Source organism: Coloeus monedula, assembly GCF_965178545.1.
Source record: "Coloeus monedula genome assembly, chromosome: 7".
NCBI lineage: Eukaryota > Metazoa > Chordata > Aves > Passeriformes > Corvidae > Coloeus > Coloeus monedula.
The window spans coordinates 14,778,405-14,908,569 of NC_138787.1; the positions used below are offsets into that span (position 1 = coordinate 14,778,405).

The 130,165-nt window shown below is 39.7% G+C and overlaps 3 protein-coding genes across 9 annotated transcripts; 1 reads left to right on the forward strand and 2 right to left on the reverse strand.

Annotated features, from left to right (window-relative positions):
- Positions 1 to 859: 859 nt before the first annotated feature.
- CYP20A1 (cytochrome P450 family 20 subfamily A member 1) lies at positions 860 to 16,322 on the reverse strand. Its single transcript, XM_082285085.1, has 13 exons — positions 16,226 to 16,322; positions 15,563 to 15,612; positions 15,311 to 15,477; positions 10,199 to 10,344; positions 9,371 to 9,538; positions 8,614 to 8,692; positions 6,919 to 7,034; positions 6,439 to 6,493; positions 4,881 to 5,001; positions 3,935 to 4,046; positions 3,261 to 3,325; positions 1,386 to 1,475; positions 860 to 1,216 (listed from the first exon to the last, which is right to left on the reverse strand). Exons 1-13 carry the CDS (start codon positions 16,295 to 16,297, stop codon positions 1,066 to 1,068), a joined length of 1,392 nt encoding a protein of 463 aa, XP_082141211.1. The 5' UTR covers positions 16,298 to 16,322; the 3' UTR covers positions 860 to 1,065.
- A 51-nt stretch (positions 16,323 to 16,373) lies between these two features.
- LOC309575218 (alpha-aspartyl dipeptidase-like) lies at positions 16,374 to 23,371 on the forward strand. The gene is made up of 8 exons (XM_082285523.1): positions 16,374 to 16,499; positions 16,581 to 16,669; positions 17,823 to 17,897; positions 18,425 to 18,504; positions 19,846 to 20,019; positions 21,405 to 21,464; positions 22,247 to 22,329; positions 22,876 to 23,371. Exons 1-8 carry the CDS (start codon positions 16,399 to 16,401, stop codon positions 22,952 to 22,954), a joined length of 741 nt encoding a protein of 246 aa, XP_082141649.1. The 5' UTR covers positions 16,374 to 16,398; the 3' UTR covers positions 22,955 to 23,371.
- A 3-nt stretch (positions 23,372 to 23,374) lies between these two features.
- On the reverse strand, positions 23,375 to 103,548 carry NBEAL1 (neurobeachin like 1). 7 transcript variants are annotated; one of them, XR_014226597.1, is made up of 57 exons: positions 103,482 to 103,548; positions 102,710 to 103,002; positions 88,253 to 88,344; positions 82,899 to 83,060; positions 81,528 to 81,609; positions 81,210 to 81,337; positions 80,302 to 80,384; positions 78,093 to 78,178; positions 76,246 to 76,552; positions 75,245 to 75,351; positions 70,178 to 70,261; positions 68,572 to 68,670; positions 67,888 to 68,468; positions 67,118 to 67,250; positions 66,411 to 66,530; positions 64,931 to 65,234; positions 63,935 to 64,020; positions 63,523 to 63,612; positions 61,808 to 61,976; positions 60,648 to 60,781; positions 60,102 to 60,261; positions 59,903 to 60,005; positions 59,056 to 59,212; positions 58,420 to 58,578; positions 57,920 to 58,079; positions 57,554 to 57,642; positions 56,145 to 56,726; positions 55,391 to 55,566; positions 54,886 to 55,039; positions 53,327 to 53,455; positions 52,715 to 53,020; positions 52,456 to 52,605; positions 51,389 to 51,546; positions 50,351 to 50,475; positions 49,441 to 49,567; positions 48,205 to 48,353; positions 47,227 to 47,360; positions 46,397 to 46,498; positions 45,147 to 45,242; positions 44,918 to 45,042; positions 43,589 to 43,729; positions 43,364 to 43,494; positions 42,265 to 42,374; positions 41,575 to 41,692; positions 40,818 to 40,915; positions 40,417 to 40,533; positions 39,829 to 39,918; positions 38,571 to 38,680; positions 37,819 to 37,991; positions 37,281 to 37,375; positions 35,349 to 35,465; positions 34,510 to 34,671; positions 33,287 to 33,435; positions 32,481 to 32,616; positions 29,751 to 29,980; positions 29,204 to 29,322; positions 23,375 to 26,713 (listed from the first exon to the last, which is right to left on the reverse strand). XR_014226597.1 is itself a non-coding variant. In XM_082285520.1 (55 exons), exons 2-55 carry the CDS (start codon positions 102,758 to 102,760, stop codon positions 29,879 to 29,881), a joined length of 8,088 nt encoding a protein of 2,695 aa, XP_082141646.1. In that variant the 5' UTR covers positions 102,761 to 103,002; positions 103,482 to 103,548; the 3' UTR covers positions 26,924 to 29,878. The 7 variants fall into 7 exon arrangements, 5 of the variants coding, with proteins under 5 accessions (XP_082141646.1, XP_082141647.1, XP_082141644.1 ...); XR_014226598.1 differs by lacking the exon at positions 23,375 to 26,713 and having other exon boundaries at positions 26,924 to 29,322; XM_082285520.1 differs by lacking the exon at positions 23,375 to 26,713 and having other exon boundaries at positions 26,924 to 29,980.
- Between the last annotated feature and the right edge of the window lie 26,617 nt (positions 103,549 to 130,165).

Genomic DNA, 130,165 nt, shown 5'->3' on the forward strand with positions numbered 1-130,165 from the left:
CCGTGGGGCTCTGAATAGAGCTGTCCTGTGATTGGCAAAAAAGAAAGGAAGAAGCAGGAAAAAGCATGTGAATATGCAGTATTCGATGCTTCTTTGGCTGGCACACATTTTGGAAGAGGAAAAGGATTCTTTGAAAGGCTTTTAAGTTATTAAGTACAACATTAATCTAGAGCCCTAAAAAATCAGCACTCTCCCTTTCCAGTATTTGCATGACCAGTCTCATGCTGACCCAGTGCTGAATAAATTGCAAGCACCTGTCAATCTCTGTTGTTGATTAGATTAGACACTGCCCTCAGAATTGTCAGGATAGAAACTCTCTTTCTTGGGGCTTTGTTCTGTGGTTTTATTTCATTTCATTATATTATTACTGATGCTTCTGTTTTCTCAGGGGCCAAACCAGTTTTATTCCTCTTGGTTTACTAGCATTTCTCAGTCATCCTTTTTCTTGTAACCCCACAGCATGGCAAGATTACACAGCAAGAGAACTGGTGGTGCAATTCCCACCCCACTTTATTTCTCTCTCACACTCACACATACTTCTCACAGGATATATCTGCTCTTCTTGACAGATATAGCTCAAGGGAAGGAAAGACACTTTGAATAAAAACACCTATATATAGAGAAAGGCTCTGTCCTTCTGTTTCCAAGGTCTTATTTAGCTAGGATCCAGGAAGAAGCATTCCACTGGATAAGAGGGGCACTCCTACCCAGCTCTGGCTGCTATTGGAAAGAGGCTGGATTAACCAGAGCTCTGGTCTTTGACTAGCTGACACCCAGTAGTTCATACATATACCACTGCAAGGTTTTGTTGCTTCCTTTGCAAAGGTTTGGCCAAAGATCCAAAAGCGAATATAAAAAAGACATACATATTCAATCTACTTTAATATGACTATGGTTGAATTAGAAAAAGTACCCAAGGTAGGCATGAGGTTAAGAATGTGGAAGGTAAAAAAATCTGGATATAAAATTCCTTGGCTAAGTAAACATGGTGCCAGTATGATTCTCGTTAAGACCCTTGCTCAGAACTTCACTGCTGGCACTTTCAGCCCTTTGTTTTGCTTGCTCTTAGCTTCTCTTAGACACCGTTATCCAGGCTTCCTCCTTTGGTGAGGTTACCAGCTCATATTTTGTCTCCATGACTTGTCCTTTCACCGGGTGGAGATACAGTTTCCTTACCAGGACACTCAGCAGAACTGTGGCCACCATATAGGCAAACCTGAGGGAAGAATCAGGAGAAAAAAAGAAAAACCTTGCTATGCTGTAAATTTCCCAAAGGACAACAGCCAGCTTGGACAGGTTGTCCCATCAGTAACACCGAGATGCTGCAAGCACCTTCTCTCCTGTCTGCCACAGAGACTCACTAAGACCTCCTTCCCCATGCTCACCTCAACTCTGGGCACTCCTGGCTTCCTGAGAAACCCAACAAGGAGAGGTTTTTCATGGCTGATTCCTCATTGAATCTCTCTGGGTCAAACCTATAAGAGACAAAACACATTAAGGCTTTCTGATCAGGCACAGCATCCTTTCCCCAGAAACATGCACACACACACAAGTGAAAAACTGGAAATGAAATACAGAATCTCACTAATTTGTTCTCTCTGGGTCATTCCACAGAAATGTACAAAGGCAATTGTGCATCCATTCCATCCATGTTCCCAGCTGGTCAGCTGTGTCCCATCTTGGTCAAAATGCTGACAAACTGAGGTAGTGTGAGACAGGGCTGGAACTAATATGAAGTACACAGCTGAGCTGATGCTGTTACCTGCCCTCTATTCCTCTCCAGAGCATATGCAATCTCATTTGTCTCTTCTTTCTCTCTCTCCCCCTCTGAGTCCCTTCCTTTTTCACTTCCAGAAATACTTCCCTTTTCTCCTTGCCCCTCACCCTTCTCTTCAAGCAGCTGGTGTGTGTATGTGTATGTGCTGAGGGGGGGGGGGAAGCCAGTGACTCATTCAAGTGAGAAAAGTGGCTCCAGCTTTAGGATGGTAGAGAGGCTGTGAGAAAACTATTATCCAGGGCTGGCATGAGTTAAAACAAGGGAAATGAATAAAATATCATTCAATTTAAATATTAAAAATACCCTGGCCCCAAACAGAAAATTTCATGGACAGAAAACAGTTCTTTCAAATCTTTCTGCTAAATACTTCAAGCCTTTGTTTCCTTGCTTAAACATCCAAGCTCTGCTTCTAACAAGGTGAAAGGGCATGTGGGTGCTGATCCTTAGGAAAAGCAGCATCAAACTTACATTTCCCCTGAGTGGAAGTGCAAATTTCAGATTTTGTAATAGGAGAGAAAATGCAGCTGCCTAGCAAAAAAGTAGGGAGGGCAAACAACCATGCACAGTGGTTTTATATAGTAGGTGGGTGAAAGGATCACACAGAGCTGGTCTCCTATCTCTGTCATGGAAATATTCATGTACCTCAAGCTAAACCTCGACCCCAGCCTTCCTGAAACAAACACACAATGTTCACAGCAGTCCTCACTGTTGCTCCCATGAGGCCTCAGCAAACCTAAACACAGTCATGACCTATCTTGAGAGGCAATCCCTGCCAAGGTGCTCACAGACTGGTGCATCAATGCCTGACCCCTTTCGAAATTGCAGGAGAGGACAAGGGCTGTGATAAAGGCTCTATCATTTCTCCTAAATCTCAGCTGTTTGTTCTGTCTAGAATAACTGACCCACATTTTTTGCCAGCCCAAGTGAAGTAAATCAGATACAGGTTAATATTTGCCACCTGGAGGCCACAGGAAGCTACAGCAATTTTTCCTTTAACCTCCAAAACACTGGCCTAGATCCACTTCCATTTTCACAGACAGATAAAAATATTGAGGTAGCATTTCCCTTCATCCTAAAAACCCAAAACTTCAGACTGACATTTCCTCCCTTGCATCATTGTTTCATGATGACAAGCAGTGATTCCAAAGCCATTTATGTCACTGTTTCACAGAAAACCTTCAACAGAAGTTCCCAGCATTAGCCAGGGAAGCTCTGTGTATGCGCACAAAAAAGTTTTTACTAAACCCTAACACATACATGCACACACAAAGACTGGAGAATGGGAGGAGCCTGACTTTAACTGCCCCAAAACCATGCCCATGGAGACAAATAAAGTCAGACCTTCATAAACAGATTTTCTTACAGACTCTCTTTCATCTCCAGAATCTGCTTAAGGCAGGCCCTGCAGCACAAAAGGCTGTGCTGTAAGATCTAATTTAAGAAAGCAAAGGAATTAGTTGCAATAAAAGTCGATGCTACATACTTGTATGGTGATGGCCAAGATGAACTATCCTGCAGCATCACACCAAGGGCATAGAGCACAAGTGTCTGCAAAGAGAATTACACCAAGTCAATGCAGGAGGAAATGCACAATTAAAGACACCTCTCAACAGCTCTGCTGGATGATGATTATTCTGTAGACTACTCATATTTAGGTGGATTTAAAAGTCAATTATGATGTATTCATCTACAAATTTTCATAATCCATGCCCAGATGTTAGGATTTTAACTTCTAAGAATCATGCTGCAATTGTTGGTGGTTACAGAGGGTGTGACCCCATTTCTCTACGCTGGCTGGGATGATTGTATGGACTACTTTATTCTCTGGAATGGAAAGTGATATGATGAGGTCTGAAACAATGCTCTTTCATGCATAACTGAGCCCATGGGCTGCTTCAAAAGCTTACTCATCCCTGGTGGACCCAGAAGCAGAAGCAAATCTGCTCAGCAAGAGAACGTGAATTTGCAGAGCCTCTCCTGCAGAGGAACTGCAGGCAAACGTTGAGCTTAACTGTACTTTCAGATGACAGTGCACCTGCTCAGGTTCAGTGTCAGAAGAAATGGTCTTCCTGCCTCACCCCTTGTCTGGAAGAAGAGGAAACAGCAAATTCCCCTACAGGAAAGGAGAGTGGCCTAGTGCTCCCAGCACTGCCCTACCTCTTTGGGGATAGTATGTTGGTCAACTCTGCCTTCCAGCTCCTGCAGCTGTGCAGCAATGGGCGTGAGCTTTGCTGTCCGCACTGTCTCACACAGGACTTGCCGACAGTACCTGCAACCAGTAACTCTTGGTTAGTTTAACTCTCAGAGACAAGCTTGTCCACATCCATGTGGCAGCAAGCAGAGCTGAGTCAACTGTATTTAGAAGCACTTCTTTTTTTTTTCTGGCAAAGAGTCCCAACATCTTTGCATGAAGCATTAAATCTCATTAACAGCTTTTAGAGAAGGTTATCGGAATCCCTCCTCTTTCAGATTTTAAACCAAACTAAATCTGCTAAAATGCATAAACACACCAGCCCTTCCCTGTACCGCTCACCCATACAAGCAGCAGCAAGAAAATCACACACTCAGTATTCCCTTACTGAAACCCTAATGCTAGTCCAAATACAAAATGCACCCAGTTGCACCAACAAAACAAACACATGCACAAAACATAAAGGCATACTGTTGACCAGTCATCATCACTAGTGGCACTTTGAAAAGAAGACTTGTCCATGCTTTCTCTCTGTCTGTATCCAACCACGAAAATGACTGATTACTCCTACTTCTGGAAAACTAGGGCAGAAACCAAGCAAGACAGTAAGCAAAAATTTTGGCCTGGCAGCCAGGGCACTGATTCTGTGTTCTTCCTCTGCTGATGAACCTAAGGGTTTCCCACAAACACCCTGAAGTGAGCACCTTGGTCCCTTTGTCTGGAGTCCCAGCAGACTCTCTCTGTGTTGCAAGTCATCTTGTGGTTTGATCACTTCCAGAAAGAAAAAAGGGACTATGTAGCTCCTGGATGCCTCTTCCTGGCCTGGTGTAGGCTAGGCATCAAACTCCATGGGAAATGCCTGTCCCCACCACATGACACAGCCTTCCTCTGCATTCCTTCTATAGGACCCACCTGAGCTGCTCAATTTTCTCATGTGTAATTGGTCCCTTTCCCAGAACACGGTCCATCTCCTTGTAGAGATTCTGCTGAATATCTTCTGATGTTGTCAGGAAATAGACTGCCCAGGTACACACTGGGGAAGGAATCAATACAACATTGAACCCAGAAAATTCAATCTTTTACAAATGGCATTCACTTTTCTTACTTCCAGTATTTTCAACATTACTTTTTGACCTAAAAAAAAGAGGTGATCTCTGTTCACAGCAGGCTGTGCTGATTCTGTATTCAGTGGCAGGAACAGAGGCTGAACTCCTGTGTAACAAGAGGCCTTGCAAGCTAAAATTCTCTTTCTGATGCTATGAGTAGCTTAGGGAGCTGTGCAGGACACTAAGGCATTCAGCCTCACAGCTCTGGGGCAGGGACCACATAGCCCAACAAACCCTGGGGAATGAGGGTTATTACACCAACCATGCAAATGAAAGGCTGGTTTGTTCAAAGCTTTAGAAAATTCCCTTATTTGGGGGGCTTCCCTAGCACATCTCAGGCAAGTGCTCCAGACAGCCAGTGCCTGGGGCTCCTGAAGGGAGCTCTCTGCAGAGGCTGGCCAGCACTTGTCCCCCTACATTCATTTTTTGAGGTACTTGAGATATCTTCAATAGCAGGGTGAGGAAAAAACCTTGCATAAGAAATAAGTGTGTAGGATGCAGTTTCCCCAAAGCTACAAGGAAACGTTTCTAGCTCTCAAAAATGTCTGTTCATGAGAACTATGTGGAATCTTGGACTTCATGATCCTTGTGGGTCCCTTCCAACTCAGAATATTCTGTGGTTTTGTGATCCCATGAATCCATGTGGATTCAAGCCCCTTCAAATGACAGTCTTTCTGGAGTACTTGGAAAGGATATTCTCTGCAGAGAGTATTACCATAGTTGTCTGATTTACTTCCCACATTCTTTAACACCTAGATGCATCTTGGAGGTTTTCTTTAGAGTCCCAGTCCCACTGGCTGAGACACAGGGCAAGATAATCATCCCTTTACCATAATGTATTTTACACAGCTTCAGATTGTATTTTTATTTGTTTGGGGTTTTTTTCATAATTTTTGCACAAATCCCAGAGTAGCTTCTTTGGAAGTTCTCCATACATAGAACACACCTATCCTCCAGAAATTCAAAGCACCCAGACAGATTCTAGCACTCTAATTTTTTTCCTGTGTGCCAGACCCTATTTTATAACATGATTTTTGTGGCTTATATATTTTGGTGTTTTTTCATCAAATTTATCATCAGTTGTCTGGGGTTAAGAATGCAAGCAAAAAGCAATGGGGAGAAATTCTAAGGTTCACCAAAAGACTGGAAAGGTTGTCAAACACATCTTAGGTTCAGCTCACTAACTGTGAGGCTGTGTCAACAGTCTGATGCAAAAATTAGCTTCTTCTATATGTATGTAGTTCAGGAGAAAGAGAATGATGAATACGATATTTTATTAGCCTACAGTAAGTCTCAAGTCATCACACACAATTTTTGGCAACTGAGTGTAAGGATGGGAAGTTACCTACAGTTACTGTACTTACAGTTAGCAGTGATTACACATCCTGCCAAGGAGAAAATCATTGTATCTTCCAGAATCTAGGAAAGAAAATCTACTTCAGAGAATGAAGCTCATAAGACTGTAAAGAGAAAGAAGAAGTGGCACACTCTCCACTCAAGCACATTAAATCCCTTTAGTGCATAGAGCAGGAAATACATCTAGAAGACATGGACTGAACTCTCTATAGAACTTCCACTGGAATTGCACGAGACATGCTTCATATTAGCATACTTCTGGTTTATAAAAATAGCTATGAAACAGTGGCAAGGAAATCTACCAAAGTCTAATGCAATCAAACACTGGAAAAAAAGTATTTGAGTGGAAAAAAAGAACTAGAAGCCCTGCTTTCGTAAAGAATCTAAGCTAAGATGCCAGAATTTACATTAATCAAAGGCTACAATGTAATGAATTGCCCATCTGACAAAACTCCTGTACTGTGTAAAGAGGCAACAGCTGCACAGACCTGCTGGTCACTCAGGCTCCCCTGCAGCAAGGTGTCTATAAAGACATGCCTGTTGAATGATCTGCCTCGGCGCTCCTTTGTAACCTTCCTCAAGATGGATTCCATCTCCACCAGAGCTTTGCAAGAAAAAAAAGAAATGTTTATTTTAAAACCTGGTCATCCTGGTGCTGCAGAGAAGCAAATCCATCTCCCCGAGCAGATTTTCAGACCAGCTGTCCCTGCTGGGCTCACTTAACAGAAGCAGCCTCTGTTACATGTTACTGTCAATTTGGAAGGCAGTATCCCCAATTTAGCAGAAAATGCAGGAAAAAAATAACACAGGTTGCCTACAAAGAGCCATCCTTACAAGTATAACCAAGGTGTAAGTCAAATAACACTGTCAAACCATCAGAGAATGTATTTCATCAGCTCCCACGAAAACAGGTATGAGCCACATAACACTGGTTACAATCACTACAGCACCTCTGCAGCTCCACTGATGGAGCCCCTTTTGCCAGGGGTTCTGCAGGCACAGCAAGAGGATGGCTCTGTGCTGAAGAGCCTGCAGAGACCGAGACAGGAATTGGGGGAAGTAGGGGAGGGTACTGGCACAGAGTCCACACATCTGAAGATATGGGAGTGCCTAACTCCTGGTGACTGCTGTGGGAGCCAAGGGGAGTTAGGGACCTAGATGCCATTGCCTGTCTGATTTAAATGACCCACTGAGGACTATCCAAGAAACACAGAGTGGAATTTGGGTCTGAAACTCCATTTACCAAGGCCCAGTTCAGTTCCTTTGTCTTAGAACTACCTTCCTTCCTCCCATCTGCACAGGAAGGCCAGCAACACTCAAACACAAAGGCTCACTATGTGGAGTTTGTGAAATTGTGTCCTCATGCATCATCATACTACAGTTCAGGAACAGAGTGACCATGGGAGGAACCTGTCAGAAGCTGTCCTCAAGTTCTGAAACCCACAGAACCAGAAGTATAAGGAAGGAAACACTGTGTTTGGAGGATTTATATGCAAATCTTTAGTTCCAGATACAATCTACTTTTGTTTAGCATCTTATCAGTCAATACTGAAATGGTTTAATTATTAACAACAAAAAAGATAGGATAACCTAAAATTAAAATAACTTACTATAAAATATATGAGAAACAAAAGTACTGCTGTAACAGACCTGAAAATCATGTTATCTTGTAAGAGCACGTCAGAGGCTATCACATGGAAGGTGTATCCAACAAAGCAGCACCTCTGTACTTGTGTCTTCCAGCCTGTGAGTGACTGTCTGGCAGTACAGTCCCCAAATGGTGCATCATTTGAATGCCCATACAGGCCAAATCAAGGGGCTCCATCTGTCTCCAGCCAGCACAGCTGCTTGCCTCCAAGAGAGGTCAAAAGTGGACACTAGGGAATAGAACAGGAAGGGAGGAAGCACACCCTGATTCTTCCCCTCTATCACTCTCCAGACAGGACAGACCTGGAACAAGAGTTCTAGTCCTACAACTTCTCACATAATGGCAGCTTGCCACTTAACTCCAAAACACTGATCTAGTGTGAGAGTTAGTATGACACATGTGGTAGCTTATGGCATGATGAGCAACTCTGAAGAAAAGCCAAGACAACAGGGCAAATGACATGCTTTCACATGCTAGCTGACTCCTAAGTATTAATCAGAGTGGGAGGAAAACCGTAATTTTGGGAGAAACCTACCATCTTCATAGTGCTTCTTCCTAGTCATGTTTTTGTCAAGAGACCCATCCAAGAAACCTTTTCCAATCTCTGACCAGATCTGGAAGAAGGACAGAGAGAACAGCACCATCACTCACCATAAGCTGAGACTGCTGGGACTATTCTGTTCTTCCCTACTCAGAAAAATGAAAACACCAAATAAAATTAAAGACTTCCTGTCAGTATGGAACTGATCTTCTCTTTAGGACATTTAAGACACTGTGTCTATGATAGCTGGAATTAAGCTGAAATGAAACAACTGTAATTACACCTCTAGGGAAAAAGCTATGGGAATCTTAAATGGGAGATGGAACTGTTTCTTTCCCACCCTATCACCAGCATATTTAATATCCCTACATGTGGATACAGCTTGAGATCTCCTCAGATTTTCCTTTCTCCACAATGTTACAGAGCCTTCAGAAGATCTTTGAAAAGGAGAAGTTCCACTGGCAGTCCCAACAGAGTTTAACTAACTTAGGTACCAAAGATCTCCCAGCTGCCACTGGGTCTGGGTTCCTGATCCCCATGGATCCTTTAGAAACACCTCAGACTAATGACTGCAGGATCAGCAGTAGGATCTGTCTAACAGTTTCAGCTTGGGACAAGTGAGGCGGAGCCCTCAAGCTCGTACTTTAAAGTCTCAGCAGCAGCCTGTGCTAAACTGTACATAGATACAAGCTCAGTGTTTTCAGTTTGGAAAAATTTAATAGGAGATTTCCTGGCTCTTTGGGACACTTACTGCATCATGGTGCCTGCGGAACCGGATGACTTCCCGGTCATCTTCAAAGCTGCTGCCCATAGCTGTCTGCGTGACAGACTTCATGGCAAAGCCCAGCATGTGCTGGCAGAGTGGCACATGTTGTGCCTCGGGGAGAGACAGCCATTTGGCCAGCAGCTCTTCTGACAGCTTCAGAGGGAATGAAACATTAGTTAGCAGTAATACCAGCAGTCTATTTACCAAACACACCCTGGATACATCCCACCCAGTTCCTGAGGCAGACCACACTTTCATGGCTATGGAATAAAGCTAAACTCTTTCCAGGGTTGCTTTCCATTGTTGAACAGTACCATTTTAGCCTCCAGTCTTCTGCTTCTTTCAAGGCTCTCCCCCAGCAAGGCAACCCTATCATCCTCTCTTGTTCCCTCTGTCAGAAAAGAAACCTTAAACTTAAATACTAACAGCTCCAGAATAGGAAAACAGATCATATTCTGGCTGCTAGACTAAATCAACAGAACAGTTCTTCACCTGTTTGTGGCCCCAAAATCTGGTTCCTTGCTCCATCCTCCTGTCCTGGGAAATATATCTAGAATCCAGGTGTTCAAGTATTTTTAACTGCATCTGGTATCCTGGCATAAAAAGTAAGCAAGCTCAGCCCTTCCCCCCATCCACTGGAGCTACGAGAAACCAAATATTCACACCATGAAAGGCAGAGGCTGTTTGCTATCTCAGATGCTTACAGCTCTAGCACTAATTTGCATGCAGGTCCTTTATCCTAGTGATCATTTTCACTAAACCTTCTCCTGTGAGCACACAGGCCTTCTCTGCTGTACAAAGGCCGATACACACCTTCTGGATGAGAGCAAAGTTACTTTGCAAGGACTTGGTCACACCATTCTCATACAGTTTTCTCCTCATGTGGCTCTCTCCTGTATCCCCATTCAGGCTGGACTGGTACCTCAAGAGGGATTTCAGCATTGTCTCAAAGGGATCCACTGAAAGCAAACAGAGCAAATACCATTCAGAAGTCACACTACACAGGGCTGATGAAAACAGCAGCCTCTTCAATCGGGTACAGCTACTTCTGGGCAGTGAGCAAGGTGTGGCTCCTTCCCCTAGAACAGTCTCTTTGGGGTGTCAAGTTTCTCTTGTTCAGTGTGGGCTGGTACCTCATAAAGTCTTTTTTCTGGGGCTGGTTGCCACCCTGTGATCAGCTCCCCCTGCAGAGCTTATTTGCTGGCTCTACCAAGTAACTCTTTAGTAACAATGCCTTCAGAGCTTGTTCCCCATTTGCCAGTTCCCAGCTGGTTGTGCCATCAACTTGGTGACAAGAGTGAGTGCGGCATGGTCCTTCCCCTTCTCCTCCAGCCTGACCTGCAGTCTCTTTAGCACATTCCCCTTCACATTTGGTGTGCCCTCCTGCCCTGAACGTGGCTATGTACTCAGGACATACCAGCTCACATGACAGACTCAGCCAGAGCTTGCTCTCTGCACTCCTTCCCTTGCATCACACACCCAGGAAACCTTGTTTGAAACCTAGTGCTCCTGCATGGTTTCTCTCAAATGCACTGAGTTCCCTACTGATGAGCTCTTCCCACACTAGCACCTATCTGTCTGCCAGGGCTGCCTCCAGCACAGAAGCTCTGAAGCTCCTACAGAAAACCGTACCCCACTAAGCTACAGAATGCTTTCTACTGCTAATCACCTTCTTTCAATCTTCCATCCTTCCACACAGACACTTGCATCAGTCTACAAACTAGACAAAACCACGTAACTTCCATATCCATGACTCCCTTCAGTTAGATTTTCAACTCTGAATTTCACCACCAAGGACCTCTATTTAATAAATTTGCTAAAGGATATTAGGTGTCAGTGCAAAACTACAACATGGCATATGTTTTTCCCTTTCTGTAAACCTTTTTGCATGTCTTGTCTAGGAACTGGCAGAGTGTTTAAGGAACTATTTGGAACTATTCGGAACTATTTGGAAGCAGCAATCAGGGTTTTCAAGAAGGATATTGTCACTGTTTATCACAGTCTGTTATTTCTCCCAGATGGAGAGTGAAACCACTGAGGCATCAGAAAACATCAAGGCTGAGCTAGACACATATGACTTTACCAGCTGTGGATGTATCTAGCACTCCCCTCAGACACTGGGGCCTCATTATGCTACTAGGCAAACATACAAGAAGAGAAAATTCCCACCTGCAGAGGACTTACTACCTAAAGACATAAAAGCAGCTAACGAGGCCAGAGGCATGAATATGGTAATCTTTCCTAAATGTTTTTCTCGCACATCTCTTCCCTTCCAATGTTTTTAAGCTCTGCATCTCACCCTCTTTCCCACTTTGAATGACAAGGAGCATGAGCATGTGTCTTTTGGCAGAGCAGATGGTACCTGCGGCTCTCCACGTGGCGCGGGCTGTTATATGACTCTAGCTGCTGCTGACAATTCCTCCTCCAAGGTACTTTGTCACGGAGCGGCTGCTGCTATTCATGCCACAGATCCCTGCTGACTGGCACTGGCACAGCCAGGCACAATACTGGGTAGCCAGGAAGACACATGGCAGGTGATAAAGCCCACACAGAAAATCCAGCAAGCAGAGGCATCTAGAGAGGCAGAGGCTGGAGGATGCTTAGAAGCAACACCTGCTGAAACTGCAAAGGTTTCCTGCTGCATATGAAAGAAAACTGCTGGATTAGCTATGGGCCCTGGGTTTTCTTCTCCCAGTGTCCCTAGTCGAAACTGGCAACCCCACAGCACCGATACACACTCACTGTTGTGCGCTCAGGGCTGCAGAGCCCAGGCTGCCCTTTTGCTGAGGGCTGGCTCTGCCTCATGCTATTTGGGAAAGGGCTATTTCTGCACAGCTGTGGGAGGCTAGTGACTCCACAAGGTACAAACTGCCTCTGGAGAGAGCTCTGTTCTGCCAGCACTTGCACAGACTTCATCCTTCATCCTTGTCTTGAAAACATCTCCATGTTTTCATGGGTTTCGAGGTTTACATTTTCAGCCCTCCTAGTGAAACATATCAAAATTTTGACTGTTCTTTTCACTTACATAGAAATCTCCCCATCCCAAGAACCTCAGAGTGCTGTCCTGGACACCACTTGCAAGTAAATATAGAGAAAAGATCTGAGATCGAGCAGAACTGAACATCAGAGATAGAAAGGACCTCTGAACCTGCAGAGTAAAATGCTCACAGAACAGCAATAAAGTCCTGCTCAGACAGGCCAGGACCCATAGCTCCATTTCCAGCATTCAGTGTGCTTCAGGTTCATCGCCCCAACACAAAAAGCAACACTGACTCAGGCAAGTTTTCCAAGTTGGTCTCTGAACCCACTGCTCCTGGCAATCCTGCTTCACATCCACATCCTTTGTAGGCCTGAACTGCTTCCCCAGAGCCACTCAGGGGAATCGCCAGTACCAGCTGCAAAGCTTTACTTCCTTTGAATTCTCCTTGCAAATTAATCTCAACTAAGCTTTAAGAGGCCATGAAAACATACCAATTTCAAACACTGCTTGAAGCCTAATGAAAAAGAGTCTCCTGGCATTGGAAATGTTAATAACTATGAATACAACTAGTCCAACTTCAAGGCTTTGATGAGAAATGCATTATCTGCACTTCTCTCTCTGTCTCCAAAAAGTTTGGCCATACCTGTGATACACACATGAGATGAGAGGAACCTTTGTATGACACTTGGAGCCAAACCCTGTATCTCAACCTTGGAAATCACCAGCAGGTATCCATGAAGATGGATGGTGGCCTCAGGCATGCCAGCTCACTGAGGAAGAGTCACATGGTATGGGTTTTGAAGTGGGGCTGAAGAGTCAGGAGTTGGCTATAATGCAGGTCACTGTGGGCTGTCTCCTGTCCTACAGCACTGTGTGCACAGAAGAAATAGGGGCAAGACCACATCTCCAACAAAACTTCAAGCTGCCCAGAGCCACTTTGTGGCTGAGACCTACTAGAACCCCTATTCCCACTCACCAAGAAAGGGTACAGGAAGGGCTTTGCTACAGCTACTCAGCTACTACTGTTTATACCTCAGTGCTTCAGGAAATATAACCCGTAAGATTCCTTGTGTCTAATAAAGTTTGAGCACTTCTGGCAAGCATCAGTGCTAAAAGGAAAGCAGTGATACAACTAATATTGCTGCTTTTCCAGCTCTGAGATCATAAGAACCCTCCTTCTCAAGCCTGTTGTCTCTACAAGGACCCCCTTCAGCTGGGCTGAACACACCTTCCCTGGCTTCTCCTGCACAATAGGCTCCCCACTTCTCTGAGAGCACTGGCAGCCTTTATTTGCACTTGCTTTATTCAAAATCATGCCTGAGCACAGAGGTCAGAGCCACACACAGGACTCCAGGTCTGACTCATGCTCATCTTGTGCAAAAGTCCTCTCTTTACAGAAAATCCATGACTTAACATGTCCTTTTTTTCCATGGCCATGTCATCCCACAGGCAATTTACACAGCCTGCTTTTTCTCCTCTCATTCCTGCTCCTGCTATCCCAGCCTTCAGAGATACCCATCTCACTCTGCTGCCCTGTGCTGACAAACAGTTCCAGCATAATGCCATCAGGACAGGATGCTAACATAAGATGGAGTATTTCACCTCCCCAACACTGCATTTCACTTTTCCAAGGCAATCCAGCCTTGCTCCCTCCTTCATTTATCAGTGTCCAAGCAAATTCTGAACTGAATCCCTGACATAAACACAGTTCTGTCAGATTCCTTGTCTAAAAAGCGAATTATCAAAGTACAACATGCATTTCCCATTTATCCTCCATCCTTAAAAAAATGTTTATTTTGGCATAGCAGGATACTAGGCTAGTCTACAGCTGCCTGGGTCACCTAATTTACTGCATTTAAGTCCAGGCACTGTATTTCCCTTTTGCCAGTACTCAGATCCTCCCAAATTCAGAACATTTATGAGAAGCTGCCTGCACAAGGGCCTGTCACCACTTCTCTGAGCTCTGAGAAAGTGACTGTCTGCTTAATTTCCCCCAAACACACTTGAGAGCATTCAGATCTTTCAGGGTGGTTTTCCACCTTCTGGAGTGTCATCGTTATCCACTGTGTCTTGCTGATCCTTGTTAACTCCCACTCCTTTCCCAGATTGTCACCATTTCTTTTTTTGATTCTGTCAGGCAACCGTACATGAAGCTCACCCCTCACGACCCCAGCATAAAGTGAGCCAAGATATCTGCCTGTGCCTAAAGACAGCCTGCAGGATCAAGTCAGAGGTGTGCACCCAGCACCTCAGTCAACCCTGTAAGATGAAAACTGGGAAAGCAACAGATCAAACCAAACATCAACTGAGTTAACTTATTGAGTGTGATAACCTTAGGAAGCAAAATGCCCACCTAAGAGGCTTAGGCTGTAAATTAAAATACCCTCCCATGACTAAGATGATCAACTCAGCTACCAGCACCACCAACCACTTCCAAGACTGGAAGATCATTAAAGGTTTTCAGCACAAAATTCTACATACCAAAAGAAAAATGAAATACTGCTCCAAATAATAGTTTGAAAAACCTTCATGCTGAACCACACAAGGCAGTTACCACAAACTAGCAGAGCTGCTTTCAGACTTAATTTAGCAAAGTCTCCCCTCTTAAACTGTATTTCAAACTGCTTTTAAAATGTATGCCAAGTAGCTACAGGATGTTCACCTTCCTCTATCAAGTGACTAATGAGCATGATGCTTTCCATGAACATTTGCCTGTAGAAAGATGGTAAAAGACTCAAGCGTACTGATTTCTTGATGGCCATTGGACAGCAGTAACTCTTGGTCACTGATACTCAAGTCCAGTAAGCAGGACCAAAGTCATACCTGAACCACCACATCAGCTGCAAAGTCTCATCTTCTTTCAACTTAGAATGAAACCCCAGCTTCCTTTGATGCCCAGCAAGGCCAGAACAAATGGACTCAAAGACAACGTAGAAGACACTTACACAACCGGTTGGGGTTAACATGTTGTTTCAGGAGATCAATGGAGCCGAGGCTGACGACAAGACGCCTTCCAAACCAGAAGGAGACCAGTGGGCCATATTTCTCATGAAGGTTCACAAGAAACTCATGTAAACTGCTGCTGACAATGATATCTGGCAGGTTGCCATCCCTGAGAAACACAGAGGATATCTGGTCATGAACAGCATCCTCTGCCAATGCTGAACTTGATCAATGTAGAGACAGAAACCACTTACTTCTCATCAGTTGGAGCCAGCCCAGGGATACCTGATGCTTGCCTAGATGCCTAGAGTAAAGGGAAATGCATCAATCTACATGAACTTCAGATTTTATACAAGTCCCACGGCTTTCCAGCAGGAGAGATGAATTTTCCACACCAATACTACTACACTACTTACAAACATTAAACAGAAGCTGGATATGCTACATCCGCAGGCTTTAAACCTACTAAGCCGATAAACCTCAAGTGTGTGCCTAGTGCCACTGGCTAAACCAGGACTATTCATCTGGTTAGATGAAAGATGTCTGCGTAAAAATTTAAAGGGTCAGGTTTGCAGTGTAACATCTTACACACAGATTTGCCCGGGAGGCCTGCAAAAATGCCAGGCGAGCAGATCGCGCCTTTGGAAAGCGGGATTCACTCCCTGAGCACGCAGAGCAGGAGGAGTGCCGGGGCTGCGCCGTCCCGGGAACGCCCTGCCCGGCAGCTTCTCCCGCGGGCCTCTGCCACGTCCCGCCCGGGCCCGGGGATCCGGGCCGGGGGCACCGCCCGAGCCCAGGGGCCGTGGGACGGGCCCGGGGCTGCCTCGGCCCCGCGGCCGCTCGCTCCCCGCCCGCCTGCACCGGGGGCCGGGCCGGGCCGGGCCGTGCGCCCCCCGCCCCGCCGCCGGCAGCATTACCGGGTACAGGTAGAGCACGGCGCCCACGAGGATGAGCAGGAAAGTGACAGCGAAGATGGCGAAGTCCAGCATGGCCGGGCCGGGGCGGTGGAGCGGCTCGGCCCCACCCCGGGGCCGCCGGCGGGGCAGGAAGGGGCGGACCGGGCTGGGCTGCGAGCAGGGCTCGGCTCGGCATGGGGAGCCCGCGGCGCCTGCTGCTGATCTCCAACTCCACCCTGCACGGAGGGGGCTACCTAGGCCACTGCCAGCAGCACATCCAGAGCTTCCTCGGGCAGTAAGCGCTGCGCAGGGCTGCGGGAGCGCGCCCGGCCGCCGCCTCCGCCGCGCTGACCGCTCTTCCCCTCTCTTCTCCCAGGAAGGTGAAGCGGGTGCTGTTCATCCCCTACGCCCTGCACGACCGCGACGCCTACGCCCGCACGGCCAGGGAGAAGTTTGAAAGCCTGGGTAAGGCCGGCCCGGCTGCTGCGGCCACGCCGGCTGTCCCCGGGGCTGCCGGGCCGGCGCCGGGCACGGGGAGCAGGGTGCGGGCACGGGGCACCCGGGACGGCAGCGCTGCAGCCGCTCTGCGCTGCGGGGCACGAACGGACGCAGCGCTGCAGCCCGCGGTGCCCACGGGTTGGGCTGGGCTGGGCTGGGCTGGGCTGCTGAGGTACGGGCAGCAAGGACAGTGAGAGCAGCAGGAGTCGGCTCCGACTTCTGCCTGGAAGGAGATGTTTTAAAGGCCTCCAGAAGAAATCCTGCTGTAAACACTTCTGCCCACTCCAGGGAAGAAGATTTTATCCCTAAATACTAAATGGCATCTTTTTATCCTTCTTAATCACGAGGGAACATTTCTTCCCATATATCTTAAACCTCTGCTCAAGGCACGCAACCACTGGTGTTAAGTGAAGACCATTACTTAAAGCACATCAATCAGCCAGATAGTTCCACGGTGGACAGCAGCTGAACTTTGCTTGGAGCAAAGATCTTTGCAGAGCAGCCTACAGCAAGACCTCCACCTAGTATCTATCACTGTTCAGGGTAACTTTGGACCTGTTAGTATAGTAATAATCAGTACTCACTTCCCTGGGCAGCACACTTTGCTCCTTGACTTGCAGGAAGGTTGCTGCCCATGTTCTTCTGTCTCTCTTGACACTTCCTGTACTCAGTGAACTCCAGCAAGGCAAATCTATCAAAGTCAGACATTTTAACAAACAATACTCAAGTATTTGCACAAGCAATGCTACAACCAATAATGGCAGATCCTGTCAGACTTCAGCACAGCCAAGCTGAGTACTAACAGCTTTTTCCTTATTTTGTAGTTACCTGGTAATGTGAGGCAGGATATTGTGCCTCAGCGTGCACCTGCTGAGTGAAATGCTGTGCTCCTAGACACTGAGTGTATATATCCACAAAGCAGACATTTCCTTTTGTACAGCTGGATGCTGAAGGCCTGCACTAATGTAGGACATATACTCTGTTTTATGTTGTAGAGTTCTGTAAAATTTCTCTGGTTGAGACATTTGGCTCAGGGTTGGAGGAGGTGGGTGGGGAGAGATTGAACATACCATTCTTCCACCAGAATGATGTGGCAGAGGTAAATACTTTTTCATTTAAGGTTATGGGCTGGACAGCATTCATGAATCTTGTGATCCAGTGGAAGCCGTAAGGAAATCGGAAGCAATATTTATTGGTAAGTTTTACTTCCTACTCCCCAGTGAAGGTTTATATATGGCACTGGATTTGTCCTGCTTAGAGGTGGCAGTGAAAACCAACAATTAAGCAGTTAGGCCTAGTGATTAGAAACTACAGAAAACAGCACTTGGGAGCCCTAAGACCCTAAATTTAGTTGTGCACTGGGAAGTAGATTTATTAATGGAATTTCCAATAAATTTCAAATTATTATTTTGAGCAGTACCTCAGTGTAAAAAAATGATCATAACAGCTGTATCATCATTTTATCAAGCCCAAGAAGATCTAGTCCTAATATCATGGTCCTGGGTGTTGGAAGAGAGGTCACTGTCAGACAGTGCCAGCCTTACAAGGATGATTCAGGGCATGAGCCCATGGCCTGCCCAGTGACCATTCTTCTGAAGCTTCTCAAAGCAGGATACTGCCCTGAACAGAGCATAGAACTCATTGAGCCTGCCAAGTTTGTAAAGGCTTCAATTAAAACTGATGGTGAAAATATGTTAAATAAGCTGGACTTTCTTTCTGCAGGAGGTGGGAACACATTCCGTCTCCTGAAAGCTCTTTATGACAACAGTCTGATACACGAGATCAGGAAGAGAGTTCTTGAGGTAAAACTACACATTCTGGCCAATTCTGAATGGCAGGATCTCATACCTGAGCTTTTGTTCAAACAAATCCAAGCTGATTCTGCATTTTTGTCTCTAATATACTTCAAATATTGAGCCATCTCAGACAACCTGGTGAACTGAAAACTGTGGCCAAATAAGGCTGTCATTGAGTCATTGATAAGACTTACTTAAAGTCAGCAGTCTGTCTTCCTAGAGTGGTTTTCTAAATGCAGGATTGCAAGACCTTGGGATGTACAATGCTGCATAGAACCCTAGAAGCAAATCCCTCAAAATACCAACAAAGAGCAGTGCAGGATTTAATCTATGTCCAGAAACCCTGTTTTTCAGTTTGAGATGCCCACTTCATATCTTGTTGATAAAGATGTGTTCATGTTGCAGGTTGTCTGCTAATAAACTGGTGATAAAGTTGGATCCATACATACCTTTTAGACAGTGTCCCGTTGATGTTGAAAATTATGTAATTTTTGTATCTCCTTGGAACTGAGAGGTGTGAGTGCCATTGAGCCCTTCTGGTCAGCAGCACCAGTCTAGCTGGTGAATCCCATAAGGCACAGCAAAGATACACCATCTTTGGAGGAGAACAGAAGCAAGGTGTTCCCTAGCAATGTGGAATTGCAAATGACTTTATGCAGATTTATACAAGCCACAGTAAGGCCAGCTGCCAAGAATAAAGGTTAGCTAGGCTTATCTTAATATATAGAAATTCAACGTCTGTTGTGGGAATAAAAGCCAGAAAATGTCCAAATACCAGTTAAGTCTGGATAACTACTTGGTTATATTACCACCAGTTGTCTCAAGATAGCTCTATTTTTACAAATTGTTCATCATTACCTGTATACTTGCATATTTGTGTGGCATTCTTCTATGTAGAGCATAGTATTCAGTACTAATCCCTAAACAGTGCTAAAATGGTCATGGTACTGGTAAGCTGATGCTGTGACAACACTGCATTTAGCTTCTGATGGTCTACTCTCTTCAGAAGCTAGTTAAAAGCCAGTTCAGATATTTCCTGTAACTGCAACAAAAGCAAGTCTCTCCTCTTAACAGCAAAGTCCAATAGGCACTGAGAGCCTGGTAAGTTCTCTCTTGTGGGGTCACAGAGTTCTGAGTACAAAGCATGCAGCAGTTAGTTCTCTGACACACACAAGCTACTCAGAACCTGAATTCTTGTTCTGCTCTTCACCTGTAAAGTTAGCATCGAGATGAGCTAGAAAGACTAACTCTGATCTGACTGGTGAGTCTCTGAGATTGATAGAAGATGCTATAAATTGCAGTTTCTACTTGTCATACTGCAGACTGATCACTGCTTTTGTCTTTCAGGATGGGATTCCTTACATGGGATCCAGCGCAGGAACTAACGTTGCTACCGTCAGCATCAATACCACCAATGACATGCCAATTGTTTATCCACCTTCCCTGAAGGCTCTAGGATTAGTTCCTTTTAATATTAATCCCCACTACCTGGACCCAGACATTAAAAGAACTCACATGGGTGTAAGTAAAGCACACCAGAACACACACAGTAACCAGGGTGCAGAAGAATTAAAATAGTGTGCATTTTTGAGGCCTTACAAAGCTACAGAATGTCAAACAGCTGCTCCCTAGAGAAACTGGAAATGCCAATGAGGTAGTAACACTTTACTTCCTCCTAAAACTTTTCTTTGCTTGGGAAGAGGAGTTGGCAACAGGATTACTGAACACAGTATTTTTCACAAACAGAAGCTCGGCAGCGTCTGAAATACTGTTGCTTGATACCTGGCATGGAATGGGGGAATTAAAAAAAAGATAAACCTGAAGTGTTAAGGTGCAAAGCACTGTGGTTCTGGAAAGTTCTGTCTTACCTGCTGCTTGGGAAGACCTAACTTAAACATAGATTAAGTGGCTTAAATATCTGAAGGTCTGAAGAAACGATCAGAACAGGGAGCTCTTGAACTCATACAGTTGTTGTGTAAGAAAAATACCTGGGCACTGGTGTTCTTGCAGGGAGCAGAGCCTGTAATGTCCAGTACAGAGCAAGCACATGCACTAGTATAGCTGAAAGGAAAACACTTCCACCATTAAGCACAAAGATGGATTTCCATACAGTGGGGATGAGCTGCTTCTTGAATAGCATGTCAGCTAATTCCTCAGGGAACAATTTGTGTGGTGCATCTTTTAACAACCTAAATACTTTACTCCTTGTAATCAAAATTCTGTGGTTAGGGAACAATGAAGAGATGGTGGATAGGGGTGTGCTTCTAGAATGTAGATGAAGTTGTAGGTATTCATTTAATCAGCTTGTCACTAGATAAGCAGGCAGTCTTTTCCCTATAAATAACTCCTGCTCTTTCTCTCAGAGGAGGCTGGAAGCTCTGCTGTACCAAGTCCCTGCTGTGTTCCTATGATTCCTATTTCTTTACTGTTGCTCAGTTAAGCAGCAAACCTCAGGAAACATGACAGAGCTGTTCACAGAAGGAAATTCTTTGGTGTAATACCTACTTGAAGACAAACAAGCAAATATTTAATCACTGAAAATCCATGATTCACTATCTGTTTTACAAAGGTGGCACCTCAGGCATTTGCTTTTACCACCTTCCTCAGTGCACACAGAGTACTAAAAAAAAAAACAACCAAACATGGATGAATTGGGTAGAAGTAAGTTTTAAGGTTTTTCAACGTTGGGATTGTGTGAGCTCTGTTTGATCAACCTGCAGTAAATTGCTGCTAGTGATGAAGGGTAAAACATGTATCTGTTAAGAGCCATTCCTGCCATCCCATTCTGCTTGAGGGGAAATGCCTGCTTTGTTTAATGTTATGAAATTGCTTGATGTCATGCTGCCTGGATAGCTCTAAGTCCTACCTTATGGCCTGGGAAGCTAAATCTAAGGTCATTATTGCAGGAGACAAGAGAGGAAAGAATCCGCCAATATCATGAGGAACCAAACACCCCTCCAGTTCTGGTGAGTAGTAGTTCTCTGTCAGGAAGCTCCTGCCTGTAGCATGATAAACATTTAAAATGCATTCGTGGCAGCTCTCCGTGTGGGTTCCCTCCCTGTCAAGACTTACAGAACCATGGCATGGAATGCTAATTGTATTCTTGCTAAGAGCTTCAGCCTTGGATATTGCTCATTGCAGAAAATGGGTTACAGCCCATGAAATGCATATTGTTAGTGTTGAGCAACACTGTTTTAGGCAGCTCTGATATTCCCAGTCACTGGACCCCAGGCATATATTGTGTGTTGGGGGTGGTGTGCATGCAGATGGTATAATACCTCCCCTTAATCTTTTTGCAGACACTCTTTAATCTCTCTAATACAGTTTCTGAATTTACACATTCAGTAGTATGTATGTAATTTCATTATGCCTGTCTGGGGAAGGGGGACCTCTGTTTCCTGTCCCTGTGTTTGATCTTGTAGTATAAAGTTTGTCCTCTAACAAACCCAGTTGGCTGTTGCTTGGCCCAAACTGGATCTAAGAATGGTGGGGTAGTGGAAGTAATGGCGGGAAAAAATAGTTTACTCTCCTCCTTAATGGTTTCTCCTTTAAAAGTGAAAGCTGAAATAAACAAAATCAATTTCTAAAACAAAATAACTCACCTAATTTGGTCTTTACCTCTTCGTTAGGTAAGTGAGGTTTAGTCTGTAGTCATGGTGAGCTGCACTAAGACTAGCCTGCTTGTGACAAGCATTCTACCCTTTCACAGAGCTTGAAAATCATGTTAAATGTTTCCAACCTCCACCAGGGCTTGCGGGAAGGTACGATGCTCTTAGTGGAAGGAGATAAAGCCACGCTGCAAGGAGTGACAGGAGCACGTCTGTTTTTGAGGTAAATGCTTCACTTGAATTGATACCCTCTTTTAGATAGAAAGGAAGAGAGGCTTCTATTACACTCCTGGCACATGCTGCCTGTCCCCCACATCAGAAGTTACTTAATCCCTTGGTTCCATTTCTCTTTGGGGAAAATGCAAATATTGGTTTATGCTCCAAAGGAGCCAGCAGAATGACAGCTCTCTAAAGGATGTCTGACCAACCCAGTGTGTGCTTTGGCATTGCATCCATCACTGCTTATATTTCCAAATTCTAGGTAACCTTTCACAGAAAGAGCCCCAGTAAATCAGCTCCTTTACTGAAAGCCAGAGAAATGCCAGTTTGGCCCTAATGCATTGAACTCCAGAACAAGGGAATCCATATCTATAATCATATGGACATTACTGAAAAATCTAAAATGCACGTCACATGATGTGGGCAAAGAAGGGAGTCAAAACTCTGCTTGTTCAGAATAAGGGTGCCTTGTTCCATCCCTAACAACAGACAGAAGCAGAGTAGTCCCACCTCCTATTAAAGCTCACAGCATGGTTTGTCTTGCTTGCAGGGGTAAGAAACCAACTGAACATGAGCCTGGAACAGATTTCAGTTTCCTCCTGAATGACAGTAATCCCCTGAATCCATAGCCTTCCATATTCTGCAGCAAAAGTTACTATATGGGGAAGACAATGAGGAAGAAGGAAATAGATGCTTGTTGTCTCAGGGTGAGTGGGGAACTTCAGCTTTATAAATAAATATGCATTAGTGGGCTCTTTCCCTCACCCCAATTCATGTGTTGGACATCTCCTTCCCACAAAAAGACTTTTTATTGCAATACTTTGGTAATCATAGCTATGCAAAGGTTGAAAGGGCCTGTACATTCACGTATCCACTTTGATTCCTTCCCCACCAAAAAAAAATTTGCCTTAACACAAGACAGGATACTGAGTCAGCTGTTCCTGCTGCCTACTTTTACCTGCTAAATAAAAGAATTGTTCATTCAGTGTACTCCCACAGTTTAATTTTTGTGCTATTAATAAAGGGAAAAGTTATGCATTCAATTACTTTTATTTGCTTCAGACTCATGTTAAATATATACAATGCTAATTATGTACAAAAGTGTGCATGTTAAAAATTTTCAGGTTACAAACTTGCAAATCCTAGAAAAGTGCAAAATTTTAAAATCTTCCACCATGCTGTACAGGAAAAAATCCATCATTAGCCAATATACACACTCTTAAAACATATTGATCAAAACAAAGTAAGACATACAGTATACTCTTAAAGCACCCAGAGGGAAAAAGATATTGCACAGAAGATGGACAGCAAGTTCATTACAGTGCCTGAAGGCTCACTTCTGAAAGTAGCTATTTCCAACACTCCTCAGACCTAACATTTAACTCTTTAAATAAAGGCATTTTTTGGCATTTAAAAATCCATTTGAAATCATATAATTGCACAATCTGTAAGAATTATCAGAAGATATGGTTAACTGTTGCTGTAAGGCCTTTGCTTCCACCCCCTGATTAATGTCAGTAAAAATTCACCAGGCAAACTGAGTAGCGTCACAGCTTCCATCAAAACACTGACCAAAGGGAGGTAAGTCTCACATGCAGCATTTCTATAATCTTGTATTAAGTTGCTCCTGCAGAATCAGAATATGTATTGCAAGTTTTCCTTGAATTCTTTTTCCCCTCATGGCTTTCTTTAAGAAACAGCTCACAGCTGCGTATGACTAAAGTAGTATTACCAGGTGCAAGACTTAAGTTTATTTTAAAGCTATTTCAAGGCAAAAAATATGGCTCCCTTGAGAGGAAAATACTGACTAGATAGGAAGCTAAGTAAACAAGTGGCCTCCAAGTTCAGTTAGATCTATGATATATATGGCTGGATGTTTTATATTCCAATCTCAAAACACCTTAGCAGCTTTAAACCATAATCTATACTGACAATCATGCTTCTGCAACAGAAGATGTATGATCAAATTGTGTCTGTGCTGAGTATAAGCACGGACCTAAACTCTGGAAATACCTGCCAAATTTCTCAAGTGCACTCAACAAGACTAGGAAGAACACACACTGAAGGAACTATTGAAAAGAAGTGAAACACCTATTTTATTTGCGCCACTTGGGTAAATGGTAACTAAAAGAAAGACACACCAGTCTTCTTCCACAATGCACAGGAAAAAGGTGACTTAAAACTGAATAAAGGGTACCTTGGACTAAACACTGCAAGCAGTTCCTCACATATGGGGTGTTCAAGACTGCTGTAAGGTGAATGGCACTCAACTGAAATGCAGAACATGCTATGGTGCCACTCAGAGGCATTTTTACATTCCGGCATCTGATGACAATAACATTGAAGAAGGAAACAACAGCATTTTACCAATTTTTAAATATTTTTTAAACACAGTAGCTTTTTAGGAAACCCTTGCTTCCTTCAAAATTATGTGCTTACAAGGGCAATTTAGTAATTGTCAGATTGGCTCCTTGGAATGGAAGGAAAGACATCTTCCAAACACTTCAGTTGACTCTAACATAGGCATACAATGAACCCACATGTATATAATACCATGGAAACTTACTCTCCCCAAAAGGAGACTACCAACAAGTGTCATGTTTACAGCCAAAACCAACGTAGCTTTTAAGCCAAAAAGCATAAAAAGACCTAGAAAGCACTGAAGCACATGCTTGAATTTCCATTCAAATAAATATAACCCTATGTAGTGCTTTCACATAACAGTGAAATACAGATCAAGCATTAGGTTCACATTAGGATATGCATTTATATGTGCACACTTTTTTTTTTTTTTTTTTTTTTTTTTGATTCTTTGAAAGGGAAAAAAAGAATGTTATTCACAGCACCTTGGCTCAGCATTTAACATAGGCAGCAAGGTGCCTTTAGCAGTGGAAGACAGGAATGTTTCAGGTGTTTCAGGTGACAATGCAGAGCATGTGTCTACAGAGACTCAGTATAGGAGCAGAAGGAGGTTGACATCTCTACACCCCTTCTAGCTCTAAAGCTCCCTACCACTTATAATCTGTATACAGATACACGTTTTCAACTAAATACATGTACACAGTAAAAGCTTTGTGCAGCATTTGGTTCCTTTACTCATCATTTCTAATGATTTTGTTAATTAGGATTGAGAAAGATCTGCAAAGGAAACAGGGAGGAGGAAGACATGGTTTAGGGAAGTGAGGTATACAGCTCCCCATTTACTAAAGCAGGAGTTAAAAGACCTACCTAATCTGTGCATTACAAAAATAAATTTATCATTCCTGCAGGACTATTTTAAAGCAGACTGATGTTACCAGTCCCATACAGAATTTTTCCAGTGCAGAAACTTAGTTCTTTGCACTCATTAAAAGGACAAAGAAATACAGCTTTCAAGAGGATCCTTGTAAGATAGCCAATTGACTTGGCTATTTAAAGCCTGTGAAGACTGATAAACCTGTTTTGTGATAATATGCATGATCTAAGATGTGCCAGAGGGGAAGAAAGCTTGTTTATATCAGTGTTGCAGATTAGCAAAACGATTGTAATATGGATGTGGGTGAGTTTGGGTTTTTTTTGGAGGGGAAGTTGTGGGGGTTGGGGGTATTATTGTTTTGTTGGTTTGGGGTTTTTTCCTTTTTTCTCTTTCTAGTATCAAACGGGCTTCCTAAAAAACCCTAATGTCCACAATGGGTATTAACCAGAAGGACAAATGCAGTTACTTTAGGACTGGGATTATTATTTTGTGCTGGTAATGTACATGGATGATAGAAAATGTGGTTTCTAGATAACCTATGAGCAAGTAATAGGTAAGTATATTGATAGAGAAAAATTTGCCTAAGTCAGATGCTAACTTAAAGAGCATTTCACTTTCTGTATGCTTGTATAGTACAGAACCAGCAAAGACTAGATGGGATTCTTCACTATAGGTAAAAAGACAACTAAAAATAATATCAAGAATTATAAGTAAATTGATTAAGAGAAATTTAGCAAACATTTTACTTGAAATAAAGGAGACATGTCTTCTAAATATCCTTTGGTATGCAAGTTCAAACCTGTGCTACGAAAAAGTTGATACTGCTACTTGATCTCATTTATATACAGGTATGAAAAGTAGGTCAGTTTTCTGTTTCTTTTAGATATATATATTTTACACTCCTACTTACTCATCTTCAAAGGTAAGCATATGTTAAAGTTTGATAAATATTATTTGAGTTGTTCCAAAAATTAAACTTAAGAAGATATCACAAAGAAGATCTTGACAAATGTAGTGCTATGAAACAAATGTCACTTAAGACTTGTTTGTTCTAAATTCCTCATTGGAATTCTCTCATCTCAAAACTTTACTTTTTACACTTACACAAACCTTTGATCAAAACCAAAGGAGAATCTTATTTCACCAATGCTACCTGAAAACCAAAATGGAATAAGCTTTATTGACTTGAAGAAATCAAAGAATTATGAAAGTCAGTTCACCATTCACAGTGCACTGCATAACAGGTTACAATTCAACTGACCTAAACAGCTGATCAGAAAAATTACTTGCTATTTTAAAAACATTATTTTCTACTTTTTACGCATATAAGTTAAACCCAAAAGAAACAACATAATAGCTAATGCTCACACAACTCTTATCTTTTATTTAAAGCTGGTTGTAAATAAAGGCAAAGTGCAGACCTTCAAAGCTATGGAGGTCTTTCCAGAAGGCCTCTGGCAAGGATGCCAAGCGTGTGATGGTGTACACCTCCCATCCCCAAGGATGAGATAGAAGATCCAAAGTCCATGGATGTTGCCATTCTACCTGGGGCATAAACCAGCTCAGAGCTCACCTGTCCCCTCCTCATTCTGCTGCTGCTGCTTTGTGCTGAGCACAAAATAGCCTTGAGTTGGAGAGCCCAAGAACTGTCCACATTTAAACCTGTCCCAGATACTTGTGAGGATCACCCAGTGCTTGTGATGCACTGAAATTATGGTATTCAAATGTCATAAGTCTTAGTCATAAACTATATCAATTATTGCAACATTATATTTTACTTAAGCTGACACACTGTATTTGGTATTCTTTAATATTAAAGTACTAAAAATGTCAATTCAACTGTTGTATAAACACACTGCAATAGAATGTTTTCAAATGCTTATGCAAGCCCCTGTGCAAGTTACAAGAAGAAAACTGTGCTCCCACCAAACACTACAAAAGACCCATCTCTATTTTTCCACTTGATTCTGATAGCCCAAAACATGATTTCTTGCCCCCTTCCCTCCAAACAAACACTTAGCCTTGTATATGCATTTAAACACAACATTTATGCATACATATAAAACCCATCAATTCAATGCCCCAACTGAGTTTTTTCAATCTCCCATGACACAGAAAAATCTCACATTCTGAGCTGAAATACTTCTAAACTACTGTCCAAAGAGCTCCCCTGAAATTCCTTCTTCATGAAATCATAATGGACAAACATACTTCACATTCTCATGTACAAACTTAATACTTCCACAGTATCCTTAGTATTCTTATTGGATAGGTAATTGATTAAAAATAGTGTTTTTCACTTCTCTATAGCTTATTTGAAAATATGGGGTGTGGGTTAATTTTTTTTTTTTTTTTTTTTTACATAGATGGAGTATGAAAAAACCCACACCATTCTACTTTTGGAAATTTAATCTTCTCTCGGCAAGTGACTCAGGAAAATAATTCTTATTTTCTCCTAACTTTCCAGACAATCCAGTCTGTCACAGTGATTAGGTAGAATATTGCAACTATGCATAGACCCACTTGTTCACTAATCTGATTTATTATTTCATTTACAAAAGTTAAGAAAAAGCAACACAGCTTTCTTTACAAAGTACACTGATCAACCACCAAGAGGGATTTTTTTTTTTCCAGTAAAGAAAGTGAGGAGGAGAAATCAGTTTGAATGAGACTAACATAACTTGTAAAGATTATCCTTTAGCAGGGTAAGGAGGTATTATTATTTCTATGAAGTTAATAAATATTGTGCTTAAAGTTAATGAAATGAGATCATACATTATATTCCTCAGGTAGTTCAACAACTCCCCAGCCACAGGGAATATCTGATAACATTTATGAGAGATAGAAGACACATTCATTTCAATAAATAAATAAAAAATAACAAGAAAAGTGATGGTTGAGGGAATAAAGGGGGACCCAAAAGGGAACACAGTAGCTAACAATCCCTTAAATCTGCCTTGTATCTGCACTCCCCTTACCCCATGGGATTTTCTTCTTTTAATACATACATGAATATACATATATACACACACACACATATATACACATACACACACACACCCCTTCACATGCTGATCTGGAAATTCGAATTTTTCCCTCAGCACCAGGCTTTTCTAACAGTATGGGGTTTATCATTCCAATCACTAACATTAGAAAAATATCAGATTGATAGGAAAACACACACCCTTCTATGATCATGTATTGCTAAACAAAACAAAAAAATCAGTAATGGCTTCTCCAAAACATAGTAAGCAACTGGCTACAGCACACATATGGATCTGATATTTTCTTTTACCAGGTCTTAAATGCATTTTGAAATGGATATATCATCTGGTTTTCCCTGCTTACTTTTACAGAAATGAAAAAATATGGCTAACTGGTTTGGTGAACACCAAGCCAAGAAACAAACAGGTGCTATTTTTAATTAAATTGTGCTGCAATGTTGCATAATGATTCTGCAGTGGAAATTTATCTTTTGTTTGCAGGAGTTGCCCAACTAATGAAACTGATCTTTGACTAATATAGATAATGAGTCTGTATTCCTCTGTATTTCTGCAAGATATTAAATATATCGTGGGATTTCTTGGTCTATGTCTTAGTCTACATAACAATATAAATAATTTTCAGCAGCAATGTTTCCTACCTCCTTCAGCTCCTTCACCACCTCCAACTCCTTTGAAGTTATTCATGTCTTTACTTAAAACAATTTCTGATAAAGTAGTGCAACACAGATGTTCCTTGCAGAACAGCCTAGAACTGGAGCTACACAAAAGAAGAGAGCAATAGCCATTTACACGAACAAATTGTAATAAAGCTCATTACGCTAAAAAACGTATTGAGAAGGTCATAACCATCATCTATCCAATTCTGAATCCAACCATTGCAACTACCAGAATTTCCATTTACTGGGGAATAACAGCACTGTCAAAGCAAAGCCAAATGCCTTGGTTGTTACCAAGGAGCATCTGGCCCTACTCAGCTTTCAATCAAATGCTACTTGTCTTAAATTCAATTAGTAATCTTGGGTTTTGGAGACTTGTAGGGGGATTGTTTGGGGGTTTCTTTAGCTCTCCCAAAATTCAGTTTTAGCAGCTGTTGAGAGAGGGATTTTGCTGTGAATAAGTCAACACAGTTAAGGAAAAATATGCAAGCAAGCTAACTTGCATGAGTACATATGCTTATTACTGTACCTCTACCATAGGTTCTTCGTCAACAGACTGAAGAATCAAGGCCCTAATTACATATTTATACATTTAAAGTGACCAAAAGATTAAACATTTTTCTGGAATCCATGAGAGAAGGTAGAAGCAGCAATCAATCACTTGGAATCTTGAGTGTTATATTCAGTCTCTCCTGATGAAATCTGGCTGAGCCGTTTGCTTGATCCCCACAGCTTTCGGGAAAGCTGACCTGAGCGCATCTGTTTAAAAGTAATTCAGAGAAACAAAAGGAGGGGGAAGGGATAAGGTGGATAAATTAAAAGGAATTCAGACACTGAATCTGGTGAAATGCAGACACTACAATGTACGGCATAAATAAAACTATATCAACAAAAATTATTTGAAAATAAACTAAAAATTACACTTAGGGATGATTCTTGGGACTGACAAAAAACAAGACACAAAACACTAACCACGAGCTTCTCTAATTTTGAACAGTTAAGGGGATATTACCCACTAATGTGTTCTTATATGCTTAGCCTACTTCAAATGGCTTAGAAAGAGTATTTAGATTGCTATATTGATAGGAAGGGAAAAGAAGAGGTGAGTATCAAGCAAAAATGAACCAAATGAGAAGAAAGGACATTTTATTTTAGAGATTTCAAACAGAAATTACTAGAAGTGGGAAAAAAATAGCCAAGATGCAGGACAGTGATAGCAGAATGAAGGAAAAAGAGAAAGGTTCTCTCTGGTGTCAAATTTATAGTCTTCCAAAGATCCTGGGTGAAGTGTTCAGAGAAATGTTTAAAGCAGAAGTAATTCATACTGAGTATTCCATAAGAGAAGACAGATAATAAGAAACCAGAGGCCATATTAAATCCAACATCTAGTAGGTCTGCAATCGGACAATTTGTAAGAAACTCGTAATTACCTAAGCACATGGTTGATGATTGGCCAGTAGTGATCAGCCTGGCAGCGATTAGGTTCTGAAATTCCTTGCAGTTCAATAAACAAGATTCATGCCTTAACAAGTTTGAGAGCAGTTCCTTGCAGTTACTATTACAAATGTAACATGCTTACGAGCTGTATCATCACAGCAGCAGCGTTCTAGAAAAGGCACAGTGCTGACCAGGATTAACACTGACAAGTGATAATTGCCCACACTTCTGCAACATCCAAACCAGCTAAGTAATTTTTAAAAATACAAAAACGTTTATTATACTTCATATTAGATACTGTCAATGCAGAAACACTAAAGGCCAATCTTAATACCAAGCAGCGTTTCACTTTTTGCACATTAAAGTAGGTCCGTGCTAAGGATCCAATCCTCTGTCCTAAGGATCACTATCACCACTGAAAGTTCCAGTAATTAACACATTCCTTCCATACTAAAAATAAGTCATTCAACAAATGAACACCCGACATACACACACTTTTCAAATATATTGATTGATGTCATTATAGAAAACTAGAAAATCTGGGACATAATGTTGTTCCTTAGATGTTTGCGTTAAAAAAAAAAATTTACACGGATATTAGCTTGCATATCATCTGAACTATAAACAGAAAATCCTGGAAAAAAGGTCATTGGAAAGCCTCTATAACCACAAAAAGAATCCAGTCTTTGAAACAACACTTTCTGCATAGTTAGAAAAATAGATGTGATTAAAAAGTGAAAATAAGAAAACAAAAAGCCTTCAGTCTAATGATACACACAAATTTCAGCCTACAAAAGATCTTTTCTATGGAATAGGAAGCTTAGAAATGACAGTGACTTTAAAACTGCTGTTACAACCATATGTTTAACCACATAATAATCAGCTCTTTGTCAATTCTACAATAGAAAACTGAAAGTCAGTGGAAACCTCCCCTCCACATCCAGTGCAAGCAAAATCAGACTAACATTGTGTGAAGCCTGTTTCCAATATTAAACTATGTATCTCCTAGCAAAACCATGTAAAAATACTGACAAATAAAGTTGCTCTGTTTTCACATTTAAAATATAAAATTAAATTAATACACACTTTTCTGGCATGTACTAAAGATCATGCAAAAGTGATAATCACATTTTCAAATAAATACATAGCAGCACAACAGAGATTGAGTTATAAAGATAAGCAGTTTTAAGTTAAGTACTTTGAAAGTCATGACAAGAAGTAATTGAAGCAAAACTATGTTTTGCACAAGAAAAATTTGGCATAACTATTTGAGAAGTGGATGCTCTGTATTTGATATTGCATATGCAGGACCAACAAATTTATATTCACCATATGGAGCACAGGCACAGTGGGAACCTACAGAAGTGATTCCCTGTGCATTGCCATTAGAGACTCTTAACAGAAAGAAGTTAATACCTTTTTCCCCAGTGTCAGTCAATGCATATTAAAAGATATCTGATAGAAACCATAAAAAAAATAAAGAAAGTAGCTTGCTCTCTTTCATTTCCAATTTTCTTCTGGAAAATTAATTCATCAAGAAGAGGCTGACAACACTATTATTAGGACTTTGCTTATTCAGATGTGAGTGACAAAGTCTGGAAGTTAGTCCAGCTGAGCTTCCCATCTGCAATCCCTATATACCTCTGATTCTTAATGAGAACTTTCAGTAGAGCAGTCTCAAAAGTTACTTGTTTCCCACTGAAAACTGAAACTTGCTCTTAAATTTACCCTGCCATAGAGGAGACCTCTTGCTCAACTGGAAAGCAGAAATAAGTGAACTTCCCACTGTTCGGTAGAAAAAGTTCTTGATGGTGGGTTTTACCTCTGCTGGCTTGCCAACACCAACGATAATCAACTTGCCGTCCTCCAAGCCAACAAGGATGTGGCTGTACTCTTTGGTGACAGAAATGCAATGGATTGGCAATCTCATGGCTAAGGGAGAGATGCTCAGACTCAGGCTGAAAGGAACAAAAACCACAGAGAGAAAGTACATCATGTATTTGCTTGCACATACTGCAAAGAATCATATGCAGGTGAAATTGCTGTCCACAGGATGCACTATAAAACACAGTTTCTCAAAGATATCATCTGCAATTTCAATTATTGTAAACTCCTACAGAACAATCTAATTGTATCCCAAAATAGAGCTTCAATAACAAGAACAGGTGTGGATAGGTAAGTCAGTAAGCGGAGACATTTTCAGTGAAGAACAGTGACATCAGTCCCACAGCTGCCTAAGTGATAAACATCGATCCCATTCTGAGGAGCAATGGAGCTATACAGAGCTAAGCAGTAAGTGGAGCTTAAAACTCAGTGCAGAACTACATGAGGCTTGATCCTGCAGTTGCTGAACTCTCTGAGGCTAATCGGCATAAGCACAGTTTGCAAAGTGACAGCTCCTCCTGTCAGTTCTAGGTGTTTATTTGGGATAAATGTCCGGGAAGAAAGAGATCTGTTACAACCTTTAATTTTATTTTTCTCCATATCTTAGTTTCACCAAAAACATTTTTTTGGGGGGAACACAGAAAAAGCAACAGCTATCGCCTACAGGACAAGCAAAGTTCATTACACAGCCATTTCTCAATAAGCCCCCATATTTGTATCTCAATAAAAATGGTGGTACATTACCTGTAGAGATCCCGTATGGAAAGAAATCCCTGTAAGCTGCCCATCACAATATACTCGCCAGTTACACACAGATCTGACACTTCCTCCTTCAGAACCTCAGAACCCAGGTATTTCCCATTGACAGAATAGAGATGTAATGCATTCTTATCCTGAAGAGATCAAAAATAAATGTGTCACAGAGGACTGATAGGATAAAGAATGTAGTACTTGTATCTTTAGCTCATTAACAGGTGCTAACTGGGCAACAACACACAGACAATAATGCTGACAACACTTTCCTTGTTAAATGATACAAGAGTAGTGAGCCTATACTCAATGTGTATGGATGTAAGGTCCTGTATGGAAGTTCTTGAAGCTACCTCTTGATGTAACATTGTAATATCTTACCTACTCCATTTAATCAATTCTAAATGCCCAGAAAACATTAGGATTTAATAGATAGGTCCCTGCTTTATAAGAACTTTGGTTGAGAAAGAACAAAGCAAGACTGCACTCATCTTCAGCCTTGCTACCACCCTCCTTCCCCTCCCAAATTCAAAAGCAGAAGGAAACAAGCATATTTCCACAGTGCTAGATCCAGATGCATTTTCTGCACAAGACAATGACTTCCTGTGGATTCCAGACACAACTAATAAAACCATCTTAAGTTCTTCCAGCCTGACATTACCTTGGATCTCTTCTCTCCCCATCTTTCTAATGTAGTTAGTATGCCTACATCAAAAAAATTTCTTTTCCAAGAAATTTCCCATGTTTAAAGAAATCACACAGCTCTACTGTTATTAAAGCAACTACACAGCTCCTCAACAGACACAATGTTACAGCTGTACCTCCAATCCCAAACTAAGAAACTGTGTAGACACTGAGCATCTTGCACCCAGAACTTACTGCTCCCCTTATAAGCCTCTGTTTCTGTGCACAGTGGAACTTGTTTCCTCTAGTTTTCCAGTCAAAGGGGCCCTCCCAGGAAAATTCATTAGTGTATGCTTGAGCATCTTCCTTGTGGGTGTTTGGAGATTTTCATGAAACTCACAGGACCACAATATGCCTGTTATTTACCCTTTAACCAAATTTCACTCAAATTGGCTAACAAAATTTAAAAAATATGGAAACTGACACTGCATGCTCAAAAAGCCTCATTACTTCAGGAAATAAGATAAAGTTAGGTACACTTATGATCAAAATCTTCAGTAACAGAAACAGAGGTTTTCCACAATCTTAAGTACCTTGAGAGTAGTCTTTCCTTCTACACTGGTGTGGACAACTATATGGCCTTCCCAGGACACAGCCAGATTGGGAACAGTCAGCAGGAGGGAACTCTCACAAGGTGGTCGCAGAGTCCTCACGTACTGACCTTTCCGAATAGTGCGGACAATAACAGTGCCATCCTGCAGCAAACAAATTTAGGGCAGGGTATTCAGCAGGTAAGTTATCACAACACTCAGTACTTACATACAGAGGATACAGGGAATACTTTGAAAGCACTTAAATCCTTAATGGGAGGTAAGGACTCCTGAGCATTAGGAACTCTGCACAAAGAAGCCTTCCCCTCAAGACCATGTACTATAGGCATATGAAAAAAACAAATGCAAGTAGGGCAAGAGGGAGGATAGGCAGCAAATCAGCCATTTCATAAGTCACATTTATGAGTACGCGTTATGTGGAGTACAAAGCCAGAGTTCAGAAGCCTGCCAGTGTAGTACAGTAAGGCAGATCATGGGCAAGTGGCACAGAACCTTCAGGGTTAACAGAGCAGGGAAGAAATAGGCAAAAAACTGTTGCTATGAGAAGCTTAAAATCTCCAAGAAAGTCCACACATATTAAAGCTCATCTGTACAGAGCAACACCACATGGTAGGTGAGGCCTATGCTCTGCACAGCAGTTTGACAGTTTGATTTAAGCAGGCAGCAAAGAAGATGGCACATATCTTCTTGATACGCAAGGCTGAAGAAAAAGATTGTGAAATAGTGACTTTTTGTATTATTCTTAATCCACTTCAAATGCCTTCTATTGCTTGAGTATGGTTGAGAAGAGGCAAAAAAGGGAAAAGTAGGAAGGTGCTTACCCTGGATCCTGACACTGCCATATCCAGTTCGGTGCTGATGCCAACACTCGAAACTTCATCAGTGTGCCCATAGAGGATCTGTAATGGCTTAGGTGCCAGGCCTACAGGTACTCCTCCCTGAGAGTAACAGAAAGTGCAATGACACATTCTCTTACAGCTGAAGGACAAACAAAAAATGGGCTGCTGGTATCTTTAGTACCAATTGTGTGAGGTGTGTATTTGACAGCAGCCAAAGCCAAAGGCATAACTCACCACTCCAATATCAATGTATTGCCTTTTATGTCAGCATCTTACTACTGAAATCACAAGAATTAATAAATATGTAGTTACTGTGTGGGTCTGAGAGACAATGTTACTTAGCTGACTCCTTCCTACCCCTGCAGGTGTCCAGGAGTCCAAGGACCTCAGTGAGCAGTCCTAACAGGAGTTGTTCACATACCCCATCCACACACTTGTTCTTTCACCTGTGTATCTGGGCTTGTCCAGTTCTTAGAGTTTACCCTGGAATCAAGCACTATCTTCACCATCAACCTTAAAGAAGCTGAAAGCTATTTTACTTAAAATAACAGCAACTCTTTCCATTTTCCAAGGAAAAGGAAGAAAATAGTACTTCTCAGTGACTACCAGTAGTATGATACTCAAAGGAAATCTTGCAATAATGCTCATTAAAAATAGCAATGGTCCCACATAACTGCAGGGTATCACAGCTTTTGTTCCAGTGAGCGTACTGTCAGCACATACAGACTTACTCTCAAACCAGCTCTAAGGGAAGAACTGTGCTTAGAGAGAAGATGCAGTAAATACTTCTACAGAGAACTATTTCTTTTCATTTCTGTGATAAAAATTTGATTGCCAACCAGGCCCTGAAAACCTGAAGCATGCAGGAATACAGAACAAGTGTCAAAATACAGAAGGTATCAGTGCAGAGAAGACAAGTAGAATGCAAATGCCAGTATGCAGTCCACTGCTGCCACTTTGTCAAGACCAAGATAAAACTCCCACAAGAAACATTTACTATGCATAAAAGATAATTTATATATCTATTAATAAAAAATACATTAAAAATCATAGGAAAAAGCACTTCTAAACAAAGATCATTTCCAGAGGATGACTTAACTCACAATGAAAAGATAGACAAACTAAAAAAATCTCCCCACCTGAGACAAAAAACGACTCGTACGAGCACTAAGGTTTTACTTTTTTTGACCATGCACTGTTACTACAAAGTGCTTCTTGACAGAATTATAAATACTCCCACCATAAAGACAGCTTCCACAAAAGCCCATGCAGCTGTGCACACACCACTCTACTGCTTTAACGTGCTGACTTTAGTTCCACGGTAAGAGCAAGGTGACTTGATGAAATCTACTGTCCAAAACATGTCAGCTTCCCCCAGCAATTAATCCTACTTGTATATTTCAAATGCAGCAATCAGAAATCAGCATTTAGATACATATTGATGGAAACAGCTTCACATTTTGAGAGTAAGTACACACATGGATCACACAACCACTTTCACTGTATTAAAGCATGAGACCAATACTAAAGAATTCTCAAATGCAAATGGAGGTAATAGTGCTGTCTTTGCTAACCACTACTGTAGTCATCAGTACCCCCCACAGAGAAAAGGCAGTGCTAAAATGCAACTACTAGGAATGAACAACTGCCTGGAAACATAAAATCCTCATTTCCCTACCCTGAAAATAATCTATGAAATCTTTAAGAGAGCCTCTAAAATAATGCACTTCAGCTATACAGTAACTAACATGTATAGTATTTCAGATAAGACAATGGGAGTAAAATTACTAAGCTAATTGATTTTAGTGCACTATCTTCACTGCAAACCTGAAAGGAAATAAATAAAACCTAATAGCAAAACAGGAAACAAAAATGCATTCAGAATCTGCTTCTGAGTATGCCTAAATAACCCACCTGCTGAACTATTTGCCATATCATACAGGTTGTATCTCTGGAGCCTGAAATTAAATGTATTCCACAGTGGTCTATTGCCAAGCAGGTCACAATATCTAGATAAAGAGAGAAAAACAAAGTTGTCACCTGGGTAATTAAGACTAAGTTCCCACAGACCGACAGTGTGGATACAATTTGTCAACACTGTCTCCTGATTGGCAATCAGCATTAAATACTCCACTGTGATAACGGCTGATGACATTATTACATATGAAATCATCATACAGCCAAGTGTACTCACCTGACTCATTCAGCTTTGCTACCTAAAAATAGCAGGCAAGCCTTATTTTGAAACTACATCAAAGCACCACTCCAGTGACTGAAAAGCCATGCTCCAATATTTCTGTATAATCACAATTCAAACATTCTTCTGTTCTCATGCTGCCATTCCTTTACAACAGCTACACTTGTGTGCCCAAGCGAACTGGCTATATTCTGAGAACACCAAATAACAAGGTATGTACATAAACCCTTTCCATTTCCCAACAGGGTGACTGACCCATGTGCCTGATGTGCTGTCCCATCAGTTTGCCTTTGGTAAGGGATGTCACTCGGATGCTGTTGTCCCAGTGTCCACCACTGAAGAGCAGCTTTGCATCATGGGACACCACAAACAACTTGGAGGTGATCTCCAGCCCTGGGGCAAAAGGACCACTCATGTTGCGCTGTGTTCTGTAGGCAAACGATGAGCAGTTAAGAGTAACCTTAGTTCAAATCCATGTATTTTGCACTTCCTTTGTCTTTGAAAATCAGTAACAAATTCCATCTATAAAAGAAGCTATAACCATGGCAAAACTCTCACTGCCACCAGTGACTGGAAGCAAGACTTCATCTTAGATCTTTTCAGCCTTTTACACAACTGGACATAATTCATGTCCCTACTAAGCACTGTAACACTAAAGACAAAAAGGAATATTCTAAAAACAAAAAACCCAAACCCACCACATATACCTATGTATTATGATAGCGTAACAAGTGTGAAGACTATCTCAGATTCCCAGATGAGTTTTTATGATTGATAATTAGAACAAAATTAGAAGTAGCTCTGAGAATGAAGCCTGAAACGCCACTTACATAACTCTACAAGAATGCAATTACAAACTAGACGGAATATTACTGAACATCAGAAAATGTATTCTTAGGTGAAAACTCAGACAATGAATACAGCACGACCCACTGATTTTGAAATACTAATTACTGTATTTCATTATTTTAGATGCATTCATCTACCCCTCCTCAAAATGTGCTTACTTGGGATTTGTCACTGTTGTATCTTTGATGAATGTAAAATAGTTGGAAATATTTTTGTCATAAGGCAGCCAACCATGAGTTCCAATAACGCAGTTCAGACTTGCTGTTACCTAAAAAAGTTTGATGAAAAAGTTGACGAAACCCAGAGGCTTCTTTTCTGCTTGCCTTGATGCTAATGGAGCTTGCACAAAATCCAGCAGAGGCTTCTTGAAAGTTTGCCACAAAGGAAAAAGCACATGCACCTCTCCCCGAACAAACAAATCAATAAAAAATCCCTCTCAGATGAGTTAATCCACATGTGGTACATAGAACCATATTAGAATAGTCTGTGTTCTACATAGGTCAGAGAAGTTGGGGTAGGAAGGATGGGAGGAGACAAAAACTAAAAATCCCAGTCAACCAACCCCTCTCAAACATTTAATTACAAGTCAGTCATTTAGTTTAAGCTGCTGCTTCTTCTCTTCTCTGAATACTTATTGTTAATAGTGAACATATTAACACAGGAAGTTTAAAAAACATTGTACTACAATTGCATTTCTGAGGAAGTAACAAAGGAATCTAAATATTCAAGGTTATTTTCATCAGGTATTTATGAAAAACACAAGGAGAATTTTAGATGTGCCCAAATAACCTATGAATGTACCACATTAAGCCAAGACAATAATTTTGACATGCAAAACAGGAATATTGGAATATTCTTTCCTGCAAAGCAGAGATATTATTGCACTGGAGCCAGTGTCTAGGCCATATATACACAGATGTAAATACAAAAACACTGTTCTCCTTTCATTACTTGGTATCTGCCATAGTACAAGAATGTACGTTAGTGCAAAAGTTAGTTTTAGGAACAGTGCAGGCCTTTGGAGTGTGCATGCACCACATATGGTATAGTTTAATATATGGGTTGGGCAGCAAAGATAAACAATGACACCATTAATAGCTCAATCCTGTAATTTTAAATCTGGACTGCATTGCATTAGCAAATTGGTTGCTACAGGGAAGTCGATCAAGTGGCAACTTACAATATGCCTCACTATAACTTACAGTCATGTCTCATCAGCTCTTAAATGCCATTCAACAAATCAGCCTGGCTTCTCCTTGGAAGATAAATATTTAACTTATAACTGACATTCATTATAGGTTAAAGGAACATATTTGAAGAGGATCAGTTAAGAAATGTTTCTCTACAAGCTGTATAAAAAAATACACCCATTTGACTGCTTGCAGTTTAAGAACAGTATTGACACATGCAACTCACCAAGATCTCTGGGCTTCCCTGAGAAATAAAGGAACGTGACTGATTCCTGGGAACAACGGCTTTGACAATGGGCACACCATCACTAATTCCCTAAGAGAAAGGACATGGTTTTGATCTGATTATATCCAAAAGCTAAAGCACAAATCTAGAACCTGTAAAGAGTAAGATCCAAAGCCTCTGGAATCAGTGTCAGACCTGTAGAGCACTCTAAGGCACTGGTACACACCCATGCAGTTTGTGCAGGTAAGCTTCATCACAAACACTGGAAATTAAACCCTGGCCCCCAGGCAGGGAGTTTAACTACCAAGTTCAGTGAGTGCTCAGACAATACCAGGGAGCTTTTCGGCTTTCTTGGTGCAGTGACTGATTTAATACCCAAACAACACCCACACAAGCAGCCAGCAGATTACGGGATTCAACCTCTATAAAGCCAACTAAAAAGACAGAGCTCATTTAATATACATTGCATTGTAAAATATTTTCTTTAAATAGGAAGCAAGTTTATTTTCATTTAGGTTGTGACCTTTTGTTTCAAGTACATCAGAAGTTTCAGATTAGACTTTAAACAATTTCAAGTAACACATCTACCTCTATGAAGAATGACTTCAGTTCAGTGAGGTGTTGGAAGAGATTCAGAGTAGAGGTATCACTTTTAGTTAGTCTTTGCACTACCTCTTCTGCTGACAGCCTTTGTGGATGGGGCTCCTAGGAGGCAATATTTGAAGGAGTAACAAATTAGACTAGTTTATCAATTTGTTCAATACACGAGATACTCAGAATCTTAATGGGAAAACAGTCTTACATACCTAATTTCCCTTCTTGAAGTAAATTAATTTGTTTTGAAAATGGATTTTGGTAATGTGGCAAAGATTTAATGTTGCTAAAATTATGAACCATTACCTTACAAACCACCGTTTTTTCAGAAGTCCTTGTAACTCAGTTGTATTTAACCACAAAGGTCTGGTTGAGAGGGAGCAAAAAAGCATTACCTTTAACAGCTGGCAGGGAGTTTGCCCAAAATTGTTTATCATCCCTTCTAAAGCTTTCCTTTCTTTCTCATCTGTTAAAGCATCCAAATCCACGGCCCCTGGATCACAACCGGAACAATGAAGGGGGGGGGAAGAGAACACAATCCAAACAACTTATTAAGAACCAATATGGTCACCTAACACTACAAAACTTAATTTACTTGCAGCATTATGACCCTTTACCCCAGAAAAGCCCCAAATAATGCCTCCATTTAAAATACAGTCTGAAAACTCCACTTTGCAAGTGGAATTTTAAGTGTATCTATCAGGGCAAGAATTGCAGGCCTTTGTCCTATCAAATGAATTTAACATACTTCATTCAAGCCAAAAGTAGCACACAAAAGCCATCCAAAATTTAGCTTTGAAACTAACTGATTAATATTTGTCTCTAACATTATTTGTTTTTAAGCAATGTGCCTGAACTCTAAACCACAAGAAACCTCTTCCCACAGATGCTTTTAAGCAAGCAAATGAGAAAGTGACAAGAAATGCCAGTAACTTTTAGAAAAAAAAGACAAGAAACTGTAACAGCCCTCCTTTAAGAAAAACTATACTTCTTTTTACAATGCATTACAAGGTTTGCTGTCATGTTTCATCTATAAATCTGCTGCCTTACCATATGCTACTGAATGGTATGCTCACAAATCAAGTGTCTTCTGTCTAATAATGAAGACTCACAAGTCTGATGACAATGACAAGAGAACATACTGCTTTGTACCTTCATAAGTACAATAATAGAACACATTAAGCGCCTCCACTGCAGCTGGTCCCCTCTGCTTGTAGCCAAAAATCAAATCTATCCATTCATGAAGATGAGCAGAAACATACTCAGATTCCTAGAAGGAAAAAATGCTCTTGTAAGAATAAGAGAAATACTGCTCCCATCTTGAAGTTTTTACTATTGTCTGTGGAAAAGGTTCAATACCTACATTGAGAGTACCCAGAAATTAATTAAGTATTTATCAGTGTATAGGGCAGAAGCATAAGAAAGGATAAAGGCATAAGAATATCCTCCTGTGTTATGGGCAGTAACTGCCATGTAAGAAAGAAAATCAATACAGGGATGCAAGAGATCTGCACTACTGAAATGCACCTGTGCAGGGGGAGGTAACCTGCCAGCTCCCTAACACCATAGAGAATCATCTTTAAATAGCAAGGGAAGCCTGTTCACCTAGCTCTGCATTTGGTCTCTGAGGACAGCAAATGCCCAAGAGATTAAATGCTCTTCTCAGCACTTTATCAACATGCACAGAGCTTTTAACTGGAAGTTCTAATGGTACTTGTGACACCAAATGCAACCACAACTCCAGTTTGAATGTCATCCCACTTGTTTTACATTTAAGCCACGGTAACAATGTGCAGGTGCACTTTCTTTACAATTATGTCACATGTACAAACGACATCTTACCAGAGCCTTCCTGTGTTTATAGATAAAGTCTTCTGAGGAGTGGGCCCATCTAGGCAGAACAACATCATTTACCACCTCTTTTGACATTTGAAGCTGGCCTAAGTTAAAACCTGGTGAATAATTCAGAAAAGTTTAAGAGTTGCTACAAAATATTTCAAGTACCTTGATTTCTCAATAAAGATTAAAAATCATTCTTTTCTCAATGCAAGAGAAGGATATTGAAAAATTCTTAATGTAAATCTCCAATAACCCTACCACTGACATAGGAGGCTAAGTTCTGTTCTGCATGTTTAAAATTTTAAATGATAAAGGATAACAATTATCCAAAACATCTAAATGATTTTGAAGCTGAAGTCCCAACCATAAAAGTAGTATTAATCTTTTACACATCCATCTGTAAACAAATCTGCATTTGCTTTACCAGGATTAAGAGTCCAAACACTTCAGTAAGGTTATTCATAAGAAGGAAGCTACTTAGAGGTTTAAATGGTTGTAAAATCAAGGCTTTTATGAAGTTTTAAATTTACCAGCTATCATTGAAACAACTCTAAATATTTAAATGACTTGAAAGTGGAACTTGGGTGTTCCAAATTTTTCTAATTTAGAACTCTAGTACATTGTAGCAGCCCAAACATACAAATCCATTTTCAAATTGTGCAAAAATAGAGAAACAAATCACTAAAAAATAAATGTGAATTTAAAAATGTCTAGCAGTCTCATGTTAGAACGCAGGATGCTGTCTTTCCAATCAGCATTGTAATAATTAATCTCTTTTAACTTTTTCTAAGTATTTAATCAGTGTTAACTATTACTTATTATATGGAAAGCATCTCTGATACTTTCCATTGGGTAAACAACACTATTTTTAGCCATCCTAAAGCCCATAGCCTGAATTTTAAACATAATGTTTAGGCTGCTGCTTAACACAACTGGTATCTTCACTGAACAGTTTAAAGCCAGCATGATGATTAATGTCTACAATCACACCATAAAGTTCAAACAGTAAGTGTTCCTCAGCATTCACAAACGGTTGTAACAAGTCTTTTCTGAAGAATACAGACACAGTTTTCTGTGAGAATATTCTTAGCAGTCACTTTACCATTTTGATTCTCCAGGAATTCTGGAAAGTAGAAGAACTCTGGGATAAGTTCCTTGACATCATTGGGGTTGTCCATGAGTGCCTGCCAGGCAGCAGGAATAGAGTGGAACTGTCTGTCAGCACAGTCAAATCTGTGGATCAGAAAACTCAGGTTAGACTTTGATGATTCCCTCAGTAAAACGATGAGGAAGAAACAGGAAGGGGCTGCTTATTTGCTCAGCATACCTGCCACTCTGAAGCTGGATATGAAGTGTTGTGAAAGGCTCTACCCGAATGAGGTAATGCATGACACCAGCAGCATTTGAGTAATGTGTCCCATAGTGAAATTTGTCAATCATCCCAAGAGGATCCTCAAAATTCTCATATCTGAAAAAAGAAATCTTTATAAATAAAACTGAGCATTATAGTTGACTTACATGTGGATTATGCTTATACCAGGCAAAGATTCAAAATAAATGACCACAGCATTCTATAAGAGAAAAAAAAATTGAGTTCTATCAAACACGAAGATTCCAAATCTTACTTAGAAAGTCCCTAAGAAAAAGACTGCTGAAAGATAGAAATGTACACCAGATGAACCCTTTGCAGCCTGTTACACTCTTCCCTAGGTATTTGCTATCAGCTGTCAGAAACCAGACAAAGGGCAGACAGGACTGATGACTTTATACAACAGACCAACACACCCCACATCACTAAACTGAATATTTCCAATTGAAGAGACTTGTGATGGTTTCCTGCAAGATTTAACAAATGTGTGTGACTGTCAGGATGCAGAAGAGAGATCTTTTTCACACTCATGCCCATTTCCTTTTCTACTGGCAAACTCACTCTACCATGCCACCATCTGGCTGATACATTCCTCACAGCCTCACTAAGATAGTAAGAGAAATTCTCCTTAAACATAATTCTAGAGAACCCATTTCATTACAGCCAGGATAGAGCCTAATCATTCAAAGAAAATTCTCTGTGTTCCAAGTTTTCACAAGATTTTGGAAGATACTTGACTGCAGTCTGGTATGATAGCACACTCACTACAGCAAAAAAGGAAAGATCACTACACTGCTGTGTGGGTCTGAGTACCTGTCATTTGTACCTACAGAGGACTTGCCAAAAGTCACTGAGATGTATTTTATTTTGAAGATAATAATCTATACTTGAAAAAAAGAGGAAGCACAGATTTAGGATCAATGCTACCTCTCAGCACAGTCAGCTCAATTCATCAGTATGATTTCACATTCCTTATCCTGAAGCAGACATGGGACACATTACATCTTTTCAAGCTGCTGGGCCATAAAATTGTTTATGCAGCCTTTCAGTTTTTCATCTCCACAGCTGAGAAACAACTGAAAATTTACAACAGTTAGCTTTGTCCTTTCAATGCCATATAATATAGTCTGAATGCAGCAGGAACAACAGATCAACAACCTTTGCAAATGCATCTGTTATAAAACCAGCTTTAAAAACCTCACTGCTACAACTTTGTTTTTTAAATGTGTTACTAGCCTGGAGGCTCAGAAAAGACAGAGAAATATAATCAAGTGTTCAAATACATACTTCTCTTTCACAGTCTTGGCGTTCTTCTCATTTACCACACCTATGGGTTTGGACAGGTCCCTAAATACTGCAGGATTATTCAGGTCCAGTTCTTCTGAGGTGTAATCTCGTAAAATCCAGGGAAACTGAAAAAAAAAAAAAAAGTCAAACATCAAATAGAGATTAAAAATACATATTTCAAAAGAGAAAAAACTTTGGCAAAAATTTAAAAATTAACTTTTAAAATTACCACAGGATATTGAGCAAGGTCATTGTAAGTTCGTCCTGCCATGGTGTTCAGCTGAATAAGGTAGTCAAAGTTGGATATTTCTCTATTCACCCATTTCTGAAAGACAAAGAAAGATAAAATGGAATAGACTATATCAAAGATATAATTATTGCAAATTACACATCTTGTCTCTATCTATCTGCCAGAGGATAGCATTGGCAAGTGAAAAGCACAAGACCACAAAAACTGTATGCAAATCCAGATTCAATTTCTCATAATAAAGTTTATTTTCCCTTCGATTCAGTGATTGTACTATCTACATTTCATTGAAATCAGGTCCTGATTGGTTACAGTACTGTTTCAAATACAGAGCAGCAGACAACCAGCACTCTTGGTAAAAAGGAAAAGAAAAATAGAAATAAGAGAAAGAAAAAGAAGGCAAGTAAACAGGTACTGATAAAAAGGAGAACAGAACTTTGAAATCCATTACAGTGCTAAGATCAAAATTTATTTATAAATTATTCTCCCATTGGTTAACAGTACAAGTAAACAATTTGTAAACTAAATTGTCTGTGCACCTTTGTTTGCTCTATTATTATATTCTAAACCAAAGACATAGCTGTGTTCAGAAGGGCTCAATATTTGTCTGTAGAGTGATGGAGAAGTGTCACGACAGATATTTTCTCTGTGTGAATATACAGCTTGATAGTTTTTTATTGTTATGAAACAAAGAACAATCAAAGTATTTCCAATATCTTAATGTTATTTGTAAAGCTTCCTCCCTCAGAGAAAACAATTTTGGCATAAAGAGATGGAAGATAAAAATACATTTACTACATTTAAAAATTTATCTGTATTTATGGTAATATGGATATTTTGATGTTTTCCTTTTTTACCAATATTACTAATCCCCGCTTAATGTTCATGTGCATTTTCTTGAAAGCTCCATCATGAAAAGATAGCAGGGAAAATTATTTGCACATCCAGTGAAAGAAGTTTCAAAATGCTCACTCATGATCATAGACTAAATCCAGAAGCAAACATGCCACATGTTTTATATTCACATTAAAATGCCTGTCAATCACATCAACAGAGGCTGGCTATACCCATCTACCTGACTGTAGACACAAACCAAACCATTCCAAAAATATGCATGTGAAAGTTCAGGGGCCAGGCTGAGGATACAGAAGTTGACAGTTGCCATCTAAACACTGGGGGACTCCTTCAAAAAGCAGAGGAATGCTTTATACCATTTAGCTGAGGTCTCATACCTGCATCAAACCTGACGCTTTGAAAAGTTCCTGTGGAGATCTGGTCCCAGAAATGTTTGGAGAACGCAGTGACAATATCCGACTATACACTTTGTTTCGTACCTGTTAGAAAACAGCACTGATAAAACAATATTCTGGAGATTGAAGCTGACAATTAAGCAACTCATCTGCTAATTAAAATGTGAAATAAATGGGATGCAGTTACACTTTCAAGTACTTCAATCTCTTGCTATTTAAAATATTTGGACATGGCTGGATATGACATCCTTCACATCAAAACCAAGCCACACAACATTTTCTAAGAGCTGTTCATGAACTGACCTGCTAGTAAGTAACTCACCCTAAGTTCTGAAATTCATCTTAGTCCCTGATAAAAAGGATCACTGATATTAACCAGAGGGGAAGAAAGTTCACTAATCCTTAACCATGGAATATCAATGACTTCCAATGTTGTAAAAAAGAAAGTCCCCTTTGATTTGTAATTAATTTGCTCAATCTTTTAAAAGATGTACGGGCTTTAAAACATTTAGATTACTACTGATGTAGTTTTAGTTAAATAATCATTCTGTATAACACAAAGAGAGAGAGAGAGAGAGAGAGAGAGAGAGGAAAAAGGAGAATCTTGTGATATCTATCTTTTCACGATTAACCAGATTCTAGATGCCAGACTGAGGTTTTCAGAGACTGCAGTCTAGTTTTCCATAATGACTATGTAAAGCAAACCTTTTGCTATTAGTGTTACAGTATTATGAAAGACACCAGACTCAAACTGATTTTAAACTTAACGTTGTGCTAATTACATAAATCCATGAAATTTAGGAAACCCATACCTCCTTATTGAAGTTGAGGAAATAGTTGGTTTGATCTGTAAGGAAGATCTCCAAAGCTGACCTCCTCAGGTTGTACCGACGCAAATGGATCTCTCGAATTTGAGACAGGTGCCATTTGAAATCAAAACCTACCCCTAGGAAGAGCACTTTGTTTATTGACTTGCAACATATATTAAAAAACCCACCTTTTTCATTTAGACACAGTGCAGTGCCAGTTCTAATCACCTCAGAGTTATTCCTAGAAACGGAAAATCTTATATCTGACTTGATTAACCATTTTGCTAGGAAAATATTAACTTCAGATATTGTTGTGCTGAAAGAAACAAAGTAAGAAACGGCTGATGGAATGTAGAATTTGCTTTTGCTTTCCTATTAAAGACACATTATAAATGTATTCTGTTGACAAAAGGTATGAAGCAAACTAACCCCCTTTCCTTTCTTAAACAGGTGCAAACCAACCTTTATGTTTAGATTTCCCAAAGGCTGAACATCTTGGTATACTGATTTGGAAAATGTTACTACTATTTGTCGAACATTTCACTTCAGTGTTTTTATAGCCAGCTGTGTATGTTCTATTAAAGTTTCCTAAATTAATACAGATGGTTAATGCTTACATACTACTACTTTTTAATGAATGCACGAGTAAAACATTATTTGTCAGGGAGAACAGAGAGATGCAATTTACAAAGAAAATTAGAGGTAGTAACTTTTTTTTAGTCAGCAGGTTTTTAGTAAGTTATTTTTAAGAAATACTAAGAATAGTGAATCAATTTATCAGCTCAGAAAGTACAGTTCCAGATTCTTAACTCTGAAGGGATCAGTCAGTCACTAACCATCAAGTGCAATATTAATTTTAAGTACAGAACAACAACTTGTCTCTTTACAATTATTTTGACACTTGCTTTCAAAACAAACTCAGCCTACTAAAAGCAGAATGCTGAACTGCACTGAAAACAAAGAGACATTGATCATGCTTACCTTCCTCTTTTTCAATGCTACCATCAAAGAAATAAATGTGCTGGGTAGTGACCTCCAGCCTGCCTGGTATCACGTCAATCACGGTAATGAGCTCACAGTCTTCAGACAATATTAGCTTTTCTTTCTGACTTTCCTCATCCTTCTCATCCCTGCAAGAACATCATTAAGTGTTACAGGGTTGGGTAGATTATACTGTTGCTTAGGTCCTTGGTAAGAGTACAGTTCAGAAAAGGATCAAATTTGAATGGCACTAAAACTACAACATAAACAGTTATATAAAGCTACTTTCATCAGCAGTCTTGGGTGTTTCAGACTAGACCACAAACATCATTTCATAGCATTGCTCTTCAGTCTTGATATTTTGGTCTCTGGCACAACAGACTTGACTTCCCCTGAAGCATGAAAACATCAGGCTGCACTTCCTTTTCTTGCTTAATTGTTAGGTGCTTAAATTCTCTGGCCCAGAGCAGAGCTGAGTTCCAGTTCATGTGACTAAAGTTATCTTCAGGGTTATCTTGCTATAGTCTTTAGCAAGCATTCACTAACCCTTAAAGCACAAGATCTATCAGTATCACTCAGAGTGCCAACTCTCTACTGGATTTCAACAGCACAGACACACATAGAAGCATGCACAACATGACATGTCCAATTACTGAAGCAAAATATTTGCTATCCTCCCTCAATTCCCCTTTCTCGGCTTTCTCTCTCCTGCCCTCTTTTTTTGGTTGCAGTTGCACAAGTGACAGGAAGGAAGCACAGCAGGCCTTCTCTCTGGAATGCTCTTAAAAACAAGGCATTCTCCAGCACATTAATGCCAACCCCACAAGTTTTCATGCTATGCAGTTGACAGTAGAGTGAATGGCCATGGCAACTATGGACACGAGGCAGTTCCAGGCTGGTCCATGTCCTTACAGGGCAGATTGCCTCTTGAGAATTATAGCCAATAGAAATAGGTAGAAAAGCCTCAGCAGTTCTGTAGCACTGTGAGAAGTGAATCACTAATGCATTCTCACAAACATCTACTCTGCCTTCTTTTCCCTGGGGCTTTTCTTGTCCCAGTGGTGACAATGATAAATCCAGCAGGGACTTTGCTGATCAAAACTGCCCTGGATTGAATTGTTAAAGCCAGATAAAGCAAGAGGGAAGCTTTGTATGCTATTCCATTCCAAAGTTGTTTCTCGCTCCTTATCCCTAGCACAGAAACAAATGACAATTTTTCTGTCCTGGTCTACTTACAAACTGGAACTGGCTGCTGTGTCTTCTTCTGGTAGTTCCAGAACATCATCTTCCAAGTCACTCACTTTCACCTGCTTCACCACCTCCAGAAGCAGAGACTCACTAGAGGGCTGTGTCTGGTGCACACCTATCATAAATAGACATAACAGCTCAGAATGTTTTTTGCTACAATACTTTTGGAAATCTAACCTACTAAGCGTATCTTCTACAGCTGAATGTTGGTTTTAGCCAAGGAAGAAGCAACCATATTTCTTAAATATTTTTGTGGTTAGGTAGAACACTAAAAGAAGTCCTTGAGCTACACTGAAAATTTTGACAGTAGAAAGGGGACACAACACTTAAGAAAAATTTAACTTGAATTCTGATGTGGACATGCAGATTTAATAGAAATGCACTGCATTTGCTTTTTGGTTATGTGGGTTTACAAGAGTGTTTTGGGTTTTTCTTTTTGCTTGAGCCTTGATATCCAATACACTGAACAGTTACACCCCTACCTCAGCTGTTCAGCACACTTCAGAAACAAAGCACTTCATATCTACAGATTTTAATCACAAACTCTACAAAGCTTCAAACAAATCCTGGTTACTCTGATCTTATTGCTTCTTTCTTGAAGAAATAATCTCACAAAAGAAAGTTGTGTGAGTGCTTATTTCAAAACAAAGGAGTTAACTTTTATTTATTGTGCAACAAAACCCCACATTTCAATAAACCAGGGCAAAAGAATTCTACTCAGTAGGAAGATGCTGTTTCAGATCAAAGAACCATTCTAATATTGTAGATTTTACTATAGATGAAATAAAGAAAAATCAAGATTTCAGTATCTAGCATGTACTGCTTATTAAACACAAAGAGGAGGGTGGGTATCTTTCTTTGGTAAGAACTCCAAGTGAAATAGCAAATACAACTTTACCTAAATTATCTCTCAGGTCGCTAGCATCCTGATGAGAGTTGAAGTTGTAATTCTGCACCAGTTTTAGTCTCATACGTGAAAAATTTTCCACATTTGAAAGTTTCCAGTGAATAGGACGCTGTTTCCTAGGAAAACAAAAATATTACAAAAACAATCTGAATAAAGACCTACAGAAATGAAGTGATTACAAAAGAGTGCATATTTAGAAAAATACTGGTCATCCACTTGTACATTGTAAAAAATAAAATATTAAAAAGCAGTTTATTGCTTTTGTTTCTTTGCAGCTCTAATCATCACTCTTTATTTTGTAAACAGTATTTATTTTCACAGAATCATCAAGGTTGGAAGAGATGTACAAGACTATCAAGTCCAACTGACAACCTCCAACCACCGTAATCACTCCAAAATTACTTTCTAATATCTAATAAAAACCTTCCCTGACACAACCTGAGGCCATTTTCTCTTGCCCTGTCACTTGATACTGTACATCTCAAGCATGGTTATTGCAGTCAATTTGACCTGGTTTTAACTGATGCCTGGAAGTGGCTACCTGAAAACAGAGGCTAGACAAGAATAAGACAATAAAAGTAGGTATTTATTTGAAGGGCCTTCAAAGGTACACCCTGGGCAGTCAGAAGCCTCCAAGGGGCTCCACCCAAGATGGACGATGGGTCACGGGTTTTCCACACTTTTCTAAGTTTGGTCCATTTGCATATCAGGGTTAATTCTCCAATTACAGTCTCAGGCAATGATGTAATTACCCCAAGTTTGCCCCCCATTCAAAGGCTTTAGTTTACATATTTTGGGGCCTGGGACAACAAGGTGTCCTTGAAGTGCAAACCTAGAAATGGTTTGTTATGTCTAACCAGAATGAGGGAACAGTAACTAACAGACTGTATGAAGTTTCAGGGTTACATACTAAGCAAGAGGATCTGAAAAATATAAAAGCTAAAACCTAAGGCATCATAACCACATGAAACAGTCATGTGAGCAAATTCCTTTTAAGCATCATATACCATTTAGAACCTGCAGTCTCACCTTTCAGCCCAAGGCCCACGCTCAGAGAACAAGTAAAGCTGGGCTGCTCTCCACTGTCTCAGAGTGGCTGTGTGTTGACTACTAAGCTGCTTTAGCATACTGTTGTACCGCAGATTTTCCTGCCGAGCCTTTCTGCTGAATGGTTCCACAAAGTGCTCCTGAAAGACCATTGCAAATAAATCTAGCACTGAATTAACTCTGAGCGTGGAAAACAGTTTTGCACTTTCTAAGAATTCTCATAAAACAAGAAGAAATGGAAAAGGTTTAGCACTAAAACATTCTGAAATTTTAAGGTAGTACCTAGAACTAGAAGAAATAGTGACAGACTTCGATTTAAAGATGTGAAGAAACCATTATCAATGCTGAATCCACTTTAAAGCAATTTTTCATTGTCAGAAAAGTAGTCATTATTAGAAATCCTACTATAATAGGAAGGATTTTTCTTTCATTCTGGTATTCTAGAATGTGACTCTCATCGTATTTTTCCTTTAGCTACTTGAATAAAATAGACCTTCGAGTTTTGTTATCAAGAAAGCAAAGAGAAATGTAACTTCACTATGATATTTCCTGTAATTACCAGTTAGCTCTAATGCTGAAACTCAATCTGTACCTTATATAGAAAGGTCAGTTTAGAAGCAATTTTTCCACACATTAGGTAAGAACTGTTCACTGTTTTAAAAGTTTTAATTGTATTGAAATAGGGTTAAAGAAAAAACCCAAACAAACAGCTCATAATGGAAAACAGGTTTTAATAATTCAAAACACAAATCAGAGTAAAAGACGACGCATCTTATGGCTGAGCATATTTCTACATTGCTGTACGAAAAGGAAGGCCTACTGTACTGAAATAACTCTGATTACACATAAGACTCTTAACAGACAGAGCAGAATTAGAAAGCATATCCTAGAAGTGCATATAGTCCCACTGCCCATAAAATCTTAAGACAATTAACCTGTTTTACAGCCACTTGAACGGGATCATCCCGGAATTCACTTTCTCCGTCTTTTAGAAAGCAACTCTTGAGAGAGTTGTTTTAAGAGAACCTTGCACTCACTGAAAACCTTACCTGAAATTTAAGCTTACTTTCTCCTCTTTCCCGGTCTCGCCTGTGCATGTTCACCATAAATGCTTCATAACAATCTTTCCAATAAAGTGCCATCTGCTCATTATCATGTCTGAATGAACTCTCTTCATACTGCTTCATATTTGGAATAATCTGGTTCCACCAAAGCAAAATAAAAAGTACCACACGATTTCTGAATGGGTTCCTCTGCTTTCATTGCTGAAGGAGGGGGGAAATGATACAAAAAGAATTTACTACTTACATATTTGTCAATATAAACTTGCCACTCATCAGATCTGCAGTATTCTTGAAAGTCCTCGAAGAAAGATGGGCTGCCATTGGTAGGAGGCAATGAAGGAAGGTGCAGGTTCATAAAGAGAAGTTCATAAATCTTGGATACCAATGTCCGAACAAGGGGAATCAAAAATGAGTAAGTTTCTGTCTTTTCTTCAATTGACCTACTCAAAATGCCTTCCAACCTCCCCAGGAGGTAGCATGCTTCAGGCTGGCTCTCAATTACTTTGGTCTGAAGGAGGGTGTTTAGTTTGGCTGCTGCCATAGCACAGACCTACAGAAACAAACAGCAAAAAATGAATGTGATCCTCCTTGAGCACCCATCTTTTTCCTGCCACTTGTGCCTGCATAGTCCTATCCTCAGAGGCCCTCTACCTCTTCCTGCTCTGGAAGTGCACACTGACAGAGAGAATAGAGTAAACCTGCAAACAGTAAGAATCAATAAAATATCTTCCCTATAGAAGGATGAGGGACTGCCACAGGTCTGCTCACTGGTATGAGCAGCTCTCCCATAAACCACAACAGTTACATCAACTGTGCCCTTAAAACTCACTACCACTTGCAGGAATTTGCAACAAACCTGTAAGTTGTCTTGTGCAATGAATCCAAGAAGCAGCTGGACTTGCACCTGTGAAAGCCTAATTGCTTCTAGGCCAGCAGAGTACCAGACTGACAGGCTATCCATGAGAGTCACCAGTTCTTCCAAGAGCTATTACAGAAACAGAAAATTTGCATAAAATTAAAATAAATAAAATAAATTGAAATAAAAGTAACAGTAACTACTCTAGCTGGAGACACAATAATTTCAAAGAGCTGAGGAAGAAGCTGTGTTCATACTTCTAACTTAACCAAACACAGAAAATCATCCCAGAACACAGCAGTTAAACCAGCAATTTGAAGAAATTCCTGACGACTAAAATATACCTGGCCCAGTATGTTAAGTCAAGTATCTCTCCTGAATAAAGCCATATATATAGTATATGTGCTTATTGTTTTTCCTATAAATTAACTCCAGTAAATGTCATTTCCTTAGAAAATTTAAAAAGACTTCACTCTAGGAGGGACTTCTTTCTGTCAGTATTTAGATGGCAGAAATGATACAAGCCTTGTGAAAGGTGGGTCTTCCCAAGGCAAATGGCACATTTCACTACCCAGATGTGTTTGTTTAAAACTAGTACACCATGATATATTCTCTAACAAATTACTTGAATGTAAAATCATTCTGACTGAAATATCCCATTTAGGATATTACAGTGTGTTAAATTCTCCCTGGGCACAGTGGAAGATAATTTATGAAAGTACTGTTATTTTCAATTCAGAGTTGGCAAGAAGCACAACTCTCATTGCTCCAAAGTTCAGCTCTCATTTCTAATTTGGTTTCCCAACAGAAGGCAAAGCTTTTAACAAGAAGAAACTTTTTTAAAACAAGCAATTTAAAACTTTAAGCTATGTTTATTTATAAACAGGCATTTTGGAGAACAGCATAGGAATTATTGTGTTAATGATTCTTGACATTTTACTTTTTTTTCCAAAGAAAGTAGCCTTAAAAATATTGGAAGATTTCTAGTGAAATAGGGATGGTTTTCATATAATCTCTCTCCCCTTTTGCTTAGAAAAAGTGAAAAGCAATGACAACTCAGACTAGAGGAAGCAATACCAGTGCCAGAAATTACTAAATGTTGAGATAAATTATGTGTTGAAACTCCAATATGGGTCAAAATCCAGAAGTGACATTTCCCAACTTGCAACTGAGCGCAGAGTTTTGGCTGGTCTTTCATTCAGGACGCTCGGAGAGTCATAAATGCTGATAAACAGTGCAAAACCTGCTTAGGCTACAACTGATGCTGTTTCATTAGCTTTTACATTTTGTAAGTATTTCTCCAGTCTGAAGAGACCTGGATTCTCAGTAAAGAGTACCACTTACGTGCCTATCTAATTTGCAAAATTAACTATATTCCCTGTGGTAAATATTCACATTTTATTCATGAGGGGGCACTAATCCACTCCACCATAAATCCTTACTCTGTAATATCTGCAGTTTAAAAACATATGACTAGAAGGGTGACAGCGTCCAAACCAACAACTTTCTTGTTACCATTTCAGCCCACATACAGTACTTCCATTATGCAGTTACTGTACCTTTTCTGTCCATAAATTTGAATTAATTAGTCCTTCTGCCTGCAGGAAACCTTGTACAATTAGCAAGAGCTTGAAGGCATTTTCAGCATGTGTAGGGAGAGCTTTTGAATCTCTGTTATCAGTGACTGACCATTCTAACATCTTCTCCAGCAAGCTGCATGGAAAACAAAATCCCAAAGTAAGTATTACATGTTCTAAGTGTAAGTGGCTTTTAAAAAATCCAATTAAGTATTTAATTGAATCTCTTAGTCTGCAGTTACATAACTGCCATCTTCTTGATAAGCCAGAGAGATAAAAGCGATTGAGAGACTCATGAAAACAGCGATAGTTTTAAAACCTTCTGACCACAAGACACTCTTAAATAGGTGCTGGAATATATTTCTGACAGTATGTGAAGAGACAGCAAAGAAAAGTACATCTTGTTGGGAAATACCCACCCTTCCCAGCTTCACTCATGTCCCTCAATTTTCTGTTTATCCTCAAAAGGGATGAACTGTACACTCACTTGAGTTTTATTTCATCAGAAGGCCGCAACAACTCGTTAGACATCCCCAGTTTGGTGAGAGCAGAGAACACCTGTCCTCTCTCAATCCAAGCATCATCATCAGACTTTTCAATACCTTTCCACATTATACACAGTAGGATGTCTGTAAGTAACTGTATGAGTTCATTATCACTCCCCTACAAAAGAAGTGAAATATTTAAAGCCCTTCGAGTGTAGAAAACCTTCAAAACATTGCTTATTCATCACAGCCCCTATGCTTTCATGTTTCAACATTTGAAGCTCTGCAGTCTAAAGTTCAATTGAAAAGCTCATGAAAACACAAATATAAGAGACTGTAGCTTGCTTGTATGTTGTACAACAAGCTGCATTTAGCCACCCTTGACTTTTTCATAGCAAGTCTGCTGTACACCTCCTCTGGATGATAAAGGATGTTTAAATACAGAAGGGGGGAGATTTTGCAGTTTTTTGTTTGTGGTTTCTTGTGGTTGGGAGGGGAGGTTGGTTTTTTTTGTTTGTTTGTTTGTTCTATTTTTTTTTAAACACCAAAGCTATCCCAACTGGACAATCAAAAAAAGAAGGCACATTACAAAAGGAAGTACCCCTACTCACTATAAAAGAGCCATATTGTTCACTTTTCTGTTGGATGATAGAAGGGACAAAAAAAAAAAAAAAACATTCATTAAGGAGACTGAAAGAACAAAAAGAAATTGCCAGCAGTTGGAGAAATCAGTCACATATGGAGTGAGTTACTTACTCCTTGGTTTTCTAATAGAGAAAGCTCAGCAGTGAAGCCCACATCATTCGTAACACCCAGCTCTTTGTCAGGCTGCCCAGAGAAGGGCTTTGTGCTCTCTGTGGGTGAGGGAGTGCTGGGCTGGCTGTCTGTCATCTGATTCCCAACATCAGCCAGTTCATAAGAGTCAACACTGGACAGATCTAAACTCAAATGTGAAGGATTACTCTGCCACAATTCTTCTCGGTCCTCCGAACTGAAAGACATCTCTGCTGTGGATGCATCTTCCCGCGGCATAACAGAGAAATGGGCAGGGACATCCAAGGATTTGTTGTCTTCTAAACTCCACTGATCAAACAGACCATTAACTGATACAAAGTTGCCAGCTTTGTCTCCCTCTGTTTTATCAGGTTGATGTTTCTGAAGCTCTTCAGTAGGAGGCTTTTTTTCCTCTTCCCTGGAGGAATCAGTCCTGTTCTCCTTAAAGCCAATCCGGACCTCTGAGTTTTCTTTCAGGAACAGTCTAACCAAAGTGTCCTGCCAGCCCAGCTGCTGGGAAATCTGTTGTGCTGCATCCAATTGGGAATGCAAAAGGTGCAAAATCTAAGGATAGAAGATATCCCATACCTACACATTAATTTTAGCTTGTAACTGCATCCATCTGGCTTTTCAATTAAACATTTTACAATCTTACAGCTTCTTTACTTTTCTTACAACCTTATATAAAGAGCCACAATTGGCTAATAATAAGCAAACAAGCAAAAAAATCATTTTTCCTCACTAAAAATATATATTTGAGAAAAAAGAAAAAAAAAGTAAAAAATTCTCAGGAGTAGGGGAGAAAAGAAGCTATCAAAGCATGTTGGTAAGTTGCCGTATTTCAGTAACTCTTCTGCAACCATTCCTTCAAAGGTCAGTTATCTCAATAAATAATCCCATTCAGGCATAGTTTAAAAAAAAATTATTGAATAGAAAATATGCTTGATTAGGAGCTATGAAATAGATAAAATTAATAAAATTGCAGTATTAATCGCTTACTGATAGTGTACATTATAGTTTCACTTCTTCATTTTGGGAAACCTTAATACACTATATGGTGTCTCACAGCTACATTCAGTACTAATTCCAGTGATACTAGCTTCGAGAAAACTCAGTAATTCAGGGAGCCTACTATCTCAAACCTGTAGAAAATACAAGCTATTTGAGAATCATGATAGAGGCTTCCCTTTTTGTTCGGGCTTTTAAAAGTACTTGAATACACAAAATGCAACAGTAAGTGACGGATGGGTTTGCTTTTTAAAATAAATCATTGCTAAAAAAACAGTAACAACAAATACTGCCACTGTGTTTTAAAGAAATAATTCAGCTATCACACTGTATAGTTTATAGGCTTGAAGGAGAGTATTCCAGTTCTAAAGAAGACAACTAACCTTTCTACAGATAATCACTCTCATGTTTATATCTGACCTATGAGCCAGATACACTACAGCTAGGAGATCCTTATAATTCACAGCAGGATCTGTAGGGAAGAAAGAGAAAAGCCACCATAAACAATACCACACAAGAGAATGTAACAGATAAATATTTAAAAATTGCCTTGGAAGTTATGACTGCATCCAGGGATAGCAAAAGGAACAAAGTTCAGGGAACTAAGAAAATGTTAGCTGAGACCAATGGGAACTTTGAATAGAAGAGCTCTACAAGTAACACCTCTGGCTTTCCTCAACAAAAACCAGGTATGTTTGCCTCTGAGCAGCAGGAGTGTACTGATGTTAGACACAGAACTTGCAAATTACCTGCATACAGAACTTGGTTAAGAAGGTTTTTAATAAGAGAGACAGTAACTGGTGATTCATTCAGAAGGAGCCCCAGCCCAGAGTACCCCACTTCTCTGAGTCTCATACGGTGCTTGCTACGTTCATAAACTTTGGTACATTTCAACATCTCTTCCACAATCTGTAAGAAAAAGCAGACACAAACAAATTGAACACAAAAAACCATCCAGATCTCTTAAGCTTGTGTATGACATAACATGCTGGTCCACAGTTTTTAAAGTTTATTTGGTAAGCTAACTCAAACAACATGGACTTTTTTTTAAAGATCCAAAAACTTTATTTCAAGAGAACGCCAATTCCTTTGTGACAATGCCATCTAGCTAACATAGCAGAAGAGATAAGAAAGAAGCATATTTGGATTAGTATCTTTGTAATTACATACACTTCCGCAGCCAGACCAATGCAAACCACAAATTCATGTTCGACTGATTAATCTAGGAACATATCACTCAATTCATTACCTTGAACACAAGTTCTCTAAGCTTGTCAGAGTATCTTTGATGCAATAACAGAGCATAAAGAATATCAGCATTCCCTGGTTCAAAGAGCAATAAAAAAAGCTGGTCTGGGGTTGGACTGGAATGAAGCAGGCTGAAGAGAACATCCAAAATTCCACAGAGCTACAAAATTAAGACAACTAAATTAATCCACAGTTTATTCAGATTTCATGCTTTGTTTTAGGAAAATTTTCTTGTTTTTAAGTTTTACCTTTGCTGGTTAATAGACATTCTGTTGCTCATTATTACTGCATTTAAACAATTTTTAATACTTTTTTCTCTTTATAGAACACCTTATCAAACTAAGCAGAGACACAAAGCAACTTCAAGTGCTGCTGATATCTACAAAATAGAAACTACAACTCCTGATCAGTTGAAGTTCAATTCATTTGGTTTTGTAAACTAAGATAGGATGTGCCATTAGAAAAGTTATCTCAGCTACATCGAAACAGAACCACGCATCAATTAACATTTTGCTTGTGGTCATTTTCTTCTTTGTTCATGCTTCTTTTTAAGTACACAAGGCAAGATTTCTAAATGCCAAGACGCAAAACCAAAACATGCACAGCTTAAACTATTAATTTATGCCATGTTGAATACCTGCTCCTCATCACTGGTGGCAGCTATGTATCCTACAATGCTCTGAATTTCTTCATGTGTTCCACCTTTGCTCAGGAAATACTTGATCAGTCCATACAGGGATGTCCGTATTGTTCTCAGGTCATCAGGAGCCAAATCACTGTCTTTACAACCAGTCCTATATGCCAACAGACCAGAAAGGCAACCTAAGGAAGTTCTTCATGGCTCATAAACAGCAATTTGATGGTGCCAGTTTAGTAATTTTTCATCTATCATGCACAAGTTTTCAATTTTACTGAACTCAAGCAACTGCATAGGAATAAGCAAATCACACTTAGCAAGTCTATAAAAGCCCTGAAATGTAGACTTGTACTGATCTGGATTTGGTCAGGATTGCAGGTTCTCACCTCCCACAGGAAAGAGCAAAGTCACTAGCCAATCTTCCTCAAGCACATAACTATATTCCTAAGCAGATATAAATCATCAGCACCGAAAGGGTAACATTTTAAATTTTTAAAGAAGTCCTACTTCAAATTCTACAAGTATTTAAAAGAACTTCAAATGCTCAACTTTTTGTAATGGTAATGATCTATGACTTAACTTGCGTTGTTGAACACAAGTCCTACAATTTTGTTTACAATCACTCCTAGTAATGCTGACAAACTTTACATAATCTTAGGATAAAAATTCAAGGGAAAGAAAAGTAGTAAGTCAAATGGGAAAAAAAATTCATGCCATTTTGTGAATTAAATCAACCACCAAAATCCAACCTGCAGTTTTATTTAATAATTTTCTCACTAGAATGATGGCAAAACACTCCAAGAGCCACATACAATAAGTGAGGAACTGGAAGTAGTAAAACTCATACCCGTAATAAATCCTGAGTGTGTCTAGAAGAAACTGCACACCATACTTCTTTCTGAAGAGTCTTCTACTGTCTTTGATGATTGTAGAAAGATACTGTATATGTCCTGCAATATAAAGTTTTCTTTTAGAACCAAGATAAAGATTTGTGTCAAGTGAAGAATCTTATGTCTTCACACAGTTGCCCAAATCCAAGAGCTCACCAATTCTGAAGGGAAAGTCACCACTGTTCCAGATACTGAAGTCAAAAAGTAAGTGTTGGTACATCTGTTGCAAAAGCTGTGTGTTCTTTTCTACTGAGACTTGCTCTATCAACAACTGTACAGCCATCAGTACATTCACATCCATTAAGATTCTTGGCACCTTGCAAAATGACAACAGGTGTTAGCACTCAAAATACTGAATGTCCTAATAAAATTTTATTTTTAAAAATGGAAGTTTCTTTTATCTTCTACAGCAATGTCTGCTCCATTAAAGCAATACAAGAAACACAAAAGTAGTCTAGTTTGAATAACCACACAACTCAGAATCTGTATAAAAAAAGCAGAACATGGTAAAAAAAGAAACATTGTATTTCACTTTGCAGATAATGGCCAACTGCTCACACCTTTTTGCTTTCAGAAACACAAGAAAGAAAAGTACTTACTAAGGAGGCCTTTAAAGACCCTGGCATCCTCACTACGCTTCAAAATAATCAGGACCTCATCCACAAAATCCATTATGAAAGGATGTTTCTCAAATTTTCTCACCTTCTGTAACAAGGCTCCTAGGGTGGCAACTCCATGGGAGTGAATGAGATTTTCCTGATTAACCTGATGTCCCTGAATAAAGTGTTTTATCATCAAGATGAAAGTTGCAATTATGTTCTTCTCCAGACGTGCTTCTGCAAAACAGAACAACAGTAGCAAAAGTCTTATGGTTCAACATTGGATCACTGCATAAAAAGAGGGGAAAGAGTAAAATCAAGTGTTTATATTCTTCTTTCCTGAACTTCTCAACTCCTGTTCCTTAGCTGTAGACTGTCTTTAGATTTTTTTCCTGTGCAGAATCATAGCCATTCCATGCCTCTCCAGAACAAAGTGATCCCAGCCCTGACTTCAGTTGCTTCATCCATGGCTGCAGGTTACAAACTTCTTTTACAATCTTTTGCATATGCTGCAGTTATTTTCCCTCTGTTTCAAACAGACACTTTCTAGCCATGGTATGAAAAATAATTACAGACAGAGAGAAAAAGATCTATTTTCTTACTTCAGTCTACCATTTCATCTTTGAAACGAACAAAACAAGTTGTGTTTTCCCTTGCAAGGTCTGATTTCTCAGAGGTTTTTGTTAAGGTCAAAGTTAATTCTCAATATTAGCACAGCTTTAAAAAGAATCTATTCTTAAAGCATCCTTTCAGTTTCTTTTCATTTTAATCCAAAATGTGACTATGTATGGAAGAGGTAGGAGCCTGAAGATTTTTTTAAGAAAATAAAAGTTTGGCTAAAGGCTAAATAAATAGTACAGTTCTGAGGTGGCTGTCTCCATGTGGCTGTGTGACACAGAACTCCAGTTGTAGGAAAGCTTCTCCTATTGATATTAGTAGGTTTTACATCAAATATAATTTCTCAAAATAATCAGAACAGAAATTAAAACAATGTCATACCTTGGCACCTGTAACAGTAAATCATGAAAAGAAAAATAATGCTATTAAATATAGCTATACTTGAAATACATTATATTATTTTTATATAGTGCTGAACTCTTGGTATTCAGTATCCATGTCAGGTATCTAGGGACAGAAAGAGCCTTTCAGCTTTACATAGGTACTCTGGAAAATCCAGCACATAATAAACAGCTCTCTGTCATTCACAAAAAGACTTTTAAAATCAAGCTTAAAAATTATTTCACTTCAGCTGCACTTTCCTACCTGATGCCTTTGTGGATGGGAACACCACCCAGTCACCCTCTACAGGAGTTACTCTTTCTGGAGGCAGAGTTCCCCTTTCAGACTTCTCATGCATCTGTCCACCAAGAAAGCTGATCTGTTCCAGCAATGGAAACAGCACATTTATTCCACCAATGCAATTGATCATATCCTGAATCAAGAGAAAAGGCAGGATAAACATCACCAGAAGTAAAATCCCCTCAACAATAACAAAGATTTACTCCACATTCAGGAGTACTCACAAACCAATCAGAATGTCTCAAAGGCCACTTCAAAACTAGCTTAAAACACTGTTTAACACCAGGATTGCTCAAGTTCTGGCCATCACAATTACACATGGGCCATCCTGTCAGCTCTTGTTTTGAAAGTACATTTTTTACATTTCCTTCCTCCTCCCCCCATATAAACACTGGAAACTGAAGGATACAAAAACTTAGAAAGAATCTTCTGCTAAATATATTTGAAAAACAGGAAAAACATTTTTCTGATTTTTAAGTTACTTGCAGCAAGCAGTAAGAGAAGACTGTAAGATTATACAGACCTCTGGTTTAACAACCTTCCTGCAAGATTTCAACTTCAGGCAGTTAAAAAATAATACAATTTTATTTTGTTTTTTAAAATAACTCTACACATACATCAATTCTAAGCCTCTCCTTAAAATTCAAGTCTCCAAAGTTTCCTTTTTCCTCCTCCTCCTCACAAGCAGAGATAGCACAAGACAGTCCCTGGAGGTGTTTAAGGACAGACTGGATGTAGCACTTAGTGCCACAGTCTAGTTGACAAGATGGTGTTCAGACACAGGTTGGACTTGACGACCTCAGAGGACTTTTCCTATTTACTTGATTCTGGATTCTGTTATTCAAACAATGCTTCTTGTGGTAAGGGATAATATATTCAAATCACAAGATTTCTAGAAGTGATTCACAACCACTTCAAATCAATTCAAAATCAAGATCCTAGCAAGCTACTCAGAGACACCTACTCATTTCCCCAGCTTCATCCAACGATGATCATTGTGGAGTACAAGTACCCATTACTGGGCAAAGAGGACAAATTGAAGTATTTTAAAACTATTCATATCACAGCAAAATTAACCATTAAGTGTCTGAATTTTTCTTAGCATTAGTCTCTGCAAGTGATTGTAGAGATATGCATGGTGGATATGTACAGTGTAGCTCCAACATTTCCTTATTAATTAGTTTGCCAGTACAATCAATTGTTCACTGTTCTTGAAAAAAAAGCAGGTCTTTTTTATCTGTTCATACATTTACCCCAAGATTAAAAAATGTGGTATTCTACTGACTACTCACAAGTGTTAACATAACCCTACTAAACTTAACCTAACTTGGGAGTTTATGACTGCAAGAAAACCATGAAAGAATTCCCTAGAGATGACAAAATGCTCTCAATACACAACGTGCATTCAACATTATGAAGAACAGTTAGCTACCACAAAGTATCTTCATGTACTGTGACAGTAAGAGCAGTGGCCCTCGTAAGTCCTCAATAAATGTAATGTAAATGCAACATTGCTCCAGGTACAGCATTAGCCCATTAATTCTCAGTACAAAAACATGCTGTACCTGCTGAATATAATTTGCATTATGACAATAACTTCCATCATTCCAAAAGTTAAGTGAAAGCACACAATCACTGCCATTTTTACATCAGGTTCTGCCTCTTTACAACACTTTTACCTTGATGTCCCAGTTCACTACTTTGTTTCCAGTTAGTCTTCCATGTAAAAGATTTGCAGACAGGTCAAGACAAATTGGGTTTCTGCAGGCCTGTTAAACAAATGAAGAAGCCATGATATCATTTATGAAACAAGTTACAGATGCTTGAACACAAGATTTTGTGCCAGTGTGTTGATATTAAAGTATTTAAACAACGTGAAACCCCTAGAATATATGTTATTTTAGATTTGACATTCTCTATTGTACAAGATAATTCCATGCTTTTGCCTAACATGAACAAAACCTACTGTCTCTGCACAAGACTACAGTTTAAGAAAGCTCTCACTGCTCCTTATCTTCCCATGAAAACCACAGTGCAAACACTGAAAATACACACTGTGTAGTTGAACAGAAATGATGTCCTGTTTCATACCTTTGGTGTATAATGAAGCAGCACCTTACTGGGGAGGTCTGCTACTTCAGCTTCTTGAGACTTCCATGGAGTTAAACAGTTTGGACCTAAAAAAAAAAGGTATATAAAATTATATAGTATATATTTAAGAGTCCACTGGATATTAATGTTGCCCTTTACAAATTTTATACCACCAAACTTGTAGGAAGAACAAACAAGTCTGAACCATATCTATTTGAGACATGTTTTGAAGTAGAGTCCCTGTGACTTCAATCATTCATTTCAGAGGGTCTGCTTAAAAAGGAACATATTCTACAGGAAAAGCAAAACTACACAAAGAAGAGGTGTTATACATTCAAACAGCTCTAATGTTTGTCTTTACAAATACCTGTATCATATTTGTCACTCATCTCTTCATCAAGCCTAAATGCCCAGAAAATAAGTAACCTTCAAGATAGTTTTGTTCAGCACTACAAAATATATCCTTTAAATAATGCAAGTGTTTTAATGCTAATCTGTAACAACCTCAAGTCATTATGGAACTTAATACCTTTAACACTCTGAACTGTACAACATAGCTTTCAGAGTATTTTCTTTAAAATGATCGCTTAATTATTGATCTTTATGGAAAAATCCTCAAGCATAAATCACCTTTAAGTGGCCTATCAAAATAAGGGCAATACTTGAAGAGTCTCAACTACAAACACATGTAAGCAAACAGCAGCAAAAATTCAGAATTTACAAGGGAAATTATTACCTAACATTTTAATTTTGGCAGGTCTGTACATATGATAAACAGATGAGTTCATGCAAACATAATCTTTTTAAATCAAACTTTGTAACATATTTATTAAATGTTAAGCTTATTTGCTTTAAAGCCCTCTCACTTAAGTCAGCTCTGCAGTTCTTCTGGATTGTAAGTTCTTCTTTATGTGTCTGGGTAGAGCAAAGCTTAGTGGGGTCTTGTTTGTAACTCCTTCCTTTTACTTCACTAAAACCAGTACAGCCACCACTTACCTGCTAAATATAATGCTTTCACCTGAGAAGGCTGCAGTGCTTCATGGAAGATAATAACTGATCCAAGTTGGCCCTCCAAAGATGTTGGACACCCCCATTCACTGTCCTGAGTCCCTGCTGAGATCATCTTGGTGATGAACTCTGGTTTTCCAAGCACCCCACCCCAACTTCCTGTAGCAAGAATGCCCCCAAGGGATGTCCGATGGGGCATAACTGGGGAGGAAAAAGGTGGATCTGGTATCTGAGATGGAGGAGGAGTTGTTGTTCTTTGACCAGCTGAACCAATGCAGCAAGAGGCAAAAGACTGGAGAGTCACACATGGAAGACAGAAAATAAAACACATACTGTAAATTTAAGCTTTAAATCTGAAGGCTGCACCTAGCAAATCTGAACTAAATAAATGAAACCAAGAGCAACAAGTTTTGTCATGCCCTGAAAAACAAGCAATCCATCACAATAGGCCAAAAAAACAAGCATATACTTCTCATAATCAGAGAGAACACCCTTTCTCCAACTAAGAGCAATTTGGTTACCTCAACTGCTGCAAGACCTCTGGCAGGAGCACAGCCAGGAAGCACAGTGCTCCAGATACTCCTCTGTAAATACTCTTCTGGATTATATTCCAAAATACTAGCCCAGCACATCTACTACTGTACATTTTTCACATCAGTTAGTCCACTCAAATAGACGCCCTCATGGTAAGCTTACTTGCCCTATTTCTAGTTACCTTGAGATTTATAGTGCTTATTTTACAGATGGGCCAAAATCCACAGTTTTATCTTGAAATGAAAAATACACTTACTCTCATTTTTAAGTTTTATACTGATTTTACCATTACAGCATCCAACTTAACTGTTTTCTCAACATACTTAACAAATATCAAATTAGAACTTAGAAAAGATGGAAGAATGTCAGGTGTTGTAGCCCAGTTTAATATAAATTTGTTCCACAAAAGAAAGGAACAATGCTTACAAAGGGAACCAAACATGACATACACTCATTTTGATGGCTAGTGTATTTTTTTAGGCTAAATGTGTACACAACCAAAATGGTTAGATTAACTGCATGTAAAATGCTTATCCAGTTACCAAAGAAATAAGGAATAGCATATTAAGGAAACATTAAAAAATGGAAGTAAAAATAAATGAAAACACTGAAAATAACAGGGAATATACCTCACTGAGTACTGTTACACCAATCCTCCTGGCAGAGCTGCCACTTATTATGATGCCATCATAAATTCTGTCAATACGCTCAGGCAATTATTTTGAGGAAAACCCCGTGATTTAATCAATGTCATCTGGTAGAGTTTTTTGTTTTTAAACTGAGATAACTAAACAAGCATTACTTAATGGTTAGTTACACTCCAAAATGATATTCTGGACAATGTTCAAAGCTGAACATTATTAGCAATTGGCTGAACTCTCATTGCTATCTGAGAGCTCATCCTACCAGGGGCATGGCTCAGAAGGGCACTTACTTCATTCATAGCAGGGAATCGAAGCGGGGCAGAGACCTTCTGCTGTCCATTGACGTAGATATACACCAGGCTCTGACCAAAGGGCCTCTTTCCAGGCACATGAACAATAGTGATGTTGTGCTGGTTATGCAATAAAAAAATAATTAAGTCATTATTAAGAGCAGTGAAATTATTATACGAAATTATTTAACTTCATCTCTACTAAGCTGGTAAAGAAAGCACTTAAGAAAATATATCCAAAGCATCAACAAGAATATAAAACCACCTGCTGCTTCCATTTTAAAGTACTAAACGTAATGTTTACATGTAAACAGGTTTTTGAAGAGAAAGATACAGCTCTTCCATAATAATGCACATCAGTTTTCAAGTATGGGAATGTAAAAGGGTAAGGCAGAAACAGCACCACAGCTAATTTATTCATATAGCACCACAGCCACTTATGCTTGTGTTAATGTAATATAAAAAACCTCTAATGCTGTAACAAGCTTAATAAAAAATGCCTAATAACACATACATAAATTAGCTCAATCAACAACTAATCTATGTGAAAATTGCTTGCATTATTTGAGATTAAATCTGCTCTTAGGCAATAAATTATTGAAATATTATAAAATAGACTATTCATAACACAATCAAAAAAATAGAATTTTTACTTCTGACCTAACAATACAATCCTAAACAAAGTGTTTGTCAGTATCAAATCTTACCCAGAGAGAGTCAAAAAAGCAATGGTCAGGCAGCATCACTGTTGCATACTCCCTCTTCGTGCACACTGCAACCACCAATACCCCCGAGCATGTAATAAAGGCTTCAAACCCCATACCACTTCCAGTAAAAAAGCTACAGAAAGGCAAAAAGACAAAGACACATAATCAAGCACTTGCTTCACCAAAACTACCACCTAACAATACATTCATTAAGGAGAAAATCCACTCAAGTTGTTTGATGGTGGGCCAATATTTATAATGTGACTGTTACTCTTATATTAAAAAAAAAAAAAGACCAAAGAGACATTTTGTTTGCTTCTGATTGTTAGTACCCAAAAAGTTAAATTGTATCAAGAACCACTCATGTCAATATTCACTGTTTAAGCGCATGAAGGTGTCTGCTCACTGTGCTCTTACACAAATCCAGAGTTCATTACCTTTACAAAACACTGTGTGAAGGCTGTTCTGGTTTTGGGTGGGGGGTTGGATGGATTGATTTTTGGTTTTTAATGTTGTTTTGTTTAAGCAATGAACCTTAACACAATTTGGAGTTATGGATGCTTAAACCGTAGATGACAAGACATCATAACAGAGAAACGACACGGTTATTTCTGTAACAGAACCTGGCTCTGGTGACAGAAGAAAGCTCTCCTTTCCCAGATTAAGCATTAGGTACTGCCTTCAATGAAGATAAGCAGGAGTACCACATGTCACAGGGCACAGATGGCCTACATCTGAGCTGTAGGCTGTAGCAGTTACAGTAACTGTACCTATAGAGCTGCTTCCTCTTGCCGCTTTTGCCCGCCGTGCCAGGGTCCACCCGGTCCTGGTCAAGGCAGAGCCAGGCGTTGAAGGAGAATGCCGAGCCCGGCCACCTGTGGATGGCGGGCACGGCGATGCCGGCCATGCTGTGGTGCAGGTTGAAGTACTGCAGGGCGCTGGCCATGCCCTGCTTCCGAGCCATGGCCAGCAGGGCGCGCATCACCGGCACCACGTACGGGTGAGCCCCGCGGGGCTCCTCCGGCCTCAGCAGCCGCACAAGCTGGAGCAGTTCTTCCGAGCCCATGGACTGGCTCCCCAAGGAGCCCAGCAGGGCAATCAGGTTCTCTGCACACGTACAGTGGAGCGATGAGTGGGAATTGAGGGTCTCGATGATCCGGATGACCATGTTTGCATTGACACACGTGGCACGACTCTGCCTGTCAATGCAGCAGATTCGCCTCAACCAATTTGAGATGAAAATCTGCAGCTCATGTGATTCTAGTTCTGGAAGCCACTGGATGAGGAGCAATAAGGGCTGGACATTACTAATGCCTAGTATCCCAACAGCCATGTGGTCGCCTTCAACAGCCTGAAAAACAGCAGAGAACTCAGACATGAAATGCAGTAAGATAGGGCTAGAAGTACTGTTGAAAGATGCCAGCATTTCTGCATTCAAAGCAGGCACAGCTCACCATATTCATGAGTTCTTCCAGCAATTCCCGTGAGGGTTGACCCAGTGATTTTAGTACCTCATATATGTGTGCATAGCCAATCCTCTCCTTGAAGACCTCCTGAGGATAAAAATTCCAGTCTCACTAACAATTAAAATGGACAAAAATTGCTTGTCTAGTGCAGCAGGTTCTAATTCAACACAGTATTAGACACATAATAATTAGAATACAGTAATTAGAGGTTAGAAATCTGTTTTTGATAACTTGCTCATTCTACTGTCTCTAGAATGCTGCAGATGAGAAGCATTTCACTGCAGCATACAGATAAATAAAAGTTCAAAGTTGTATTTTATTAATTACCTATAAAATAACATAATTACTTTGGTATAATCCAAATGTTAATACTATCACAAAGAACAAATAGCTTCGTTTTTCATCTTTTTAGTGCAAACTATAGCATGAAATGTTTCCATTGAAAATTAGAAGTATTCAACTATTAACCTTTCAGTAAAAAATTTTTCTAGACCAGATTATAAACCACCCATCCTAAACACTTTAAAAAAATTAGAGAAGTGTTTAAAGGAAGCTTTCCTGAAAACAAATTGATTTTACAAGAAGAAAAAAAAAATTAAATCAATCAGCAAAGTTCAAATGGTAGTATCCATTTATAGTTTAATTAATAAACAGCCAACACATCATACGGAATGAATACTCTTCTCCTGGCTATACTCTGTGTTGAAATTTTTTTTTTTTTTTAAAGAATAAATCTTTCAACAGAAGTGAGGTGATTACTTAGGTAAACATGAAAAGAAAAATACACGTTGCAGTAGAAGTTCAGCTGAAAACTACTGACTCTGTGTGAATCCCAGCTAGTCCCCACCTCCAACATACAACTCTTCCCAGGCTTTCCAGAGTCTGTGGCAAAATAAGCACTTTCAGTAATGCTCTGGAGGAGCATAACTGATCCTGTTGTCTCTCCCTTAAGCTGTACTGCAAGTAGCAACAAAATCCGATGATTGCCACTCTTCCTTTACCCTCCACTGTACAGTCACATCCCTTTGCCTGTACCAAGACCAGGGAATCATTCAGCCAAGGGTTAATTCAATGAACTCTGCAATCCAGGAATAAATACAGTTTTTCCAAGGGCTTAGCTTCCAGTCAGAATCACAAACTAACCACAACATATCCATTTACCAAATCACCAGAATAACTACCAAGGAAGGGCACAGGGCAGTGGCATGACCACCATCTGGACAGCAATACTGTCCTGACTTTGTTTAAAGCCATAAAAAACTACAACACAAACTGTTGCCTGAAAATTCCTCTAAATACCCACTAAGTCTACCCCATATATCCATGGGAAAAGTAACAACTGTACCTCCTTTACAAAGGTTCCAACTACCATTATACTTAGATCTTCCAGTTTTGGTAGAAAGGTGACTCAGTGTCCAGCCATTAGACACACAAAGGGATAAGGAATGCTAATCAACTACTCCTATCTGGCATGAATGTGTGACCACAATCTGCTTATCTCCATTAGCAAGATCCATCAAGATATTGTGATAAAAGCACTAACTGGAAACAAGATCAAGAAGCTGCAAACAGCCCTCTGCATAGACACGGTTACCTTTGCAGCTGGAGACTTGTGCATTACTGCTGTGAGGGCTTGAATGGTTGATACCGCCAAGGAGTCCAGGTGTCCCTGAAACATCTGAAAGTAGCAGGTACAGAAGTCATATACAAACACGCAAAGACAGTTCAGCTCCAAAATCTGTGCTGTGCCCTCCTGCCACGAGGGAAACCAAGAGTTTGGTAACATGCTTCAAAAATCATCTCCCCACCAGTCAAAATTTCAAACCCCACAGCCTACAAGGAATTACATCACAATAGACAACTAACCACCAACTTCAAGAGGAGAGAAGCATTCGCAACACAAACTGCACCTCAAATATTCTGATGGACAAACAAGTTTTCCTCATGCGTCTAATGGACAACCTCAAGAGGGAGTGAGGGAGGAAAACAATTAGGAAATCTCTTGGAGTGTGTGTGTGTGTGTGTGTGTGTGTGTGCACTGCTGGAAAATCAGCGCCTGCAGTTCATATAAAATGACTTGTTTTCTATCCAAGGCCCTGCACACCAGTGCAGCACACACACACACCCCTGAAGTGTAAGAGATAAGTCACACCAGCACAGTTAGGTGGCTGCCTCACCCATAGCCTCATTGCATTGATTCAACACCTCTCTCTCCAATTTAAGTAATCTTTTGAGGTTTTTTTCTATAATTGTTGTTTATATTGATATTTCTATGGTGGTTTTAAGAACAAAAATGTTGGAAACTCTTTTGCATCCATCAGTAAACCTAATCAGCAACGCTGTGCAAACAAACATGCTGTTTCATCATCTCTGAAATATGATATGAACCTCAGACATATTATGAAAGTGAAATGTCAAGACTCAGAAGAGCTCTATTAGATGTGAAGAAACATTTACATGCGGTTAGAGTGTTGTGCTGTGTCCAAAAAAGCCAGTGCTATTAGTTAAAAATTACAATTTGTAAATTACCATCCCTTGTATTTAGCATTTTTTTACATTTTTAATCAGAATAAATAATTCTACTATAAAATTAATACAAAAATTTGCATTTTTTTAAACTTTCCACAGTATTTGTGAAAAGTGAAGCAACAGGCTATTCCTACCTCCCTGGTTCAGCCTGTCCATTGTTTTGTGAACATTTGTTCTTGATGACAAGCAAAGAATCAGGACACCAAACACAACCATTGAGATTCACAAACAAGGCCCCAGAATCCAAAACACCACAGTGCTGAGACAAAGAGCAAAAAAGAGGAAAAGGAGGGGAAAAAGAATCACCACCAGGTCAAGAGAATTTATTTGGATCCCATTCATGTACTTCACCTTTTCCTTAAAATAAGCGTAAGTGATGCTCATTCTATTGCCAATATCTGCAGTTTGAAGGAGATGAATAAAACAAAGGCTGAATTCAATCTGTTAATCAGGAAAATAATTTTCCAGAGCCAGGAAATGCTAATTTGTGCAGCATCCTAAGTTCATCTTGCTGCAGAAGGCTTAAGGAGGATGGTTAAGGTGAAGCACAGGAATCAATTTTCCTGTGATTGTGTCTTGACTTCAACTGAAGCAAAATACAGTTTAGGTAGGTACCTGGTCCTCATTCATTTCTGTCAGTAATTTGTTGGTAAGGTCTTTCTCACTCTTGTCTGCCACTTTATTGTTAACATTTAAAAACAGCTGTTAGAGACAAGAATAATGGAAATAATTGCATTAAACAGTTACCTGCAGCCAAATCTGTGGAGGCTGCCTTGGATTTGCATTTCACATACAAAAATAGGGGAGGAAAAAAAACAGCTTTCATACACTGGTGAGACACAACTGTCCATTAGTATTAGTCTTCTGTTAATTCTTAATATACTGAAAATTACACTGTATTTTTGCTAAAGAGTAATTACTTTTTTCCCCCAAAAAATACATGAAAATATGTAATCACTGAGACAAAGAGAAAGATTTATCTGGAATTTATACTTGTCTCTGGCTCAGCACCTGTGATTTCATTTACAATATGCAACATGACAGAGAGTTCTAAGAAATTTATTTGTAAGAAATAAAGACAAGAGTGGGGCATTAACAAGGAAATGGATACAGACGCTTCACCATTTTCCACTTATGTTTCACCCTAGGTGAAAGCTGAAGATACCTAGACAGAATATTTTCATCTTCAAACAGCACAGTAGCAGAATTTCTGGGGCACACAGTCTTTAGGACAGGAAGAAGGGCAAAATATCTCTGCCATCATCCTAAGAATCAGACAGGTGGTAAACAACTTCAAATCAAACATACACTTATACTGCATCTTCAGCTAAGGAACTGCTCTATGTTCAGTAGCTAGATTCCTTGTCAGTTCCTGAATTTGAAACTTTCAAACTCACCCAAATTCATAATCAATTGCAGCCAATTTGTGTGCCAAATTTTGCTGTAACCTAGTCAGAACTAAGATTTACCTCCTTCTGTTTTAAGATTCTATTGAGATATTAAAAAAAACCCTGACTAAAATGTTTTAGAGGTTCCTTTAAGAAAAAGGAAATACTTTCCCTTAGTGGGAAAAACCTACGCATTTGTCTTTTCCCACACATACACAGTTTTGTTCCATTATCTGCCAGGTTAGTCTCTCTGAAGAGGAACAACCTGAGAAATAGACTTCCATAAATTAGGGCAAAACAAAGGACAACATTTAAGATATTACTTTGATTTACATAGGTGTGAAAGCACATAATTAGAAACACTTTGAAAGATACATCACAGCCAAGAGCACTTAATGCAAAATAACTGTAACATGCCTCAGAGGACTGTAACATTAACAAGAATATGTACATTACACAAAAGCAAATGCAGACAATGCAAAAATAAAGAGCCCATAAAACTTTTTGTATGAGTTACTTCATTTCTCATAAGGCATGTGAAAACAAAAAACTGATTTTTTTTTCTACAATGTCTACATGATTTTAATTCTTCCATTTAAAAGCTGTTAAAAAACCCCATTTTTTTCTTTTAAGCTTTTAAGCAGACATACTGTTAGAGGTCGTTGTGCTTGCTCAAAGTCTGACCTCTGAGAGAGCTAAATAGATGAGAAAAGATCCAACACTGACAAAACAGTTTGTTAAATGACTCTCAGTACTGAATAAGCACCTCCTGATACCTCTAAATTACAGTCCCTCTTTTTGGATATCACTGGCAAAAAGCAACATTCAGATCATCAAAACTTAACCAAGCAGTTTTGAAAAGCTTTTGAGCAGATCTCTAACCCTAAAGCATAGTTAAGGAAAGACAGTTTGCCCATGAGCCTTAAAACCAGCAAATATGAAAAAAAAGGATTTACCTTTTACAAGATCATTATACTGCAAATGACTAGGAAGTATGACTAGAAATGTAGCCTTGAACACCCCAAGTTCTTGGGGATATCTATAGCAGAAATAGTAGTATGTATTTTCTTTACCCCTCCTTTCCATAGAAATTACTTGCATTTCAAGTTTGCAGAAGATCCAATACATTCCTGAGTTTCAGAGATGTGTATGGACTCTCATGCTCTCTGACAAGACGCAGAACATGCTTTTCACACACAGCTTGCTTAGGACCCCAGTAGCAATTTTCACAAATGACAGAAAAAAATCTAGAAATAGGGTCTCCACCCCCAGCTAATAAGGAGAAATCCTAATTCTACAGCTAAATCAGTCTTTGCTATTTGGCTTTGAAAAAGAATAGAGAGACAGTATATTTGGAAGTACAAATATACTGCAACACCTGTCCTGCTTCTTTCTCTCCCACTTCTCACCCTTGGGGGTATTTTGCCTGTGAGAGGCTAAAAAAGCACATTGTGTACCAAACTGGCAGCACTGATCTCTAAACAACACAGTGATATGTGAGACTGTATCCCAGGAAAAAACCTTAAAAGAACATATCTTATAACATACAGACAGGAAGAATAAAAATAAAAACAGCAAGCTGCAATAAAAAATAGAGCAGCTGTTCCTGCCTTCTTAAATTCCACCACTTGTTTATGAGAGCAGGAGCACAGCTAAGAGTCTCCATGAAGAGGTAAACATCACATTGTTGATGATTTTAGAAGAAACCAAAAAAGGAGTTTCTTATAGAGTACAAGGTTAGTACTAAAATAGGCAGAGATTCCCAAACACGGGAGGAGAATAGAAAGGTCAAATAATGTCTTTTCAGAAGGAGATAATAAAACTACAAACTATTCAAAACACTTCAAGTCAGCTGGCATTCTGCCACTGATTATAATTAAAATTAAGACATAAGCCAAACACATTTATTTTTAATACATCATTGCACTGAAATGCATTTTAATCCAAAATTCTAAATGGATTAGAAACAAATTGCACATTGTAGCTAGCATTAAATTACCCAGCATCAGAAGAGCTCAAAACAGCTGTGTCACTAACATATCAGAAAAAGAGAAACAAAATAGTGGAGAGTGTTGCATCATATCCATGTTCTTTTACACAAGGAAAAATGAAATCAGTGCAATCAGTGGAAGTTTGCAAATTTCCACCATTTGCGGTTGAGATGAAAACCCTAAATCCTATCTAGAAAAGGAAAAATTGAAGAACATTTTTAACAGCTTGAGCTCATATTTTACATCAGCCACACACAGGACTCAAATATTTTGAAACAGTTACAATGGCACACCAGCAAGGTTTTTTTTAAATGGAAAAACATTCCTCTGAAATTAGAATTCAGACCTCTGGCAGCAGTTGTTAAGTGACTTCCTAGCAATCCAGTGATAGAATATAAAAGAAATAAAACAAACCAAAAAAAAAAAAGCCACAAACCCCACAACAAAGACCCAAATAAAAAGGCTGGGGGATTGATTTTTTTCAATCAGACATACTGTTAGAGGTCACTGTGCTTTGCTCAAAGTCTGACATCTGAGAGTTTTTAACAGGCAAGAAAAGATACAGCACTGATTCAAAGATACAGCATCATAACAGATTTTGGAGACTGAGCGGGGTCTGTAAAGGTATTTTGCTCAGACTCAAAGTTAAGTATCAATTGCTTTAACCACAAGACAGACATGAGACACCTCTACTTCATTAATGATAATACAAGGCAGGTTTTGTTCAAAATATGCTGATAAGGGAAAACTTACCTTGCAGTTCTGCAACAGTCGAATGAGATGCTCAAAGCAGTTACTGTTAAGGAAAATTGCCTGCAGAACAGGCCTATCTGTGCAGTCTAACATGGCTGTGATGGTATCTATAAAATTAAAACAGAACTGACATCAAAGACAAAACACTTCCCAAATCCATCAAGCATTTTTTCCTGCACGTTCCATAATATACATCAGGGAAAAATTAGACAAATTATATGCTCTGCAATTTTGATCAAGAATGATATGCATTTTAAGAACATCTTAAATCACTGGGCCTAAAAGCTAAACATTTTGACACTGTAAAAATTACCATATAGCCTACTATATATGGAGAAAAATTCAGCTCATGAGTATCTTTGATTGTTTTGGGCTCTGTTTCAAGTCATTGCCAATTGTGAGTACATAAGCAGTATTACCTTTTTTTAAAGCACATAAACACTTGTTTCCTCACCAAGCAATTACTTTGCATTCTACAACAGCCTTATACTGTAAGCACTCTCTGTGGCTGCAGTACTGTTTCTCAGTTTTCTTGGAAGTATGGGAAAAGAAACACCTTTATTTCCTGTGCTGAACACCAAAATGGAAAAAACTCAAACCCCTGCATTCATACCCAAAGACTTATACCCAGCTCTTTCAGACTATTACTTCTGGCCAATGTTTACAACAATGCCATTTGAAAATCAAACTATCACAAAACAGCACCACATGGCTGTTTTATTACAGAACAGTCTTATTCTGCAATTACTAAGGTTCTGATAAGTGTCACTTGTTGCCTAGCAAAGTTTTTCTCTTTTAATGGAGACTTTCAGTCTATCAACCTTGACACTCTGGTTAAATGGTAGCAGTCTGATATGGTTTCTTCAGGTTTTTTTTTTAGTAAATGATTAAACAAGAAATATCTAAGAAGAAATGTTAGAAATTTTTCAGTTGCTTAGCGAAGTCAACATTTTTGCTTCAGAGTTATTGTCAAGAAATATTGAAAGGAACTGGGTACTCACTCAGCATTTGGATCTGTAGTGCTATGAATCTGCTCTCCCACTGCCTGCATCGCCTTGGATTAGGTAAGGCTGAATGGTCTGAATTAAGCAACTTGAAATAGTTCTCCAATATTGTACTTGTCTCAACTTGGCGCTGGTCAGAACTGCTGGTTAGGAGGATATGGACAACTTCTGTCAGGCACTTCAGAGTCAGCTCTGCCTTCCTGCTCACTTCCTCAGGGTTTCTGTCATCCCAGTTGTCACAGTCTGCTAAAACACGCATCAAGACTTCCATGGTGGCAGGAGATACTGCTTGAAGAGCATTCCTCTGAAACCCATTACGGCAAAAAAATTATCAAGAAAAATGAATGAATTTAGAAGAATTTAAACCACTTCAAACCAGCTGTGTCTACCTGAGACATCTGAATCATGCAATATGCATTATTATATATACTAATGCTATGTAGTTGTTAAATAAGAAACATTCTATTTGGATTATGTTGATGGCTACAGATGAAATGCATCCCATCTCATTCACTTAAATAGACTCTCTTTTACGAAGGGAATGCTTATGTAGAAAAGGAAATACAATTTAAATATGTGTTATAAAATTCTTGCAAGGCAGCCTTGATAAACTGCTAATTTGAGGCAAACCTTCACCTGAGTTTTCATTTTAGATTATGAGATTGATGATACTTTAGAACATGTGATAAGAACATAGTAATTAGCAAATGTTTGTCTGGGCCCCGAGTGCATTTCCTCACCTTTCTTCCTGGGGGCCTGACTGCATAGGCTCAGGGACAGGAAGCCAGGCTTGTGGTGAACTTTGAGAAGCTCTGTCAGGAACTCCCTGCCCTCTGTAGGGAGCTGCATTCCAGCTTTGGCTCTCAACCTTTTACCTGTCTGATCTACACTGCAGCCATGGCCATGCCTGGCCATGTCGTGACTTGAACCTGACCCACTGACCCGACTGCCCAGCTGGACCTTAGCCCTGCTTCATGGCTATGGATGGGGCTGGCAACCACGGGCCTCTTGACTGACTCCAGTTACCACTGGTAAAGCTAACCCTTGCTCTGATGTGCTGACCAGACTTCCTGGCTTGACTTTAGGCTTTATCACAACAGTCTTGTCTAGTAGGCTGGGCTGGTTGATCCTGGTTCCTGCCACCACGCCTGCTCCCATCACTCTGTCTGGGTATAGTGGGATCGCACCTTTTGCCAGTCAGGTCAACTTCTTCTGGCCATCCTGCCTAGCCTCAGCTTGACTGCCCTGATGGAGCAGAGCCTGGCTTTGCAGCTCCCTGGCAACCTTTAAAAACACTCTCTCCAAGATCATCAGATGTAGCAGCTGCTTGTGACCAGACTAAGTAGGACATTACAGAAGTCAGGCAAGAAAGTGGATGTTGGCTTTGCTGCTGCTGCTGAATACCCTCTTTTCCTCAAACCCTTTCAAAGACTTTCAACAGCTTCCAAGCTGTAAAGACCCCATGCCTCCTACTGAAAACAGCTTACTGTCAGCACTGGGAAGTAAGCTAGATCAATTTCATGCTCATGAACACAAAACTTTCATCTCTGCAGGTGGAAATCCCTAATCAAGTCACCCACATTTCTTCTTTTAAATATTACAGTAAGTTCATATGAACATGTAGCTGTTCTTAACAGCAAACTTCTACTGTTACTTGAAATCAGGACCCAGCTTTTAGCGTTTAGGTAGTATTGCACAGAACGATCCCGAAGTTCATAAGGCCAAAAGAATTAACCATCTGTAATAAATTCTTCTCATTTACAAGTTATGGAGTATTTAAAAGCCTTAAACAAGAAACAAGCATTTGGAGGTTTCAGCAACTGAAAAGTTTAGAGTATCCTTACCTGACCACCAGCCACAATAGCTCCAAAGAGGTGTAGCAGGCAACATTTTAGGCTTTCCTTGAGATGTTCACTTTCTTGAAAGCACTCTGATTAAATAAAAAGGAGATTTTCCTCAAAACAACCCCACCAACAAATGAAATAACAAAAAACCCTCCTATATTCCCTGTCATCATACAAATTAAAAAAGATTTCAACTGTATCATCTCCACTTCCTTTTACATAACTCAGACACAAACATACCAACTCCAGCATTATCAAAGTAACACAACATGACCACATTTATCAGGAATTCACAGGGCCACACCTTCAGCTCACATAAAACTTTCCATGCCAGCTTTCAGAACTATAGACATACAACTTTTGATCTTGATTCATAATGTAAAAAGAAGCCCATTTTGTCCATACTAATGAGAAACAGAAGGACGTGCTAACACACAACCAGTTACCAAGCATGACAAAGTTCAGAGAAATTTTGGCATAGAAAGTCTGATGCCATATGCAGTGCAGGTAGCTCAAAAAAACCAGTCCCTGAGTTTGCTGACTTTAAGGCAGAGTGCCAGAGAATCCTGTGCAGATCTGTAACCTTTCTAGCAGTAATCTCTTTAACAACAACTACCCTGCATCTCTCCTCTTGTCCTATCTGATAGAAATTAGTCCTAAACAGCCTCAAGAACTCTTCTTAGCAATAGATATAACCTGGATATTGTTGCTATAGCAATAACACTAGACCTAATGCAGCTGCAAGAAACTAGAAAGGATTATTTTTGGAAATACCAATTATTGGCAAGTAAGATTTCTGACTATATACTAAATGTCTAAGCCTGTTTTAAATGAAGATTGCAGAGCTGTTTTTTAAATCAGTTCTCCAAACAGAACCAAGCTTATATGATCACAGTTAGTGAGCTGGTACCACCACTCCTTGACTTAAAGCCTCTGGATCTTTGTAGAGCCTCAGGCAAATTGAAAAAAGCAGTACCTAGCAGACCATGAATAAATTGTTAGGGGTGGTAGACTGAAACCACCCTCCCTCAAATTAGTCCTGGCATGGCAGAACACTTAAGGCACATGCTCAGCAAATTCTAACTCTGTCCTTTCTACGAGTTGGCCAACAAGCAGATGAGCATCTGCCTGCTAATTAGCACACTTTTAGCTTGGTCACATTATATGATATTTAAGAGACTTAGGAGAAACCACAGTGCAATGCACTGAATGGAGAGGAGAGAACCTAGAGATGACATTTGTCAGTAGCAGCCTTTAGAGTGGGTTTCCAGTGCTCTGGCATGAAGATATGGGCATTTTACTGACATCGACAATTCAGTCTTTTTGGCAACTATCCTATTTTTTTTGTACACAGCAATGGAGTCTCAAGGAACAGGAGCTGTGACTCAAACCTAGAAGAATCAAATTCATAAATGCTACCACTCCAGGAATAGAACCTTTTCTTTCAATTTTCAGTTACAACCAAGTTAATGGATAGTTGCAAAAAGGACTGATTTCACTCCACTCCCCATCCCTCCCGCTTATTCCTGCTGCTTCAATTCTGTAGTACTAGCATTTTGGTATGTTAAACTGACAAACTACCTGGGCATCCCACATTCCTGAGATTTAAGTACAGAATATGGACATGTAAATCCTTCTTTTCCACACAAACAGTCTGTAATGGTAAGAACACATGAATTCCAAAGTAGCCATCATGATATTTAATGACTTAACCAGAGAGAAAAGTGTTTTCCAAACTCAAGGCCAAGGAGCATTCACTAGTTGAATGGCACAGAGTTTCATCTTTTCTAGCTGTTAAATCATATTAAAGAGACAGAACTGCATGAACAGTCTCCTAAGATTATTCTTCCATGAGAGTTATCAGCACAGTTACTAGAGGGATCTCACGAGCAATCACTATGCACCATAATAAATGGAAAAGTTGGCAATTCACAGAACCAACCCTATTAAACCATGTTAGGCACCAAAATAAAGTCTAGAAATAAAGAAAAAGGCTTTCAAAGATGAGCAGAAATGGAAAAATAGTGGTGCTCAGAGCAAAAAACAAGTACAAACAACAAGCAACCAAAGCAACCCACTTCATTCAGCCTCAGAAAGCAAGTAAGGGACTTTTACATTATCAGGCACGCCTAGGAGAAAATTACTTGGAGTCATTAAGTTCATTCCTCTAAAGAAGACTATTTATTAACAGGCTGTCAGTAATACTTACGGTAAAAGAAAGGGACAAACTCAACAGTGAGGGAAGCTGGTTTATACTTCTGTCTGCTCCTTTCAACTGTACTAATCAAACGTCTGCAATTACATTAAAAAACATATGCCAAAGAAATTAGATATGATACCTTTATGACTTATTTATTAATTTATGACTTATAATATGAAACTATAATATGACATAATAGGAAACACTGCCAAAAATCAGGAGTTATCTTTTGCCTACAGGAGGAAAAAGAATAGTGAAGTAGTATTTCATCCTGAAAACATGAATCACAGCTAATCCCATATTCAGTCTGCACCTAGAAATACTTTAAATTTTACAAAATGGTTTAGTTAAAAAAATAAAATGAAAAAGCCAGCAATCTCTTATTTAGTCCATGCATATTATAACTAAGCCAGCAGCTAGACTGCCAAATTTCTCAACCAAGCAATTTTAAATGGGCACAAAACATTATTATGGGTTCATCAGGCTGGAGGGAACGCACCATCAAATGAAAGGGATGCAATTCTACTGATATATTTACAAACTTATTTTCAAAGATGAAACTTAATCTACACTGTAGACTTCAATAACTTCTTTTGCCCTAGTTTGAGCAAGTCTGACCACCACATTCCTTTTGGCTTCTTTGTTCTGCCAGTTTAGAAAAATGGCCAGTTTTCGGAAGGAGAGAGCAATGTAAGCACCTTTGTGGTGGTTAGTTACAACCAATTGCCCCTTAGTATATTCTCAGATTTAATTTTAACTTTTATACTAACAGTAAATGTATTATAATTTTTGAAATTTATTTAAATCATATCCAGTTTGAGAAAGCATAACATGTTTCTGAGGTGTGATTCTTCTGAGTCATGGTTATAGCTCTCATAAACCACAGTATTTACAATCCTGTCCTAGTCCACACATACCCTGCAATTCGCTGCCTCCAGTTTCGATATGGATCATAGAGACTTTCACAGAAAGCCAATGCATGTCTCACAAATTCTTCTATTGGGGTCTGATCTTCCACTTCTTTTTCTTTTGTTTTGCTTTTTAACTGAGGAGAAAAAGAAAGCTATGATCAGAAAATTTCCAGAAGTTGAAAATTAACCTTAATCTCCTCCAGAACGGTTCTGAGCCTATGAATTGTTCTCCATATAACACTATTACTGAAAGAGCAGACCACATAACGAGGAGCAGGAAGTATCAGATGGCAGAAAAACAGATGAGAATTGTTAACCACGTACCTGTTGAATGTATAACGTAGTCATGGTGATAACATGGTTAATGTATGAACACATCCCAATCTCTTCCACATTAGCCAAATTCCTGTGAAGACGACATAAAAACCACAGCATTGTACACAGTTCATCTGAAGCTAGTTCAAACAATGTTTGAGCATTCTGTCTATATTCATACAAAAGTATACCAGCATTTCAAAAATACTCTCTAAAAGACTGCACATACTTAAATGTTTACTTCTGTCACAGTTACAGAGTTCACAAGTTTTCGTCTAACAGGAAGAAAGGTTCAAGTCACCCTGCTGCAGGCCAATTCCATCTGGAATTTGGGGTTTCAGAGGTTAAGCAGATTCCCAGGACACCCTAAATAGAAAGCTCAGAAATGGCATCTGATAACAAAGAATAACTTCCACTTTACTAGTTCATACACTTTCTAGAACTTTAGTAAACATATTACCTAGAAACATTGATTCACTTTAAATTCTCTGGAGGAAAACACCTAATAAATTATTTTAAGAAAAAATCCCAACAACAACAAAGAATTTCTCAATTTTGAAGTCACAAAGATCAGACACCAAAGTGATGACGTAGCAGAGCTTCTCAGGAAGTAAAGGTGACAACAGTTTTTAATTTAGAAACACATTACCACCATCTATTCACCTTACATTCAGTATTCCAGGATACTTACACACTGCCATTCAGCTCTCTGTTCCAGAGGTAAGAAGAGCCAAAGTATTAAAAAATGCTGCTTCAAACACTCCTCAGTAAAGGAGATTCTCTATTATATTTTATTCCCTTCCTCTCTCTAAATGCACTTTGCAACAGAAAACTGAAGAAACAGCAAGGAATAGATCGTTAAAATCAGTTTATTCATTTGTGTCAACAGAATTACACTATCAGGCATAAGCTTCAGAAGGAAATCAGCTGCATGAGTAGTGTAATAAGTTTCACAAGCTGTTAATGGAATTATAACCATGTTAAGAATGTGAAACAGTTCTTCCTGTACAATTCTCTCAAGTTATTTCATAGCTAACACTTGTTAGAGTGCACCTTTTCTTTTAAAAGTATTTCTTATACCAGGAACATCATATCTTGAATTCCCAGAGATTTATCTTCTATAACTACAAGGAATTTAGCATTTAATCCCCTTCTATTCCTATCACAAACATTATTGCTAAGATGATTGCATTGCTCCCTTCTCTCTCTTTTATTCCCTCTGCCTTTATTTTGAAGATTGTGAGAAGTGTAGTTTTTCTGTTTCTACTGGGAAAGCGTCAAATCACATTGTACATGTCATTGAAATCTATATTTATAGGCTGCATCAAGATTTCTTAAACAAAACAATAGTCTTGCTGAAGTAACAATTAGAACAAATACCTGCAAAGGATGATAAAGAATTTCACAAGTAAAAGTGACAGAGCCTGCTGCTGCTCTTCCAGGCCATCTGACATTTTCTGGACACACTGTAGCAACTGGAGCCTGACGACCTGAAGAATGTTATCAGGAAGCAGTGATATTCCTGGAGGAACGTCATCCACCCTAATGAAAAGATCCAGACACAAAATTGTTAATCATACAAAAGACAAGCTGCCAATCGATTTCCATGAACTCATGCAGTGTTCCACTATCTATGGGAAAGGTCACCCAACTGACAGATCACAAACACTTCCTAATGAACCACAAGGAAGCATCTGTTGGCAATACACCAACCTGAGCTTCCTTTTCCCCAGCAATGAACTACATTTAAAAAGAAAAGTGATAAAAAATTCATTAAGCAGATTCCTAAATCCCCCTCCATGCAATGAGCTGACTTAATTGCCACAAACAAATTGCATGATCTTCATCAGGTAAACAGGTGGCCTGGGAAATCCCTAAGGACAGCCACAATGGAAGGAAACATGAGAACAAAACATATTTGGAAGAACGTCTTCAACTTTCTACCGAAGATTAAGTGTGTCCAAATAAATGAGATGCCAATTATTACACAGTGATTGAAGCCCAGTTGGTATTCATCCACATTGAACCTCATGTCGTCCTTACATAAATTTCAAAAAGCCATACAAAATTATCTTGCCTATTGTTTTCTGCAAACTAAAACATTTTTAGAAACATCCCAGTGAGAACCAAGACATGAGGAAAAGAATGGGTTTAGTTGTGTTTTGTTTTTTTTTTTTTCCAGTGATCCAAAACCAAATAAGAAAATGATCCAGGAACAACCAAAAGGAAACCCATTTCAGTAACAGTATAGAAATCTACAGGTCTGTTAGAACATCTTTTGGGATGAAGACTGTTTATCCACTGTTGCACATGCTAAAAAGAGTTAGCCTTTGCCAGTAGCTATTTACCCTGACACATCCTCTATGAACTCTGTGCAGAAAAAGGAAGACACAAGCAAGAGCCTCACAGCTTACAAAAGCCTTCAATACGAACAAACCCACAGGAAAGTCACAACAAAAAAATTCAGCTAGCTCAAAACCTCATTAATGTGACCATTGCATACGTACATCTGGGCAAGAAAAAAGCACAAAAAAAGCATGTAGAAATGCAATGACTAACCCTACACAACATGATAGATATTATTTGAGGAAAATGGGAACAATCCATTGTTTAGCTTCTAATGTTGAAAAGGAAGTCTTTACAGGAGGGAAAATCAGAGACTCCACTTGGTAAAACATCTAGATGGGTATAAGTGACAGAAAGCTTCCATATCCTAGAAAACAAATGTTACCTATATTTATACAGATGACCACCTACTGTTCCTTCCCTTGCCTCTTCACAGAGTTGTGCAATTTGCTTTTCAGATCGTGGAATTCAGAATCCAAGGGATTCAGAAAGTTGTAACACAAATTTTATAGCCTCGGCTCTAAACTGATAGCAACACTAACCACAAAACTGAGAGCAACTGGTTTTTTTCAAATACAAATGCCAAGAAAGGAATTTTGATTTCTGTGATAGCAACTTCACCCCTGAAGATGCCATCAGATCCATAATCTCTGGAACTACAAGTGTGGATCCTCATAATCTGAAAATTCAGATTCTGTATTTCAGATTCTGGTAATTCCCTCTCAGTATTAGGAAAACCATAATTTTTGACAGCTGAAATCATATCTCCAGAAGTTAATTCCCTAAAATGGCCAACAAGTCTTTTTCAGTAAGATCATGAAATGCTTTACAAGAGAGCAAACAGCATACCCTTCATGCCTCACATCCCAAAGAATGTTTTCTTTGCAGTAGCTGCCCGTCTGTGCTATTGCACAACCCATGAGAACCCATGCCTCATGTGAGACCAGCATGAGAAATCCTAATTGGGATTACTCAAAATGAATACACTATAGAGTATATAAATAAATACAAATATTTATAAATAATCAAGCTTTTTTTACCCCAGAGCGAATTACTACTATACCACCAAAGAAACCTAAGACTTACATTTGTCAACATGTAGTGCCAATTTTTTCCAACAAGACTCACTGTTTAAACTAAGTATTCCAAAAGGAATGAAAAAAAAATTAATATAAAAAAACATACCTTATTTGACATTCTAATTTGACTGCTGGTATCCTACGTCAAAAATATGAGAAAGAACTTGACACACTTGGGTTCTTTTTATTTATAATTTCCTTCATTACATTAATGTGGTTATGCAGCCATATAGACTGCAATGTCAGGTGTCTGAAAGGGAACTGAATCACCTCCACATTGTATGCACCTACTACAGCTCAAACTCACACACACTGGGAACTCTTCTCCGGCAGTAAGGGCTTGGGAACAACCTGCTGTAGCAAACCAGGCTTTACTTTTCAACAATCACCATGTAATCACACCAACCATGTAATCAGCATTCCTATCATGATTTCTGCACCATTTTTATGTGGATTTGAAGTCAGCAAGTTAATAAAATATGGTTTCTATGGTACTTTGCATGAGCTTCCTTTAAGCTCCTTTGCTCAAGATGATGCAAACCAAAAGCAGAAAAAAAGTACGACGACACTCTGGAGGCCTTTGTTATTTTTTAAAGTATTGAATCAAATGACAATTCCTCTCCAATGAGGCAAAGAAATCCTCACACTAGCTGGTAAAGGTTATATCCTTTTTATGGTAAATACATCTGACATGGATACATGTTTTGAGGGAAAGAGCAAAGAGGTGTGCTGGTCTTTTGTGCTCAATGCTCAAACCCATCAGCAGAGCTATATCTGCCTTTTCAGCAAAATCATTAATAATGTCATCAATGAGCCATTTCATACAGAGTAGATGCACAAAGATAGGAGTAGAACTGAAGCTGTATAAGCCTATAAACTGCATAGCTGTATAAGCTCTACTTATACAGTCAAATCATAACACTGGATATACTCATACACTATATTTAGAGGTTTCCTAATTCTGTATTGCTTAGCATCTTTCACATTTCCAAAGCAGACTTCAGGAAATTACATATTCTAATTTATAGAAAAAACACTCTTATGAGTTAAATCAGCAAGTGACAGTGCCAATTAAGAGTCTTTGTTTCAGACAGGAAAAAAAACCAAAACCAAACCTGTAATAGAACCTTTACATTTCTTAAGTGGTATTTTCTTGGATGTTAAAAAACCCCACATATGTTTTAGACTGACACAAAATTTCATGCCTGTCTTCCAAAAGGTTAGTTGTGTCCAGCAATCTGTAAAAGCCTTCTTCTCCCTAAATAGTTTCTCATTATTTCCTGGCATTAGCCCTTCAGTACACAATGTCTTTCAGCCATATAGCTGTAAAACACACCAAGATTTATAGAAAGAAAAAAAAAAAACAGAGAGAAAAAATATTGGTGCAGTCAGTTTCTCATTTTAGCTAGCACCACCTTTTTTTTTTTTTTTTAAGACCAAAGACAGAATTAGCTGTCTATTAAGGAAACCAGTTAAAAAAAAAAAAAAAAGTGAGTCCACAGGGTCCTCTGGCCCCTGGAGTCACTGGAAATCAGCATTTGGTGGTTCCACACTGACCTATATTTCTTTTCCATGGGCCCAGTATTACTGTTTTCACAACGTAAATGTCTGCAGTACAAATTGACAAACACCAGAAAGATGCCACTTTTCACATGCTTGACTATATCACAAATACAAGTATGGGCAGAAACTGCTATTCTTTGTTAATTCTAGTATCTGATGGCAGTGGTATTTTTAAGGCAGACATAAAAGCACAGGAATGATCTGCCTTCATCCCTATGTTGTTTTGATGCTTTTTCTTTACATCTGTTACGCAAACAATTTAAATCCACATGGTTCCATGCTTCCTATCTACATCACTAATCCTGTCATTAACCTCAGAAAAACATTATTTTTACACTCACTAAAGTCACCATTTATCACAATGAATATGCTGCTACTGTTCTGCATAACTAAGCTTTATGTTGCTGAAAAAAAATCCAACGTGAAAACCATGAACACATACACTAAAAACCACTTGAACTCAGAGTACAAACAAACTAAAAAACACTCAAAGTACCAAGACATTCTTCTCTTCCAGCATTCGTATTTCAATACTAAATAGTATGTTAAAGATAACCTGTGTCAAAGGACAAAACTTTTCCTAAACTAAACATAGTAAGATGCATTTTTGACACTACAAGGAAATAAATTTTCAGAAAGAGCACAGAATTAACTTGAAGGTCTTGCTTGCTGGTAATTGCACTACATATTTTACATTCATAGAGGCATTATGAGGAAAATTTTAATACAAAGAGCTGGGAAGTCCAGGTTTTGTCTGCTGAGGTCCAGTTGCAGCACTCTTCACTTCCTTGTAACAGTTGAGGCTATCACTTGCACTTCAAACAGGATCTGATCCAAAGCCCATTAAAGAATTTCCATTGATTTCAACAGGGCTTGGAGTGCAGCCATCATGCACCGTTCTTTGCTTTCAAACACCATTAGTGGTCTCAGCTATAATACTGACAACAGTTCTCATAAATTCTGAATCCTATAACATTTGATTTTTCTTAAAACCCCTAGTTCACCCAAGCACCTCAAAAGCAAGAGAAAACATCCAATGCCTAAGTTTTTACTCCTCATTTTCAAAGTTAGACATGAAAACATAACCATGATAACACAGCCCAGAAGTTGAAAATACTAAATATGAAACTCTGAAATTAGGTTTCAATAGACCCTCATGATTGTAAGTGGGAACTTTTGGTCAGCAACATGAGGGAAGTCAGCAATATTCTTACCCTGAACTGAAGTCTTCATGGATGCAAGGAAATCACTCTCAAGTCTATAACTGGTGCATATTTTAATTTTTAAATGTTTTCAGTTCAGATACCCAAATCTTTCATTAAGCATTTAATTCATCCTTAATCTTAAAGCAACCCCTGAAATAAAATTATAAAACTCTTTATCTACATCTTGCTTCTCTTCAGTCACTGCTGATGCAAACAGCAAACACTAATACTATTTCATATGCAACATTTAATGAATACTTATTCAAAAAAATTATGAGGAGCACAAGGAATAACAACTATGTTTCTGTGAGCAAGAACAAGGAATACTCATGCCAATTTCCTAATAAAATGCAAATACCAGTATTTGCCTATTTTCATCATTGGCAACCCAACTTGACCTTCAAATGAATGGGAGTGCCACTCAACAACTAAAAAACTTTCTTTTGTTTAAAGGCAGCACTGCCATTGAACAAGACAGAGCTCTCAGCCAGGTTTGTTTCAGATATCAGGGAAAGATGAACAGGTCTGTAATTCTACATACCTCGTTGGCAGCTTCTCAAAGTCTACATCCAGAAACTGTTCATAGCTAGATACAAAACTATCCAACCAGAGCTTCAGGTAATCTGGATCTTTCTGCAAAAAAGATGAAAACATTAGGCAATATTGCACTCAAGGTCATTTATCAACAGCTCTGTAGTACTGCCTCAAATAAAAAGTATTTAATGCATTTTAACTGGGATAAAGGAGGGAATACACATTTTTTAGAACTAAAAGAAAAAACAACCACCTGTGTCCTTTGAAATTTTCCACCACATTGTACTGATGGGACATTTTTGCTCTATTCATTACTTATGTGTCTCCTCTTCTTGGCACCAGTGTCAACCACAGCATTTTAGCTTCTCCCCTTACCAACAATCTTAACTTACTCTCCAGACTCATCCATACCAGCTTTACAAACTTCCTAGAGTGTGTTCTAGTCTTGATACCATAGATACTAGTACACAACACTCCTTATGGCTCATAAAATTAAGAACTCTAAGAGCAATCCTAATCACAAAATAATTTTCTTTTTGCTTCACTCACAGGTCAATATGGCGGCTAGCAGCAGATTAGAGACAGTGTTCAGAAAGACAATGCAGAAACTGTGACTTGCATACTAGATAGCTACAAAACAGATAGAAATTTAAGCTTTCTAGTTGTTCCTAGCAGAGCACAAAGACTGTATTTGCAACCAGCAGTCCCTCCGGGCTGGATACTGTCCCAGGAACTAGGACAGATATTATACCACACAGGGAAATTCTGTCAAAATATGCATTTGAGGTAGTCTTACTTTAGAAGTCAAGCTGCTTAATTTTCAAAAACAAGTTGCCAGCCCATAGCTAACATATTCCTCTGCCAGGACTGTGCAGTCCTGTCCACTAAGACACATGCATATAGTCCCACATTCTACGCTACAAAAAATTTTCAAAATAGCTTTAAAATTTTTGCCTAAAGTATTTGGGATTACAAATGTTTTCTGAATCTACTCCATAATTTATAACCTTTTTCAGAAGCTGAAAACACTTTTCTTCATCCTTTTCCCTCTTCTGTATATCCCCCCTTTTGCTTGATGCCTTTATATTACCACAAATGTTCCCAAATAACATTTCTCTGCAGTTAAGGTCGAAGAGCAAATAGTGAATGTCTCTAATACACACTCTTCTGCAGCAATGTCAGTGTCAAAGAGTCACCAAAAAAGATTGACAGAGTCCTGTCAGTGCAAAATAGCTACCTACAAAAGAGCCTTCCAGTGAGAAAAAACCAAAACAAAGTTAAAAAAACCCACTCAAAACAAAACAAACAACCTCAGAATAAAATAAACATCCAAATCCAGAATCTCAAGTGGTGCAAAGCTCTTCTCAGAGCATCTTTCCACAGCAAGGAGTTATGAAGCATGGGAACCCCCTTCTCATTCTAGAGTTTACCCGTCTCCATGTCCCCAAAAACCACCATCACCTCAAGCAGGAAGTGTCACAAACATCCAGACACAATTTACTTCACTATCCCTATTAATTATATATAAAATGTGTTCAGGTACTGTGACAACAGGTGCCAAATAAAACCCTCAGCTAGATACATATCTGATTATTTGCTTCCACTGACTTTACTGCATTTTCTTGTTCACTTTTCCTAATTGTCTTATTTTCCCTTCTTCTGCTTAATTCTTAATCTCTCCCTCCTTCACAATCTTTCTTCTCATCTCTGCTTTTATTCATTTTTCAATTATTTAACTAATCACTCCCTCTCTTTTTCTGTTAAAAATTTGTCAAAACAGCACTATGTTCTGGAAGTGCAGTGTAGTCTTGTTCTCATGTTTAATATGCACTGAACTACCAAAGGGTTAACTTATCTTAAACACACCTACCAATTGTCCTCAACATGAAATTGCAAAACACAGAATGAAGGAAGTTGTTGAGATAAAGAATAACTTCAAGCTTTCCAAACTACTAGTTTAAGCTACAGAGATTGTCAGATTATCCCAAACAGGTGAGTAGAGAATATACATTTCTCAGGTTCAGACATCAAACATATTGAAAATCAAACCAAAAGTTAGACAAGAAGTAAGACTTGCCTAAAAGAATGATTTAGAAGTAGTAGAAGATGCTGTCTTCAGACACCACAGATTTCCAAAAATGTCACATATTTAAAAGCTTTAACTTTCTTGTACTTCACAGTAAGTTATTTTAGCTGCAAGCAAGCTATTTCACAGGATTATAAAGACAAAGAAAACCAGGATATCATTTCAGTAATTACAATACAGCTCAGGCTACAAAGGACAAAGCAACCACAGGGAAGTAACGAACAGAAATGTTGCTATATCCACGTGTCCATGCCTCTGATGATAATGCCCATATACATGTGCAAAAACTGAACTTATGTGACTTCTTCCCTGTTGAACAAACTGCTTCTTCGTTGGTGTGAGAAACTTCTCCTCAAAATCCAACAAGAAATATTAGATTGATTCTATTCAAATTCCCAAATTAAAATTGTTTGTTGACACAGCTCAGGCTCATTGATAATTGTTAACAGTAAACTTCTGTAAAAAAACTCTGTTTTTCTTGGTCACCATGACAGAAGTTGTGCAAATAACATCTTTATCTGACTTAAAATTGCTTTAACAAAAAGTTAAGGATGAGAAAAGGGGAAGTATACAGCAAAAGACAAAATTAGATTAAATGCCTGCTTGCTCCTTCTTAATGACATAGCCTAAATCAGTTTCAAGCTTCTTTATCTTTGAACTACAATGCCTTTGCAAAGCTATCAGTACAGACTGGGAATAAGAGAACACTGGCAGACAAAATATGCAAGAAATAGCACTTATACAGATGACAAAAGCAAGCCACATGTTATAAAACAGCCAAAAGGTTTTGCCTACCTGCAGAGCACATACTACTCAATTTGCTTTTGCCACTAGAACTTCTCCCGGTCATGGTAAAAACCAAGAACTGGAGTAACTGTTTGATAATTCTCTGCAGCACACTACTCAACCCAACTCCCTTCTATTTCAATTCCCTGCCAGTCAATTAATAATGTAATATTCCACATTATTAAAATAATCAGATTTGATATCAAAATACCAGGTAGCACTACTGGTATGTGCCAGTAGAAAAGTTTATGCAACAGTTGACTCACAGTCAAATCGAGAGACTTCCACCCAAGCAGCAGCACTAACTCAAAACCACTTGGACAAAAATATTTTAAAAATCATGAAGGCAAAGAAGTAAACAGGATCGCTTAGCAACATGAGAAACACCAAGAAATAAATCTCCATTATATACCAGCTAACAGAAGCATGCCTCCTCTCCAGAAACAAACTAAAATGAAGACTTATGAAGCAGGAGTTCATTCCAGGAAAAAGTGACCTAGTATTTAGCAGCTGGGCTACAATTAAGATATGTAAGTTATTTCAAAAATGTTAGAAACAAAAGTTACAAACAAACAGCTTTCAAACTTTGAAACTTGTGCTGCTACTGAGAGCAACAAATCACTGAATTGCAACCTCAGCTCTACCCTACACACTATAAATTGTGAGCTACTACGTAGTATCTGTACTCCTCCCAAGGAAGCAGTAGGACACAGGAATAAAGCATCATAAATACTCAGAAGCCTTGCTACCAGTAGAAGCAGCAAAAACTATGGAATTTATGTCTTTCAAAACTACCCTTTTGTTAACCATTCTGCAGACAGGCAGCTGGAGGCTATATGTAAAAAAACAGCTCCAAATTGTTTTCTGTGGTGCTGGTTGAAGATGTACTTTAAAAGCACAGTTTACAAAGCAATGTATGCTTTGATAATACACCACAAGGCTAAACTGTAATAAACCAGTTTAAGATTGGTATTCTTTTCCAGCCCCACCACACACACTCTGCAGACATGTCCTATGAGATCAGCAAGAAATTAAGAAGGAAATTTTTGATTTGTACAGCAGCAGTAAAAGCAGGAAGAAGCTTGTATGTGGTAATAAAATGCCTTTCACCAGTTACAGCTTTCCAACTGCTACAAGATAAGAAATGTTGTTTTCTGAAACCTTGAAGCCTTCTAAGTTACAAGCCTAAGCTTTTAATTTATTTACCTGAAACTTGCCTAGCTTTTGTGCGGGACAAATTGATGTAACTTACTTGAATAATAATTCATATATAGAAACTGCACGCCTTAAAAATTCTGGAAGATCATTTCCCCATGGCTTGAAATCCAAGAAGGTAAAATCCAGCTTAAGTCAGCCATTTCTCTTCATAGTGATAAACGGAAACAAGCAGAGCTTTAACAGGGCTATCTTAAAGGTGTCATTGTAAGACAAGTGAAAATCTATGAAAAAAACCCTGAAAAACAAAAAAAAAGAGCCCAAGAGTATAAAAGTTCTTTAGTTGATAGCCACAAGTTTGCAGAGGTTAAGCTTCAGCTTCTGAGCTCAGCACATTGTAATGAAGGCCTGTGAAATTGCTATAGCAACTGCTATAGCAGTCACTCACCTGCACTAATGAAAAAGAAGTCCTTTATGCCTATTAAATCAAATGTAGCTCAGAGCACCTGAAAGTGAAAATACTTCCTTGTTCCTTCCTTTCCTTAAACATCTCTGGTCTTCATTAAAAAAAAAAAACAAAAAACCCAACCCGGCAAAATTACACACCACCCTTCAGGCTGCCATTTCCCTAAGATCCTCTCAGCACAGTAAGAGTTGCTACAGCTCTTTACAGTTTAAAAAAAAAAAAAAGACTGCCAGGCCTGAGCAGTGGAGTGTTTCTAACAGGTACTGAAAATAACATCAAAAAACAGTCAAAACCGTAACACACTAAGCCTGACTCCCATGAAACAGCCAGAGGAGGGTTGGTTTGTTGGGTTTTTTCTTTTCAAACATAGTACGATGCTAGAAAGAAAAAAAAACGTTTGCTAAATAAACCCATCGTACTGGTCTCCAGTACGCACTGCAATACTGTGACTAAACACTGCCAAACAATTATCAAGATTCCCCTGGAGTGTTAACACTTGTAATACAGATGTATAAACTCTAGCAAGGTCTTGGTGGAACTGGGGAACAAGCTCTCAATGCACCACCTTCAGCATTTAACCACGCTGAAGCAAAGCCGATAGCAGAGAGGGGATCTACTCTGATGCTCTTCTGACAGACAGGACATTCCCTAAGGCAATGAAGTGAAAAGAAACTATCGCCAAAATCTACACTAGCTTGGGACAGGCTCCTGTCTTTGATATACTGAATTGCCCGGAAGTTACAATAGCCTTTTCTAGTCTCTATGAAAACTGATTAAATGAATGACAAAAATGTTCTAATACAGTCTTATTTTTCAGTCTGCCTGTGCAAGAAGGTCACAAGAAATGTTTGAACCAGCATAACATTTTTTAGATCCTTTAAGAAGTCAGGTGGTCTCACAGCCAGCTCTCAGTTAAATGGAAACATTGTACACAAAACCGGCACTGAAGTCCTCCCACTGAAAGTCTTCAGCCTTGTGCCTGGGGAATACGGGCACATTTACCCAAGGTTTCAAACCACACTATTTATGTATTTATATAAAGGGTTGCTTCTAGATTTAGTAGTTACTTCCATTTCTACTAAGGCTTCAGGCAAGGAACTAGAAGGGCAAAGCTCAGTAGAATTTTACAGATACGTTCAGGAAGCATTAGTTGCTAAAAACAAAAGCTGGATCCACCCGAGGCTATTTGCAGGGTCACATTCCATGCTCTAAAGACAAAAATTCCCTGCAGGGCAGTTCAGAGTCCAACTATCAGACAAGCCCGACTTGTTCGACAAGACAGTTGTTTGAAGCCGTTAAATTCAACATGCAGCCATCAAACAGCCAGCCGGGTCGGACTCCTGTGCTAGCACTCAGTCAACCCTCAAAGTGGATTTCAGCTTAGAAGCACAACCATAAAATGTCACTGGCAGTGGTATTATCATAACTAATCCCCCATCTCCAAGCATTTTATTTAAAATAAGAACAACCCTTTGTTGTCAAGGCTGAATTAGACCTACAAAATGTAACATGAAGAAACCGAACATGAAACATTGCCTTTAGATTACTGGTGAGTTTACTCCTCTTCAAATTAATTGAAGTAGTCTGCATAAGGCAGAATTGCAGAACGTTTCTCAACACTGTTTGAAATAAACTATTCATTTGGGAATTAGAAGATCTGTTTTAAGGGAGCTCTTTCCTCTTCATGTTTTCAGACATAAAAGGCTACATTTCCAGCATGAGAACTCCTAGCAGCCTTTACTCTGAAATATGACACAGTGCTCATGCTTTTTGTGAGCCTTTCCTGTAAAATGCCAAAATAAAATGTGAAAAGCTTTGTTATAGCAGCAACACTGCAGTTAGAATTAGTAAAAGACTTCATTATAAACCATTCTAAACCAGCTAAACTGCCTTGATAAATTCAATCAATCAATTCTAATTATCAAGGGAATCACCTTTGGGCACAACTTTGCAATTTAATCAAAATACTGATTTTTGAATCAGAGGATCCAAAAGAAGAAAAGCTCCTGGAAAGTAACTATAAATCTCCTTTTACAACATCCACACAAGCATTCTGTTCCATTTCCAGAATTAAAAGAAAAGAGGGATGGAGTGGTGATGCTTTGTTTTATAAATGGAAGTTGCAGTGAATCATGATAGAAACAACTATTTTGGGACAAGTTAAAGATTCTCTTTAGCATAGGGATTTATACCAAATTAAGCCTATAGCTGCCAATCATGATAAAATTTAGCTCACAAACTTTAAAGTCAAGTTTAATATCTTTCTTCTCTTTTCAAAACAAAAAATATTTTTAATCTTCTAGTACTGCCTTAAGTTAAAGGCAACCCAAGCACTTTTATTCATTTTCCTCTCTACTTCAGATCTCCAGCAAAACTGGAAAAACAAAATGAAAGAATTTTCTTACTGAAATGGAAGTAAAGCCTCTACTTTTCTTTCTCTTGCTTTTTTTATTGTTGCTGTTGTTTTTGAATAATGATACAATTACAGCCTTGTAGCTTGGAACTGGCACGTGACTGATACCATCCATGGGATGAATCTAATTAATGTGAACTCAGATTTTAATGTCTTCACATTTGACTGAGAGTACCACTACTAGGCAAGCCCCATGTACACATGGTTATACCCTATTTCAGCCTTCTGGAGTCCACTGCACAGGGCACTTATGAGGAATTTACCATACTGCAAAAAATTACATCTATTAACATTCATTTTTCCCATCAAAGTTGGCATAGTGAACCAACTGGAAGCTGTATTTTAAGCCTAAGGGAACAAGAAGCATGGGAAATAATTCAAAAGCAACTAAAATAACATGATGTCAAAAGTCTACAGTGTCAAGATCAGCCTAAATTTAATGAAAATTCAAACTGTATCTCAGAAAAGCTTTAGACTCTTTTAATTGCTTTAAAACTCCAAATTATGCCATTGTTTTACATGAGAAAAAGGCTGAAATTTAGCACCAACACACACAAAGTCAGCTTTTGCCCCATTGAGTTTCTAACTTTCAGCACAGCGCAAGAAACAATACAAGTTTATCACAGACAGAAAGGAAGCAGGATGGTGCTACAACAATAAAACATCAGCCTACTATTCCACTATATCAACAGCTGAACATTGCCATGTGTTGCAGCAGATAAAGGCTGAGAACTTGTGTACAGCTTAATAAATAAATGTATTTGTTTCCAAGTGGCATATGATTACACCAAATTTAACTAAAACCAATTTTTGTATCTTTAGCTATGGATTTAACTATTCGGTTTTGTCCCCTCAGTTTCACCTGGCCTTACATTAATGTACTGGAGCTGAACTATACACTGAAGGTATAATTCATATATACACTGAAGGTGTATCACTTAAAAACCTCAAATCCACTTTTCAAAAGCACACTTAAAAAAATACCCTCAAAAACTATGGCATAGCAGAATATGGGTTATTTGTCCAAGTGCTGTTTGGCATCCATTGCACTTCTGCTGGTTCAGTTTTTAACTGACCAGCACAATCAACTAGAGCCAGATTTCTGTAAATAACACACTTGTTTTCTGTATCCTGCTTTACTCCCAAGAGCTGTACCCACCCACTATATATTTAATATCACTTATTCCCATTGTGTACTAAAGGCAAATGTAATCCTCAATCATAAATTAGATTATCAAAACTGCTTTAAGTATCAGAGAATGCACAAACATCTTACCACCACAGAAAACTCACAGCTCATGTTTAGATTTGCAGATACTTGGAGAAGCCTAACTGAGACATCAAACTTAAGACAGTGTTTATGAGGAGAATAATCAAATACAGTTTTAATTTCTTGGTGTTTCTTGTTGTATCTCCTATCATGCTCCACTGCAGCCTCCCATGAGGTAGAAGATGAATTGGAAAAGTTAGACTTGAGCAAATTGGATTTTTTTTTAAAGAAAAAAGGTGCTTATCTGTACTGTTGAGGTGTGCATGTTTCGATGTTTTTTCCCCTACTCACATATAATTCTTTCAGCAAGAAAAGCTCAGTAATTAGAGAAGCTCTTCTCTCTTCTACAGCCGTTGTTTAACCTTTCTGAAGTCTGTAAATATTTTAACAGTATCTATTGACAACGTTTGGATTCAGGCCTTAAGCTCCAATGCTGTTCAATAGGCAGCTAGCAAGCCTCTCTTCCGTTTCTGTAATCAGCACAAACATACCATACATTTGAGTTGATTCAGCAATATTCTTTTATCAGGACACACATTCTCCCCAGATCTGCCCAGCTGACCAAGTTAAAAGCTCCATAACTCAGATACACACAACAATCCAGAGTTTGTTAAATTCACTCTATATTAGAGAATCAACACACAGAACCAGAAGCCTCTGTTTGTAGCTTTATGGTAAATCACTCCATTTAAGACACACTTAATTCTTTCATGTCAGTAAAAGCTTAATCAGAATTGTATTTGTTGGCATGTTCAGAACTGGAGGTTTCTTACTGATTCTGTAAAGCACTGATCCACAAATCTGTAGACATGTGGGAATTCTAACCTCATGTTGGACACCACTAAAGCCCCGAATCTTATACCAAAAACATGGACAAACCTCAGACTTGACTTTATCTAGAAGTAGCAGCTACATGTATGGACTGCCAAATATATTACAGAATAAGCAACAATAATTTCTTCATAGCTTGTAAAATGTTATGGTTTTCTTACATCTTTGTTTAGATTTATCTATTGCCTCACTGCAACCCGAAGACTGCATTCTCTGTGTCAGTCTCTGTTCTGTATCTGAACAACTACCAGCACAAGGTCACCCTGGCCCATAATTAAGATAGGAAACAACCACTCAAGAGACTGATGTCTCATATACTCATGTCAGTTATTTAGATGAAAAGTTCTATATTTGTAAATACCAGAATTATGTTAGTTCTTGGACTAGGAGACATCTCTTTAAATAGCAGTTAATTCAGAATTGAAGACCAACTGTTGTTGTTTATCTATATCTATTCTTAGTTCAGCCTCTTGAATAGAGACAGAACAAAGATATTTTTACCATCACATGGCCACAAGTGGCTTGTGACAGGATCTACAAGTTACACTCATTAGGAATGTGGAGATTTACTTAAAACAACCTACAGAAAAGCTATCTTACACAGCTTGTTTTATAAGACTTCACTCACTGGTTTTAGCAGAGGCATAAATTTACATGACAGTGAATTACGAAAAACTACTTTTACTAACCATTTGGTTTGCTCAAACATTCATCTAACTGTAAGCTGAATGCTTCTTTATCAAATATAACAAAGGCAATATATAGCACTGTGATCTGCATCACTGACAAGTCAGCAGTTGCACAAGAAGGAAGACAAGTGCAAGCCAAGTCAGGATGAGATCACATCTGGGATGCAAAGGTCAGTGTTTCACATGGGGCTTACAATTCTATGTCAAAGATTATTATATTCCCATTGAATTACATGCTTCTCACCACAACTAAGCATAATTTGGCTAAACCCACATTTCTTTGAGAAACAGTGTTGCAATATTAAATGAGAAGATATTTATAATATAGAGATATCCCTTACTGTGCCAGAGAGAAAACTACAACATTTTAATCTCAATACAATCAGATTTGGTAAAAACAGAAGAGAGGTACAGCACAAGGTAAGAAAGCACATTTGAGATAACAGCTTATGCACAGGTCTGCTGCTCTTAACACAGCAAGGGATGTGACTGTCTCAGCTCCCTGTATTAGTAATGACCAGATCATTATGATCAGCTAACACACAGAGTCCCGACTGTATCAGTGACACTAAGGTTGAATGTTCCCTCTTTTAAATGTGAAGCACAGGCTCCAAACTGGGCAAAGAACATTCACAGGTTTCCCTTCAAATCATTGTGTTGTTTTACAGGCAAAGGCAGTGTTTAAATGAAATCAGGGCTATAAGACAAGAGTGTAAGAAAAAGCTCAGAACCATTGCAGCACCATGAAAACTGAAGATTTTCTGATGTGCATATGGTAGAATTGCTTGCATTAATTCCTTTGAAATGTCTTTTGAAGGCAACTAGGATCCCTTTTTTTCATAGACTAGAAAACTCTCCATATAAAAGGGTATCTGAACACTTTCTGAATAAAATCAAAAATATCAGAAATCCTGACATCCTGACATGCTTTATGTCTAAGAGTCTGAAATACCTACCAGAACAACTGGAGATGAACTACATATAATTACAATCTTACAGATAAGACAGAGGTTGAATCTCTTAATTTGAATCTGCAGTAAAAGTTAATTCAGAGGATTATGAAACAGAAATAAGTTTTCTATACTGATATACAATTAATATCTAATAAAAGGTTACTCAACCAACATTACAATAGCAATATTACCATAGTAATATTACAGCCACGACAGTCTAATGTTACAAGACAAAACTGGTAGATTACCTCAGTCACATAAACACAAAGAAGTCACAGACACACATGAAAGCAGGTACTTTTTTTCTCCTACCTAATGTAACTCTTCTCCTGCTGTACACTTTCATTAGTAATGCATTTTCAGCTATGTGCTCTATCTGCACTTATATAAGAAGTGTTCCATTCTCCTCTGTAGGTTACTGAAGGCTTTGAACTGACAATCAACTGGAAAAAATTTTTCTTGGCGACTTCTACAGAATGACCTGTGCTATTCAATTATCTTAAAATGCTCACATTACAACATTTGGATAAGAAGACAGCAGTTGACATCCATATCAATATTTGAGTAAAGGCATTGTACATTAACAGTTCACTGAACAGAAAAAAAATCCCCCAACCATTTAAAACTGAAAATCATCAAGAAGTTACATCCTTAACAACTTGGGTGAAACAACATCTTAACATCCTTAACATCTTAACATCCTTAACAACTTGCAGAAAGTTTAACATCAACAGTTTGGAAAAAAAAAAAAAGAAAAAAAAGTCAAAACCAACCAGAGACTCGAGACAAGAACAGACTCAAGACTGTGAAAAATATAACATGGTGGTAACAACCCCAGCAACTCATATCTAAATTCTACTAGATTTAATTAAGTTTTAAACTGCTTCCATGCAATGTCAGATGCATTATAAATCAAGTATGGCTACTACTTTCATCTTTAACAGTTGACTGTAATCTGTAGCTTTTAGGGAAACAGAGAAAAAAAAAATCTAAAACCAAATTGTAGCCTTAGATTAGAAACTGCCAGATGCAAAACAATTGAATACCAACTAAAACCAAACTCTTGCAGACATTATCATTTAAAAAAATTTAAAAAAACAAACAACAACAAAAAAAAAAAACCCAAACCACAACAACCAGAAACATTAAACCACCTCATACATGGTGTCCTCCAAAGACTGCTCCTGCAGAGCCCCTGATTAATGTTCCCGTCTGCCCAACTCTCCCAATTCCTCAACTGCACAAGAGGCAATGAAAACAGAGAAATGCCTTCCTAATGTAACTTTGCACAAAACTAAGTCTTGCAACTGACACCTCATGCTGCCAGAGATATCAAATTATTACAAAGAACAGGAGTCACGACCCAGGATAGATGGTAAGATGGTAACACAGCATTGTGTAGCACTTGAAAGTTGTGAAAAGCCTTGCTACTTTAGCACAAGGTGCTGGATTTAAAAGACTATCGTGAAGGACCCGGTTATCGAAAGACAAGACTATTAGCAACAATCTGAAGCATCACAAAGGAGTAGCTTGGATTTCACTGTTTCTTTAGCTAACAAGGCTGCAAAAGCTAAACCCACATATTTGGGATTTGTGGCACAATAAATTCCTTCTTTACTCAACTGTAACTCTCCCGCAGTTTTTCTAGTTTGAAGAAATTGCCCAGCTTTCTTTCCCAGGATGTTATTCTGGGACAAAGTCACAACAGTGCAACATACTATACTTCACTGGGCAGTCCCAGGTATAAAGAGACTTTTCTCTAAACCACTACATCCTGTCACTGGTAAATGTTGCTACTCCTTCCCATTCTGCTAGATGCTCTGAGAAGAACAAAGCACAATATACAGATGCTTCCAAGTGGACTAACAAAATAATTTACATTAAGACTTCCCACATTTTACATCCCAAGACCTATGTCTCTTCTTCATCTGCTCTCAACTTCACCAAGCTTAATCCAAGACTCTAAGGCTGGATGCCTGCCTCAAGCAGAATAAGATATCATTTGAACCTGAACCAGTTGAGAGAGAAGAAAAAAAAGTTTAATGCCTAAGACTTCTTGAAAAAGTGAAGACTCTCTTTTTCTGAATCACTCCAGTTGCCCTCCTATTTTAAAGACACGCTATTTTATCTTTAAAATATATGTTTTGCTACTTAGGAACAAACAAATTCATTTAATAGTGCCCTTAATATATGGGTCTGAAAGAAAAAAAGGCCAAAACCATCACTGATAGCTAATGAGGAGACTGAATATATGAAAATATGAGGTTTTTTAAACAGCCCATCCTCTACCACCTGATATCTGTGTAGACTGTGGGCACATCATTTCCATAAAGAAACCGAACATCCCCGAAGTGATCTACACCACACATTTTGACTAACACTCCTTCATGCAACCTTCCTGCTATGTGAACAACATGGAGATGGATGGCATACAATCTGAACAAAAGGTTCCAGCAAAGGGGGAGTAAATCCAAAACGGACAAAAGAATATTTTAAAGAAGAAGGGAGGAAAGAGCCGAAGAACAGCGGAGCAAAGAAATTCAGAACTTGGCTCAATCTCTGCGGCCCTAGTGTCTTCCAAAGCTGAGTAAAGTCTGGATTCTTTGAGTGTATTCCAAGTGTCTTTGTTCCTCTCACATCGATGAACTCACTGGCAAAACATCCATCTTCTACAGTGCTACTCCACTTCCTACTGCCATTATCATCACTACACTGGTTTAAAAGGCAAAGGTTCAACCCAGCAGTTCACCCGCACGGGGAGCGGTAAGAACTGATACCATGCTGTTATGCTTGCACTAGTTTTACCTACATGTGGAGGATTAAGGTTGAACAAAAATTAGGAAAAGAGACCATTAAGACAAGTACTTAGTGCAATTGTGTTAAATGGTCTGTACTTAACATCTCACAATCTATGCTCTTGAGATGGGAATTCTCTAGAAATGAGGTGGGAAGAACAAGGGAAGGATTGTTCTACCCTTAATGTTCTACTGGACTGGAAACTTAAACTGAAATACAAACGAAGCATGAGACTGCAAAAAGGCAAAACAAAACCAGAGAAGGCCATCGAAAGCTACCCTTGCTACTGAGCTCCTGTATGATAGTAGATCAGTCCTTTCCTCCACCTTTACAGCCATTTTTTGTATGCTCCTTATTTTACACCTACCTATTCAGATAATCTGCAATCCAATTTGTGTACATACTCAGCACACCCGGCAGCAATTCGGACATGTGCTTTAAACACATTAATTGCTTTACACTATAAAATGTAAATGGAGACAGGATGGCATTTTTGCATTACTTCTGCCAGCTGAAGGAAATTCATTAGTAATGGAGTGTGCAGATGTTATGGCAATAGCCAGCAAAGGCAGACTCTGGAGTAACTTAATAAATCTGCTCTTTGGGAAGGCTTTTGCTAATAAAGTTTAAATAAAGCTGAAGCTGTTCAGAAATCAGTAAGTACAAAGCTAAATACTAGATAGCACTGAATTAAATCAATACAGTACAGTACAATCAGCTTAATGTGCTACAAGACGAAGAATTATGTAAACGTATGCAATCACATAGTTAAAATATATAGCTACAATAACTGCTTAAACTGAGCCACGAACACAGCAATTCTCATCTCAAACATAAAAAACAAACGATGAACAGCAAACCATGGGATAAGTCTGTAAATAGTCTAAGAAGTGCAATTACATCCTTACAGAAGCTAACCACGTCTATGCAATTTCCAAGAAAAAATATATTACACATACATTTTAAATACCTGACTAGCAAATAAAAGAGGATAAAAGCAAACAAACACAAATATTTACCTTACTGCAGTAAAGCATCCAAAGCTCATACAGCCTCTCTCGGGATGCCATTCCTCCCCTTCCTCTTCCCGTCGATCCCAGCTACTTTTCTCTTCAAGATCCTACCATGCTCAGTTCCCAGGTGCTCTTTCCACAGTTTTGCTTTATTATTAGTTATATCATAACCCAAGAAGAAGTCAAGTAACGGGGTCTCAGTCTCTCCTTTTCCAGTAAACAACGAAGTGCAACACAAGCAACTGCAGACAAGTGTCAAGCATGTCCGTTCTTCGCCAGCGCCGCTTCGGTTTTAATCTCTGAAAGTAAAAACATACCCTTCAGGCCTTTGGTGGTGGGAGGAAAAAACAAATCCGCACTTAAAGCCCACAGACAACCTGGGGAATGGGGCGGCGGCAGGTCGCACCGCTTTGCTCTCTGACACTATTCTCCTGTGACGGAGAGGTCTGCCGATTAATGTCCGTGGCGCTTTCTCGCTTTTGCAGGGGGGGAAGCCGCAGGGCTGCCGAGCGGGGCCGCTGGAGCCCCAGGAGGCGGCGGGTACCGCCGCTCCCGGTCCCGGCCCGGCAGTGACAGCCGCTGTCACCGCCCTTCTGCCCCGGACCCCGGCGGGGCCCGCAGGCCAGCGGCTGCCGGGCAGAGCCGCAGGGCGCGGGAGGAGCCCCGCGCTGCACCGCCGCCCGCTCCCGGCCGGGACCGGCCGCCCCGCGCCGCCACCTACCGCACCCCGGCCTCCCCCAGCTCCCGCCGCGCTACCGCGGCCTCTCCCGCAGCCTACCCGGGCCGCGGCGAGTGACGGCCGGGCAGGAGGGGCCGGGCCTCGCCACATCGCCCGCCCCGCCCGCGCTCCCGCACACGCCCCGGGCCGCCGCCGAGGGGCGGGGAAGCCGCGGGCGCCATCTTGGCTGCGGGCAGGGCAGTGCCCGCCCGGGGCAGCCGGGGCCGGGGCAGAGAGCCCCGCGGCAGCGCCGCTCCGCAGCCTGCGGCCCCCAGCCGCAGAGCCGGCCGTCCCTGCCAGGCCGCACCAGGAGCGTGCCCGCAAAGAAGCAGCACCCCCATCCTGAGCACCCAGGAAACCTCCGCACTGCTTTGCTTCACAAGTAATAAAGGTTACCAAGCACATACACGTGCTTTACGTATGCTCTAGTGAGGCTGCCTGCATGACCTGCGGAGCGTGGATATATCCACACATCCAACCTGCTGCCCCCATAAAGCAGCCCCCTACCTTGTATGCAGAGCTTGCATAGGACTAAGGAACCAAAGTTAGATTTCCTCAGAAAAGTTAGATTTCCCTCAGCTTGCGGGTGGCCGTGCCCGAGCACACCAGCCCGTGCTGATGCAGCCAAGGCACCACACTCCAGTGAAGGACTTTCCTCCTGCTCCTTCAATAACAGGACCTTCTTTGCATGACTCGCAGGGCACTCCTCGGGAAATGGGCTTCCCTCCGTATCCACCTGCTCCCTTGGAAAGTGAGGCTGGAAATTACTGTTGTGTCAGACTCCAAAGCAGGGAGGAGGAGGTTTAAGGAGACATGGGCCATCTCTCTAGTTTGCTGGGAGAATCACAGTCCTGCAAATTTTGGCCACAGCCCCGGTCCTTCTGCCACTGGGTCATCTCCTCACTTGGATTCATACAGCTTCATGCAATGAAGCATTGCCATTCATTACACAGTTGATTACTTTCAGGGGGTTTTCACACCTTTGCAACGATTTAACACAAGGTTTGGGAATCCTTTGCAAAGGAAGTGACTGTGCAATATCATTGTAGTGTCTGCTACATAAGGTTTTTCTAGGGATGGGTAAGTATCACCAAGAGCCCAAAGACAGATTGAGATATGTTCCTGCAACAAGCCTTTGCATATTTGTCTTGTTTTAGAAGATCAGTGAAGTTTCCCTGGAGAAATTTAAGAGCTAATCTGTGCTCAATGTTGTTTCATGTGGATCGCCGCTGTGGGAGTGGTAGAAGTATCTTTTACTGCAATATCTAAACATAGTATCTAGCACGGATGAAGGGACATTGACAAAAATGAGACTGTAAAATTATTTTTAGTTGTGTGATACATGTGCTCTGGTACTTGATGCTAGCCGCAATATTCTGCTGCCTTGAGGATGTAACATAATTTTTTCCATCAAGAAAAAAATAAGAGCTTAGAGTCTAGCTCTGTCCCCAGGGCAGGATCTGCTGTGCTTAAATCACCCTGGGCCCCCTTCGGTGAAGTGTGTCTAGGAAAAAAGAGCCTGCCTCCTCCCTGAGAGACTTACCTCAGGGCTTGAGTTACTGCTAGGAGCTTCTCCCTAACAGCCAACCTGCATCACCTTTCTAGGAAATGCAAACCACTATTATTTGGCCCTTCCACAGTAATTTGATAAAAGGAAGCTCCTTATAGCAGGTCTTTTGAGTTACAAGCTCTTACCACATTTTTTGCTGCCTTTCCTAGACTAGACAACAGCTTATTTCAAACTTCTCTTACAACTTGCTCCTTTCAAAGAAGTCAGGCCCTAGCAAAGCCATGTAAAAATCCCAATCCTCCCTTCAGATACTGCTCTGCTTTTTTGCATTACTGACTCCTGTAAGAGCAGCTGCTCCTACACACACCAGTCCTGCAGCAGGCTTCAATGAAGCAATAAAAAACCATCCTCTGATAGAAATGGGAGACTCTTCCCTGGTTAAGTGCTGCCACCCCCGTAATTAGGATGTTCCCAGCCTATAAAGCAGCCATTTTCCACTCTGCTGGAGTTGTAGCAATGTAGTTATTTTAGTGGGCCTAGGCAATCAGTGCTGCTTGTGTAGGCAGTTCTTGCCTTATATAGGTGCTCTAGATGGAAAGCAAAGCGTCTGTGGTTTGCAACAGAACAGTCTGCTCCTTTGTCATTCAGGGTGAGTGGTCTCCTGGTCTGACCTTCTAGAGGTTTTCCTAAGCTCCCTGTAAGGTTGTTGAGGTGCTTTTGGGTGTCTGCATCACTGGGTGTATGTCAAGTTTACTCTCTCCCTGTTCAGACAGACATTTATTATTTGTTATGAGTTTTTTCTTACATAGACACATGAGCAATAATGAAAGAGGTCAGTGGAAAAAAGTGGGTTACAGGTTTGTCTCTGCAGGTGTAGTATAATGCTAAGTGAATTTATATTTCAGTGTACATGAAGACTCAGCAAAGGATATGGAAATCAAAGCATTGAGGAAGGTGTAGAAAGAAGCCTTGCCAGCTATGTATGGGTACTTTAAAATGTGAGTGTTTATGGATTGTTTCAGCTGTGAAGGCTAATTGTTAGACTTTTCATTGCTTGCTCTTCCATAACTATGTATCATTTCATGGACCTTAAACAGTCAGGTAGGCAGTGTTCATGAGTGTTTCATTGTCCCTCAGCTGCTGTCTTGTGGTAACTGTCTACAACAGTGGTTATTCCTCATACTTTGTTTATTACTTGTGGGTTTTAATGTCTCTCATCAGGAGCTGTATATAAGTAACTCAGTCATTTTACTATGGAGTGAACTTGTTTGTCAGCAAGTCCAGGTAACAGAATGGGTAGAAAGAAGGATGTGGATAAGGAGAAAGCATTAATTTTGGGTTAAGGAAAGATTTAACAAAGAAATGGACGACACTGGATTGCAACTTTGAGTCCAGGAACCTCTGAAGTGGCAGGAAAAGCCACACACCTTACAGTACTGCTTTTGCTAAATTATGCTTATTTTCTGTGGAAGCAAATGAAACAGGCAAAAATCTGACTTTTAGATATTCTCAGCCCTGTTGTTTGGCCCTAAGGCTTCTACTGAGACCAAGCCCCAGACCAACAGAAATCATGCTGAGTCTTTTAGCTGAGCTTTTTCTTGATGTCTTAAAGCTAATGCTTTTTTTTACCAACAATAAAGACCTGAAATAGAAATGGATGTAGACATCAACTTCAAAATGAATCTGTCCCTCAAATTTTCCACCTTTTTTTTTACAAAGAGGCTCTTGCACAGAAGCAAGGAGTAATCTTGACAGTGTAAGTAAACAAATGGCCTCGTGGCTGTGTGTAAAACTTCCACTATCAAAATACCTTTTTCTGGATGTAAAGAAATAAGACTTTTTGGATGCTAGTTTCTATATATTCAAGCCAAAATAACTTGAGATTGGATTTGTGTGGCTATTGGAAAGAGGCAAGCTGGTCCTTCTAAGATGTCAAGGCCTCTGTGATGATGTTTTGTGGAGGGTGAATTTTTCTGGCTATGATTGCCAGATGAGTGTACAATTATTCTGTTATGTAAGCCAGCAAACTTAGTGTTTAATTTTCCTTCTGTTACTATATTCACTTTGTACCCGAGGTATTCAGAGCTTGTTAGTTGTTTGTAAAATTTGAAAATGGGAAGGATTTTGTTTGCCTCTTGACATATAAGCTGGTATCTAGGGATTTTAGTTACTTTCTTCCAAAGTGTTGGAGACTGGCCACAGCTAAAACTGGGAGGTGATGGCCTGGCTAATAGCATTAAGTCCCCCTGCCCGCCCTGCTTTCAGATATGCAGGATTAAGCCATTCACCAGACTTAAATTCAGAAAGGAATTTACCCCAGGGCAGCCTGGGACCCTGGTGAGTGTTTTTGTCCTTGCCTGTCCTTTCGGCTTGTTTCCACGGGGGGCCTTCAGTATAATGACTCCACCGTTGTAAAAGGCCCAGACAGTGACTTGATCTCTTCTGCTTCCTTTTTTGTAGTATGGGCTCCCTTATCACAAGCCTTAAGTTTGCAGCTGTGCTAGGAATGTTCTTGTGTAGGGTACCTCTTAAAGACCCTTTCAGACTAAATAGATAGTATGTGTTTATATACTTTGATCTGCCTAGGTTCTTAAACAAACAGCGAAAATTCATGGATGAGAGTTGAGTCTTAGAACTGCCCCTCTCCTCTGCTGTCATTTAGATTAGCTATGCAAGAGCTAACATGTAGATTTGTGCTACAGCTGTCTTTCTCTTGCAGATGCTTGAAGGCACCAGTTCTTACTGCACAAAATTGCATCATAAAAGTGTTCTCCTTCCTTCACCAGACTGACTTCTCACTCAAAGTAAGCCATCCTTTACTGTACAATCTTAATGCCAGGGATCAGTGACGTTACCATACTTGCACTTCAAATCATTCTGCTTTAGTTATGAGGGTATTTAATGAATTATTTCATTATGTTGCAGTGCTCAACAGTATGTATCTGCAGCTTGATTCCTGAAAGCAATCAGTATGTCAGGAAAAAAACAACATAGCAGTAACCAAGACTGAAGGATATGTAGGGGTTAGTAGTCTCTGTTGATCTGTTTGAATTTGATTCCCTCTTAGCTGAACAGGGTAAGGTTTTCTCAAGGATGCCTGCTACAGCAACTTGGAGCCTAACTTCTCTTGATTTGGGGAAGAAGGCAAATGAATGGAAGCAACTAAGGGAAAATGGGCTTAGGAAAGCTCTAACTTTGATTAGAGGTGGGGTTATTGCAAAATATTAGTACCACAGCCTCCCAGGAGTTAGACATTGGCTGAAAACACACTGCCTGCTTCTGAGTGGAATGTGAAACCAAAGGTGTGCCCGTGTGAATATCCCAGGGACTTGGCTAGCCTAACTCCTGAGCACAGAAAGGGTATAGAGGCCTGAATGATTGCTACTGTTGTAAAACTTGAAATGGAGTTTTAAAGATTCTACAGCGTAGTGTAAACAGTGTGCTGTTAGAGTATGTGAAAGACTTGTGGGGGCCCACTTGCACACCGAACTGGTTGTATAATCTTTAACATAATGCGTCTCTTTTGGTTCCTAGCCCCAGACCCTAGGGAAGGCTGCTACTTCTGTGCTGTGGAGGGTCAACGTGAGTTCATGCCTCCAAATGCTGTGAGGTCCTGGCTAAACAAAAGGGCACAGTGTAGGCCTTGAGCTGGAAGTAGCAGCAATTCAATCCTGTGCAGAAATCTGGATTTAATGCCAAATGGTAGCAGGAACTATTGGCCACCAAGACTGTTTGTTGGGTTTTTCTTAATCTTGAAGTGAATAACTAACTGAAAGATTTATTTTGGTATCTGTAGCATTTCAAATAGTCATTGCTAGATATTATTTTTATTAATAAACTTGATAAATACTGTAAATGCCTTGCTCTGTCTTAAGTCATCTAGTCTCACAGCTGGAGGCTTGGTATGCAGTATTTCCATGGTGATACTGTTTGCTATCAACTTGCCAGGGTACTCACAGAAGAAATACTTCTGTGAAAGCCATTGCTTTTGTGGAGAAACTCAAGATGAAAGGTACATCCTATAATTAATGCAAGCATGGAGTCAGTCCATGAACTCAATTACAGGTGAAGTTTGGGATTTCCATAATCATAAATGAAGAATTTTTTTCTCTAAGATCTGAAATATTTTTTTTCCGAAGATGCTATTTTCAAACATACAGGTAGGAAAGTGCTGGTTAGAAAATATCCCCTGTCGTTGGAAGGATCCAACTTTGGCACTCATGGCATCCCATTTGGTGAATCACCTGTATATGTTACAAGTCTGGATGTCTGTGCAGTGAAAGCCCTCTTGGAGAGATGGGCAGTCATCCATGAACTTCAACATCCTGCTTCTCAAGTCATTCCTCAGACTGCTGAAGCTGCTGTGCTCCTGGGAGTGCAAAGGCAAATCCAAACATGGATAAACAAGATGTCAAGTGGCAGTTCTAGGTGACTACATCTTGCTAGATGCTACTGATGCTAGCAACATGACAGTGAATAGCCACTAGTATGTGCAGAAAGGTCAGTTTAGCAGGAATAAATTCAACTGGGTCTTAATTTATAGCACCAGTGCTGTGAGCAGTGCTCCTTTCTGCTCCAGAGAGAGCAGAACTGCACTTGCTAGGACAACTAGCAACTCTGCATGCAGGTAAAAAAATAAACTCAGTGATATACCTGGATTGCTACAGCAGTCATATGTCCTCAATCTTCTCAGATGTTGACATCATAACTGGATTTTTCTTGTACAGCCTTGAGTGGGCAGGTGAGGGTTTTTTTGCTTTTTATTTACTAAGATGATAAACTGTTTCAATGCTGTCTCTGACTCTTGTATCTAGCACAGAAAAGATTTGCTTAGAAAAATACTTGCTGCTTTGCATCAATGTGCAATACAGTTTTTGCAGGTGCTTGAGTGCAGTTGTATAGACACTAGAGTATTGCTGCTACTGTGCACTGTCCAACAGGTTAATTAAAAAAAAAACCAGAAACACTAACCCACAACAAACCAAACAACACTTTAGTATCCTTCCTAATTTTAGCTTTTTTTTTTTCCTACCCCATACTAATTCTCAGTTTCTTTCCTCCTTCTTAATACTTCTCATTGGTCTCCCAAGTCAACTTTCTTTCAGTCCATCTTGTTCCCAGCTTCCTTACCTGTGACTTCTTTCCCTCTACCACTTGTAAGGACACAAGAGTGCACTGCTTTTAGCAACTGGCCCCAGAATTTGTCTTAGCTAAGTGAAGCCCAGAATTGGATATCAGTGGAAAAAATAGCTGCATTATCCTATGCAGATGGAATGTATCTGGAAACTTGTGTGGTGATCTATGTAGCTTCTACTGGACAGGGAAACTGTGAATTGTGCATAAGGCTTATAACATGCATGAACTAATTTTTTTATGAATATTGGAGGGACATATTCCAGCATTGAGCCTACTCCTGGGCCAATTTTCAACTCCTTAGTCTTACATGTGAGTATTGAGATATTTCACATCTTGGCAACTTCTCCCCTCTGAGTAAAACCCTTCCAGGGAATGAGTCTAGAAAGAAAAAACACAGATCTATTCTGGCCTGAAGTACTCAGAAATAACCTATCATGAAGCAAATATGCCTTAATGTTTGGCTCAAACACATGGTGGTGTCTCTACAATGGGATGTGTCAGGTTGCCTCTGCAATAGTGTAGTCATCAACTTTAAGCCTGTCATGACATAAGAGCATTGACTAGGGCATGAGAGATGTGGTTTTCAGCTCTGTACTTAATGTCCTTGTGATGTTTAGTACAGCATGTAGAGCCCAAGTGGTTTTAAAAGACTGGTGAAGTGCTTTTATATATATAAAATAATAGAAATGTTATTAAACTAAAAATTGATACCATTAAGTCCTCCCCTCCCACACTTGAGTACTAATCAACCATTTATTTGGGTGAGAATCCAAATTTACTTACCTACCTCTTTGAGAGACCAAACCTCATTAGGTGAACTTGGTGAGTAGTAAAACTACTCCTCTCCTCTGCAGAGGTCCCTGGAGAAGTTCCTTAGGCCAGAGCTGTCAAAATGGGATGTGGTGCTCTGATTCTAATGAGAGCAGTAACATACATGGAGACAATATGGAAAACTTAACTGCTGTGATGAAACAACACCTAGTGGAGTCATTGAAGCCCACCCAATGCTGGAAGTCAGAAGAGACTCCCCCTTCAGGAAGTATTGATGGCCTGTGTAGTTGGGACATTCATAGATCATCCAGCAGCTGGTTTCCACCTTGTCAGCAGTTGAGGTGGGCATGCAGGTCTGACGGGTCTGTGGTGGTGTCACAGGAGCAGCCCTCAAAGAAAGACATCTGCAATAAAACAAAAGTAGTCCCCATCACACTGGAAAGTATTTGAAAGCTGACTTGGTTTTGCCTGGGTTGTACAAAGCAATCCAAAGACTGCAAGGGTCTATAGGGACTCTTCTACTGAGCCCTAAGACTAGCTCATATCCATTTTCTATAGGATGTGCAGACCATTACTGCTGTCTTCCTTTCTCTAGTATTAGAGAATGGTGGATGTCCCTTTGGGACTCTGGAAGTGAGAAGCAACTTTTATCATTATTTCATGCTGAAAGTATCCTGTTAGCAGCCTTTTGACAAGTTTTGGGAGCATTTGGAGAAAGTGAAAAACCCCATTTACTCTTTGATAGCTCTGTGGATGACTTCTTTTTATCACACATTCATTCAACTTTGTGCCCATCTCCTGCACCCAGTCCTGGGTTCCTATAAATCTTCTGTAATGTAGAACAGAGACGAAGAAAGGGATAATCCCCTTACATCTGAATTGTGCTGGAGCTTTCACATGTCTTAAAGATACTGTAACAAAACAAGACTCCTCTGTCCGACCCAAGTTAGCCCACTGAGCAACTTAGGTCTGCTGGGCTGCTATATCTTAGCAGCAGTAAAATCCAGTTATAAATACTTAAATTCAGTGGTATTGTTTGGTGATATTTCTTAGATTTTTTTGAAATAGGTTATTTCAAACTTATTTTCCTGGCATCTTAACAGTCTAAGATGATACAAACTGAAGGTCTCTCTCAGAAGTTGAAAAGCTAAAAGGGAAATTAGCCGGACAGAAAACACAACCAAAATATTTTTTATGTGTAACTGTTTTAGTATTTGAAATCTTTCAAGTACACAATAGGCTTTCTTTGGTAAATTTATCAGAGAGATAATAAAACAGCCACTTGAGGTTCCCCCTCTGCTAATTTGTTGGTAGACCATCTAAAGATGTGTATAAATGTACTTGCCTACAAGAAGCTATACCCATGTTAGGCTGTTTGTGCCATTCACTCAGCTGTTCTCATCTTTGCTATTTTTGCTAGGGTGTAACTGTGACATCTTTTCTCTCCTGCTTGCCTTCCTTTTCTCACCTTCCACATCCACCTTTGAACTAACCTTCACAAAATACATTCATGTGCAGTACATTTTCATGTTTCTTGCTCATACTGTGTGAAGGAATTTTGGGTCGTTTTGTCTTACTGGCTTCTTGTTCAGCCAAAATGCTACTTGTTTTGGGCTTTCTTGCATATGTCTTTCCCTATGAGTCTTGTATGGTGATTTCATGAAACTGCAAAACTTCAGGGACAAATATTTAGCTATCCTGTTTTTACACAGCTCTAGTTGTGCTTCTAATGGGTGTTGTAAATGTCAGCCTCTCTCTTGGAGGTGCTTCCTCAGCCAGGAAATTGCACCCTTTAACACTGAAAGCAGACTGAGGGAAGAGTGTGATTTGAGTCTTGTTTCTGAACACCTGTATGCTTTCTTTGTATCAAAAATAACTTCTTTCTGATGATTAATGCTAAGCAAATTGAATTCACTTACAGGAACAACTCCTATGTGCAGGCCTGTGCTTGCATTTCTCAAAGATCTTTGTCAGGCTCAGAACTCTTACACTTTTTTTTGTTCTCTCTGTGATCATGCTTGCCATGGGGAGCAGGTTTGTGTTTTGGATCCCACATGGTCCTTCACAGATTAATATTTTGGGCACTGGACTTGGTAATGAAGTTTGGAACTTGAGAGACCTTGAACTTGAGTAGGGCAGGTATATGTAAAGTCCTTATTGTAACAAAAGTAGAGCAGCCATCACAGGTCAGATGGGCCATCTGTCAAGCAACTTCCATGAGTAGGCACTGAGGGAAGGGTAGATATGAAGCAAATATACATAATATCTCATTCAAACTTCAGGACCTCAAGTTTTTTTCGCTCAAGAGGTTTTCTGAGCAGGAGGTTTTGTCTCTTTTTATAAAAACTCTCAGTGGATTTGTCTTCCCAGTACTCATCCAACTTCTCCTTGGATCCTGCTCCTAGGACCCTATGCCACAGATGAACACAGCACTGCAGGAAGGGCTGTGGGTTGATCTGAAACTCTGGAGCCAGGATATCTTGTTATACAAATGGTATCCATGGTCTGAGGAGCGTGGTTATTTCCATCTGTTGCAGCTGCCCTCAGCCAGTACGCTGTTATGACAGCTGCTTTTACATGGAGATTGACTGCTTTTGCACCTCAGAAAAATTTGAGCATAAGAGTAATCTGAAAATAGCAGTGTTTTTGTAGAGAAATATAGCCTGCATGCTAGCAGCTCTAGTGCCTGCTACCAACCATAAAGCAAGCTGCAGGAGCCTAGAAGACTTGTTGGTGAAAACTTGGATGCTCTGTGGATTTCCAGTGTCCCTCTACTTTAGCACCATTTCTTAATGTCTGCTTGAGATTCCCTGAACATTTGCAAACAAAAGCAAGTGCAGCCTCTCAGTGGTTCTTAAAAACTAGGAACTGCCACCATCCCTGACTCAGGTGGAAAACTTTGGAGAAGTTTAACTACCCCTAAGCTCTAGGATGCAATGGAATCTAGAATCCAGACACCCTACCTATCACCCTGATCTCTGAATAGTTTTTTCTGTTCGTTCTTGCCTTTTACCAGAGGAATGCCAGCATATAATCTACACATCACTACAGAGCCAAGGTTCTCAATTGCACAAATTGAACCAGGTACTTTGTTGCAGTAAGTGGGCACGTGTTAATTGCTGTCTGGGGAACTGGTCTGTTCTTTCTTTATTTATTCCTGCTGAAGACAAATGAAATACTTTGATTTCCTGTTCTAAGCAGACAAGCAGATACTGTACCTGAATTGCTGTGTTATTTTGCAAATCTGGGTTAGCTAAGCATGCTAACACACATATTCCTTACACAGTGCAGTTCCCATAAATGCATGATATTAGGTGTTTGTGAACAAGAGGAAACACGCTTTTTCACACCTCTGCCCTGAGAGCCAAGTTGTTCATGCTCCATTTCTCTCTGCCTGAAGCATGGTGTTCTTATGTACACCAAACATTTGCAGTAGCTGAACAGCCTACATGCAGTAAAGGACAGGCAGGAGAGCAGAGATAGTGTCCCATGTACAAAAGAGAGGACAAGAAGGGCAAAGAATAGTTCTATTTTCCTCTCCAGTGTTGTCAGGGAGAGGCTGGTGAGGATCACTAACAGGCTGTTATTGAGGGGTCATGTGAGTGTGAAACAATGGCTAAATGAAGTCTCGGACGTTAGCAAGGAGAGATGTGAGTTTTAAGCAGTCCACCTCACTGCTGTAAAAGTTGCTTGGTTTTATTCAAGGACTCCATTATCAGAATGTTAGCTAGGCAAAATAAAATCAAAGCCTACCATTTCAAGCCAAGATGAAGGGATTTAAAATTAAATACATACTAGATAAGGTTGCAGAGTGTCCTAGTAGTTCTGTGCTCTCTCTACTGCTTTCTCTTTCCAAAAGTCTCCAGAACTTTGCTGAAAAAAAGTGGTATCCCTGGTAAGTATAGGGCTGGAATCTATTCCTAGATTGAAAACTTGTGAAAATAGAGAACTTAGATGAAAGAATCAGATCTTTCCCTTCACTTACCAGGGTATGGTTAGTGTACACTTACCAGCAACATGCAGTTGGACCTTAAACACTTACTTAACTTACCATGTTCAAACTTATCATGAATCACTGGATAACTGTGAATATATTTTAAAACTATTCCTCCTCTCCCCTGAAAATGTGAAATAAATCAGATTTCCCTCAGGACTGCACAACTTTAATCTGTTTGTAGTACTGAAGAAAGATTTGTTTGAACCAGGATTTTGGAATGCATTCACTGTTTATTTTGTATGAGAGCAGTAATTCAGTGTGAGTCAGCCAGCCTCTGCAAAGAGACAATTTTTGGCATTTACTGCACCACAGTCAAGAATTCTTCTCTATTCCCTAGGTTTCAATAAATACTGTCTGCCCTGAACTTAGGTATTTCATACAAGATACAAGAGCCACCTAAGGCATTGAGGGAGCAGATCTCAGGGAGATGGACATAGCCTGGGACAAACATCAGTAAGAGCCAACATTTGACCTTGGGGCTTTTCTTTTTTATACAGCTGGATGTTAGGGAAAACAGAATTCTGCAGTAGCAAATAGCAAAAATGTAAAAAAGACAGAAGTTTAACTGATTCTGACGTTACTAAACAAGACAGACACACAGGAAAAGGAGTATTGCCAGCTTCTATGTGTATTTCTGAGAAATTGTGTTCTATTTTGGAGATGGGATTGCAAAAAGATTCACTCTTTTGAAACTAATAGAAAAGGTTTAATTCTTACCCATAGGGAAGAGCTCAGGTGTGCCAACAAATGGGTATGATCACGTATGTGATAGCAAATAAATGGAAGATGCTTTATGACTTGAAGAAATGGGATTTATAAGGACTCTGTATTAAGACAATAGGAGCAAATGTATTTGTGCGATTTGGGGATGATGTGTGGCATTTATGTCCAGGCCTGAATAATGAATTTCAGAATTATGCTATTAAAAGACATTTACCATGTTACTCCATATGCTCCCATTATACAGTGGTGTGCAGGCAATTGCCATGTGGGAAACTGCTGAGCTTTTTGAGTGTGGGGATGTGGAGTGTTCCTGCTGCTTTGGCTTATACTGTAAAGTATATCTGAATAACAAGAGAAGTACCTTGGCAAGCATTAATCCTTTGCCTGATTTTAACCAACACAGCTTTTATGTTAGGAAAACTGTACCCATTGCAAATCTGATTTAACATGTTCAAGTGTCACTGTATCATAACACAGTATGGTCATAAGCAAGTCGCATACATCAGCCCACAGCAGACGTTTATATCAGCTAGCCCTGCCAGCCCTTCCCTGGGTGATGTAAACATATTCTTTACCTAGGAACAGTCACTCCACTTTCTTTTAGTATCTTCAAGTTATGAAAAGGCCCTGGAAATAGCTTTGATATGAAACAGATTATTCCCTTCATTTTCAATGAAACTTTGCATCGCCTTACTGAACTTTGCCTGTCTCTCAAGTCGCTTGGAGAGACTGTGTAACTATATTCTTAAAGGATAAACTATATGCACTTTCTTAAACTGTGATGTGCTGCTAAGCAGAACTCCCTTGTAGTATTACGTGGCAAGACCTGATGGAATTGAAGAGACGGAACCAGTTCTGGAAGTCAGGATCATTCTTCTTTTTTAAAAGGTAATGATGTTCTGAGTAACTGGGCTCTCATAAATAATCTAGCAGCCTTTTTTTGCCTTAAAGGAGTTGCATTGTTTCACAGAGGGCTGCAGGTCGAGGTGGTCACTGCTATATTCACAGCAGTGGCCCAGAAGCTCTTGTCTTCATTAAAAAATGATCTGCAAAATACATATTTGTAAAGAGTCATTGTCCACCCTGGTGTCTGTGTCAGAGCAGGGGACTGGCACAGTGGGGTTTCCACTTCTCTTTCCCATTTCTGAAAATTTGCTGGGATGAAAGTTGAGAGCTGTGAGCAGACATTGTGTTTGCTTTTATATACAATAGTCCTAATGGCCCATCTGCAAAAACTAACACAAAAGAGACCATTCTAAGCTGTGGGGATTTAACATGTTTTGTCTTTATTGTAGTTATGATGTTAATTGCATCTACCATGGGGGACTCATTTTTTTTCTGTGTTTTGTGTTGCATTTTTTGATGCTGTGTGCGAGTTATCGTGTAACTGTGGGGTAGAATACACTTTGAGCTGCTGTTAACTGTTTCATGTGGTCCATCTGAGCCAATGTGAGATAGGTACAAGCACGTGTATGAGTATATAACAATGGTTCTTTACAGAACCTCCTTTGCCTGAAAGCTTTCAGGCTTTCAGCAGACCTGAGCAGCTTCTGGTATAGGTCTGTTCCTCTCCTTCCACATCCTGTATTGATTACCTCTTGCCCAAGTTTGTCCTATGGCAAACTTTCCTTCTGTGACAGCAGATGAACTTTGCTTCTATTTCAATACTTTGTCACAAGCTTTATCCTGGAGACAGGAAAAGTCTCCATCTCACGTGGTGTTGTTAGCCTTTGCCTACTAATCCTTTCTATTGTGTACAGTTTTTAACACAGATGTGTAAAGAGGAAGTAGTGATTAAAAGTCTCAGTCTCTTCCTGGTGTGTGATTAATTGCTGCATCCCGGAAGACTACAGATTGAAATCAAGTGGTTCTTACTAGATATTTATCAGTGTATCTGAATTACTGACTAACACTGTTAATCAGTTTGGGTCACTTGGTTCAGTTTTTTCCCTTTGAAAGTCTTGTTTTAAAAATTCAAAGGGAGCATATGGCATTAAACTCAAGTTGCTCTCTATCTGGAACCCAGAAGGATTGTTGTGTAATGCTAAAGCAGAGTGCTTTAACACTAAAGCACGGAGAGTAGGCTAGAGAAAACTGTATTCCTCCATTTTGGAACTTTTCCTCTGTTTTTTTCCCGTTTGGTGCAGGGGTGTAACAAACCTTGACTTGTTCTGTTCTGATCATCATTTTCTTGCACCTAAATCTTAGACTTTTAAAAACTGCTTCATGGAATATGCAAAGCTCGTTATAAAAATGACTTATATCACCAGTAGGTGAGGCTTCAGATCAAAACAAACTACTGCACTTCAAAACTACATTTTTAATCATGTATTTGGAGGGACTCATTCAAGCATGTGAAGACCTTGTCAACATGATCCATTAGTAACTTGGCACACAGATGAACACCTTCGTAGATCTAATTTACTTGAAAGAGCTCTATTTTCAACTACATAGTCTCCACCTCCAGTGGAACAAAGGAGTGTTTGTGGCTGTAAGCAGGGAGGGCAGGGCAAAGTTTGGGAGACTTAGTGGAGCGCAGCTTTGCTTACAAGGTTTCAGGCCAAAGAAAAGGGCTTTCAGTGCTGGTGCAAGAAAGGAAAGAGACAAGAGTGTCTTCTGGGGAAATCGATGGGGGGAATACGAAACCTCTCCCTTCACAGGCTTCTAACACAAACCACTTCACTGATGTTGTTTTTAACTGTATCCATATTAAATGACAGGTGCCAATGTGCACTCACCATTTCCAAGCAGGTTAGATACCCTTCTGTCCTCTTTAGTATATTCAGCCCTTTTCTCCCAGACTGTGTTACCTCAGACCACCCGCCTTCATCCTGTTGGGTTTCCTTGTCATGATGTTTGCTTGCCTGTTGTATTTGACTTGATGTATTGCTGCTGTTACTGTAAATGCACTGCTCAGGGCTTGATATTTGTCTGCTGGCAAGTCCCCATGAAGGCTAGCCCTGGATGCCTTTGGCAACCACAGCACACACTTGCTTCACTTAAATGGATGATGTGTTAGCATTGGCAGTGGAAATACCTGTGTGGAAGTACCTGGCAGATTACCTCCATAACAGCCTGTGTGGGCTAGTTTCTGTTTTGAGGACCTCTGAGTGCTCTTCCAACCATGACTGCCCTTGTGAAGCCAGCACCTTTAACAGTGTTTTAGAGAGATGGAGTAAAACGGATTTTCTCATGGCTTTGGTAATTGCTGTTGCTGCCAGCTGCCTCTCAAAGATATATAGTCCTGTGGACTTACATTCATTCCAACCTGACAAAATTGGTGCTTTTCAGAACAGATTGGTTATATCTTTGTCCAACAGATAAACCTGTGGGAGAAAAGATATTTTGCCATTCTGTGATGGATGCTAGATGTTTCCACATGACATTTGGCTAGGAAAAAGCTCTTTACCATAATGAGTGAGAATTCTCAGGACTAGTTAGAGAATCAGTAGTGGCATGTCTTAAGTCAGTAGTACTATAGCAGAAATTAGGGGAAAATTTATGCTTGCTTGCATGGGCAATGCTCTAGTAACTCTGGCTGTGGTGTAAAGACTGACTCACGAACTTGTGCAGAGCAATCTAAGAAGTTAGAATATCTGTCCAGCAGACAGTATGTCTGTGCCTCAGCTGCTGTGTTGTCCAGTCAAGAGTGTCAGCTGAAACCATCTGATTTCACTGTCATAAACTGGGTTATGAATTGCAGCAGCAAGTTCTGCTGCTGGACTGAGCCTCTGGGGTACAATTTTCCTCTTAAATTACCAAAGGAAAAGTGGATAATGCCCTGTTCAGTTCCCCACTTGCCCCTTTACCATGTTGCCAGATATCTAGGAAGAACAGAGCCAGAATGGCCTCTTACCTTTCCCACTATGGGTAGTATTGCAGTGCAATGGTAGGCACCAAATGTATGCATATGGTGCACATATGATCAGAAGTCTCTTCTGGGTCCTGTAGAACAAATTCATGACTCTGCATCACATCTGAGCTCTGAACTCTGTCCATTGCTTTCTGCATAGCTGAAGAAAGAGTTTGAAGTTGTTCTGACTAATTGATCTGGTTACTGAAAGAGCTTTTTTTTTCATTTGGGAGACAATATAGCCCAGGAAATAAGTAATTTCCAATCAAGGTAGCAGAAGGCTATGATTCACCAATCCTGTGGTGCACACACAAGCACCTTTCAGGTCTCTAATTCTGGTTGTCTGAACATGTGAGCAGCAAACCATCTGATCTGCTGGGCTTGATTTTTGTGTGCAGACAATCAGATGCCAGCCAGCCAACAGGAGAGGGAGTAGCAAAAGGGCAGGTACTTGCACTCTGAGAATAAAACACTGGGTTTAAGCTTATTAGCATAATAAGTAAGTAATAATATAGTAAGTATAACATACTATAGTAAGATTTCTGTTGCTTACCCCTCTTAACTCCACCAGTTTTATCTATAAAACCACAAAGTATTAGCCAAAGAAAAGTGAAGACCATGGCAGTACTTTAACAGCAAAGACAGCACTGGAATAACAAGGCTAACCACCTATTTGTTAGTCTTACTGTTTATTTTATTACAGGTCAGTGAACAAAAAACAGTCATGAGATGTTAATCTCTGTAGCTGTTTAATCTTAACCACCCCCTCACCATTGTTCTCTCAAGGGTTCAGCAGCAATATCCCCTCCTCCCCTCTTGTAATGACCTCATTTCAAAATACTATTTCTCTCTGCTTTGGCTTTTAAGGGGTCAGATTGATGCTGTTTGAGTTGGGATAAAATTTGCTCAGGTCCTGTCACTGGCTGCTGCCTATGGTTCTACTGAATTTGTTTGCAAGAATCAAAGACTCACCAGTTAATTTGTAATTTGTGAATGTATTGAGCTGTGATTAGTGACAGCCCATCTAGGGAATGGGGAGCGTTGTTAGGCAGCACAGCATGGACATAAAAGAGGTAAACCATTAGAGACCTACAAATGGGGATAGGAAGATAGACTTCAGTGCTATGTTGGCACTGCAGGGAGATGCTCTTTCTTTAGCTGAGCCCTTTACCAAAATAAGAAACCAGGATGGTTAAAGGGGAGAGCTGAGAGACACAGCCCGCATCATGCTGCCCAATGCTGGATCATGTATGGGAGTTGCAAAGCACTGTGGAAAAGGGAAAGTGTGTATTCCCTGCCTCTGAAATGCTGCATCCGCTCATTGTCTCTGTAAAATGGGCATGGCGCATTGAGGAGCGGTAGGGATGCACTGGGAAAATGTAAGCTCTCGACATACTGGCAGGGGGAGGAAGCAGGAGAGAAGTGGCTAAGGGAAGAGGAATGGATGTCTTAGATGCAACATATGAAGGTGGAAAGGAAGGAATGGCTGTGAAGATTTAAAAACAAACAAACAAAACCTCAACCAAAACACAAGTTGCAAATGTATTACCAAAGCTAACGTAGAAGACATCAGTTAGCTCACCTACAACTAAGTGAGGTACATGAAGTCTTAGATCTTTGCTATGTCTTTGCTTCATTTGCTTTCCTCACTTTTGAGTTTGTTCCAGGCTTCCTTGGAGAGATCCCTTGTTTTGCTTCTGTAGCTCCCTGCAGGATGCAAATGTTAATAAGCGCAAGCACAGCAGGCAGGGCTGAATCCATCAGGAGAGATGGGGAGTGCACGGCAGATCAGCTTGCCTCCTGCTGTGTGACATGTGAGGCACGCTGAACTCAGGGCTGTGGGGGAGCCCCCTTACTCTAGATCCACAAATCCAGCCCTGCTGCTGGAATGTTGTCTTAGCTCTGTTGCTTAGTGGAGCAGTGGTAAACAAAAGGCTTTAGTGAATAATGGACAAATAGAAAGGCAGAACCTATTTCATGAACATGCTAGGCTAATCTGACATTACTGGGCTCTTTATGGAGTCAGGTTTTTTGCTAATTTCTTTAAAATAGGCTTGCCTTTTTTTTTTTTTTTAACCTAAAAGTGATGGTAGTAAATGCTTTGGGGTTTTTTTTCAAGAATATTAGCCAGAAGAATGCTTTCCATGTGTATATTACCGGAGTCGACTTTCCAGCTCACGAGTGACACCTCCTGCCAATGTCGTGCCATCCAATTTAGAATTGACACTTCAGTGTTACTATGAAACATCTCGTGCTAAAGAGAGCTGAGAAGGGTAGACAAGATGGACATTCCGTGATAGTGTTGCAAAAACTCTTTTACTGGCCTGTGTGAATTCTCCAGACCTACTTTGTCACCCTGTTGCTTTCTTCTGGTCAGTGTGTCCAGTTGCTTGTGGTCCTTTTTAGCTCTCCTTGCTGAACGAGGGCCTTGCTTTAGATATGCTTTTGGTGTCTGGTACTTGACGTCTTTGGAGGGGAGAGAGAGCCTCGTATCATCTCGGGCTTACTGAGTGCCACCAGGCTGGTTTACAGACCTACTGCATGGGCTCACTTGCAACACATGGTTGCAGGTAAGAGGTTCTGGCTTCAAATTCTTTAATGCTCCTAAAGTTACTCTCATTATTGCTGCACTTGGAAAAGAAACAGGCAAGCTGTAGGTGGCTCTCACTGGCCAGTAGCAAAACTGACCTTTGCAAAACTTCTAGTATTAGTCCAAGCTTAAAAGCAAGCAAATGATTGACAGACATAAAGGCTGATTCTATTGGAAACATGTAATCTTTCCTCTACTTGAGGAAAATGCACCTTTTGTCATGAATTTCAGTAGCCTGAGCTAGACGCCATTTTTAGGCGACAATGACTAAACACCTCTACATCCCTCCCTATCCCCTCCCAAGAGAATAGGCCAAGGTTTACACCATCCTTTCCATGTGCAGCTGTTGGTGCTCAGCAGGCTGCAACTTGGTGGCTCTGCTGAGCCAGGTCCTGCTGCCTGGTGTTCCCTTGCCCTGGCCTTGTAAGAGTTGGGGTGAAATGTGCTTACTTTGCTTCCGGGCATGCTCTGCAGCTTCAGGGGCAGTCAGCATGGCAAATGGATGCAGGGAAATCTTGAAAGGTTGAATCCAGTGGTCCTGAAAGGACAACAATTCATAGACTCATATACCTGCAGAAACTACGTGCTAAGACAATGGGCACACTCTTCTGGTCAGCAGAAGCTAAGATAACTGTTGCTGTTGCGCACAGGGACGGCAAAAAATAACATAAATTCAGGTCAGAGAAGATGGTCGAAGCCCACCCTTTTAATGCCAAAACCCATCTTTTTATAGCATGGATCACAAAAGAAAAATTACATGTCTGGCCCATTGGCTAGCCACCAACAAAAGTGAGTGGCTGAGCGGTATAACCACCCATTTCAAAATATTTTCTTCAGTGAACCAAAACAAGACCTTGCAGGTGCAAGATAGAGAGTTAGTTTGCAGAAGTCTTTCACTGTTTCTCAGCTAAAACATGAGAAAGAAAAACTTCACAAATGCTTCAGCAGCTGGAAAATTCCTCTGCTCCTGCTTTTTAGCATCCACAGACAACTGCTTCAGCAGTCCTGGTGGATAAATGAGCACCATTTATAATGCCCATCTGAACTGCCATGAGGGTGTGACTTGGGCTCCCTAAGTATCTATACATCTTGATAAAGCTAGCACATGATTTTCAAGGAGATTTAAGCCAAGGCTTCAAAACTGAAAAGGGGTAACAGGAATCTCCATCAGTTTACTTCAGTGGGAAAAAAAATCCACAGAGACTGAATTTTCAGATGGGCTGGATTCTAGCTCTTTGAGTCTAGGACTCTTAAGGAAGCATAAAGCTGAGTTCCAAGAGTTATTGTCAATTTAAAACAGTAGATGTAACCTCTTAAATGAATTAGGACTTTGCAAAATAAAGTATCCTTAGTTTCCCAGCTCATCAAAGCATTTCCATTCCTTTCTCACAGAGTGGAAATGATCTTTAGCCCATGATTAAAATGAAGCAGTGTTGATGGCTGAAAGAGAAACTGAAGAGCCTGATAACAATGGCTTATCTCCTTCTTCAGAAAATTTTGTAACTTTGCTACCTTGTGATCATTAAGGAAATATCTCTGAGTCCACAAGGGGCAAGATCTAGCAAGTGGACAGTAACATGAGCTGAGCAGAAATACTGTTTCTGTTCTTTCTTTGTCTCTGCTTGTGTAACACCAGAATATAAATCAAAGCTTAAAAAACCCCACCTCTCCTCCTCCCAAAGGAATAAACCCACCAAAACCCAAATGCAAACTCAAACACTCCACCACGGGAAACAGCATGAGTAGCTAGCTGGAAACCTTTCAAGAAAACATCGCTCCTCTGCAGTGTATGGTGAGCACTCAAAACAGAGATTTCTAAAAATATCCTGGGTTGGAAATTCATCAAGAAAAGTATTCCTGTCCATAAGAAGCAAGACTGTAAGAATATACAGTGCAACATTCACAGCAAAAGGGGGACAGTTGATTCACCCACTTATCCCAGGAGCAAAGAGGAAGATCCCTCCTTCTAAATAACATATTGTGAATTGCCCCTACATCACAACTAGTGACATTTCTAGTTCTTGACATGAAAGAATTCAACTAAGAGAGGTTACAGCCAAGGCTATTCTGGTGCATGTAACTGTGAGCTGGAATGAGCTCTAGCACTTTCTGGACTCTGGGTGTCAGTCTGTCATTAATATTACAGCTAAGCATGTCTGAGATTAGGAAAAAAAGTAAAATAAAGTGCACCACAGCAGAAACGCTGTGAATTACATGTGAGTCATCTGTTACAGTCTGACTACAATTTCACATCAACTTTTAATAGTTGCTTAGGAAATGTCAATAAATTATATGTTACTGAAAAAACAATCTATATACTCCAGATGCTTTTTCATTATGGAGCTGGGTCATACAGAACACTTTCTTGTGCCTTGAGTCACGAATTAAAGATTCTAATACCTCTCCTACTTTTTAAAGGGCAATTATATGACTAAAGTGATACTGCTAGAGAAACTTGCTTTGAACAGAGGCAAGGCCCTTGTGAAGCAGGCAGTATCTCCCCAGCCCTGCACAGCCTTTTTCCCCACTCCACACTAGTGGTAATTAGAACATAGTGGTGGGAATGCATCTCTGTAAACCATTGTGGCAAAGGTTCAGGAGATAGGTTACATCTCAGTGTGGATGTCAGTAATTGGACTGCCCTCTTCTTGCCTCTCCCTGGTACACTGTGTACAAAGGCAGAGGAGGAGGTGGTGAATAGTTTGGCTTTTTGCTCTAAGAGAATGTTGGAACTCATTTTCTATTACTAATGGGGTAAAAAGCTAATTACTTCAGTTTAAAATGTAGCATATGTTTTAAAGGCACAGATATTACAGGATAACTTCATTTTTACAGATGTGCAGAAAAAACTAGTTGCTCACTTTTGCAGAGCTCTGCCAGTGTGTTGCTGAGGGCTTCATTCTGTAAATCTCAAAGATCTCTTCTACAGAAATGCTGTTCTGTGAAGACAGGTTAGAAGAGAGGTTCAGCTCTCAGAAGTAGTATTCTTTCAAGTGAATGAATGAAATCAAGCTCCTATCCCCTTCTCTAAAACAGCTCTCACATGAGCTCCTGGTACTGTTTCATATTGCTAATACAGATCCATTGATCTGGTCCTGAAACTTGCTTGTCATTTTGCGCTTGGCAGAGACAAGTTAAGTAACGTGTACACATGCACAGGACCACCTACTGAAACTGCGTGTTTTGTTTTCTAAGGCTGAGCAAAACTTCATGGCTGCTTAATAAAAATGAGATGAATTTGTAATATTTGCAGTGTCTGTATACTGTGCTTTCAATGAACAAAGACGTTCTAGGTATGGGGGGCGTTTCTATTCTATCTGCCATAGGATAAAAGATACTGCCATCTTTCTTGTCCTCTTACCATTAGTATTCCAGCATATGAAGATAATATCATAGCTTCTCTCTCAATTCGATTGGGATATGTGTATTGGTTGCGAGCTGCAAAATTCCTGTATGGTGTTTTGAACAAGAAGATTGTTAGCCTGGTATTATAAATACAAAAAGTAGCCCTGAGCTCAATTCACTGCTGCTTTTACTCCATCTTCACACTGATGTAACCCACTGCAACAGCAAGATCTTGGCTTTGCAATACTCACAATTTCTCTCTTGTCAGTGGAGTCTGAGCATCGGAGTCACTTAACCACATCAAAGCAACACTGAGGGCTAAGTTGTAATGGACCTAGAAAGACCGAAGAACCTTATGTGGTTTGTTTGACTGTAATTGCTTGACTGAAGACAGAGAGACCATAGTAATGTAGGGAAACACGAGCTGTAACTACACTGGGTACCTCATATGTTGTGAGATACTCGAGGAGGTCTGAGGTATTTTAAACACACACAGGACAACTGTTTTCTTATGCACAAACAGCTTTGGTTTGTGAAGAATAACCTCTGGTTAGTGGACTTAACTGTATCAAATGCTTTCTGCAAATGAGCTTTTCCTTGCTAAAAAATAAGCAAAATCTTTAATTATCTTGGATACACTACACCAGGATGCTATTCACAGCCAATTTCTTTAGGTATTCTTTTCCATAATGGCCTTTTATTGACCATTTTAGGGACAGGTTATTTAGCTGTACCAAGCAGCCATCTTTCAGAGTTAGCAGTAGCCCTGCAGTTAAAGAGGATAGGAATTAGGAAGTCTGGTGATTACCATGTCATCTAGAAAGGTGGAGTGCCTTTGTCCTCTTGGATCAAATCCGTTTTCTCGTAGTCTGATGCCAACATAATCGCTCCTTAAAGCAAGGAAACAACTCTGAATTACATCTGTTTCTAAGCAAACCACTGCATAGGAAATGTAATAGATGACTCTAAAGCTAGTGCAAGACTGAGGCTAAATTTACTACGATTCAGGGCTAGGAATCTGCTGCAGGATCTTTCACAAACAGTTCCCAAGTAGGAAAATTGTTAGTTGTTTGCATCTCTGCTAATCTTAGCTTCTCTCAAACCCCACTGCTATCTTCTCCAAAGGCTTCAAAATAGGGGAAGAAGTGCAAATATGAAACAATTACTTAAAGTCTGGGGATAGACTTTAAGTCTGAACAGAACAGAAGAATTTCACTGTACAGTCCAGAGAATGAAAGAGATGCTTCACTGGTGCTTGTCCTTCTCATTCAGGGGAGGCCTGATTCTGTAACCTTTCCTCAGACTAAGTACTACTGATCCATGCAAGCATTCCTAGGGCAGATGGACACAGGACTTGTGTGGAATAGAGGGAATACTGCTTACATTCCCTAGGAGTTGTCTGCTGGGCAATCCTGCACTGAAGAGCATGAGATGCTGCTGCATGAGCTAGGAGACCTCTTACAGACAGCAGCTGCCCGGGATGCATTGCAAGGGATGAACTCTGCACTACACTGGTTGCTCTCACTGAGCAAGCTCTGGGCTGTCACATCTCTACCGTCCCCTGTGCAGTCAGGTCTCCCACTGCAGCCTGAATGTAACAAAATGAAGAGCATGTCAAATGAAGTTTGTTCATGCTTTCCAGCAAGAGAAAACTAAGGTTTGAGAGCTGTTATCCACTTACATTTTACAACCCTTTGCAATGAAAACAAGTGCAATCTCAAGTGCAGTGAAAGCAATTGTGGGCAGCTACTACTTACAGGAGTTTTTCAATCTCTTTCTTCAGTTTTTTTTCCATATTCCATTTTTCATTGTAACATAAACTCAATGGATCTAGGAGAGAGAAAAGTGCATCCTACAAAGTATCTCTGTCAGTGATTCTCTTAATCACAAGTAAAGAGAGTGGGACACTTGGAGACCACCTACAAAAATATAACCAAAACCCAAGGTAGGATTAAAGTAGGAACTGAGAAAAATTTAATCAAGAAATAAGACAACATGCACAGTAATGAAAGTGAGGGTAAGGAGTTTGGTAGTGGGAAATGGACAGAATGAGCCCATTTAAGATGAGCATCAGCCTTGAGCATCAGCTTGCAGCTTGCTTGCTTCCCCATCAGTGATGTATATTCTCTCATATAATGCCATCTTTTGACCTGCTGCCACTTCCAAGTTTCTTAGCAATGGCTTCCTCTCCCTACTCTGTGTCTATTAATCAGATCTATGGGGTAGAAAGAGGGGATGGACTGGGAAGAAGACAGGATGTAAGAGATGGAGTTACAGCAAAGAGAGAAGCCAGCACTTGGTCCACCAACTTATTGTAACATCAAGGTGCATGCTCTGCTCCACGATACAGCTGTTAATGAATATTGTCCCCTATTCTCTCTCTCATAAATGTACAGAAGAAATCATGCTCTACCTGTGTGAACTCTTGCCATATGCTTCAGGATCTGGGTTTGGAGCCTCTCTGACTTCAGGTATTTCTGAAGAGGAATTCCCTCTTGATGTTGCTGTTCCTTTCTTGCCTCTGCCTCTCAGTTTGTGTGCCAGGGAAATTAGGCTTTGGCTTCATGCAGGACAGCTGCTTTCTCATGTTGCTTAGAAACAATGCTGGTGAGAGAAATTAAAAGAAAAAAAAGCAAATCAAAACCACCACAGAGAAGAGGTTAAACTTTCAGCTTGTGTTATCAGTTTCAAGTTGGATGATCCTAATACACTCCTAGGCATTGAGTTTCACTGCTGAGTGGCTGGTTGGAAACATAGCAGATTTGCTAACAAGGGAGGCAGAGACTATTCACTGGGTTTTCTGATGGATCTAATTACTTGTAAATGAAGCTACCAACTTCTACTACTGTTTCAGCATTCTACCAAATGCAACAATGAAAAACTAGACCTGATACCTCCCAAGAGCCCATCTAGAGTTCCACTTGCAGTGTTTGTGGCATATAGCAAGGATCCCGGCTACTTGTTCTTTCTTCAGTGTTATGTTTTTGCTTACAGTATTGGGAGAAATTCTAACAGTCAAGAAATCCCAACATGCTGTTCTAAACCCCACTGTTGTCCTTCCAAGGGATGCAGGGCACATCTTTCATGGGATTGTGGATGGTTGCCAATCTATCATGATGGCTAGCAAGTCAGAGAGAGGCTATGGGATTTTGTAGATTAGGAAGGTTTGCAGGCTGTATTTCTGAATGAATGAGCCATCCCCCTCCTTAGAAAGGTACTTCTGTTATTAAATGATTTCCTAGTGAAACAGGAATGGGTTTATGAGACATGATCATAATGTTGCCTCTCTTTGTGATGGCCTAAGAAAACGTAAAAGGAAATGTATTATCATGAGACATAGATGTTCTGCAGGAAGAAATCTACTAGGCATTTATAGAATTTGTGCTGTGCTTTCTCTTCCTTATTTCATTTGCCTTTCTCATTTATTTTATGGCAAAAGGAACACCAAACTTAGTACTTCCCCACCTTTCAATCCAGCTGAGGAGCTTCTGATCAAGTTGGATTTGATTTCTGAAAGCATCTTCCTTGCAAGCATCATGGCAAACATGTCTGCAGTAGAGCTGCTGCTTGTTTGCTCTGAGAAACACAGATCTACTGCCTGCCAGGCAGAACTCCACCAGTTACACCCACCCAGGGCTTATCTGCTGATATGGCCAGGCAAGAGGGAAAAGTGACCTTCACAAAGTAAACATAGCCATGCCAGGACTGACCCAAAGTCCTGCCAACCCCTCTCCTGTTATGTGGAAAAAATGATACCCTGATGAAGAAAGGGACTTTACTGAAATGACTCTGGTCCCTAGTCCTTGGGTGAGCTGACCCCTGCCATTTTCCCCAAAGCAAGAAATGCTTCTGTATCACTACAAGGCAGGGGAGGCCGCTGTGTTTGTGCTCTTCCCTGGTAGAGATAAATAACATCCATTAGTGGATGCCTGGGGAAGAGATGGGAGAACTGTGCCAGCAAGCATCAAACTTTCTTAGTGTATTTCTCAGTTCTCCAATTCAGGACCTTCTTGAGTAAAAAGAGTTGCCTTGGCAGTTAATAGCTCTTGCTTGTTTTTAACTTCTACAAATTTGTTCAATCACTTTCTGAATAAGTGATGTTGAAATTTTGAGTAATGACATCTCCAATATCTCCTGGCAAAGATTTCCACTGTTTAAATAGAGCTGTGTGGAAAAGGGTCTCTGGTTCTAAGAAGCCAATTTTTAAATTTAATTTGCTGACCAGTATGCTCAATAAACTTAGTAGAGAAAATTTAGGCCCCCAAAGTGTGGAATTTGTCACACATGGAACATAGAATATGTCTTAGAGGATACTTACATCTTTTTCCCCCACCCATAGCACATTTAATGACAGTCTGTTTCCCTAGAGCAAGAACTAAAGCAACAGGCAGGTCTGTGTGCCTGCAGAATTGTTACCTACTGCAAGTCTGATTTTCAGGGCAGGTATGGAGGGTGTTTTTTCAATCTGCTATTTAATTAGGTTGGAATGAATAAATATATTTAATAATTGCCATTATTTAATGCTCATCAGCTAATGTATTAACAAATACCTCATAAAATAGGAGTACGATTTAGGACTCTTGCAAAGGACTACCTTTGCCTATGGCAGCAGGTATGATGTTCAGGTGTTAGAAAGATAAATTACTTGTCAGTAGAATTGCCTTGCTGAAGTTTAAAGCTTGAGATGTTTCAATAATCTCAGCTCCAAAGGGACATTAATGAAGTTTGGGGAGAAGGATGTACTAGTGATAATGGAAGCAAAGAATGCAGAATTTACAAGCCACAAGGACATTTGGCAGAACTCCTAAGATAAGGGAGA

Excerpts from the sequence above, each read along its gene's own strand:
- CYP20A1 (XM_082285085.1), bottom strand. The coding sequence starts at position 16,297 with ATGCTGGACTTCGCCATCTTCGCTGTCACTTTCCTGCTCATCCTCGTG. Across the intron at positions 9,539-10,198 it reads ACTTTGCTCTCATCCAGAAG|CTGTCAGAAGAGCTGCTGGC; the intron begins GTGTGTATCGGC and ends TTCCCTCTGAAG. Across the intron at positions 3,326-3,934 it reads AACATACTATCCCCAAAGAG|ACACTTGTGCTCTATGCCCT; the intron begins GTAGGGCAGTGC and ends TTCTCTTTGCAG.
- LOC309575218 (XM_082285523.1), top strand. The coding sequence starts at position 16,399 with ATGGGGAGCCCGCGGCGCCTGCTGCTGATCTCCAACTCCACCCTGCAC. Across the intron at positions 16,500-16,580 it reads ATCCAGAGCTTCCTCGGGCA|GAAGGTGAAGCGGGTGCTGT; the intron begins GTAAGCGCTGCG and ends CTCTTCTCCCAG. Across the intron at positions 17,898-18,424 it reads ATCGGAAGCAATATTTATTG|GAGGTGGGAACACATTCCGT; the intron begins GTAAGTTTTACT and ends TTCTTTCTGCAG.
- NBEAL1 (XM_082285518.1), bottom strand. The coding sequence starts at position 102,760 with ATGGCATCCCGAGAGAGGCTGTATGAGCTTTGGATGCTTTACTGCAGT. Across the intron at positions 81,338-81,527 it reads CTACGTTATACATTCAACAG|TTAAAAAGCAAAACAAAAGA; the intron begins GTACGTGGTTAA and ends TTTTCTCCTCAG. Across the intron at positions 40,916-41,574 it reads CTATTATTGTACTTATGAAG|GGGCCGTGGATTTGGATGCT; the intron begins GTACAAAGCAGT and ends GTTGTGATCCAG.